The sequence below is a fragment of the Telopea speciosissima genome, chromosome 7, assembly GCF_018873765.1.
Source record: "Telopea speciosissima isolate NSW1024214 ecotype Mountain lineage chromosome 7, Tspe_v1, whole genome shotgun sequence".
Classification (NCBI taxonomy): Eukaryota; Viridiplantae; Streptophyta; class Magnoliopsida; order Proteales; family Proteaceae; genus Telopea; species Telopea speciosissima.
The window spans coordinates 65,794,038-65,897,877 of record NC_057922.1 but is presented as its reverse complement, the minus strand read 5'-3'; the positions used below and the strand labels follow the sequence as shown (position 1 = coordinate 65,897,877).

The 103,840-nt window shown below is 40.0% G+C and overlaps 2 protein-coding genes across 2 annotated transcripts in view; both read right to left on the bottom strand.

The window, feature by feature from the left end:
* Positions 1–4,913: 4,913 nt before the first annotated feature.
* On the bottom strand, positions 4,914–90,951 carry LOC122669709. The gene is made up of 11 exons (XM_043866544.1): positions 90,334–90,951; positions 89,765–90,258; positions 70,232–70,393; positions 69,192–69,548; positions 44,762–44,825; positions 28,375–28,592; positions 28,162–28,275; positions 27,253–27,358; positions 26,968–27,179; positions 26,483–26,586; positions 4,914–5,114 (listed from the first exon to the last, which is right to left on the bottom strand). The coding sequence occupies exons 1-11, from the start codon at positions 90,806–90,808 to the stop codon at positions 4,970–4,972; spliced, it is 2,451 nt and encodes an 816-aa protein (XP_043722479.1). The 5' UTR covers positions 90,809–90,951; the 3' UTR covers positions 4,914–4,969.
* An 11,363-nt stretch (positions 90,952–102,314) lies between these two features.
* The window catches only part of LOC122667288 (protein TIFY 10A), a 1,784-nt gene continuing 258 nt past the window's right edge, over positions 102,315–103,840 (bottom strand). The window contains exons 1-4 of the mRNA XM_043863541.1: positions 103,834–103,840; positions 102,779–103,240; positions 102,615–102,672; positions 102,315–102,479 (exon numbers count right to left, since the gene is read on the bottom strand). The exon at positions 103,834–103,840 is cut by the window's right edge and continues 258 nt beyond it. Of these exons, the coding sequence (XP_043719476.1) occupies positions 102,347–102,479; positions 102,615–102,672; positions 102,779–103,240; positions 103,834–103,840 (660 nt within the window). The 3' untranslated portion in view covers positions 102,315–102,346. The remainder of the gene's footprint in view (positions 102,480–102,614; positions 102,673–102,778; positions 103,241–103,833) is intronic.

Below are 103,840 nucleotides of genomic sequence, written 5' to 3'. Positions count from 1 at the left end.
ACTGACTTAGAGATGGAAATGGGTTTGACCAAACAAACTCGTGCTCTAATTACTTTCTGAGAGCTACTGTGATCCCTAGTTCGTGACGGATTTTGAACCGAATTAGTTTGGTATAGAGATAGGCCCAAGGACCCCACAAGCAAATCCACCAAAGTACATCGTGAATAATGGATTAGACTCCTTTACAGCGCAGGGATGTGCCACACATCTTGTGGCACGACATCACAACTTGCCACATGGACAAGCTCCCCTTTGGACGGCCTCAAACGAGGTGGAAATCCGGATTTCAAAACCCAGAAAATCCTCTTGTACATCGCATGTGCACCACTCTCAATTTTCCAACTCGATTCAGGCCTTCCAAAGGGGAGCTCGTCCACGTGGCGAGCTGTGATGTTGGGCCACAAAATGTGCGACACACCCTTGAGCTATAAAGGAGCCCAATTGGTGAATAGCCTCAGTGATACATGGGTGTTAGCTAGTTGGTCTTAATCGATTTCCGCTAATTTAAGTCCTCTTATCATTATCACATCGTTTAGTTATTCGGGCCCATAGGCTAAGCATGGACATATTCGTTCGATTAATTATCGGTCGGTAGTTGCATCCAGTTAATTGGGGTATAATTTGTCTTTAAAAGGGCTAGTTGGGCTATAAACAAACTATAAACAAGCCATAAACGAGTTAATCAAGTTTTAAACAAGCTGATCAAGCTATTAACAAGCTAGAAATGGTCAAACCTAAATGATTCCCATCGAAAACTCGTTTCAATAGACGGTGGAAGGATGTTCTTTTGGACCTTTATTTTCATTCCTGGGATAAAGAGGCAATTCTCCAAATTCAGTTGTCTTTCTTCGTCTAATGATTGTCAATTGTGGGGGCTACAAAGAATGGTTCCTACTTGGTCAAGAGCGCCTATCACCTCTTGAGTAACCAATTGGTGGAAAAGGAGAAGAGGAATTCACCAACTACAACCTTGCCACGGTGGATGGAGGTGCCTTCTTCAGTTTGGAAATCTATTTATAACTGTTTTTCTTTGCTAGAAATCAAACATTTCATACGGAGCGCTTGCGGTGATGGCATCGCTTCTGGTGTAGCCCTTCATCAACGACGAATTTCAATTGATAGGCAGTGTTCGCATTGTGGAGCAGTTGAGGAAACAACTGAACACATTCTATTGCACTGCACCTTTGCACGAGTTGTGTGGTTTGCTTGCAATCTTCCTCATCGTGTTCCTGAGAACATGCAGTTACATGGGTGGATATATCAAGATGGTCTTATTTCTTTTCCATGGGGAAGTCGGTTTCCAAGGAGGTTATATTCCTAGCCTCGTTTATATGTTGGCATCTATGGTGTTCTGGGAATGCTCTATTGTTTTCATCAAAGGTTGAATCTCCTATTGACATTTTCTCGTCATCACAACGTGCATGCACTGAGTTTCTTTCGACTACCCTATCTCCTCTAAGGTCGATGATGACTACTTCATTGCCTTTAACAACCACCATGGTCTCGACTTGGACGTCCCCTCCTCTTGGTAGTTTCAAGCTCAATTGTGATGCCTCATGGAACCCATGAGAACAATCAAAGTGGTTTGGGTTTTCTAATTCGAAATTATCTTGGTGAGTCTAAGGTGGTTGTATGAATCCCTTCTATGTTGAGTGACATTTTAGTTGGAGAGGCAACGACTATTAGGGACAAGTTACTTGAAGCATTTCAGAGGGTGCCTATGTGCTGGTGGTAGAGAGAAACAACCAAGAGGTCATCTCTTATCTGCGTGATTTTCTGAAGAATCCGATCTTTTCAATTAGGTCGATTGTAGATGATGCTAAACACTTGGTTGCTAATTTTGACCAGGTTTCGTTTCAGTATATTCCAAGGGAAGCCAATGGTGTGGGTGATTCCCTTGCCAGGAGGACTCTATGACTTACGCATCTGATAGTTTGGCCTAATTCCGATCCCTGTGTTTTTTGTTGACTCAATCTCAGAACCCAACAGTGTAATCTGTGCTTCTCAACAGAATTTCTGTTTACCAAACCAAAAAAAAAAAAGAAACTCATTTCAAGAAAACATCAGCATTAATGCTTGAATTATAATAGGTGTAGGCCTAACACCAGAATGTTTACTACTCGATTGATCCAATATTCTGGCTCTAAATGCTTGGTTCTAGTTGAGCCTACCTGGTGCGGACTAGATTTTGACACCTTTAATTGGCAAGGTGTCATGGGATCAAGGATTTAGTAATCGGTATTGGGATATGTATTGGTCTCGACCATACTGATCTAGATTAGTTAGTATCGATCCAGATTTACCCATGTTTTTCTTCAAAAAATATACTCTTTTACTCTTTTTCCATTGGTCCATCTTCATATTGATCCATTGATATGAGATCGGCAAAATGATCGGTCGATCCGATACTGATTCCTCAAGCCATTCATGGGATAGTTAAGTTGGTCTATATCTGGATTCTTCTCCACCCGTTCTTACTTCTCAGAGCCATCCGCACAAGATCCCATGGTTCTCATGGGCCTTGAGATTTCATATTGATTGTGAGGTCCTATATGGGCCCGATGTCCGCTTGCTAGGATAGGATGGACCAAGGTTTTTCGTTGCCCTAATAAAGATGGGTATTCTGGGAAACCTAGCAACGATAGGCACGTATTGGTCATCCTTTGAATCGTACATTCCAGAATCAGGTGGGCCGCCGAACTCTTGTTACGGTTTTTTTTTGGTAAGAATTTTTGTTACGGTTGACAATCCGCACTTTCATGTCTCGTGGGACCCACTATGTCTACCTTGTGGGTGAAATCAGTAGTCTTTTGGCAGTGTTTGGTATGCATTCTAGGTCGATTTTGCATTCTCGGTTATTTTATCATCCGAGAATGCAAAATCAACCTAAAAAGCATTCCAAGAATGCATACCAAACACAACATTTAAAAACCTGTATTCAGTTTAGCATTATTTTATGGGGGTCAATTCATAACCCAACTCAAATCCGAACCATCTATTTTATTATAGGTTTCTAATTGGACCCAGAATTATGGGCCGTTTTTTCTTGGGCAAGGGCTGGACCTGTCTTTGACTAAACCGTTTGTAAACCATCTAACGTTAACCAATTAACAGATCGAAACCGATAATAAATGAACCAATAAAACAATCTAGAGAAAAATAACACCCAAGTACAGCCTCCCTCTCGCTTCCTACAAAATGAAAATTTTCTCTTTGATCCTCTTTTTAGTAGTTATGTGTAGTCAACTTTGCAAGCCCTGAACTTGAGTTCACATGCCAATATTTGCCTACTTGCCGGAAAGAGAGAAAGAAGGAAATCCTTGATGACTCATTTGGAAAGAAAGATAGTGAATTATATCCGCTAGCTCACTTGCCAACGGGCTTATGAGAACCATGTCAAAGGAACTCGGCAAACTGAGATCGACTTGCTCATAGTTGCTTGGTTGCATGGGGCGCTTTAGCACACACAATAGTTTGATTGCAACTAGCGTGATATTTCAGTAGAACAATTCCGGAGCGAAGATTCCTTCCTTTTCGAATTGTTGCAGTAAATTTGGATCATTCATCAACAAAAGGGAGCATCGAAACAAAATACTAATTAATTTAGAAACTCTGGGCTTGCATGGTAGCACATCTGTTTCTCTATTTCTCTGTTTTTTGGTTATTGGGAAACAAAAAAATTAGAGAAATCCGTTTGTTAACACAAGTTCATTGTTTTGTTCCTAGACATAAATCGGGACAAAAAAATTGTTGAGAAATAGAAAAAAAAAATGTTCCAATTTAAAGCTTCTCTATCCTAGAAATAATAGGTAGACATAAAGGGGGGAGTTGCTCTTTAACAAACACATGATTAATTTGATGGGCACAACAATAATTTCATGTTCAAAATAGAACACCACCTCCAATGCAACTTCAACCACCACCACCACCACCACCACCTCCACCTCCGCCACTACCACCTCAACCACATCCTCCATCATCGCCACCACCACCACCACCACCACTACTACTGCCACCTCCACCACCATCACCGCTACTACCTCCACCATTGCCACCTCTAACACTACCTCTGCTACCACCACCATCTCCTCCATACCACCACCACCACCACCACATTTGTAATTCAATATCATTTTGAAATGTTATAGAAGTTCTAGAAATAGAGATAGTTGTTCATAACAAACTCGTTTATGTTTCTTCTCTGGCCCATAAATAGAAATCATTACGCGTTACCAAACATGTTTTTTTACCCAAAAATTTGGCCCAGTAATAGAAATACAAAGTCATATATGGAATAGAAACATGACCCAGAAAGAGAGTTGTTATCATCCAGGTCCTAAAAGCCAATTATTAATTGGTTGGTTTCAGTTTTTTTTTGGTTTGGTTTGGTTTGGTTTGGTTTCAGTTTCAATTTATGTCAATGACATCATGAATTTAAACTGAACCAATTAATTGAAACCAAACCCATTAACAGCCTCACCTGTTCATCAACAACAAAATTTCCAATTGGAATCTAGCTGTCAACTGGGAGAATTGGTACAAACAGGGTTTAAAAATCAAGAATCAAGATCCAGAACAGTCTTGGAATTGGCCAAAATCGATCCTGGATTGGTGGAAATCGATAAAACAGACCTTAAACCCTAGTTTCTATACAAGATTGGATGAATCCAAATAGACCGATTCGTACTAGATTTCCTTAAGGTTCATGCCAATCCCGACCGAATTAGAATCAAAATCCATGGAAGCCAATTCTGTTGCCAAAAATTTCATTTCATTTTTTTCATATTCTTTCATGTCAAACATTCTAATGCATCCCTTTTCCAGTGGAAAAATAAGCTAAGGAGTTGATGAATGGTATTATACATAACTAAAAAATTTCGCAAATCAGGACATAGAAGTAAATCCATATCTCAAATTCAAAGACTTATTAGGCCTTCAATATCATTGGATATTTTCAATTGTGCACAAATCAAGATACAAGAAGGGAAATCATGGCATCAGCAGATTCTGTTCCATCATTATTCACACTTGGTATTATTTTCTCAGGTGATATAAACTGAACAAACTCTCTCAGTTCTGTGAAACTGCAGTGCTCACTGTAAGGGACTTCATACCTGGCAATGCAAAACCACTGATTAGTTATGGACTTATGGTTGGGTATGCAATACACAAAGGTCAACTCAGTTAACAAACCAACTTTAATTTAAAATAAGAGAGGGGAACTCAATTTTTTAGGTTATATAACAAAATATTGACAAGAATAAATAAACTTATTTGATCATATTTTCACATTCCATAAGGTACACCTCATTTGTAGAACCTTCAATATATTTACATGATATTCCTCTTCTTTTTTTTTGGGGGGGGGGGGGAGATGGTATTAGACTTCCACTACAGTGCCATCTATCAATAAAAAGAAAATTCAAGATGCACCTCATCCACCAGATTATATGCTAACGACATCAATTGACAATATCATAATGTTATTCTTAAGATCTTTCTATGTAGAAACGAAAATTTACTTCCCTCCTGCCCAAACCGTAATCTAACCCAATCAACCACATAGTTCAATTTTCATTTTATAGTTTCCCATTAAAAGTGACCACAACTCTAATGGCCCAGAACCTTCTTTTTTTTCCCAGGACCATCTCAACTTCAACCCCACTCCCCATCATAATATGTTTGAAAAACAAAAAATACCCCAACTAGTTTACTTTCAGCCCACCCAACGGAACTACTTCCTAAATACAACAGGTTTGCCCTTAGGTTGTACTCCACCTGTATTCTTCTTCCGATACCTCAACAATTAATTTCTCAGATATTTTACTCAAGAAAATGCATAGAAAAGAGACTTAGTGGAGTACTTTTATAGTAGGTAGTATAATATTTAGTATATAGTATATGTACACAAAACTATGCCATCTATCATTAACAGTATTCTTGTTTCTTATATTTTTATGACAAATGACATCTTTAAACGATACCATTGCTTTGTATATTTTTATGACAAAATCCCTATAAACTTAAACTCCAACCCCCGGGCATTCCTCTTTTCCCTAAACCCTAACTTCGTTATTCCCAATCACCCTGACTCCCCCCCCCCAAAAAAAAAATAATCTCAGTTTCAATCTCCTCATCAGATTGCCACTATTTGCATCATGCTAAGGTATTTTCTTATCAACAATTAAGGTCCATGCTTGCCCTTGATAACCACTTAAATGGCAATGTAATGATTTAATATCTCAGCCCCCTGCAAAATAAAAATTAAAAAATTAAAAAATTAAAAAAAGAATAGATGCCCTGAATTTATAATGTTGGATCAGTTCAAGTATCCAAATTTTTTGGGTGATTGCTTCCAACTATCATCTTACAGATGCTATTGGCCACGGGTCCAGAAGCTTTTTTCATGGCATTGGCAATACCACTTCAGCAGTCGTACTCTCTAGCAAAGCAAACATTTTCCAGGACTTCCAGTAGAGTTGAAAAGAATGAGGAAGAAAGGCAAGAGCAAACCATTGAGGCCGTAGAGGAGAAGTGGGGTTTCCAGTCATGGGTGGTGATCAATGATAGTTCAGCAAAGGTAGTGAACATGCACCCAGTTTTGGTGGATGGGAAAATCAAGATAGATGAGGGAAGTCCTGAAAGGTGCCTACAGCTACAAGGAAGACAGCTTGAAGCAAGTTTAGCAGGATAGGGAGAAGTAGAGACACATCCTTATTGCTAAAGTTTCTTAACACGGTTTTCCATTCTTGGGTTCATGGACTAGGATATTATAGTGATTTCAGGAATACTCGATTGACTTGGAAGCATGGTTTAAAGTATCGGTGCGTACCATTCTTGGGTTCATGGACTACAATACATACTGATACATCTCTTTTTTTTTTTTTTTTTTAATTTTAAAAAAAATAGACTGTCTTGAATTGTATCGAAATGAAACGGCCGATACAGGCCGATATGATACGATCGATATGTATCAATGGTCCAGTAAAGGGTTCAGTGGGCGGTTTAATACGTAGCGATATATATCGATACGTATCGGCCGATACAATTCGATACATACCGATACACACCAATATGCACCGATACATACCGATACCATCAATACATTCCATAAAAAAGCCATTTTCACTCACAGATTCGATATAACTCCTATTCTAACGGAATAATGAAGGAAAACTCTCAACTAAGAGTCTAAAATCTTGCATTTAATCTTGGTTTTCCACACTGTTAGACTAAAAAACGAATCAAAGAGTAATACAACATCATTCTTTGCATCAACCAATACACTTCATGGCTATAGACGATTACAACATGTAAGAAACCTCATCTTTTATAACAATTTCAATTTAATGCACTCGTTTAGTTATACATTATTCTCCATTATAGTGTTTATGCATGAAACTTATTATATATTGCATATTTATATTGTTTTTTGTCCCAAAAGTGTATTTCCAGGTGTATCTTGACCATTTCTATGCATATCTGTATTGTTCGATATGTATCTCCAATACGATACGATATGTCTCTTAAAATCACCCAATCGATACGTACCCGATACCAATACTTTAAACCTTGCTTGGAAGTGATAATTTCTACTTGAAAGTGTGGCACAGGAGACATGGTTGGTGGACAGAAATTCCTCAAATCAATAATGTGTATTTGCATAATCTTTTGCTTGCTCGACTTAGCTTGAATTACTGCTAATTTGACATTAATGATATTCAAAGGGCTTGAGTACAAGATTTCTATAATGTCATCAAAAGGCATTTGGTATACCAGAGGTCTTCACAATGATCTTTTAAGTTGTGAGTTGTGACTTCTTAAGTTCTTCATCCCCTTGATTTGGTGGTGTAGAAATGTTTTTCTTGTGTAGTTAGTTCATGCAATTTTCACTCAAAGGTGTGAAGAGGTCAGGGTATTGCGTGCAATTTAGTTGAATCATGGAAATGCCACCAGAATTATTATGATAAAGATGGAAAAACAGAGTAAGGACAGTAAGGCATCAAGTATGTTGAATCAGTTTCCAATTTTAGTGAGACCTCCATAATCCCATACAGTACACAGGGGTTGGGTCTTAGATGACTCTCAAAACACATTGACCATTTCGAATAGGCACATGAAGAACAAGAAGCTGAGCAGGGATAGTTAAATGAACCACACAATAAAACAAATCAGGTAAGACAGCAGCAGTCTTGTTATTCCATGTACTCCTTTAGATTTAACTTCTGCCACACCCTTACAGCTATAGCAATGGGACCATTGTGATTTAAAAAATCGAGTCAAGGTATGGTGGAAGATTTTCCCATGATGGCATAATTCCTCGCGAAGATTTACTTAGTACCAGAGGTAGCCAACGCTTCTGTTTGAATTTCATGAATTATGAGACATAAATGACAGATAGTTTTGTTGGATGAGACAAAAGCTTGGATTAGCTCTAAGTTGGAGTTATGGAGGTAGAACAAAGACAGAGTATATGGTCTGTAACTTTAGTTACACTAGGACTGATAATGAAGTTGTAATTGATGAGAGGGAGACTCCACAAAGTGATTATTTTAGGTATCTTGGCTCAATCATAAATAAAGAAGGTGATATAGCAGATGATATTTCAAAGAGAACTAAAATAGGATGGTTGAAGTGGAGAGGTACGGCTGGCGTGTTGTGTGATCAACGTATTCCTTTAAAAATTAAAGGAAAATTTTATAAGACAGTCATACGACCGGCTATGATTTATAGTACTGAATGTTGGTAATGTAGATGGGGTTCAACTAAGAACCACTCTACAGTAGAATCGATGACAGGTCGCAGCAGAACATCAAAATAGCAACAAACCAGAATTAAAAAGTGGACAGAACCTATATATTCAGACAAGTGATGGGGCTGGAATTCAGGTCGAGTGTAGGCCTAGGTAGGCTGGATTAGTCCTCCAAATTGGGGATAATTCTGATGGCCTGATGTCAAGATATGCGCAGGTCACAGATTTAGAAGGTTAAACTTGAAAATAGGACTGTAGCAAACAAACCAGCCACCAGAATGGTGTCAAAACTTGGGTTGAAGGTGGATGTATGCAAGGACAGGTTGTGCTCCAAACAGCTCTCCAATCAAGGAGCGGATTGCAGAGATCTGAGCTTTCAAAGTTGTAACAGAATCTGGGCTAAAAACAGGGCCGCAGGAGTGTTTCAGTCCTCTTGGTTGTGTGCAGCAGCAGCAATCCTTGGAAGTGATTGTGGGTTGAATCTATCCTTCAAAGGAGTCTTCACAGCAGCAGTTTGTAGCAGTCACAAGTTAGTCACAGCACGGGAGATCGATTGAGGAAGGGAAGAAGATAGGAGAAGAAGAGGGAAAGGGATAGGAGGATTCAGCTCTCACAAGCCACGCTCCTATTAGCCTTAGGATTTTGGCTCTCTCAGCCACGCCTCCCAGCCCTTCATGTCACAGCCATTGGACAAGAGAATCTTTTGCTTCAAAGCAATTTTTTTCCATTCAACTTTTCAAATCGTGGGGTACCTCTATGGGCAGGTTAAAATATATAAAGGCCCAAGGATTGAGCTCCAAAATAGAAACTAAAAATTAGAAAGTCCCTTATAAGGCTGAGACTAGGGTTACAATTAATGAAACTAAAATAGAAACTCTAAGTTGCAAGGTTCAAAATAGAAACTATAAATAGAAACTTAAGCCTACTTTCTAAATCTGAAATTAGAAACTAAACTAAACTTCTAAATCCACACGCATAAAGCACCATACAATCTGATGTTGGCCCCCACAGAATCTTCTAATAATATTCTAACCAAGCCAAAATAAGGGGTTGTGACACTGTTCACGTGAACGGTAACTTGAACAGTGTTTTGGAATCTTTTTCTTCATGTTTTGTCTTACATCAGTTGGATAGTTAAAAGGCAACATATAGATAAGCTTAGTGAAGTGGTGATGAGGATGTTGAGATGGATGAGTGGCAAAACTACGAAGAATAGAATAAGGAATGATTATATTAAAGCTGATATGGGAGTAGCTCCGATACAACGAAGGCCTTTGGATGCTCCAGTATGGAGGAGTGATTTGAATAGGGCTGTAAATGGATAATCAAAAATCCAAATTCGATCCGCATCTGTATCTGTTTAAGGACATCTGTATTCGTTTAGAAATATCCGGAAAAAAATCCAAATACTCCGATAAAAATCCATCCGGAAAAAAATCCACGTACTTAATAATAAAAAATTTAAGTAAATAATGATCTTGAGGGTTTTTGAAGATTCAGCAAGTTCTAGAATATGAAGAAAAGAGAATCATGATCTAAGAGATATAGATTGAGAGTGAATTATATCCACTAGGGGGAGGAAGACCGGGGTTACACAAGGCAGAGATATAAACGGATGGTCAAAAATCCGAATTCAATCCGCATCCAAATCCATCCGAATCCGTTTAGAGCTATCCGTATTCGGCCAAGGAATATCCGGATCCGATCACATCAGATCCGTATCCGAGCCAAATCCGATCTGTTTATAGGCCTAGATTTGATTCAGATTGAAGGAACTAAAATAGCCAGAGGCAGACCTAAAAAGACCTTAAGAGAAGTGGTGAGGAAAGACATGCATATGGGTAGAAGGGTATAATTGTCCAGTGGGGTTTAGCTTGTGTTGTCCTAGGGGCATAATGGTAACTTGTACTTCGTCTCATTCATTATAAATAAAAAGGGCTTGTATCTCATAGACATGAGTTCATGTCGGCAGAATCATGGGTTAGAAAGAGAGAATGAGAGAAAATAATGTGTTGTATTCATTGCTAGGTAAGCCCCTCTATTTATAATAGAGGGGAAATTACAAAGAGACAAAACTAGGCGATGTGGGACTAAAACCCACATAGCCAATACAAACTTAATAATATAAGAAGAATAAAACCACCCCAAACAGACCAGGATACCCCCACGGTATTCTGGAGTACATATTCCAACACTCCCCCTCAAGCTGGATTATACAAATAAGTAAAGAAAGAAGATCCAGCTTGAACTAAAGAAAAAAAAACTCCTAATAATGCTAACACTCCCCCTCAAGTTGGCACATACAAGGTACTAATACCCAACTTGAACAAAATGGGAAAAAACTAAGTTGCAGCAAAATCTAGCGTGACATATGAATGCAGCTCCCAAATAAACCTTCAAGAACTTGAAAAAATAGATCTTCAAAACTTGGGCAGACTTGATCAGCAAACAGGGACTGGAATGTCTTCCAAAAAAGGCAGCTTTCACCAATCCTCTAGTGCTGTCCAGTGATGAATCTCTGACTGATAATCTTGAAGATAAGTAACTAGGATAACGAGTAGATGAATCAAGCAGCAGAAAAGATCAAGTAGCGGAAAAAATCAACCCAACTGTAGAACCTCATATAGGCAGGCAATAACCAAACATCTTCAATACTTTAATACTTCAATCTCCCCCTTACGGCAAACTCAACCCAATAACAAAGTAGATACTCATTGGCAATAGTGAAAACTCTGATCTTCTATGTTTTGCACCAAGTGTTCCTGCATATTCTGCTTCTACAATGTCTGCAAGTGTACTGTACATAATCCCCCCCTCACGTGTAGTACATGTGGACATAACAGAGATGATGTAAGAGATAGGGCAAAAACATAATATTCCAGAATTTTCCAAGAATTGCCAAGGGTAATGGAAAAGGAAGAAATGGCAAATTAGAGAATACCATTAACTTCCAAAGGGGTTATAGGTATATGCCAAAGGTATCTTTTGGGAGGTGGTGAAGTGAAAAGAGCAATGGTATAATGAACCATGGATAAAAACAATGCAACACAGTAATCTTCAACCTTTTTCAATCGATCAAACTAATTCCAAAACACCAATCTCCAATGATCAGATCTGAATTATAAAAAAAAGGTCTGATTTTTAGAAGTAGAAGGCACCATTCTTCAAAAGCTTGATTGATCTTCACACAAGGAAGAACCAGTGTGCAAAATTCCAAACTATAAACTCCCACATGCTAAATAGAACTGACGAAGATATTTGGACAGCAATGGATGTAAGAAGCTTCAACTAAAAACTTGGATCAGATCTGAATTTATGAACAATGCTAGGATCAAGCTCTCAAAGTAAGCCGGATATGAACCAGAAAAGCTTCACATAACTGAATAGGTTCGTAGTTGCAACCAATAACCTTGGAACACACTGTTTTAATCCCAAATAAGCTGATCTCCAGGGTAGTAGATTTGAGTCTTCAATAATGAAAGAAATTTGATCTCCAATAGTAGGATACTCAATCTCAATAATAGGGCAGCAATAGTCCAGGCAGCAGTAACATGTCAACCAGTCATGCTTACAAAAGCCAATCAATATAACCAACAAATATAAGATAATCACTCGGTAGATCCAATAGGTAGTTGAAGCAGCCAGCCACATAAGAACAAGGAAAATAGGTTGATAATTGGAAAAATCGAGCCATAAGAATGAACCTGAATTTTTTCCAAGAATAACTGATGAATGATGCTGAAATATGGGTTGAATACTCCTTTGATATGTATAAGACTTTCCTCAAAATATGAGCTTGATAGGAAGACCCTAACCCTAAAATCGATTGTTGTCAGGGTTTTAGAAAACCCTGAAATTGAGATCGATTTAGGGAAAGGGGGTTGTAATTGCTGATGTAGACATGTAATAGATGCTGACCAAGGCTGCTAGAATGGAACCTCCAAGGTGAACAATCAATCTCCAGTAAGAGTAAGACCTGATCTTTAAAGAGGAGAGACTCCAAAAAATCGCAAAAGTAGAGCAGGGCAGCATTACAACACTACACCAGCATAAAGGACCTTCTTCAAGCCTTGAACTGATGAAGGAGAGTTCTCTTTTAATGTTAGAACCACCTCTAAAGCACTCGAACAGCAGCAAACATCCCTAGCCCAAACCGATTTATTAGGGTTTTGGAAAACCCTGAAAAGAAGATATCGATTGGGGAAGGGGTCTTCAAAAAACTTGGATAGGTGCAATATTGAGGTCGATTGGTCCTTGAAGTGGGAGTAATCAACCCTCCAAAAATTAGCAAAAACTGAAACCTGAAAGTCAGGGTTTTGGCAGGTAACCAAATTAGCAGGTTAAGGAATTTTTACTGTAGAAACAAATCCAGCCATCAGAAAGGGTCCAAACTTAGGTCGAGTAGGGCTTGTAGTAATAGGGAATTACCCCCAAAAGATCAGCTGCATCTGAAAAAAGAAACACCAAAATCGATTGGAGTCAGGGTTTTGAAAAACCCTGACAAGTTGAGGTCAATTAGGGTATGGTGGTTGGAATTAATTAAAGATTGGAGAAAAAGGAAATAGGGAATGAGGATAATGGAATAGGGTAGAAAGGGGCTGGAGAAGGGTGCATAGGGAGCTCCAATGGTGGAAGGTCAGCCTTCAATAGTAATAGGAAGTCGTTCTCCAAAAAATTCTGGAAAACCCCAAATCACAAAGATGATTCCAGCGGTATTTTACTATAAAAAAGTAGATAGAATGGAGGACTGGAGGAGGGCAGCAACTAAATCATTGGTTAGGGGGATTTTACCTCATTAGTGCTGCCCCCTTACAAGGAGAAGAAGAAGAAAACCAGAGAAAGAGAAGCCGAGAGAGAGAGAGAGAGAGAGAGAGAGAAGGAGAGGTCGATTGGAGAGATGGAGTAGGGTTTTTTTTCTTTTTCTAACCAAGATCAGACCAGCTCTGATACCATGTTGGCAGAATCGTGGGTTAGAAAGAGAGACTAATAGAAAATAATGGGTTGTATTCATTGATAGGTAAGCCCCTCTATTATAAATAGAGGGGAAATTACAAAGAGACTAAACTAGGCGATGTGGGACTAAAACCCACATAGCCGACACAAACTTAATAATATAAGAAGAATAAAACTATCCCAAAAAGACCAGAATACCCCCACGGTATTCTGGAGTACATATTCCAACAGTTCAATTCCCCAAATATTCCATCATGGTATCAGAGCTAGGAGAAGAATTGTCTTTTTGGGAATTGTGCCCCTAACCCCATGAAACCCTAAACCTACTGCCTCTCTCTCTCAATTTTGCCCAGCCACCGCCGCCTCCCTTCCGCCTCTCTCTCTCTCGGTTTCTTCACCACCACAGTCCACCGCCTCCTCTTCTCAGCTTCCCTCACTGCAACCCACCACCAGCAACTGCCGCCGGAGTCTCTTCTTCTCTCTGCCTTGTTTCTCTTTTCCTTTCTCCCACCAAGGGATCTTTCTCACCCATGAACTAAATCTTCGTATCCTTGTTTTTGAAGATTTATGTGGTAAGTGTTTCCCAATTTTCTTGAGATCAACAGCCGTGTCGGATGAGTCGATTGCATCTACAGGACAGGAAGGAATAGTCCAGCCGCGTGAACGCGAATTTCCTTCGTTCCCTACGAACTCCGCTAAACTAGATGGGAGTAATTACTTGATGTGGTTGAGATCCTACTCTCTTGCCGTTAGTTCCCATGGTCTTTCTGGCCATCTTACCGGGGCCTCTGTGAAGCCTACTACTGTTGTTCCTGCTCAAATTAAATGGGAGACCGATGAATGCTTGGTGATGTCCTATCTTATCACCTCCATTGATCCTGCCATCACCCAGGGAAATCTCCTTCTTAAATCTGTTGCAACCATCTGGAAGGTTGCCAAGGAAACATATTCCCAAGTTGGCAATGATGCACAATGCTATGAACTCTGGACAAAAATTTACAATATCCAACAGAAGGATCTCTCTCTCCAAATATTATTATACTATGAGTGGTCTATGCCAAACTTTGGACTTCTTTGGGGAGATTTACAGCAACCTGTGATACTGACATTGTTGCCTTTCACAAGTGGGAGGATAAACTCTGGGTCTATGATTTTTTGGCGGGTTTGAATATGGAGTTTGATCAAATCCGGGTACATGTTCTCAATCGTGATCCATTCCCTACTCTTGAGCAGGCTTCTGCTCTCAATGCTTTTGAGGAGAGTCGTCATACTGCTATGGTTAACTTTGTGCCGATGGAGAGATCTTCTCCTTACACCCATGGTTCAAAATTTAGCGATATATCAACGATATTTCGGAAATCTCGACACTACCAAGACGAGATGTGACTACGAAATGAAAAAAGACAAATGTAACATTTCGGCATGTCACCAAAAAATCGCCGAAATGTCATGAAACTGCTACAACGTATCACGTGACTCACTAACCTTTCCACTTAAAAGCAGAATCTCGCATATCTCGGTCGAACTTAGCTTGCAGAGTCTCTTTGGTTCCTTTTGTTGCTCTTCCAAGCCTCTTCCAACTTGTTCTTCATCATTTTCGACGGATCGTCGCCGGAGAAACGTCGGAAACATCTCTTAGCATATTTGTAAAGGCTTTTTCCTTGTTTAAGGTGATTTTTTTCTTCTCTAAAACTATTTTTTTGAAAATACTATGTTCAATACTTGTTGGATGGTGATGATATTATTATATGTTAGGCACCGGAGGCCGATCTACAACCTCAGGGTGTCGAAATTTTTTTTCCGTATGTATTTTATTTTTTTAATTTTCTGATTTAAAAAATTAATTTTCCTACAACAAAGATAGGAAAAAATTAGGAATAATATAAATTGGATGGGGATCAATTAAATATATGTTAGACACCAATGGCCGATCTATGACTTCACGGTGTCAAAAATATTTTTCTGCCCATAAATAACTAATTTTATTTTCGAAAATTAAGAAAAATATTCAAAGATTCAAAAAAATAAATAAATAAGGAAAAATATGAGGTTTTGGTTTGAAAAATCATGAAAAAATATGAAAGTAATTTCTACATGTTTTTATAGTGCATTAGATAAATGTTATGTTTAATCATTTCGGTTTTGTTGTGTTAGGTAAATATTTATATGAAAATTATTTATAAAAAATTGTTTTTAATTATGAGAAAAATATAAGGGTTAGGGGAAAAATATTAAATAGCTATACAATTGTTTTAGTAGTCTCAGTCTTAATTGAAGTGCTTTTACATTAAGTTTTTAATTATTTGTTTTACTTACATTGCAGTAAACGAGTATTATTATGACAAATCGTGAAAGACGTGCGAAAGGAAAGCAGAAGGTAAGGGAAAGTAGTCAACAGAGGGAGCAGAGGCCAGCCAGGCAGCCTAGGGGTGACATTGCATGGTTACATGGAATGCCAATTGATGGGGATAAGAGAAAATCACAATGTAACTATTGTCATATGCAGTTTTTAGGAGGTGAGTCCAGTAGACTTAAACAACATCTGACTGGAGGATCAAAAGATATTGTAGCTTGCCATATGGTTACTGTTAAAGTAGCTAGGGAAGTTAGTGAAAGTTTGAGGGGAAAGATGATGAGGAAGGCTAACAAGCAGAGGGTAAGGGAACACCTTGAGGAGGCAATGAGGAGTTCAATGGGAGGAGGAGAAGAAGAATACCATGATGATGATGATGACAGTGATGACCCCATCTATGTGCCTGTTGATATACAAACACCACAGGAGGCTAAGGACTTTCGACGGTCTGTTTCAAGGAGTAAAGTTAGTTTTTGAGATAATCAGCAGAGACAGAGAGTAGGGGGGTAGTGGAGGAGCTAGCACATCTGGAGGTTTCTAGAGTTGGTGGGTTGTTGAATCCTTTTAAAAGATCACAAAGTATAAAGGTAGCTCCAACACCTCTATCGGTACCAATACCACCACCATCATCAGATCCTAAACTACATAAGAAGAAAGGAAGCACTCAACCCAGAATCAAAGGATCATGGAAGAATATGGAGGGGTTAGTGAAAGAGTCAATAGCTAAGTGGATGTTATACCATACCATCCCAGCAAACACCGCACAAGGCCCCCATTATGAGACCATGATTGATACAATTGCAGAGGCTGACCAAGGGTTCAAGGAGCCCATCTCATATGAGGTAATGAATGTTTATTTACCTCAATAGAAAGCTAAGATTGAGGAGTACATTGATCAAATGAGTATGTGGGAGACATATGGGATGACTATAATGGCAGATGGTTGGACAGGGCCTACAAGAAAGTCCATCATCAATTTTATGGTCTATTGTGATGGGAGGACAGTTTTCCTCAAATCTGTGGATGCATCCAAAGAGATAAAGGATGCAAATTACATTTATAGATTGTTAAAGGAAGTGGTTGAAGTTGATGTAGGAATAGAGAACGTTGCCCAGATTGTAACAGATAAAGGAAGCAACTTCAAGAAGGCTGGTGAGAAAATGATGAATAACAGTAAGTACCGGCTCTTCTAGACTCCTTGTGCAGCCCATTGCATTGATCTAATGTTGAAGGATATGGGGAAGTTAAAGTTGGTGAAGACTGTGGTGGAAAGCGCAAGACAAGTAACCAACTTTGTATACAACCACTCCTTTGTACTAGATCTATTGAGGGACAAATGTGGGGGTGACTTAGTGAGGCCGGGTATCACTAGATTCACCACAAACTACATTGCCCTAAAAAGCTTTGAGATAAAGACGGCTAGGCTGAGATCTATGTTTGCTTCTGAGGAATGGTTTGGATGGAAGGGTTCCAATACCAAAAGTGGGAGGGAAGCACAGGAAACCATGTCCTCTGAGGAATTCTGGACAAAGCTAGGCAAAGTGGTGAAAGTTTTACATATAGCGGACTCCGCTCTCAAGGACCCCACCATGCCAGTCTTATATGCTGCCATTGACTTGATGAAGGATGGTGTCTGCAATGTGGCTCCTCGTAGTAGCAAGCACTTCGTGGATATTATCAATGCTCGCTGGGAGAATCAACTTATGCATCCACTGCATAAGGCTGGTGAGTAATTTTGTTTATGTAACTAATTCATATCTTAGTAATTACTAATTACCTATGCATTTGACAATCTATCATTTTTATATGTCAATTTGTAAATATTAATATAATAATAGGCTTGGGTTGGATACTCAACTTATTGCCGCTGTGAAACAAGTAGTAAAAAAGTTGGAGCCAGATTGTAAACTACAAGCTATATGCAACACTGAGGTGATTCTTATAATTCATTTGGAATAAAATTAGTAAGTAGTAATTACTAATTAGTAATGAGTCATTACTAATTTAAAAAATTTTCCACATGGGTATAAATGAAGAGTTTTAGGGATGCATTGGGGAGTTTTAGAATCGATACTGCAGTACAAGGCAGAGAACGCGGTGATGCTGGTACTCAATTTAGTTTCTTATTCTTTTAAATTACATATGAATTGAAAGTTGAAACTTGTGAAAATTTTGACACGTCTTTTTTTGTTGTAAACTTGTACTGTAGCTGAATGGTGGGTGTTGTATGGGGAATCGACTGAGAATTTAAGGAGAATAGCAATCAAGTGCTTGCCCAAACATGTTCCACATCTGGCTGTGAGAGGAACTGGAGTACGTTTTCGCTCATCCACTCTAAGAGGCGCAACAGATTGGGTTCCCAAAGTCTATTTGACTTAGTGTATGTGCACTACAACTTGAGGTTGAAACTGCAACACATACGCATAGGACATGAGGGGGAAAGGGGCACTATTGACTTCGCCAACATTTTTCAGATTGACTCAGACGATGAGGACCCTATTGTAGATTGGGTGAGGGATAGAGGTGAGCCGATGTTGGATCAGGAGGGAGGTAGGCCAGACCCCATGATAGCTTTCTAGATGGGCGCTGATGTGGATGAGTATATGGCTGACGAGGGTCAGATACACACACGGGAAGCATCACCTATACCATTCCAGCCCACAGGTGACAATGCTAATGAGGATGATGATTGGTCCAGGTCCTCAGGTGGTACTGGTAGGAATCAGACTCAGACTAAGACTGGAACAGATGGAAGTGATGGTGATGCTAATGATGATGGTAGTGATGATAATGATGGTGGTGGTAGTGGTGGTGGTGAAGCATTTATGGATTGCGAGAGCATTATGTGGTAGATGAGCAAACAACGCTTGTAGAGCCAGTCCGATTCACCGGAGAAACACAATTTGATCATGCCACACAAGATACGAACCACGATGCACGTGAGCCTGCACCCGCATCCTCACAAACCCCCTTATCATACACCAGGAAGTGTAGGGGTCGACAGACACAGGCTGATTATATGGATATTGATGACTTATCTAGCTTTGTTAGCTCTGTTGGCAGATTGAGTATGGATGATAGGGAGGGAGGATCAAATAGGCATTGGCGTGCCCCATCTTTTGACGCACATACCACTCCATCGTCATCGGATTATAGTGCATCACAACCTCACGGTGGATATGGATATGGATATGGATATGGGAAGTTCGTTGAGGTAGGGGATTATAACTCCCAATCCCAGTCCAAGGGACGTACTGGATCATCTTTTGTGGATGACATCTTTGTATACCCTAGCTACCCAACACACCAGCCGTACATGCTTCCAGCGCCGACATCACATCATACTGGATCAGTGGGTAGTCATGGTTCTTCTTCACAGATTGGTAACCCATATCCTAGGATAGGCTACCTTGGGTATGTTGATGACTCCATTTACATGGCAATTGTGGATGACCACTCGTTTCTTCTCCCAAATTATACCATGGTCCACGTATATTCTCAGACAGAGAGCAATGGACGTCGACTCCAGTAGAGCATGAGTGGGTTGATCCAGGAAAGCATAGCAATTATTACTAGGATTTGTTTTATGACAGTTGTGAGTTGTGAGTTGTGACTTTGTCTATTGATTATTGAGTATTAAACTATTGACTTTTATGGAGTTTATAAGTTATGACTTATGAACTTATGCACTTATGACTTCATGAGTTTAAAGTTTAAACTAAAGGCTACATTTGACTTTATTTTTGTTTCATTACTTTGTTTAAATTTGTTATTATGTCTTTTAGTACTTATAAAATGTGTATTTAACTATTTATACATCAGGGTCTAATCGTATACTATCAATCAAGGGTGCAGACCCAAAACACCACTTTGAGTTCATTTGTTTACAATATAAAGGTTTAAATGTGTTTATTTTGCTTAAATAAGGGTGTACATGAAGTATCAGGCCTTAATATGGCTAAAAACCCACCGAGATGGAGTGTCAAAATATGGCAGAAAAAAAATCATATTTCGCCGAAATTTCAGTAAATTTCAGAAATCTAGACCAGCCTGAAATGGCGAGAGGAGACGAAATTTCGAACTACGCTTACACCAGCTCTAACACTCCTTCCCATGGGATCTTTGCCCAGGGAACTCCTGCACGTGAGACTGATAGTTCATCTTCTGAGAAGGCTCATGTGAAGTGTGATCATTGTACAAAGGATTTATGCTAGAAGCTTCATGGTCATCCTCCTCCCTCTCGTGGTCGTGGCCAGGGTTGTTCGAATAGTGTTGCTGCCCATCACACTACTGCAGATGAGACCTCCACTGATGCACCCCTCTTCTGACGAGCTTCACCACCTACGTCGTTTGATGTCCAAGCTTGAGACTTCTTCTTCAGTGCCATCTGTCAATGCCAGTGCTGCTTCTGCTACTATTCTCCCTCAGTAACTTGCCTCATCTCATCCTCCCTCAGGTATTTCTTTCGGTGGCCGCTATACCTCAGTCATTTCCATTCCCTGGATAATCGACTTGGGGGCCACTAATCATATGTCTAGATCACCTTCCCATTTTTTTCAATATTCTCTGTTGTCAAGTAACGGAAGGGTTCGTGTGGCTGATGGATCCCTCTCCTCTGTTTTAGGAAAAGAGTCCATTAAATGTTCCTCTACTTCATCTCTTTCCTCTGTGTTACATGTCCCTAATTTCTACTAATCTTGTGTCTATTAGTAGTCTTGCCAGGGATTTAAACTGTAAAGTAACATTCTTTCAATCCCACTCTATTTTTCAGGACTTGAAAACGGGCAGTTTGATTGGCAGTGGTAGGATGGATGAGGTCTATACTTGCTTGAGGACTCATCGTCAGCATTGTCAATTATTGCTTCTCTCCCTGAGTCATCTACCCTTACGTCATCTGAACTCCACAAGTGGCATCACCGATTGGGTCATCCCCCCTTAGGGACGTTATCTAAGTTTTTTCTAGATTTATCTAAACAATGTAATCCAAATGGTTTTCTTGGTGATTTTTGCACTTTGGCAAAGTAGACTAGACTAGCTTATCCTATTTCTGAGAAGCTTAATTCCTTTTAGTGTGGTTCATTCTAATGTGTGGGGCATTGCCCGGTGTAATGTCTGTTTCTGGTTTTCGATGGTTTGTTACTTTCATTGGCTGTTTTAGTCACACCACTTGGATTTACTTGCTTGACCAGAAGAGTGATGTCTTTTACTGTTTTACGTCTTTCTATAAGATGGTGCAAACCCAATTTGATGCCAAGATTAAGATTCGTTGCACAGATAATGGAAAGGAAAATATGGTTGGTGCTCTCCAGTCTTAACTCTGTGATCATGGGATTATACACCAGACCAGCTGTGTTGACACTCCGGCTCAAAATGGAGTTGTTGAACGAAAGATTTGCCATCTTTTGGAAGTGGCTCGCTCACTTATGTTTGCCATGTCTGTTCCTCCACGTTTTTGGGGGTGATGTTGTTCTCTTGTCCGCATATCTCATTAATTGGATGCCCTCTCATATGTTAGATGGCTGTTGCCCTGGTATTTGGTTGTGTGACTTTTGCAAGAAATCACCATTTGCATGGCAAATTTGACCCAGGGGCTTCAATGCATTTTTCCGGGTTACTCGCAACACAAAAGGGTTATAAATGTTATCACCCTCCTTCGCGCAAGATGTTTGTTACAATGGACGTGGTCTTTCAAGAAATGGTCTCTTATTACTCCTCTCCTACACCTCTTCGGGGGGGGGGGGAGATTACTAATCCAAGTGAGGAGATGCTTTTCATGATTGCTCCTATGGAGCTGCCCATGACAGAAGAGGATGTAGAAATTGAAGATGGTGTAATCGGGCAGGAGCAGCAGCCCATGGTGCAAGAGGAACAGCTTCCACTCAGCCCATGGTTCAGGGGTAGCCGAAACACACGGTTCAAGGGGAGCAACCTCTATGTCAGCCCACGGTTCAGGGGGAGCAGGCACCACTTACTTCTCCTCTGAAATTTTTTGTACACTCTCAGAAAAAGAACAACAAAGGGCTAGCTTCCAGGACCACCACCATCTCTCCTAGCCAATCGGCCTTACCGGATTCAAGTCCTACATGTGTGCCAAATTTGTCGGGTAAGTCTCTTCCTTCTAGTGAGTCAGCTCTAGACTTACCAATTGCTGTTCGAAAACAACAAAGGACCTGTACCCCCGAAAACAACAAAGGACCTGTACCCAACATCCCATCTCTAATGTAGTATCATATTATTCTCTTTCTCCTTCCTTCCATCCTTTTATTTCTTCAGTGTCGTCTGTTTCCATCGCTAACATCTGGCAAGAAGCACTGGCTAATTCACAATGGAAAGAGGCAATGAATGAAAAGATGAGGGCCCTTGGGAAGAATGAAACATGGGAATTGGTGCTGCTTCCTTCAGGAAAGAGAGCTGTAGGATGTAAACGGGTGTTTGTGGTAAAGCACAAAGTTGATGGAACTGTGGACAGATACAAAGCAAGGTTGGTTGCTAGAGGGTTCACACAGACTTACGGGATTGACTATCAGGAAACTTTAGCACTGGAAGCCAAGATGAATACAATTAGAGTATCCTATCATGTGCAGTGAATCAAGGATGGGACTTCCAACAACTAGATGTCAAGAACGCATTTTTGCATGGAGAGCTTGAGGAAGAAGTATACATGGAGATCCCACCAGGTTTTGCTTCCCAAGAGACTCATGGGAAGGTTTGTAAACTCAACCATGTTTTGTATGGTTTAAAACAATCTCCTAGGGCCTGGTTTGGTCGGTTTCATAAGGTGATGGTATCCATTGCTTACAAGCAAAGCAATGCCGATCACATGTTGTTCATCAAGAGGACATCTGCCCATATTACTAATTTGATTGTTTATGTTGATGACATTGTCATCACTAGGAGTAGCATGGAGGAGATTTCTTCCTTGAAAAAATTCCTGGGACGAGTTTGAGATTGAAGACCTAGGAAAATTAAGGTATTTTCTGGGCATAGAGGTAGCGTATTCAGTTAAAGGCATTTCCCTCTCACTACGGAAATACATCATTGATCTCTTGACAGTTACAGGAATGCTAGGGGGTGTAAGCCTGTTGGTACCCCTGTGGAGCCTAATTCTCATCTTTGCAGAAAGGATGGAGAACCAATTGACATGAGTAGTTATCAGAGGCTAGTTGGGAGACTAATCTATTCATCTCATACTCGCCCGGATATTGCCTTTGTTGTTAGCATGGTTAGTCAATACATGCATGATCCATATGCATCTCACTTGGATGTTGTAAACCGAATCTTGCGATATCTAAAGGCTGCTCCTGGAAAAGATGTTCTCATCTCATCTCATAACCACCTTCGCATTAAGTCATACACAGATGCTGATTGGGCTGGCTGCCCTAATGATAGGAGATCTACTTCTGGTTATTGTACATATGTTGGTGGTAACCTAGTCACTTGGAGAAGTAAGAAGCAAGCAGTGGTGGCTTGCATAGTTGTTAAGGCGCCTAGGTGAACCAAGGCGAGTGAGGGGACTAAAAACCAAGGCGACACCAACAAGACGAGAAAAAGGCGCTTGGACGCCTAGGCGACCAAGGCCACATCAGAAACCAAGGCGAGAGAAAGGCGCTTGGACGGCGACGCCTAGACAACTATGGTGGCTCGTTCCAATGCAGAAGCGAAATTTCGGGCCGTGGCTCATGGAATTTGTCAATTGCTTTAGCTTAGGGGGTTACTCAGGACCTTAGAGTCCCAGTTGAGGTGCCCATGTGTCTATACTCTGACAGCAAATCAGCAATCAGTATTGCCCATAACCTGATTGGCCAGTCCAGCATGATAGAACCAAACATGTGGAGATCGATTACCGCTTCATCAAGGAGAAGCTAGAACACGGTCTTATTTGTATTCTATTTGTCCCATCGGATGATCAATTAGCTGATGTATTCAGTAAGGGTTTATCTATTAAGAGTTGTGTTTCTGTTATTAGCAAGTTAGGCATGATTGATATCTATGCACCAACTTGAGGGGGAGTGTTGTAATATGGGTACAAGGGTGTAACTGTCCAGTGGGGTTTAGCTTGTGTTGCCCTAGGGTATAATTGTAACTTGTACTTCTTCTCATTCATTATAAATAAAGAGGGCTTGTGTCTCATAAACATTTCAATTCCCCAAATATTCCATCAATAACTTAGACCTTGTATCAAGTATGACCTCGAATAGAGCTGATTCAAGGGTAAGGATCCATGCAGCCAACCCCATTTAGTTGGGATAAGGCTGAATGGTTGTATAAATTACAAATAATCGATTTGACCAAAGCAGCCCATAATATTGCAGTTGTTATGATGATTATACAATAGAAAATATACTATTATCAATTATACAATAGAAAATATAATATCCTATACAGGCAGGTTGGTCCTTATTAAATCAGTTTTGGAGACATCTTACATCTACTGGTCTGGTATTTATGGCCTTCCTCAATCTACCATCAAGTCCCTTGAAGCTCTTATGGCTTCCTTTCTAAGGAAGGGCTTTGATTCCTCTCGGTTCCTCCATCCCTTAAGCTGGGCTGCTGTGTGCCTTCCCAAGAAGGAAGGAGGGTTAGGCATCAGAAGAATCAAAGAAGTGAACACAACGGGTATCATCAAGCTTATCTGGAAGATTTTTTCCAAGAAAAAAAGCATTTGGGTTAATTGGATTTATTCAGGGCCCCTGCGCCATGACTCTATCTGGACTGCCTCAACCTTGTCTGATGCTTCTTGGGTCTAGCGGAAAATTCTTGCTAGCCGCCATTTGGTCCTTCAGGTCATTCGCCCCTAGATTGGTGATGGCCTCTCTTCATACCTCTGGTTGGACAACTGGCACCCAATGGGAATTCTTCTCCAGCGAGTCACCCCGAGAACCATTTATGCCTCAGGCCTCCATAGACTCTCCTTGGTGGCTGATATCCTTGATCATGATGGCTGGGCTCCCCCCCCCCCCTCTAACTCTCCTCTTAACCTCATTTGGAATGAGCTCCCCTCCATCCCAAGAAGGTCTGCGACAAGGGGTGACTGTGTTTCTTGGTCGTTAAACAGCTCTTACTCCTTTTCCTCCAAAGCGGCTTGGAATTTTATTCGTTTGAAAGGGCCATTGGTTCCTTGGCATAAGCTTCTTTGGTTCAAGCATCACATTCCTCGTCACTGCTTCACGGCTTGGAGAGTCTTCAACAACTGTCTTCCAACTCAAGCCTTTCTTCACAGCCGCCAAATCTCAGTCTCCCCTGCTTGCTGCCTTTGCTGGAACAATGCTGAAGACTTGAACCATCTTTTCTTTGAATGCCCTACTGCAGCTGCCATCTGGAAGGGTATTCTAATAAATGCTGGCCTGCCCATAGAAGAATTCTCCTTTTCTCTAGAGAGTGGATTTGGATTGATATGACCTATGCTGGCTCCTCTATATGTGATTCGGTCGGAAAGATGGCGTTTTGTGCAACTCTTAACCATATTTGGATGAAGCGCAATATCAAGAAATGGACCTCCAATTCTCGATCTTACCAGAAGATTTGGGATTCCATTTCTTTTGAAATTAAAGCAAAGTTATTTCTAGTTCCTCCTTCCAATTGTTTAGACAACCCTAGGAACAGGCTCATTGTTCATTCCTGGGGTCTCTCTAATGTATCTTTTGTTGCTTCGGCCTCCCTTAGCTAAGGCTTTGGCTGGCTGGCTTTTTCTTTTCCCCTAAGGGGTCCTTTGTAATTCTTTTTTCTCTTCTCTTTTGGTAATGAAATTTCTATTCACCCAAAAAAAAATTTTGTATAATAATATTTTTTTAAATTTTATAATTATTACTAAGGGATGTAGTTTTCTGTCCGGGAGTATGGCCTGTGCCAGCACTCCCATGTGTCTATCTCTCTCCTCCTCAAAACAAGGGGGCAGAAGTGTCTTTTCATATGGGGAGGAGAGAGATAGACTCATGGGAGTGCTGGCGTAGGCCACACTCCCGGACAGAGTTCTTTTTCCTTATTAATAATTAAGGGAGTGTCTACATAACACCCCTACTAGTGTATTTAGAACTTGACACCTTCATTTAATTGCCCCTTGTTTTATTCCCAAACCAAAAGCATTTAATGCAGTTTTTTCAAATTAGGGTAAATCATTTCACATAGGAACTGCATTAAATGCTGCATTAAAATGACTTTCAAAATCTTGTAAAAGCCCTTTTTACCCCTGCATTAAATAACTTACTGGAATAAAACACGGGGCAAAAAAGTAAGGTTACAAATTTATTGACACCTTAGAGGGTGTCAATAAGAAAATCCCATTAATTAAAGATATTATTATTAACATAAAACCACATGTTCATTTGCACGTGCATGTTTACTAGTGTGTATGTATGAAGCCAAAAACAAGATCATTTTCTCTTGTTCAGCATCAATGATGGCAATAGAAGAAACTAAAAATATACCTGATTACCGTACCCTGCTGCCATCTTCTCCCGGGAGTCTTCTTTTTTCCTTTACCAAATGTCCAACCAGTAGGAGAGAAAGCAACTATAAGATTGTACCGACCCTAACCCAACAGGCATAAAGGTAGAGAAACGATAAGAAACATTGGAAGTCAGCAAACTAAAAGGAACGGAACAAACACTGAAGCTTTATTGCATGAATAATCTGTATCAATGCTAAATTGATAACATTTCTTTCTTAAGAATAAATTAATACTAAGAAAATGACAGATCCAAAATATTTTGAAAGGCATTTCATTTTTCTTTTCTGGGGTTGGGGGGGGGGGGGGGAGAAGATGCAATTGCAGTCCTTACAATGGTTATAGGTTAGGTTTTTATTTTTTTACTAGCAGATATGCCTTTTAAAGTTGATCTTTCTTCGACTATATAGATAATAAATCCTTTGCATTAATGTTCCCTTTAAAAGTAGGAAATTGCACACCTACCAAATATTGCGCCGAGAGATGCTTCATCCTCTTGAAGCTCGCAATTGTCCACATAGGCACAACATGAATGTGACTCTCTTGTTCATTTTTGGTAAACCACTGCATCTCCGCCTCCGGAAGCCCCAAGCATTCCAAAAGACGTAACTTTGCTGCTCCGACATAGACCTTCTTTTGCAGAACTCGTGCAACCTCCAAGAACAGCCGTTCCTTCCCTGTATTAGAGCACAAATCATGAGAGAGCGAGAGACCAAGAGACCAAGAGAGAGAGAGAGAGAGAGCGCTTACCAATTGTATAGCTCCCAATCAGAAAGAGAGTTTTGGGGTTGAAAGCTTCAGCCTGGATGGCCTCGATGACAAACTGTATAACTGCCTCTTGCTTTGGAAAGTCATACTGCTTAGAAACATGATGAGAGAGACGAAAAAGTCAAAGAGAATCATAGTTGTTACGTAGTAAAGGCATTTGTTTACTGATATTTTGATATGTATTTTATTCCTCCATCTTCTGCGTTTGGGCACCTTGATAACATAAAGCAATTGGTCACCCTTGAGCATTTAGGCCCGGCTAGGGAATGATTCCCAAAATAATACAACACTTCATCTACATGGTATGGAGACTGAAAAAGAAGCAGGAATAAAATACATATCAAAATATCAGTAAACAAATGCCTTCCATCGCATGGGAAGAGGGCACCATCTATCTTTCAGATGTTAAATTTCAGGCCCTTATTTAATCACATGGCCACCTTATACTGTACATTTTCCCTTGTAGTTTTAACGGTCCAAAAATTTTCAAATAATTGTGGATTTTCACCATTTTTCTGTGCTTTCTTTTGTCAATTGGCAGTCACATTGGTCTCACAATCAGCATACTAACTAGGGAAGGGGTGGATTCTACTTTCAATAAATTTTCGCCAACCTGATCTGCCACGTGGTAGATACAGCCAGCAACCCGTACCTGCTCACTCATATTTCAGTATCATGTTTATCATTGATCAATGTTAACAGTGATTCATTTTGTCAGGGTCCTCAGACACAACATAATGACACGTCAAGACCCCATCTCTCACAAGGAAATGTGCTTATGTCTAGCATAGTAGCATAAAGAATTTTTTTTTAATCAGGAAAGAATGTCTTCAAAGAGATGAGACTTGAGAGAATCTATTTTCTACTGGATGAGTCTTGCATTTCACGCACCTGGGGGTTACAGTAAGTGGTATCAAGGATAAGGGTGTGGATGGGACAACTCTGCAAAACACATATGCTTTTCATGTCCTCATTAAATCGGAAATCCCCTGTATGTAGAACTGCCTAATTGCATGAAGTAAAAACAATTAGTACCTTCCACAAAATTTACAAAAACATTAGCAGAATAGAAATAATAGCTTAACTTAAGAAGTGGGAACACACCTTACCATTGGGTGGCTCAAAGAGAATAATTATGGAACCAGGACAGTGGTTTGCATCAAAGCAAGTTACATCAACATTAGCAATGGTGATCTTCTGGTTGAGTGGTAAGACCTGTAATCTATCCCATGGAATCCCAATTTTCATATTCACAAGCCGTGCTGTAATTGAGGAGCAATATATCTTCCCATGACAGAAACTTCTTGTAAGGCCCTGATAATCTGCAAGAGAAAAAAATTGTACGTGAACCACTTTTTTGAATAAAAAAGGTCCATTACCCAGTGCTGGTCTTGCTTAAGGGGGGGGGGGGGTCCCTAAGAAGGTTGAGTTTGAGACGGTCCTAACTTCCGGCATTTTTTGGGCAAAGTGGTCACTCTCAAGACTCAAACCTGGGCATTTTTCCTGGCAGCCCTAACCTTTTACCATTGCTCCAAGCAATGATCCCTAAGTGAACCACTTGTTGGAAAAGTTAGACAGATAGTTTCAACGCAAAGCATAGTTTATCAACTTCAAAAGCTAATATAAGGTAAAACTTTTGAGGAAAATAGAAAAAAAAAAAACAAAAAACCATTGGCTCATCATAACCATCCTAACTTTCATTTTGTTTCAAGAGTAAAGAATATGGTGAAACTGTGAAAGATTATTCAGTAAAAAAGGATTATGGTGAATAACCTAGAAAAGTGTCAACAGGTTTCTAGCTTTTAGGATTGTACAATAGGTACATTAAGTGGTTGACCACGATAGGGGGAGTGTCCCTATCGTGGAATGTTTGTTTTGTCCTAGGTTGTGTTAGGCGATATATTTAGTAAATTTCCTATGGTGTCTCTACATCAGCAAGAATGTCCTTCTTGTATTATAATTAGATTTTTTTATTAATATATACTGTGGGGGACTTGCGGTAGATTCATAGACTGCAATTCTTCTACGCCAGTCCTCTCTCTTCTCCTTGGTTGTGATTACTGGTTTTTGTTTCTGATATTTTCACATGGTATCCAGATCAATTACCATGAAGATCAAGTTTATGTCAATGGAAAACTAGGGTCTTCTTAGATAATGCGACCGGCATCAAGACTATGGAAAAAGATCTTGGTCAAAACCACCGAGACGAGTTAAGGTGGGAGTTTAAAAAGTACAGGGTTGCGGTTGGTATAGACTGGTTTCGACATGTTTTGACCAAATTTCGCTAGTTTCAACCTGAATACCTATCTAAGTGTCACTTATCCCCATCGAAACTTGAGGAAACCTAGCAGAAAACCAGGACAGACTTATTTATGCCAGAAACCAGGCCAAACACTTATTTATGTCTAATATCATTCAAGTAAATGTTTTTCATTTACTTAAGATATTATTCATAAATAAGCAAATACCCCCTATTTGAATCCAATAAAATATTTAAAAAAATCAAATTCCAAAAGAATAAAAAGTCAAGCAGCCGAAAAGTCCTTATTGGTTCATTTCGGTTTCCCTGAAACTCACACCGAAACCAGAAAAAACAAACCGAACCGCCTGATTGACACCCTTATTATACATGCTTCTAAACCTGTTGATACTCCTATGGATCTACACCAGAAGTTTAGGACAAATGATGGTGAGAAATTTGAGGACAAGCACCGATACAGGAAATTAGTTGGAAAACTCATTTATTTGGCTGTTGCTAAACCTGATATCTCCGTTATTGTTGAATTGTTGGTGTTATCAGCCAGTTTATGCAATCATCTCAGAAGATTCACTGGGAAGCAGTGTGTCATATCTTAAGGTATCTAAGGGGGGCTCCAGGGAAGGGACTCATTTATCGTCCACACTATCATATTGATCTGGTCGGATTCTCTAATGCAAATTGGGCTGGTGCTGACAGTGATACACGATCTACCACAGGTTATTTCACATTTGTTGGTGGCAATCTTGTCACATGAAAAAGCAAGAAGCAAACGATGGTGGCCAGATCCAGTGTTGAGGCTGAGTATACAGTTATGGCTCATACTGTAGCAGAATTGATGTGGCTGAAATCATTGCTTCAAGAGTTGGGTTTTCCAGTTGTTAAGCCATAAAGATGTACTGTGATAATCAGGCTGCTATCTACATCACAAGTAACTCCGTGTTTCATGAAGGACCAAACATATTTAAGTTGACTATTACTTTGTGAGGCATGCCATTATGAGAAAGTTGATTGTTTACTCTGCTTGTTTCTTCTACAGATCAGCTAGGTGATGTGTTTACCAAGCCCTTGTTTGGTCCTACATTCCAAAGAGATTGTTCCAAGCTGGGCATAGGTGATTTGATTGCTCCAGCTTGAGGGGGAGTGTTAAGATAGGTAGATTAAGTGGTTAACCACGATAGGGGGAGTGTCCCTATCATGGTATGTTTGTTTAGTCATACGTTGTTTCTAGTTGTGTTAGGCGATATACTTGGTAAGTTTCCTATTGCGTGTCTACATCAGCAAGAGTGTCCTTGTTGTATTGTAATTAAATTTTGCTATTAATATTGTTGAATTATGTACACCAGAATACCGTGGGGGTATTCTGGTCATTTTATAGTTGTTTTTTATATTCTCTGTAATCCCTAGTTAAGTCGGCAATGCTAGGGGTATTTTGGTCATTAGGTTGTAATCTTTCTCCATCATAAACACAAGGCTTGTTTGATCATATTGATCACTCAAGCAATTACTCTCTAATTCAGATCTGTTAACATGACATCAGAGCGGGTTTCGGATTAGAGCAATCTCCTTTCTTCCATTCTCGATTTCCCCTTCTCCTAACTTCCATTCTTGAACTCTTCTTCCCCTCTTTCCCCTTTTGTTCTTCATTCTCCAACTAGGGCAGCACTGATGAGGTGATTTACAGATCCAGTTGCTGCCCTCCATCACCTCTTTCAATGTCATAGAAATTTCAGATCGATAGCAACTTGTTCTCGGCCTGTGACTTTTGAAGACTTCAAGGTTTTTTGGACTGATTCACTCTTCTCTTACAAGGAATCTCTCCACATTGTTGAAGCTCAAGAACTGCAGCAGATTCTTCTTGGACAAGGTTCTATCTACAGCCATACTGTGGCTTCTTTCCTTGATCGATTTTGCTCTCCTATTGGTTTTTTTTCAAAACCCTGCAAATACCGATCTTGGGGTTTTACTTCTCTGTTGATGCTGGTTTTCGGTAGGGTGGTTCAGCACTACAACAAGTACACTCGATCCAAGTTTCAGCCCATTACACTAGTTTGATTGCCTTTCACCCCACATCGATCTCACCTGAATCAGGGTTTTTTCCAAAACCCTGGAAAAGTCAATCTAGGGGATTGCCTTATCTATTGCTGCTGGTTTTTTGGGACAACTCTTCCTACATTTAAAGAGGTTTCTCCTCCAATTTCCAGCTCATATCTTGGAGTATTCATTGGGTTTCTCATCACTACAGCCCCTCTCTACGATTTGTGTGTCTTTGCTGCATAATGGGTGACTCTGAAATCTCCTCTGGCACTTCTGGTGCTGATGGGTATGGTAGGAACGATACCCGTGACCTTCTCCCTAATCCTATCAAATTGGATGGGAGTAATTACCTGATATGGTCTCCCTCCGCCTACTTTGCCATTGCTGGCTGTGGGCTTACTGGCCATATTGATGGTACTACTATTATGCCAATTGAAGCTGGCCCTCTTCTGACCAGGTGGATATCCAATCATGGTATCCTCATGTCTTATTTGATTGGCTCTATGCAATTAGACCTTGCGAGTGGATTTCTTCTTCTTGATACAGCTGCACAAATATGGTCTGCCTGCAAGGAAACTTATGGATAGCTTGGCAATGATGCCCAGGTTTATGAAATCCGGAAGAAAGTCCTTCATACCACTCAGGGGGAATTATCTGTCTCCAAGTACTATGCTACTTTTCATAGCCTTTGGCAATAGTTGGATCATTTTTTTTATTACCGTCCCTCCACTCCTGGTGATATAGCTGCTTATAAGAAGCATGTTGACAAGATGCGAGTTTATGACTTCTTGGCTGGATTAAATATGGATTATGATCAGATTCAGGTTCAAGTATTGGGTCACTCTCCTTTTCCCACACTTGAACAATCTTATGCATTGGTCTCCTCTGAAGAAAATCGTAGGGCTGTTGATGCAGAAGCCGAAACCATGATTTAATTGGCTGTTCTTTGATTTTCGTTGGAGCCTTTTTACTTTTCTTGTGATAGGGTTAAAACAGTCTTTTGATATTTATTTTCTTAAGTTCTCCCTCCACGATTTTAGAGGGATAGGTGTTTTTTTTATTTTATTTGTTTAAGCTTATACTCCTATTTAGAGTATACGTCTATTATGTTTTATGTTTGTGATTAGGATTCAGATTAGGAATTCCCACTCCTAATCTGACTAGGATTTGCTTTTAGGTTGATTATTTGTAAGGCCTTTTGCCCCCCCCTTTTATTATAAATAGATATTTCGTGGGAGGCTCCCCCACCTATTATGTTTGAAATTTTGTTTCTTCTTGCTGCTGCCGCCATGACTGCTGCTGCTTCTCTGTCTTGTGTGTCATATCAAGACCCCTTGTGAGTAATATCAAGGGCTAGGGCTGGAGTAATCCGGCGACTCCTTGCATCTTGCAGATCGGGAGGTTCGTCTTCTTCTTCCTTCAAGTTATTCAAGGTTGCTGCTGCTGAAATTCTGCAATTCCAGTAAGAGTTACAATTCCCTGCAACTTTATCATCTCTTCTTCTTACTTCCATCTAACCTAATCGACTTCCCCAAACCCTCGCTTCATCTACATTCATCACAGCCCTATTCCCTCATCAGATTACACTCAAAACCTAACCACAGGTCCATCACAGTAACCCTCCCACTCGATCTCAGTTGCAGCCTCACCTATCCACTACAAACCCTAAATCCCTCCCTCAACATAAAAACCCAGAAACCCTAAAATCTGCCTAGACCTAACCAGCCATCAAAACCCTCACCAAAGTCCAGCCGAACCACCCCCTCCCTGCTAGGAAAACTCGACCTAAAGCCCAGCCCCTAAATCTGCTCCTAAACCCTAGTTTCAGCTTAGATCCTAAATCTGAAAACCCAAAACCCTAACCCTAATATTTCTGAATTTCTATTTCTTATTCAAACCTCATTAAAACCTATTCTAATAGACTCTTAAAATTCTGCAGACCATTACCCAATAAAACCCTAACTCAATCTCCCATTCCTAACCCTAATTTTGCCCTAGTTACCCTAAACTGCCCATTCGGCCAACCCTAAAACAGAACCTGGTCCTAAGTGAGATTTATTTCACCTAGGCTACATTAGCTGCTATGCTCCATCCTCCACCTACTGAGAGATCGGCTCTCCAGACTGCTTCCACGACCATTCCTATTCTTGCTGGTAGCTCCTCTTCTGGTGATTCCACCAAGGTCATTGTTACTTGTGAGCATTATAACAAACCCTACCATACCAAAGAAAAATGTTGCAAACATCATAGACAACCAGTGGACTTTGAAGCCAAACGTGTTGCCAAGAAGAAGCCAAACAAGAAGGCTCATCACTATGAGTCTGTTGTTACAACCCCTACTACTGACACTGGTCTATCCCAGGAGGATCTACAGGCTTTCCTACGTGTACTAAAGACTTCCACTGCTGCTGCCTCTACTACATCAGCTATTGCCAATTCCCCTAGTACTTCAGGCTCACACTTTGCTCGGTCAGGTATCTCATTTGGTGGTCACTATGCTTCAGTAGCTTCCCATCCTTGGATCATTGATTCTGGAGCTACAGATCACATGACCGGGTCTTCTAACATTTTCCATCGTTATTCTCCCACTTCTGGGAAAGACAAAGTCAAGGTAGCTTATGGTTCCCTTTCTTCTATCTCTGGAAAAGGAATCATCAACTGCACTTCTTCTCTTCCTTTGTCTTCTGTTTTGCAGATTCCTAATTTTACTACTAACCTTCTTTCCATTAGTAGTATTACTCGTGATCTTAACTACAAATTAACTTTTTTTCCTTCTCATTATGTTTTTAAGGATCTGGCCTTTGGGAAGACGATTGGATTGGGTAAAGTACACGATGGTTTGTACTTGCTTGATGATGGGCGTCTCACTCCACCACCATTCCCTTCTCCACACCAGAACTCTTTGGTCTCTTCTGAAATTTACCAATGGCACTCTAGATTAGGTCACCCTCCATTAAGAATTTTAGCAACTTTATTTCCTACTTTGGTCCAAAAATGTGATAAAAATGTTTTTTTTATGAGGCTTGTGTTCTAGCCAAACAGACACGTTCAACTTGTTCCATTTCTAATAAAAGGAGTTCTTCACTTTTCCATTTGGTGCATTCTGATGTTTGGGGCCCGAGTCGTAATACTTCCCTTTCTGATAATCGTTGGTTTGTATCCTTTATTGACTGTCACTCTAGACACACATGGGTTTATCTTATGCATAAAAAAATCAGGTGTTTTCCTGTTTTCAGCATTTTCATAAAATGGTTCAAACTCAGTTCCAGGCTACTTTCAAAATTTTGAGAAGTGATAATGGAACCGAGTATACAGAAAATCAATTTCAAAAGTATTTTGCTGATCATGGGATCATTCACCAGACTAGTTGTGTCGATACCCTAGCCCAAAATGATGTGGCTGAACAAAAGAACCGTTATTTTTTATTAGTGGCCGGAGCATTGATGTTTGCTCGACATGTTCCATCCCAATATTGGGGGGATGTTGTTCTTACTGCAACCTATCTCATTAACCGGTTATCTTCTCACGTCTTGACTCCCGGAGTCTGGTTGAGATTTTACATGGGAGTTCCTCCTTTGTGGTTTCTCTCGAGGTGTTTGGCTGTGTGTGTTATGCTAGAGATACAAGATCTCCAGGCAAACTTGAACCTCGTGGGTTGTGGTGCATTTTTTTGGTTATTCACCAACCCAGAAAGGTTATAAGTGTTACCCTCCTCCTTCCCATCGTACTCTGGTTAGTATGGATGTCATTTTTAATGAGGGTCTTTAATATTATTCTTCACCACCTCTTCAGAGGGAGAGCTCTAGTGAAGATGTGTTTCCTCCATTAGATGTTCCTTCATCTCCTTTAGTTGTTGCCCCATTTCCTTTAGCTGCTGCCCCATCTCCATTGACTGCTGCCCCTTCATCCGAAGGGAATCCTTTATAGGGGGAGCTCGTAAGAAATAATGGTAGTAATGTTCCTAGTCAAGGGGAACTGACTCCAGTCCAGAGAACCATCAGTGAATTTCAGAAGAGAATTGACAACTTTAGCATTCTCACCTATAAAAAGGGATGTTCCAAAAGAGGGCAACTTCAATCCACTGTAGCATCAATACCCATCCAGTTGCCGACTCAGGATCCAGATCCATCTTCTCCTGGTAAGACTTCTTCTTCCGACCTACCTATTGCTCATCGCAAAGGTACTAGGACTTGCACCCAGCATCCTATTTCTCGCTTTGTTTCTTATAGTTCTCTTTCTCCATCTTTTCGTGCATTTGCATCCTCTCTTTCTTCTGTTTCCATTCCTAAAAATTGGTTGGAAGCTTATACAGATGGAAAGTGGAAGGCAGCAATGTTGGAAGAAATGCGGGCACTGAAAAAAAATAATACTTGGGATCTTGTAGCTCTTCCTCTAGGGAAAAAACCAATGGGCTGTAAATGGGTGTTTGTGGTCAAACAAAAGGCTGATGAGACTGTGGATCGATATAAGGCACGTCTAGTTGCAAAGGGCTTCACTCAGACATATGGGATTGATTACCAGGAGACCTTTGCTCCTGTTGCAAAGCTGAATACTGTTCGAGTTTTGCTAACTTGTGTAGTCAATCTTGGATGGGATCTACAACAGCTAGATGTGAAGAATGCCTTCCTCAATGGAGAACTTGGTGAGGAGGTGTACATGGATATTCCACCAGGGTTTTCTAGTGACAGTAATCAAGGTAAAGTGTGCAAATTGAAGCGAGCACTCTATGGGCTGAAGCAGTCAGCACGAGCATGGTTTGGCCAGTTTCACAAGGCCATGATTTCTGGGGGCTATAAACAGAGTAATGTTGATCACACTCTCTTTATAAAGAAGGTTGGTGGAAAACTCACTGTTCTTATAGTTTATGTGGATGACATTGTGGTTACTGGCAATGATGGTGATGAGATCAGTCGGTTGAAGACCTGTCTTGGGCAGGAGTTTCAGATTAAAGATCTAGGAAAGCTATGGTACTTTCTTGGGATTGAAGTTGCCAGATCTTCCAAAGACATCTTTCTCTCCCAAATGAAGTATGTCCTAGACTTGTTGGCTGAAACTGGTTTGTTAGGATGTCACCCTTCAGATACTCCTATAGAGGCTACTGTCCGTCTCAAAGAAAAGGAGGGTGAACCTGTTGATAAAGGCCGGTACCAAAGATTTGTGGGGAAGCTGATTTATCTCTCACACACACGTCCTGACATTGCTGTTGTTGTGAATACTGTGAGTCAGTTTATGCATGATCCCTATTCCTCTCATATGGAGGTTGTTCTTCGGATTCTTCAGTACTTGAAGTCAGCCCCTAGAAAAGACCTTCTCCTGTCTCCTCATGGTCACCTACGGATAGAAGCTTATACCGATGTTGATTAGGCTGGTTCTCCAGATCGCAAGTCTATCTCTGGGTATTGTTCTTTTGTCGGTGGCAATCTTGTCACCTGGCGTAGCAAGAAGCAAAATGTGGTGGCTCATTCTAGTGCTGAAGCAGAGTTTCGTGCTATGGCACAAGGCATTTGTGAGTTACTTTGGCTGCAAGGCTTGCTACAAGACCTTGGTGTTCCTGTTAACCTTCCTATGATGTTGTACTGTGACAACAAGGCTGCAATCAGCATCACACAACCCGGTACAGCATGATCGCACAAAGCATGTTGAGGTGGACAAGCATTTCATCAAAGAAAAATTGGAAGACGGATTAATTTGCGTTCCCTTTGTGAAGTCTAGAATCAGATTGCTGATATTTTCACCAAGGGATTGTCTGGCAAACATGATTGACATATTTGCTCCAACTTGAGGGGGGGAGTGTCAAATTATGTACACCAGAATACCATGGGGGTATTCTCATCATTTTACAGTTGTTTTTTATATTCTATGTAATCCCTAGTTAAGTCGGCAATGCTAGGGGTATTTTGGTCATTAGGTTGTAATCTTTCTCCATTATAAATACAAAGCTTGTTTGATCATATTGATCACTCAAGCAAATTACTCTCTAATTCATATCTGTTAACAAATATATATTGTGGGAGACTGGCGGTAGATTCATAGACTGCAATTCTTCTTTGCCAGACCTCTCTCTCTCTCTTCTCCTTGGTTGTGATTACTGGTTTTTGCTTCTGATATTGTCTCAAGGATCCCATCCAGCTGGAGTATGATCATCTAACCGGGCCGATCTTGAGCTAGATTGTCTACATATGATCCCATCAAATGGTACTTTGGAACCACACAAGCCCCCCCCCCCCCCCAAAAAAAAAATATTGTTCGAGATTGAGAAATATGACGTGTCTAATGTGACATAAGCCCTCTTTACTTATAATATGGAGGCGAATATTCTAGAATGAATACAAGACCAAATTACCCCTATAAGACAATTCTACCCTTGCACCCATTTACAACACTCCCCCTCAAGTTGGTGCATAGATATTACACATGCCCAACTTGAAAACAATAGAATGAAAAGTCCTAACACTAAGCCCCTTAGTAAATACATCAACCAACTGATCATGAGAAGGGACAAAGGGAACACAAATGAGACCAGACTCCAACTTCTTTCTCCTTGATGAAGTGACGGTCAATCTCCACATGTTTAGTCCTATCATGCTGAACTGGATTGTGGGTTGATGGCGGATTTACTATCGCAGTAGAGCATCATAAGAAGAGTAACAAGAACAGCCAAATCAAGCAGAAGCCCATGGAGCCATAAGAGCTCACAAATGCCATGTGCCATAGCACGAAACTCTGTTTCATCACTAGAACGAGCCACAACAGCCTGCTTCTTACTTCTCCAAGTAACTAGATTACTACCTACAAAAGTGCCATAACCTGTGGAAGACTGACGACATCAGGAGAGCCTGCCCAATCAACATCAGTAAAAACATCAACCCGAAGATGATAATGAGGAGAAAAAAGGATCCTACGGCCTAGAGCAGACTTCAAGCAACAGAGAATACGATAAACTGCCTCCATATGTGTGGAGTATGGTTCATGCATATACTGACTAACTAAGCTGGCAGCATAGGCAATGTCTGGACGGGTATGAGCAAGGTAAATCAACCGGCCAACCAAGCGCTGATATCTTCCTTTATCCACAAGCTCATCTTTTTTGCTTAGGAGATGTAACATTTGCATCGATAGGAGTATCAGACGGTTTGCAGCCCAAGAGTCTTATCTCTGATAGAAGATCAAGAGTGTACTTCCCCTAAGACAAGAAGATACCACGGATAGATATGGCTACCTCCATAACAAGAAAATAACAAAGCTGCCCCAGGTCTTTGATTTCAAATTCGGTACCCAAGTAATTCTTGAGGCGAGTAATCTCATCAACATCATCACCAGTGACACCAATATGATCAACATAAACAATCAAAACAACAATCTTACCAGCAGATCGCTTGATAAATAGTGTATGGTCAACATTGCTTTGAGTGTAGCCAACAGATACCATAGCCCTGTGAAACCTCCTAAACCAGGCCCGAGGTGACTGCTTCAATCCATATAAGGCACATTTCAGCTTGCACACCTTTCCTTGAGTCTTAGGAGAGTCAAAACCTAGGGGGACATCCATATATACCTATTCTTCAATCTCTCCATGAAGAAAGGTATTTTTAACATATAATTGTTGTAGGTCCCATCCCATATTCACAACTATGGAGAGAAGAACACGAATAGTATTAAGCTTAGCAACTGGAGCAAAGATCTCCTGATAATCTATCCCATATGTCTATGTAAAGCCCTTGGCAATAAGTCTTGCCTTATATTGGTCAACTGTACCATCAACCTTCTGCTTCACAGTGAAGACCCACTTACAACCAACAATCTTCTTATGAGGAGGAAGACTAACAAGATCTCAAATCATTTTTCTGCAGAGCCTGCATCTCTTCCACCATAGCTGCTTTCAACTGTGACTCTTCAAGAGCATCCTACCAGTTCTTGGGAATAGAAACAGATCAAAGAGAAGACACAAAAGTGAAGTAGGACAAAGAAAGAGAATCATAAGAAACAACCTGAGCAATGGGGTGGATAGTGCAAGACCGAGTACCCTTACGGACAGCAATAGGTATATCAAGTGTGGCATCAACCAAGGAATCAACAATAGGGGAAGGAGAAGTATTGCCTTCCAAAGTAAGACCCGGATCTAGGGGTGTCAAGAAAACCCGCTCGGCCCGAACCTGCCCTGAGCCCGGCCCGGACCCGACCCTGATTTTTCAGCCCGAAGGGCGGGTTAGGGTTTAGAAATAGCTTGACCCTGGCAGGGTTGGGTCGGGTTCGGGTTTAGGCCTCGGGTTGAGCCCGGCCCGGCCCTGTATTGTTTATAAATATATATATATGTATATATATATTTATATAAACAATATATAGATATATAGATATTTATATATATTATATTATTCTTTATCCTAATAAAAAATATAAAAAAAACACTCAAAACCCTCCAAACCTAAAAGCGATTCACATTTCCCTTCATTCGTCGTTTGCTTGAAATGTTCTCCAAACCCCATCTCTTTCCCTCTGCGATGTCTGGATTAGCCTCATCTATCGTTCTCGTTTGGACTTTGGAGGAGAAGGCTGACGAGGAGAACTACAAGGCGAGTTTGGACCAGGTATGTCCGATTGTTCTTCTTCTTCTGTATCTCTCTCTTGGTTCTGTCTCTCGCTCTCTTCTCTTTGCTCTTTCTCCTTTTTTTCTTTCTTTTCACTGGGTTGAACCCTAGAAGGGGTTAATCGAAGTTTCAGAGGAAAAAAAAGGGGTGGTGGGCATTTTCGCTGGGAATCAACAGTGGTTTTTTTTTTTTTTTTTTTAAAGTCAAAAGGGGAAGCGTCTTCCCTGAATTCTCTGGTTGAAATCTAAGTACCAGAGGAGCTCCCATTACATATCACCATTTTAAACAAACAAACCCCCTAGATTTCACTTTCTGGTTCCCCAGAACCCAGATTTTCGCCTGATCTCTCTCTCTCTCTCTCTCTCTGTGGTTCTTCTGTTACTACTGGGTCTTCATTAGGCCTGTCACGAGGATTGCCTTTTTAATTAATCTGTGGAATTAGCACTCACGGTCATTGGAGTTAATTAGTTACTAGATTGTAATTGCAGTCACAGTAGGAGTCTTAATTTTATTGGGAAGTAATACTTAAAAACAATGTCCCTAGTGGAACAGCCGAAGTAGTTTTAATTTTACTGGTTAACCTATTGCTTCGATCTGTTTTAGTTTTTTCTTAACCAATAATAATATTTTGTTGATTAATTGTCCTGGAATATTAACTTCTTTCTTTCTGTTCATGATATTCTTCTAAATTTCTGATTTTGTTACATTATATTTCCAATTTCATTAAGATTGAGATTTGTTTTCATTTTCCTTCTTATAGATTTAGGGGTTTCTTCTGATTCAATTTTGATTTGCGTCCTGCTGGCTCCTTCAGTCCTTCCAGCCTTTGGGTTACTGGATTTTGTATATTTTTCTTCTGCTTAATTTCATCAGCAAATGTCATTTATTTTGATTTTTTTGTGCATGACTTCTTGTAGTTCTTTCTGTGTTTATTCTAAACTCTAAACCACGTATAGATTGAAATGACGTTTACAATCTGATCAACTTTGGCATAGTAAAAATTACAGGCATAAGAAAAACCATTTCCAAAAAAAAAAATAATTAAAGTCAAGGTCAGTTCAGGGACAGGGTCAATCAGGGCTAACCCGACCCTGCCCGACCCTATCAGGGTCGGGTCGGGTTGGGCCGGGCCGGGTTAGGGAAAACCCTGGCAGGGTCGGGTCAGGGTTGAGGGTTTCTTGGCCCTGCCAGGGTTAGGTCAAGGTCAGGGTTTAGGTTAAGGCCTCTAGGGTCAGGGTCAGGGTCAGGGTTTAGGCAGGCCCGGCCCAACCCGACCCATTGACACCCCTACCCGGATCAGGATCAAGAGGCGGCAGTTGACTTGTTAGAGTAGGTGCAATGGGTTGTTTCTACTGCTTTTGAACATAGACACGCATCTTTGGTCTAGATTGAGTAGTGTTCTGTGGAACAATCTATGGAGGATTTGGATCTAAAGGTGGCAGCAGAAGCGACTCATCTTCTTGGAAAATAGTGGAACGCTCCCCCTGAAAAGGAGTGGCAGAGTAGTAGGCCACAGACTCATGAATGGTCACATCCATTGTCACAAACCATCGACGACTAGAAGGATGATAACATTTGTAACCCTTCTGGGTAGCAGAATATCCCCCAAAAAAAAAAAAATGCAGCAAAGACTACGGGGATCAAGTTTCCCATGCGAAAGATGATTACAAGCATAGCAGACACAGCTGAAGACCTTTGCAGGTATGGGAAATCCAGAAGATCCTTGGAGAACATCAAGAGGACAACGAAAATCAAGTACACGAGATGGCATGCGATTAATGAGGAATGTCGTTGTTAACACTGCATCACTCCAATATTGTGGAGGGACATGCATTTTGAACATAATAGAGCGTGTAACCTCTAAAAGATGCCGATTCTTTCTTTCTGAAACTTCATTCTCAATAAAGGTGTCAACACAACTGGTTTGATGTAGGATGCCATGGGCAGCAAGGTATGACTGAAAGGAGCTCTCCATGTATTCATGGTCATTGTCACTGCGAAGAACCATAATTGTAGCAATGAACTAGGTCTGAACCATACGATGGAAGTGTTGGAAGCAGAAAAAGACTTCGCCCTTGGTCTTCATCAAATAAATCCAAATACTTCTAGAGTGTCAATCAATAAATGTAACAAACCAACGAAAGGCAATAATAGAAGTACAACGAGAAGGGCCCCAAATATCATAGTATATTAAAGAAAAAGAAGTGCCACTTTATTATTTGAATTAGAAAACAGAGTTTGTTAGGCCAAAACACAAGCCTCACAGAAAAAATCACTCGATTTACAATGCTTGAAAGAAGGGCAAAAATGAGCTAATGTTCCTAATGGGGGATGTCCTAAATGCCTTTGCCACTGAAGTAAGTCTGAAGCAGCAGGAGACACTGTCTAAAGAGCCTGATAAGAGACCGGAGAAGAGCCTTCATCATGCAGATACAAACCATTATGCACCCTACTGGAGCCAATCATTACCCCTATTACCAGATCCTGAAAAACACAATGAGAAGGAAAAAAAGTGATTTTGCAATTGTAATTGGAAGTAAGACTACTAATGGACAAAATGTTAGCAAAAAAATTAGGAACATGTAAAACAAAGAAAAGAGACAAGGAGGGAGAGCATTTGATGGATCGCTTTCCAGAGATAGAGGAGAGAGGCCCATCAACTACTCGAACCTTATCTTTAACAGGTCAGGCGAACCAGCCGTGATCAGACACGTCGGATTCGATGATCCAAGGAGTAGATACAACAGACATACCAAGACCGGCAAAATGAATACCTGAACTGGCACTGTGAGGAGTAGCAGGGGCAGCAACAGAAGCAGAAGAAGCGGATGTATGTTGATCCATACGAGAAAAAAGACATGGGAAGGCAGTGAGCTCATCAGGAGACAAAGAGGAGCCGGGTGCAGCAGGAGCAGGAGAAGCAGGTTCCACTGTCTCGGTGTGATTGGTCTGGATTGGGTTAGAACGACCACAACCACGACCAAAAGCATCAGCCGGCCGACCATGTAATTTCCAGCAACATTCCTTAGTGTGGTGCTCCTTGCCACAATATTCACATTTCACAGGAGGCTTCTTAGAAGAGGAACCACCAATCTGTGAGGCCTCACCACGAGGCTGGTTACCAGAAAAAAGGGTTTTCACTCTAGGGTTGCCGATACAGGCTATGGAAGCATAATAGAACGATGATTGTCCTCCAGTTGGATCATAGAACAAGCCTGCTCAACAGTCGGAAAGGGGTCACGGCTCAACACCTATGCACGGAGCTGATCATGCTCAATATTAAGGCCTGCCAAAAAGTCATAAACTCACAACTTGTCTTCACGTTACAGGAAATTGGTTGCATCAAGCGTTGTTGTAGCCTGAAACTCTTCATAAAAATCCAACTCCTGCCACAAACTTCGTAACTCAGCATAATATTGTGACAGAGACACAGAGTAGTTCCTTTTGTTTTAGTTCATGGACTGGCCTGCAAAGTTCATAAACCTGGGCATCATTCCCAACTTGAGAGTATGTGTCCTGGGCAGCTTTCCAAATCTTGGTAGCCAAATCAAGGAGATAGCCCCAGGCAATTTGTGGTTGCATGGAATTGATAAGAAAAGCCATAACAGAGGAATTCTCACATTCCCATTTATCAAGAGTTGCCCCCAGCTAAAATAGGCTTCATTGCATCTCCGGTAAGTTACCCATAAAATCCACGAGAGCAGATAGAATAAAGCACAAGCGTGACCAAATCAAATAATTTGTGCCATCCAATTTGACAGAACATGCTGGGAAGGAAAAATAATTTCCCTGAGAAGAAACAACCATCTCAATAGATACAGAAGAGATCTTAGAAGTCCCAGGCATAATAGAGCGTGTGACTTTTAATCACAAGGGAGACAAAATAATTGTAAAGGTCTCCAAAAAAAAATTGAACAAGCAGGGATTGGCCCTGAAACTCACCAACAACCAAGCATGGAATGAAGAAACAATGCATGAACCAATCCCATGAAGAAGAATAAAAACAATGAAGCAGCTCTCTTAATGCATCACGATAGAGCTTGTCGAACCAAGGAAGAAGGAAAAGCCCTCGGTGGCCTAAAAGAGAGCCATCGAGGGTGGCGGAAGTGGTACTGCTACCTCTCGTCGACTCTCGGTGTTGCTAGAAGTGGAGAGAGAGTCGTTGGGAGAGGTCGCGAGGGAGGAATGAGTTGTTTGCAGCTGTGGTAGGTCTAGATGGAGGCTTGGTGGAGGCGGTAATGGAGAGAAACGAAAAAGAGGAAAGGGGGGGGGGAGAGAGAAAATAAGACTTATGTCTAATGTGACATAGGTCCTCTTTATTTATAATATGGAGGAGAATATTCTAGAATGAATACAAGACCAAATTACCCCTATAAGATAATAAGACAATTCTACCCTTGTACCCACTTACAACAGTAATTATAACACCTAGCGCAATATGCTGCCATATTGGAATATATCAAGTGCCCCAGTGAATTCATCAAACAGATCCACAAAGAAAAATGGAAAAATAAACAACAAAACAAGTTTCAGTGGTCTCTACCTCTATTTGTATTTGAAAATCCTTAATCCACCAAAGATATTAAGTAATTGTAGGGTTTGCTAGACTTACGGTCTATATGAAAGTGGGTGAGAAACCAGTGGGAACAATTGGCCCTCAAATATCGGAAGGAATCCTGCACATAAAGAATAAGTGTTCAAGTCAGAATAAATCCTGAAAACCGAAGCTCAAAAACAATGAAATTATTATGTGTTGGAAGTTGAAAAAACAATTAGTTAAAACACTTATGAAAGAAAATTTGCACAGATGCAACTCAGTGTCTCCTTACTAAGATTTAGAATAGCAATTGCTAGTTCAGAAATTAAGCAAAAACCTTTATCAGATAATATTTCCTTTGTTTTTCTGTTGTAATGTGGGTTCAAGGGTATTATTATCCAATACGGTTTATATTGTGTTACCCTAAGGGTATTATTGTAACTTGCTCTCACATTCTCTTATTATAAATAAATAGGACTTGTGTATCATTGACATAAGTCACATTTCTCCAAATATTCCATCATGGTATCAGAGCTAGGAGAATCAACCTTAGGATTTGAGTCTCTCTACTCATGAAACCCTAAACCACCGTTGCCTATCTTTCTCTTTCTTCTCACGCCGCCAGCACCACCGCCGACCACCACCACCTACTGCCTCTCTCTCTCGCCTCACCTCCTGCAGGCCGAGAACTCCCACCCCCTTGCCCCTCCCTGTTTTTCCCTTGGTGGTGATTATTCTCTCACCAAAGGATTTTTTTTTCTTACCCATGACTTAAACATCTCCTTCTGTTTCTTGGAGATTTTTATGTGGTCATAGTTTTTTTTTCCTATACCTCGTTTCCCATATTTTTCTATGACTAGCAACCATGTCTGATGAATCTACTGCATCATGAATGGGTGGTCCTGCAGCGTGAACGCGACTTCCCCTCATTCCATATGAACTCTGTCAAGCTTAATAGGAGTAATTATTTGACGTGGTCTAGATCCTGTTCTTTAGCTGTGGGTTCCCGTGGTCTTTCTGGTCATCTTACGGTAGCCTCTATGAAGCCTTCTGCTGCTGGTCCTACTCAAAACAAATGGGAGAAAGATGAATGTTTAGTAATGTCCTACCTTCTTAATTCCATTGATCCTATCATTGCTCAGAGCTATCTTCTTCTTGATTCTGCTGCAACCATCTGGACGGTTGCCAAGGAGACGTACTCCCAAGTGGGCAATGATGTGCAGTGTTTTGAACTCTGTAGAAAAATTCACCAATTGCAACAAAAAGACCTCTTTATCTCAGTATTATTCAACCCTGAGAGGTCTCTGGCAGACTTTGGATTTCTATGGGTGTTTCACTGCTACTTGTGAGACTGACACGGTTGCCTTTCGCAAATGGGAAGATAAACTTCGTGCTTATGATTTTCTTATTGGGTTAAACGTAAAGTTTGATCAGATACGCGCAAATGTTCTCAATAGGGATCCGTTTCCTTCTCTTGAGCAGGCTTATGCTATTGTTGCCTCTGAGGAGACTTGTCATACTGCTGTGGCTCATTCTATTCCCATGGAGAGATCTACACTTTACATTGGTACATGTCCATCTTCCCATGGTGTTTCCCCTCAGGGATCTTCTGCTCGTGGGACTGAGAATTTGCTTCTGAGAAAGCTCCTGTGAAGTGTGATTTTTGTGGAAAGGAGTGGCACACTAAAGACCGATGTTGGAAGCTTCAAGGCCGAACCCCTCCTTCTCATGGACGTGGCCAGGGTCGGTTGCCTGGGGCTGCTGCCCATCACACTACAACTGATGAGAACCCTACCGATGCATCTATCTCTTCAGGTGAGATTCACCACCTACGGCGTTTGATGTCCAGGCTTGAGACTTCTTCTCCAGCGCCACCTGCCAGTGCCAGTGTTTCCTCTGCCTCTTTCACCTCACAACCTTCTGACTCCTCTACTCCTTCCATCAGGTAATTCCTTCTATGGTCAATGCACCTCAGTTGAGTCCATCCCATGGATAATTGACTCATGGGTCACTGATCATATGACTGGGTCTCATTCCCCTTGTTTCAGTATTCTCCAGTAGCAGGTAAACAAAGAGTTTGTAGTGTTGATGGATCTCTTTCCACTGTTTCTGGTCAAGGATCCATCAAATGTTCCTCTAATTTATCCCTTTCTTCAGTTTTGCATGTCCCTAATTTTACTACAAATCTTTTATCTATTAGTAGTCTCACTAGGGATTTTTTTTGGGTGAATAAAAATCCATTACCAAAGAGAGAAAATACAAGGAAACCACAGAATACAAGGGGGGGGGGGGAGGAGAAAAAACAACATGCAAAAAAAGGGCACACAGGCCCAACTAATGAGGGGATAACAAAGAAGAGGGGAGGCCCCAGGAGGCAATAATATGTTTGTTCCTAGGGGAAGAAGTAGAAAAAGAAGAAGAAGAGGGGGTTGGGATTTCATGCTGACTTCAAAGGAGATGGAGTCCCAAATCTGCCTATAGGATCTAGAGTTGGAAGTCCATCTCCTAATGTTGCGCTCCATCCAAATATGAGAAACAGTAGCTCCAAAAGCAAGCTTTCCAATTCTATCACAAAAGGAGTTGCCCCCGAAGGTCATGTCGATCCACACCCATTCTCATTGAAAAGGGAGAATTCTTCTTCTTCTGGGCCAACATTTGCAAAGAACCCCATACCTAATAGCGGAAGAGAATGGGCAATCAAAAAATAGGTGCTGGTGCTCTATAGATTCAATACCATTCCAACAAAGACAGCAGGATGGAGAGACACTGATTTGCCGATGAAGGAGAAAGGACTGAATTGGGAGGCAGTTTGTAAGAGCGCACCAAACACAAAAGCTATACTGCGGGATGTGCCCTTTGAACCAAACAATCTTGTGCCATGTAGCAATAGGGCCCCTAGTTTTTATGATGTTCCAAACAGATTTGGAGCTGAAAATGCCTGAAGAAGTGGGAGTCCAAGTAGTCAAATCTCCCGAACCAGCAGGTCTTCTAATAATAGAAGGAAGGGCATTCCAAATGTCTGCAAGTTGAGGGGTGGGAGACGGAGTCCAGCAATTAGATAGGATAATGTCCGCAACCGATGAGAGCCTATGGAGGCCAGCCCTGTAAATAAGTCTTGAGCTCACAATATGAAGGAGAATGCCCATGGGGTCCCAATGATCTAACCAAATTCTGGTAGTAGAGCCATCATCAATCTTGGTGGTAATTGCCCCAAAGGCTAGGGTTCTGAGTTTGAGAATGTTCTTCCAGACCCAATAGGAGTCAGAGAGGCAAGATACAGTCCAAATAGTCTCTCTTAAGAATCCCCGAATATATCAAGTCCACCCAAATACTCTTATGTTTAGAAGTAATCTTCCAAATAAGTTTGAGGATGCCAGCCTTGTTGACTTCTTTTATTCTTCGTAACCCAAGACCTCCTTCCTTTCTAGGGAGGCAAACGGAGGCCAAGGTAGTAGGGCGAAGGAATCTAGAGGACTCCGTGCCTTTCCAAAGGAAGCTACTCACAATGGATTCAATGCCCTTGATAATGGATTGGGGAAGAGCAAAGATGCCAGACCAGTAGATATAAGCTGACTGTATAACCGAGCAGATCAGTTCCAAGAGCCCAGCATAAGTAAGAAGTTTCCCTTTCCAAAGCTGGAGCATTTTGCGAAGAAGCTCAAGGATAGGGAAGCAATGGTGAGCAGAAACCCTGGCTAGAATAAGGGGTAATCCCAAGTATTTTATTGGGAGGTACCCTAGGGGGATTCAAGAAACCTCATAAAGAAGAGCTTTAGGGCTTGTTTGGTTGAAGGATTCTGAGGAGTCGGATTCTTAAGAATCTGGATTCCGTAATTTTTCGCATGTTTGGTTTCTCGGAACACAGTTCTGTGTTGGATTCTAAGAATCCACAAGAATCCAACTTTATGTGTAATTTTTATAATTCACAAGAATTCACCCAAGACGAGTCCAGGTTTCTAGGCCCTCATATATATAGGATGGATTCTAGTGGACTCCAAAAATCGGGATTAAACAGGTCGATTGCTAGGGTTTCTCAACCATCTCGTTTTCTTCTCCAGCCTGGTTGCAACTCAAATCGACTCCATTGGAGTCCATGAACTCATCTTCTCTTCGTGTATTTTCCACTCCTTTTTCACGCTTTCGTCGACCTACTCTTAACCTTCTCTCAGTCCCAAGGTTGGTTCCAGCAAGAACTTTTCCTTGCTCGTTCAGATCGAACACCGTTTCCTCGACGACCTCAAATCCCAACCCTTTCAATACAAAGGTGCACTCATCTGTCAAGGCGGAAATGGCGATCGCCAAAGGTAAACCGGAGGTGCAGGTCTTTGATACAAAGGACGATCTCTCAATCTCTCTCGCTAAGTATACCTCAGATTTATCAGAGAAATTCGTGAGAGAGAGAGAGAGAGGGGCTTTCACTGTGGTTGTATCCGGAGGTTCTCTCATCAAAAGTATTAGGTGAGGAAATTAAAAAGTTGACTCTGCATTTTGTTGTGTTGTGTATTTATTTTTAAATGCTTTTTGAAAATGGGATTCCAAGAAATTAATTGAACCTCTTTATGTTGATTCGATCGAGTGGGCGAAGTGGCATTTTTTCTGCGTGGATGAGAGGGTTGTTCCCAAGGATCATTCTGACAGTAATTACAAACTCGCATATGATGAATTTCTGTCCAAGGTATGGGTGCTTCATTACTTAATCAAAGTTTCCATGTTTGTAGCTGACACTTTTGCTTTCTGAAACAATGGTAAGGATAAACGAATTTCTAGACCTTGGTTGGAACTAATACAGAGAGAATTAGATTCATGTCTTTTATTGCAATTTTAACTTTGAATAATGAAATTTTGTGGTTTTGACATAGACAATCTAAAAAGGGGCCTGACTATTTAACATGGTATTGTGATTCTACATGAGCTCGTTTTGTATCCTGGACTCCCTGTTGATCTTTCATGTACGTTTGTGAAAGACGCATAGAGATATCAAATGCAACAACCGTTTAGGTTCATGTCTTATAAGCACTCTGTTTCCTTTCCCAATTACCTCAAACTAAGCACTGTGGCTTTTCCCCCTTACCGCCACCCAAGTGAAGTTTTGGTCTTTGGCTCGTTCTTTGAATGCCACAAACTCGTACCATATCCATTATTCAAACTAGGGCTACATTTACTTTAAATTTTTATAATGAATGTAATGTTTTTCTTTTTCTTTTAAAATATTCTCAAGTTTTAATGTGTTGCTTTCTCAACAACTTCTATTTGTTTTTGCTAAAAGACCCCAGATGTGATTTCTTATGTTTATCTACTTCTCTTCCCCACCCCATTTCTTAGAATTGTCCTTATTTATTTAGCTTTTCTTTGCAAATCTGATATTTGACCGAATATTTGTCACCATCCTATATCAAAGTTTTTGTTCTAATCTTCTATTCTTGCCACTCATTTATCTCAACATCCCATCTCAGTGACAGATTCTGCATATCAATTTTTTTGCTTTCTTTCTCTATTGGTTACTTAACATTCTATTCCATAAAGAATTGCTGGTGTTGTAGCCATGCTCCGTCCAGTCGATCACACAGAATGTCAGCACTCTGAAGTACCTTACCTTTCTTCTTTATCCATGTTGCTGCACTTCTATGAGTTCTATCTGCAACACCATATCCATGTTTCCACTTTATGGGTAATTAAACCAAGATATATAAAATGTTTTCTTTGGGCTTCTCATGTTCTTCACTCTTACCTACAATCAACTTTCATGTATATATTTAAAAGGAGGAGGGGGGGGGGGGGGAAGAAGAAAAAGAGAAGGCTACCTTTTGAAACCCCCCCAGTGCCAGACTAGGCCTTTTATGGTCTCATTAATCATAACCATATTATAGCAAAATACACCAAGTATCCCCTCCCATCTTATCTACTTGGGACTCCTATTTCTTTCATTACTGTGATGGTACAAGAACCATAGAAAACCAGTAGAGAACAAGAGTGACAGAGAAGAGAGGAAGAAGAAGATAGGAGTCGATGGAGAAGAAAGGGACTGGACGATAGATAATAAATACTATCGTACCATCACTGCTGTTTATATTTATATAAACCCAAAAACAGAATTACAATATAAATTGGACTCTTAGCTATCTAAGCCTAAGACCAAACCATAATAGGAACCTAAAATCAAGCCTAATTACAATAAGAAAAAGAAACTAACAAATTTAGCTAGAAACATAATCCTATGGTGCTGAGGTCCAAACCAATCACCCTCCCTGTAGGGTTACACTGAATGCCCTCCCAATCTCCTCCAAAGCAATCTTTACCAATCCACGAAGAGAGAATCTCTGTTATGTGTCCTTCAAAATCTTGCCTTTGAATCCCAGTAGTACAGCTCTGTCTGTCTCTGAATAAACTGGGGTTTGTGCAACTGTTTGAGTCAAGGTTTCTGGGAATAAAACAGAGAATTGAAAAAAGAAGGCAAACTTGAAAACCCATTTCAGATTCAGAATTTTGGGAAGTGGGTTTTGATCTACTTCGACAAATTTTTTGAAAAATATATGAGATTTCTAACCTGCTAATGGGTTCTGGCTGGTGAGAACTCTACTGGAAGATGAAAAGCTGAAAAAGGGAATTTCTGTGTTTGTTTCTTCGCTTAGGGTGGAAGGTATGATGATGGAAACCAAGTGGGGAAGAGATTGAGAATTATATTATGGTCTGAAACAGAGGTCCACTCTTGACATCAGCTCAAATCAGTTTTATGTTTCAGTTTTATATTGACTTGGTCACTGGTTTAATATTTTATAGCATACATAGTAACAAGTTGCAGTGTGATGGTGAAACTGAGAATTGCTTGCTTAATTTATATCAGCTTGCTCACTGATTTACTACTTTATAGTGTAATTTGTTTGGCACTTGTATGGCTTCCTTGAATATGCTTAGAGCCCATGTTCCTTGTCTTTGTTTCTTTGTATGGGATTTTTTATGTTCAATTACCAACTTGAAGCCTTTTTGATCTCCCAATAAGGTTTAGTTTTTACTATTTTCAAGTCATTTTGTAGGGAAATTTATTGAACTTATTTTAGGCTTAGCTTTAGTTTCTGTACTGTCTGCTAAGGTGAAGATTTTGGTCGTATTCCATAGCAGGGTTGTTGCTGCTCTATCTTTTCTACCAAAAAAAAAAAAAATCTTTGGATTGATCTGCTACACAACCTCCATTAAGCCTGAAACTTGAAATTTGACCAGGTGACCTGGATAAACTTGCAGCAAAACCAGTCCCAAGTTTTTTAAAAAAACTAGCAGCAACCATCTTTCTCTAGCCCTACCTACCCCTAAATTTTGGATTGATCTGCCACACAACAAGCATTAGGACCATAAGGAAGGCCTCCCTGTGTAAACTTGCAGCAAAACTAGTCCCAAGTTTTTTTTTTTTTTTTAAATGACAGCATAAATTTTGCAACAAGGAAGCATGCTCTCAGCCAGCTTCAGCATGCTCTTTCTCCCTTCTTGACTTGTTATTACTGTCCAGCAAGAAGAACACAACATCTTTAGTTGTCAACTTGCAGCAAAACCAGTCCCAAGTTTTTTAAAAAAACTAGCAGCAACCATCTTTCTCTAGCCCTACCTGACCCTAAATTTTGGATTGATCTGCCACACAACAGGCATTAGGACCATAAGGAAGGCCTCCCTGTGTAAACTTGCAGCAAAACTAGTCCCAAGTTTTTTTTTCTTTTTTAAATGACATCATAAATTTTGCAACAAGGAAGCATGCTCTCAGCCAGCTTCAGCATGCTCTTTCTCCCTTCTTGACTTGTTATTACTGTCCAGCAAGAAGAACACAATAACTTTAGTTGTCAAATATGATTACGCAATATACTATCAGTCTTGGAATGTCATGTCTTCTTAGTTAGTGGTTCTATTTGTTGTTGATTAAATTCAAAGCTCCACTTGATGGGTCTTTAGCTCAAATTGGTAGAGCACTTGGAACATGAGCATGTTCCAGGGATGGTGGTTCAAATCCACCAAGGCCCTTTTTATTCAACTGTTCATAGCATAGTCAGTTATGACATTAATCCATACAAGAACCCAAATTTAATGGCATCTTTGAAATTTGACAAAAAATTTATACGTATGTACTTAAATTAAATGGATATGGATTTTTTTACCATATGTAGAGATCTCTATTGTTTGAAAATGCCCGTACTATGAGTTTTGCTTTGTTGAAGTAACATAACACCACTTAGTGCTAATTTTGTAATTTTTATGGACACATGAAAATTTGGGAATGACTTTCTTTTGAGAATTTTAATCCAATTTTTTTATTATCTTATTTTTTATAAAGTCATATTAAATGTATGCATATGTTGTATAACAAAACAAGATTAAAATATTTTTTCATACAAAATTCAAGTAGATTCCAACTGACAGACTCAGGTAACCAAACAGTCTTACATATGGATTCAGAAGGATTCCACCTAACAGACCCAGGGCAACCAAACAGTTTTTGAGTTGGATTCCACCTGACAGACCCAGGGTAACCAAACAGGTTTTTTATTCGAATCCAAATCCACATGAACCAGATTCTTAAGAAGCTGATCCAATTTAAGAATCCGACTCGTCTGACACCTTCAACCAAACACACCCTTAACCTACTTTGGGATACCGGCCAAAAAGGGAAGGGATTTAAGAGGATTCATTTTAAGCCCTGAAACTTTTTCAAAAGAGATACACGTCATAATAGTCTCAATTGATCCCAAGGCAGCTTTGGAGAATATCATGAGATCACCTGCAAAGGCCAAGTAAGAGATCTTGAGGCACTTGCATTTGGCCATAGGAGTAGTAAGGAGCCTATCAGTTTTGTATTGAATATCTCTTGAGAGCACTTCCAAGTCGAGGGTGAAGATGAGAGGAGACAAGGGGCAGCCTTGTCCAATGCCAACTGAAGAAGAGCAGAATCCAACCAGAGTACCATTGAAAAGAACCGAAAACTGTGGTGTGGAGATACAGTAATAGACCCAATTTACAAATGTTGGAGGGGAAGCCCATCAAGTTCATGACATTGACAATGTAGGCCCACCTTAAGGAATCAAAAGCTTTATGCAAGTCAATCTTCATAAGGGCAGCTGATGGGTGGTTTTCCTATCAAACCCTCTAACCAATTCATTGCAAAGAAGGATGTTGTCAAAGATGCTCCTGCCAACAATAAAAGCTGATTGGTTGATGCTGACAAGAGAGTCTACAACAAATTTGACAAGATTAGCCAACACCTTAGCAATAAATTTGTAGAGCATGTTACATAAGGCAATAGGCCTGAAGTCGATCATGGCTGAAGCCCCTTCTTTCTTTGAATCAGACAAAGAAAAGTCTGATTAATTCCTTTAACCTGAGAGGGGTTATAAAACAAACGCTCTGAATGGCAAGAACAATGTCTACTTTGATGTCCCAACAGGAAGAGAAAAACCCATGTTGAACCCATCAGGTCCCAGGGCCTTGTTAGCCTTGAAAGAATGAACTGCCGCCAGAATTTCATTTTCACAAGGAATCTTCCTGAGATCATCAATGTAGGAGGGCTTGATGAACTTGTTTAGAAGGCCCTCAGGGATGGGAGAAGTATGGGAAATGGAGGATGGATGAAAAAGCTTATTGAAGAAACTGGCAGTCTCAGATTTAATGCCATCTATTGAAGTTGTTAATAGTAGAAAAATAGAAGAGGAGAGAGCAAGCTGAGCTCAGAAAATATCTCATATATTAGGAATCCTATATAGGGGCATAAAGGGAAACCAGAAAAATAAAAAGGATAAGAGAGGGATCCCTTCTCGGGATTAGCGCCAAATTCCCTGGCACTAATCCCAAGAAGGGTGAATGCCCTTTCTACCCTTCTAACACTCCCCCTCAAGCTGGAGCATATATATCAATCATGCCGAGCTTGTTACAAATGTAGTCAACCCCTCCCACTCACTAGAGACTTAGTAAAAATATAAGCAAGTTATTCTCCAATCATGACATACTTCGTAGAGATTACGCCCTGTTAGAGTTTTTCTCTCACAAAGTGACAATCTACCTCAATATGTTTAGTTCTCTCACGAAATACGAGGTTTGAGGCAATATGTATTGCTGCCTGGTTGTCACACCACAATTACATTGGTGTAGAATTCTCAAACCCTAGTTCAGTCAACAACATCTTCAACCAAACAAGCTCACAAGTAGCATGTGCCATGGCTCGATATTCTAACTCGGCACTTGATCTATCCACTATGCTTTGTTTCTAACTCTTCCATGAAATAAGGTTACCTCTAACAAATATACAGTAACCAATAGTTGATCTCCGGTCAATTGGGGATCCGGCCCAATCTGCATCAGAAAATCCCTCAACTCGTATATGTCCATGATCAGTATACACTAACCCACGTCCTAGAGCCTTCTTGAAATACCTCAAAATTTGAATGAGAGCATCCCAATGAGGAGTCCTAGGAGATGACATGAACTGACTTGCAACACTGACCGGAAATGAGATATCAAACCGAGTGAATGTCAAGTAATTCAATTTTCCAACCAATCTTCTGTACTTTTCTGGATCATCAAGAGCATCTCCCTCATCTGCAGCAAGTTTGACATTGGGATCCATTGGATTATCAAGAGGTTTACATCCTAGCATCCCAATCTCTGTAAGCAAATTAAGGGTATACTTCCATTGTGAGAGAGATTCCCTTCCTGGATTGAGCCACTTCAACTCCTAGGAAATACTTCACTTTTTCCAGATCCTTAGTTTGAAATCTTTGTTGTAGATGAGTCTTCAAACTATCAATTCCTGTAGAATCATCGCCAGTAATCACAATGTCATCTACATATACAATCAGAAAAATCTTGCCGATTTTGGTCTGATGACAGAAAAGAGAGTAGTCACTATTGCACAGTGACAAACCAAACTCAAGTACTACCTCTGTAAAGCGGCCAAACCAGGCCCTTGGAGATTGTTTCAATCCATACAATGATTTCTTCAATTTGCAAACTAACCCAAACTCCCCCTGAGCAACAAACCCAGGAGGTTGCTCCATATACACCTCCTCCTGCAGATCACCATGGAGGAAAGCATTCTTAACATCCAGTTGATGCACAGGCCACCGATGAGAGGCGGCAAGGGAAATCAGGATACTAACAGAGGATAGCTTGGCAACTGGAGAAAAAGTATCCAAGTAATCTACACCATACATATGTGCATAGCCCTTGGCCACTAAGCGAGCTTTCAGGCGAGCAAGAGAGCCAACAGCATTAACCTTGAGTACATAAACCCAACGGCAACCAATGGTAGACTTCCCAGGGGGCAATGGAACAAGATCCTAAGCATGGTTATGTTCTAAAGCCTGTAATTCTTCTTCCATAGCTGTCCTCCAGCCAGAAATAGATAATGTCTCTGCAATTGTCTTAAGAATAAGATGAGATGCAACAGTGGAAAGACAAGTTTGAAAGGTAAACGATAAACCAGAATAAGAAACATAAGTAAATAGAGGGTGCTGAACACATCGACGTTTACCTTTGCGATGAGCAATGGGCTGGTCCAAGTCAGAAAAGATAGGGGCAGGAGAAGGATCAGCAGATGGCAAACGCATGGCAGCAAGTGGATAATCAATGGGGCATCTTCTTCCCTTGCACGACGGCGGTAAACATTAATAACCGGAGGCTTCAAAGGAGGTTGCAAAGGAGGTTGAACAACAGGAGGCTGAATAACACAGAGGAATATCCTCATCCAAGGAAGGATCAACACGAGGCTCATCCACATAGGACTAAGACTCAAAGAAAGAAACATCAACAGTAATAAAATACTTACGAAGAATAGGAGAATAACACCGATACCCCTTTTGAACACGAGAATAACCCACAAAAATGCATTTAACGGCTTTGGGATCTAACTTAGATAACCCCGGAGTATGGTCTTGAACAAAGCAGACACACCCAAAGACATGTGGTGGCAATGAAAAGAGAGATTCCGAAGGAAAAAGCAAAGCATGAGGAATGCCACCACCTAAAAGAGAGGAAGACATACGATTAATTAGGAGACAAGCAATTAACACTGCAACAGCCCAGAAAGATTTGTCCACTTTCATTTCAAAGAGAAGGGAACCGAGTCACTTCCATCAATTGACGGTTCTTCCTTTCTGCCACACCATTTTATTGGGGTGTGTCAGAACAGGAAGACTGATGAATGATCCCATGAGTGGTCATAAATTCAGAAAACGGGGCAGAAAAATATTCTCGTGCATTATCACTACACAAAATTTTAACATAACAACCAAATTGATTCTTAATTTCAACAATAAATAAGGAAAAGATGGAAAACAATTCAGACCAACACTTCATTAAATATAACCAAGTAACAGGAGAATAGTCATCAACAAAAGTAACAAAATATTTAAAACCCAGTGTGGACGTTACATGACAAGGACCCCACATATTAAAGTGAATTAAAGAAAAGGGATGTGTGGCCCATTTATTGACACGAGGGAGATAACTCACATGGTGGAGCTTCCAAATTGACACGACTCACAATTTAAAACCGAAAGGGAACGAAAACTAGGAAAAAGTTTCTGCAAACTCTATAAGGACGGATAACCAAGCTGGCAATGGATTTGATGAGAGGAGGTTGTGCTCGAACAAACAACCGAAGGTCGAAGGTGCGTCCTCAAGAAGATATAGTTCCCCGCAGACTCTGCCTCTACCAATCGTCTTCTTTGTCTACAAATCCAAAAGTACACAGGAATCAGGGAAAAAGGTTTTAGAACAGTTGTAAGCATTGGTGAATTGAATAACAGATAAGAGATTAAAAGGAAATTTGGGTAAATACAACACAGAAGATAATGACAAGGAAGAAGTGGTGATGCAGATTCATCATCAAATAGGGCTTATTTCATTGGGAATAAGTGTAGGGTTGGGATACATATATGTTGAGCCTTTGTTCCCAAGGGTTTTCTATGTATTAGGCCACTTTAGTGGGCCTGAAATAGGGGTATATAGGTTGCATACGGGATTAGCCCAATACTTAGTTTTTATTTTGTTTTTTTTAATTGAACCGGTTTAAATTGGTTGCATCCAATTGGTTCAATTGGTCTAATTTAAGTGAAGTGATCCTATTGGCTGAGAGGTTCTTATATCCTATTAGGCAACTTAAACTGACTAGGAAACTCAAATAGACTCAAAATAGGGTATTAATGGGCAGGTCTAGGGGGTCAATATGGTATAAAAATAATAGGATTTGGGAAGGTTTTAAAATTCTGCAGTTCTGGACAGAATTGTGTTGCAGGTTTTGGGTTTTAATGGAGTGAAGGAATGGAGGGGATAAAGTGGGAGTTTGGGGCTGAAACTTGGATCAAGTGTCAACAATGATGTAAGGGATGTATGCTGAAAGTTTGGTTTGAAACTGATGGACAGATTTGGAGTTATGGAGGTTTCCTAGTAGAAGTAGGAGAGAGGGGCAAAACTGTAATTTCAGACAATCTGCTGGGTGGATGGTGCTGAAATTTGAATCGAGTCTCTCTTAGGATTTGAGAAAGACTTGATCAAATTTTTAGCAGATTCTAATGGTTAGATTTGGCTGGGCAGAATTCTCACGAAAATTACCTTGTATGTGACCTTCTAGAAGGAAGAAGAATAGTTGCAGAATTTCTTACTTGTTACAGGTCTTCAATGGCAACAACTTTGAAGATGAACAATGGGGTCTCCCGATCTTTAAATGCAAGGAGATAAGTAGCAGCCCTCCCGATCTTCACGATGCAAGGAGTCGATTGGAGATCCACCAATCCCTTCAACCTTGATATTACTCACAAGGTAACCTTGATATTACTCACAAGGCACACTCACGATGGAGCAAAGGCAGCAACAAAGGCAGCAAGCATAAAGCTAATTTTTATTAATCAAATTCGTATCCAATGCTGGCCTCTCTTACAAACTTATATAGAGGACTCAAAAATAGACTTAGACACTAAAAAGGAATGGCCTAACCTTATCCCTAACCTATTAGGCAACTTAAACTGACTAGGAAGCTCAAATACACTCAAAATAGAGTCCTAATGACTTAAAACAACTTAAACTACTTAAAATAAAGAAGATTCCCTAGTAGCCAATAGGATATAAGAACCTCTTAGCCAATAGGATCACTTCACTTAAATTAGACCAATTGAACCAATTGGATGCAACCAATTTAAACCGGTTCAATTAAAAACACAAAATAAAAACTAAATATTGGGCTAATCCCGTATGCAACCTATATACCCCTATTTCAGGCCCACTAAAGTGGCCTAATACATAGAAAACCCTTGGGAACAAAGGCCCAACATATATATATCCCAACCCTACACTTATTCCCAATGAAACAAGCCCTATTTGATGATGAATCTGCATCAACTCTCCCCAACTTGAAAAAATTCGTCCTCGAATTTTGTAGTGATGAGGGGGAATCAACATGTGATCAGCAGCTTTGACCATCCCCAAACAGAATTTCGGTGAAGCGGGAACATTGGGGATAAAGTCTTCAATGCATGGAGCATTCTCTTCAAAGAACCATAGTGGCATAACAGTTGAAACTCAAAGGTAGATCGAATCTGGTAAGAGAAGAAGTTTACAGCAAGAAGAAGAAGAAGAAGAAGGAGAGAAGAGATAAGAAGAAGAGAAGAGAATGGGAGAATCGATTATGTGTGTTGAGAGTGATTCTCAACACACATATTAGCTTCATTCATTAAGTCTTCCAAATTACACAAGCCTCCCTAGGGAGGTAAGGAGAAATAAGACAATAAAATAAAAATACAACTTAGTCATGTCTTATAACTAGACAATGACAGAACTACCCCTATACAAGATATTCTAACAACTCTAACAATAACAAACTCTATGTGCTCGACCTCTTCAAGAACAACATCTTGGATGTCGATGATTTCTTGTGGAGTGTTGTCAATCACCACTTCATCTTCCATGTCCTCAACCTTGTCTACTTTGCCCTCTTCAGTAGTTTCTTCTACCATTGTGTGTTGGACCTCCACATCAATTTGATGGCCGAGCTTCTCAACCATGATCTCAACTACTGGTGCAACTTGGTCTACTTGAATTTCTTTAGCTATAGGTTCTTGAATCTCTTCAACACAAACCGCTTTAGTAGAATCTTTTGTTGGTACATCTGCTATAGGTGAAACTTCAAACACAGTTGACGTCACTTGCATTTGAGTTGACATGTTCGGCAGTCCTTGTGGCTGTACAGTCGATGTGGTTACCTTTGGTTGTAATCCTTTTAGAGTAAACAAATGGTATAGACGTTGTCGATCAGGTAGGACACACAAGTTGTTTTCCGGTTCAATCCAACCTTGTCGCTCGTCCAACCAATTGCAACCTACTGCAATAAAGATCCTTGGAGATGGTACCGGCTTACACCAAGCACCATCATGATATGAAGAACACCCAAATTCAACACAGACTTTACCTGTAGGCTCGATGCAAATCTCTCCTGATTGGGACAACATATCCACCACGGATTGTGAAATAATGTTGTTACGTCTCCTCTCATCAACAACTAAGATGGCTGTGCTCCCATTGGGTAGACGAACTTGGGTCTTGAAAACGAAGGGAGGTGGGTCTTTCAAGGCTTGGTTGGAGCTGCCCTCCGCCATAGCTTTGATACCACTTAATGTAGTCCTAGGTAGGAGTAATCCCACTAGGAACCAGGGTAATAGGATCTCTTAACAAGGCTGGCCGATTGGGACAGCTTAGGCTAATTAGGGCAGAATTAGGGTTATGGTTAGGGTTTCGACTTAGGGTTTTATTCGGTAATGATGTGCAGAATTTTATGAGTCTAATGGTATAAGTTGGATCAAATTTGGTTGAGGTTGGAATTCTAGGGTTTTGGGTAGGATGCCTTATGAAAATGGACTAGTTTAGGGTAACTAGGGCAAAATTAGGGTTAGGAATGGGAGATTGAGTTAGGGTTTTATTGGGTAATGGTCTGCAGAATTTTAGGAGTCTATTAGAATAGGTTTTAATGAGGTTTGAATAAGAAATAGAAATTCAGAAATATTAGGGTTAGGGTTTTGGGTTTTCAGATTTAGGATCTAAGCTGAAACTAGGGTTTAGGAGCAGATTTAGGGGCTGGGCTTTAGGTCGAGTTTTCCTAGCAGGGAGGGGGTGGTTCGGCTGGACTTTGGTGGGGTTTTGATGGCTGGTTAGGTCTAGGCAGATCTTAGGGTTTCTGGGTTTTTATGTTGAGGGAGGGATTTAGGGTTTGTAGTGGATAGGTGAGGCTGCAACTGAGATCGAGTGGGAGGGTTACTGTGATGGACCTGTGGTTAGGTTTTGAGTGTAATCTGATGAGGGAATAGGGCTGTGATGAATGTAGATGAAGCTAGGGTTTGGGGAAGTCGATTAGGTTAGATGGAAGTAAGAAGAAGAGATGATAAAGTTGCAGGAAATTGTAACTCTTACTGGAATTGCAGAATTTCAGCAGCAGCAACCTTGAAGAACTTGAAGGAAGAAGAAGACGAACCTCCCGATCTACAAGATGCAAGGAGTCGCCGGATTACTCTAGCCCTAGCCCTTGATATTACTCACAAGGGGTCTTGATATGACACACAAGACAGAGAAGCAGCAGCAGTCATGGCGGCAGCAGCAACAAGAAACAAAATTTCAAACATAATAGGTGGGGGAGCCTCCCACGATTCTACTATTTATAATAATAAAGGGGGGCCTAAAGGCCTTACAAATAATCAATCTAAAGCAATCCTAATCAGATTAGGAGTTGGGATTCCTAATCTGAATCCTAATTATAAAACACAGAATAGACTTATACTCTAAATAGGAGTATAAGTGTAAACAACTAAAACAAATAAAATAAAATACTAATCCCTCTAAAATCGTGGAGGGGAACTAAGAAGATAAACCATGAAAAAGACTGTTTTAACCCTAGGCTAAAAGAACAAACAAATATAAAGGCTCCAACGAAAAATCAAAGAACAGCCAAATTAATCATGGTTTCGGCTTCTGCATCAACTCTCCCCGACTTAGAAACATTTATCTCCGATGAATGGGTGAAATCCATGCAACGCTCTGGCAACTTGGGGCTGAGCTTGTTGGCTTCATGAATGGGAGTCCACGTACCATGCTTGTGTGAAGAAACTCGTCCACGAACCTTGTGATGAGGAGGAGGAAGTAACATGTGGGCAGCAGCTTCAACACTTCCCTGGCAGAATTCTGTTCAAGTTATAACAGTGGGAATATGGTCTTCAAGTCGTGGGGCCTTCTCTTCGAAGAACCAAGGGGGCATCACAAAATCAATGTGTTCAACCTCCAAAGGGTCTTCAATATTTATAACCTTCTCATTCAGCCCCACCTCTTCAAGAACAGCAACTTGCTTGATACTGTCTCCCTGTGAAATGTTCCCAATTACCTTGTCACAATCAACCACATCATCCATGAGAACTGGAGCAATTGTATGGACACCTTGAGCACCACCATCTAGATCTTCAAGGTGACGGTCTAAGTCTTCATCACTATCAAGGGGTAGTGCATATATGCCATGCTCATCGTGCTCTTCAAAGGTTTCCTCTGCCTTGGCAGCCACATTAACAGGTCTATGCTTTTGTGGGCAATCTTTGGCATAGTGCCCAAGTTCATTGCAATGGAAACACTTGTGGGGTTCATCATCAAATAGGGCTTATTTCATTGGGAATAAGTGTAGGGTTGGGATACATATATGTTGAGCCTTTGTTCCCAAGGGTTTTCTATGTATTAGGCCACTTTAGTGGGCCTGAAATAGGGGTATATAGGTTGCATACGGGATTAGCCCAATACTTAGTTTTTATTTTGTGTTTTTAATTGAACCGGTTTAAATTGGTTGCATCCAATTGGTTCAATTGGTCTAATTTAAGTGAAGTGATCCTATTGGCTAAGAGGTTCTTATATCCTATTGGCTACTAGGGAATCTTCTTTATTTTAAGTAGTTTAAGTTGTTTTAAGTCATTAGGACTCTATTTTGAGTCTATTTGAGTTTCCTAGTCAGTTTAAGTTGCCTAATAGGTTAGGGATAAGGTTAGGCCATTCCTTTTTAGTGTCTAAGTCTATTTTTGAGTCTTCTATATAAGTTTGTAAGGGAGGCCAGCATTGTACACGAATTTGATTAATGAAAAGCTTTTGTTTGCTGCCATAAAAAAATAAAAAAATAAAAAAATAAAAAAATAAAAAAATAAAAATAATAAAAAATAATAAAAAAATAAAAACTAAGTATTGGGCTAATCCCGTATGCAACCTATATACCCCTATTTCAGGCCCACTAAAGTGGCCTAATACATAGAAAACCCTTGGGAACAAAGGCTCAACATATATGTATCCCAACCCTACACTTATTCCCAATGAAATAAGCCCTATTTGATGATGAATCTGCATCAAGTGGGTTGAACAGTAAGTGCCTCTGACTGTAGCAAAGGAACCGTCAGCAAGAGTAACACTTGAATTAGAGGTTTGTAAAGAGGAAAAGATACCTAAAGTTCCAGACATATGGTCTGAGGCCCCTGAATCGATAATCTAGGGCCTAGAGGTGGACAGACACGCAGTGGCATTACCTGTTTGAACAAAAGTAGCAATGGAAGAAATGTCCTGAGAGGCCTTTCCCTGGCTGTATCGAGCATATTCCTCCTCTGTCATAGTCAAAGTCACATGACGATCCTCCATAGGTACAAATGGGGCAGCTGGTTCAACACTAGCGGCATTGGCTATCTTAGACTGTGAGGGTTTGCCATGAAATTTCCAACAAAAACGTTGAATATGGCCAGGTTCTCACAGGCCAAGACTTCTCAGACTTATCAGAGGAATCATGAGTACTAACAGGTATTGCAGTCTGGGGAACTTTAGCAGGCTGACGGTCCCCACTGGGGCCACTACTTACAAGGCAGTGCTATCACTAGAAGACGCTCGAGTTGTGTCACGAGATACACGGAGAACCCGAGAAAAGGTATCCGCAAGAGATGGAACTGTAACACCTCCAAGGATTTGAGATCCCCAAAACTGCCAATTGCTCACGTTGTTGTTGCATTTGTGTCACATTAAATGTAATGGACAGCCAGGCATTCAGTTCTTCATACATCCTCTTAAAGTCAGCAAAATGTTGGGTAAGAAGACGTCCCTTCCGATCAAATCGATAAAACTCTTGGGACAGCTCATAAATCCTGAAGAGATTGTTGTGTCCAGAATACAAAACAGCTAGATAATCCCATAGGTCTTTAATAGTATCAATGTGAGTCACAAGATCTACGATATTACTATCCATAGAGTTCAAAATCTGGCCCAAGATACATGCATTAGCAACCTCCCAAGTAATAGCATCCATGCTATTAGGTTTTTTCTCGGTCAAGTGATGTTTCTCACCCCTTCCTGTGAGAACCAGGAACACAATCTTGTGCCATTGCTGAAAATTCTGACTGCCTTCCAACTTCTTGGAGGTCAAAAAATTTGGTGATGAGGACACCACCCCAGTCACAATCTTGGTATCCTTTGATGTCTCACCCATGAATGCCACCAAGAAAATACAAAATAAACAATAACAGCCCTCAAACAGTCACCAGAAATAGAGGCAGCAGGTCAACCGAAGCACAAATAGGCACTAAAGAACCACCGGAAAGTGTATAGCAGATCAACTGTGCACAGCCCAGAAAAAACAACAATAATGACTCAAACATATATAAGAGCAAACCAGCAGTCCATAACAGGTCATAACAGTCCATAATAGTTCACAACAGTCCCATACCAAATCGATCTAAAAATCAATATCAATGCCGAGATCAATCCAGCAGAATATCAGTCCCAAAAATCGATTCACAAGATCGATATCAAGGTAAAGACACCAAAATCAGGGCAAAATATCGATCCAATCAACCATAAATCAATGCAAAAGACATCGAACCTGAGATTGAGTATTGACCGATGTTTTTAAACCATCATAGCAGCCTTCAAAACCCCTCAAAACTTCAGAACTAGGGTAAGATACCCCTTGCGGCAGATAAGAACCCTAGAGACTTCAAAACCTGATTGCGTGTATTCCTCTTTCTTCTATCGATTGTAGAAACAAGAAAGGGACCGAGTGAAAGGAATGGAAGCGAGTCCTTCTTGATCAGATATGCTATGATACCATGTTAGTAGCAGAAAAATAGAAGAAGAGAAGAGGAGAGAGCAAGTTGAACTCTCGTTAATGAGAGAGCTCAGAAAATATCTCATATATTAGGAATCATATACAGGGGCATAAAGGGAAACCAGAAAAATAAAAAGGATAAGAGAGGGATCCCTTCTCGGTATTAGCGCCAGATTCCCTGATGCTAATCCCAAGAAGGGTGAATGCCCTTTCTACCCTTCTAACAAAAGTGATAAAGGAGCCATCAGAGGAATGAAGATGCATGATAAAGTTGGCATTGTTACATTCTTTCCTTCTCATTGTATTTTTTAGGACCAGTACGATTGGTTGTAGTAGAATGGATGGTGACCGGTATTTGCTTGAGAGCTCTTTCTCAGCTTTGTCTACTGTTGCTTCTCTTCCTAGTTCCTCCACAGCTGCTTTATATAAACTTTCTACTTGGCACCGTCGATTAGGTCATCCTCCCATTGGGACATTATCTAGATTTTTTCCAGATTTAATTAAACAGTGTAACTTGAACAATTTTATTTGTGATGCTTGCACTTTAGCAAAGCAAACTAGACATATTTATCCTGTTTTTGATAATCGAAGTTCAGTTTTGGTGTGATTCATTCTGATGTGTGGGGCCCTCCCCGATATATGTCTGTTTCTGGCTTTCGGTGGTTTGTTACCTTTATTGATTGCTTTAGCTGAACCACTTGGATTTACTTGCTTCACCCGAAAAGTGATGTTTTTCCTGTTTTCAATATTTTCATAAGATGGTGCAAACCCAATTTGATGGCAAAATTAAAATTCTTAGATCAGATAATGGGACTGAATATATATTCACCAAAAAAAAAAATGAGACTGAATATATGGTGGGTGCTTTTCAAAACTATTTAAGTGATCATGGGATTATTCACCAAACTACCTGTGTTGACACTCCTGCTCAAAACGGTGTAGCTGAGCGTAAGAATAGGCATTTATTAGAAGTGGCTCGTTCTTTTTTGTTTGCCATGAATGTCCTTGTCGGTTTTGGGGTGATGTTGTACTTTTATCAGCCTATCCTATTAACCGTATGCCTTCCCGTGTGTTGGATTACCGCTGTCCCCTTGATCCTCTGTTGGGTTCTTCTTCTTTTATTGTTTCTCTTAAAGTCTTTGGTTGTGTTGTTTTTGCCAGAAATCACCATGTGTATGGAAAATTTGATCCTCAAGGTCTTCGGTGTATATTTCTGGGCTATTCTGCAACCCAAAAGGGATATAAATGTTATCATCCTCCTTCCCGAAAAATGTTTGTCACCATGGATGCTGTTTTTCAAGAATCTTTTCCTTTTTATTCTTCCACTCCACATCTTCAAGGGGAGCCAAATTCAAGTGAAGAGGTTCCATTAGTGATTTCTATGGAGATGTCTTTGACGGATCTTGAGGATGGTGTAGCTTTTGAAGAGGAAATTACAGAACAAGAACAGCAGCTCATGGTTCAGGGGGAGGATGGTGTTGCTCTTGAAGAAGGTGTTACAAAACAAGAACAGTAGCTCATAATTCAGGGGGAACAACAACCTGTTCAATCACCTCCCAAAGTTCTATTTTCTCCTGTTCAATCTCCTCTTAAAGTGTTTGTTTGCTCTCGAAGAAAGAAGAAAAACACCAAGTCCACCACCACTGCATCTCACAACTAATCGGCCTTGCCGGATCCAAGTCCTACAGATGTTTCTTTTCCTGGTAAGTCTCTCTCTTTTGATGATCCCAATTTAGATTTACCCATTGCATTTCGAAAACCCATGAGAACTTGTACCCAACATCCTATTTCCAATGTTGAGTCCTATGATGTTCTTTCTCCTACTTTCCAAGCATTTGTTTCCTCGTTATCATCTGTGTCTATCCCTAACTCTTGGCAGGAAGCACTAGCTACTTCACAATGGAAGGAAGCAATGAATGAAGAAATGAGAGCCCTTGACAAAAATAACACATGGGAGTTGGTGCAGCTACCTTCTGGGGAGAAAGTTGTAGGATGTAAATGGGTATTTGCCATCAAACATAAAGCTGATGGCACTTTGGAGAGATATAAAGCAAGGTTGGTGGCTAGGGGATTCACCTAGACATATGGCATTGACTACCAGGAGAATTTTGCACCAATGGCCAAGATGAATATTGTTCAAGTGCTTCTCTCCTGTGTTGTTAATCAAGGCTGGGAACTTCAACAGTTAGATGTTAAGAATGCATTCTTGCATGGGGAGCTTGAGGAGGAAGTTTACATGGATATTCCTCCAAGCTTTACATCTCAGGAGACTCAAGGGAAAGTCTGTAAGCTTAACAGGGCATTATATGGTTTGAAGCAATCTCCCTGGACATGGTTTGGTAGATTTCACAAAGTTATGGTCTCTATTGGCTACAAGCAAAGTAATGCAGACCATACCTTATTTATAAAAAGGGTTGCTTCCCATATTACCATTTTGATTGTTTATGTGGATGATATAGTCATCACTAGGAGTAACACTGATAAGATTACTTCTCTAAAGAAATTCATGGGCACTAAGTGTGAGATTAAAGACCTAGGAAAGTTGTTTTACTTTCTAGGTATCAAAGTAACCTATTCCCCTCAAGGGATTTCCCTCTCACAACGAAAATACACCCTTGACCTCTTGACAGATACAGGTATGTTAGGGTGTAAGCCAACTGACACACCTATTGAACCTAATTCTCATCTCAGCAGTCAGAATGGTGAGTCTGTGGACAAGGGAAGCTACCAGCGGTTAGTAGGCCGCCTTATCTATCTTTCTCGTACTCGTCTTGACATTGCATTTGTTGTGAGTTTGGTTAGTTAATCTATGCATGACCCTTACTCGACTCATTTGGATGATGTGCATCGGATTTTGAGATATCTCAAGACTGCTCTTGATAAATGGGTCCTAATCTCATCCCATAAGCACCTTCGCATTGAGCCCTAATGCTGATTGGGCTGGTTGCCCTGATGACCGCAGATCCACTTCTGGTTATTGCACCTATGTTGGTGGTAATCTTGTTACCTAGCGCAGCAAGAACAGTTGTAGCTCGATCAAGTGCCGAGGCTGAATTTCATGCCATGTCCCATGGCATATGTGAGTTGCTCTGGCTTAGAGTGTTGATTCAGGATCTTGGCATTGATGGTGAGGTCCCCATGCGGTTGTACTCCAACAACAAATCTGCCATTAGTATTGCCCATAATCCAGTTCAACATGATCGAAATAAACATGTGGAGATTAATCGCCACTTACTCAAGAAGAAGCTTGAATAGGGTGTCATTTGTATTTCTGTTGTCCCTTCAGATAATCTTGTTACCTAGCGCAGCAAGAACAGTTGTAGCTCGATCAAGTGCCGAGGCTGAATTTCATGCCATGTCCCATGGCATATGTGAGTTGCTCTGGCTTAGAGTGTTGATTCAGGATCTTGGCATTGATGGTGAGGTCCCCATGCGGTTGTACTCCAACAACAAATCTGCCATTAGTATTGCCCATAATCCAGTTCAACATGATCGAAATAAACATGTGGAGATTAATCGCCACTTACTCAAGAAGAAGCTTGAATAGGGTGTCATTTGTATTTCTGTTGTCCCTTCAGATAGTCAACTAGCAAATGTCTTTACTAAGGGATTTAATACTAAGGGTTTCATATCTATCGTTAGCAAGTTGGGCCTGGTCGATATCTATGCACCAACTTGAGGGGGAGTGTTGTAATGTGGGTTCAAGGGTTTTATTGTCCAATAAGGTTTATGTTGTGTTGCCCTAAGGGTATTATTGAAACTTGTTCTCACATTCTCTTATTATAAATAAAGAGGGCTTGCGTTTCATTGACATAAGTCACATTTCCCCAAATATTCCATCATTTTCCTTCTTTTTTCTTTTCGGAGCGGAGGGGTGGCGCTGGAGGTAGAGACGAATTGGTTCATTAATTCTCGTCTTAAGTAGTGTTTGATTAACTTTTCCAACGAGCTTGAGAACCCAACAACATTCAGCTATTGCTAGCATCATTTGATAACCTGCAGATGTAGGTTTTGGCTTATCCGCAATGACGGGAGCCTCATGCACTAGGTACAGAAGTTGTCATTTGTATTTTTAAACTTCTAAATGAAACTTACCCTATAAACTATTTGAAAAGTACGATAATCACAAAGTTACCATTGAAGTCTATTTAATTCCCAAAAGGCCCAAACGCTTTAACTCTACCTCCAATTACCCATAGCTTACCAAATTCACTTAGAACTCAACATAAACAAAAAGGAAGCCCTTCTTATTGAGAATTGGTAGCACAAAGAATTGAATCAAAAGAAAAAAGTTCATTTCCATAGAGAAAACTAACACAGACCACAAGAAAATAATATATATATATATGACTAGCACCAAAAATGATTGTTGAAAGCGCATTATACCACTCGGAATGGCGTCCCTGGTATGCAACACCATGAAGGAATCTCTTTTAGCTTTTCATTCCTGACATGACTTCTGCCAACAACCCTTTTATGACCAGAACCTGTTTTGCTTTCTCCAAACCCACGTGCGATAGAGGGTGCACAATCTCTCTTCCTGTCAAAAGAAGAACCTAAGAAGTACTCTGTGATCAATTTATTGCCAGCTAGTTTACAGTTACGGTCAACTTTAACTCTAGAAGCATCATCCATGCTGGGGGGTGTGTCTTCTGTACGCATGGTTCCTTTCCTGAGTTCAGTAAGAGCATGGACAATCTTTTTCCTGGGACCAAGTGCAGTGACTCCTATATTGAAGAGATCCTGTACCACCATTATATATTAGTTGAAATGCCAACAACCACAAACTGGGACACAAAAATGCAAACAAGACAAAAATTCCATGTGCTTTGTGTTCAACAAATGAATATCTTGTTCCATTGGGACCAATCAGTCATTGTCTGGACGTATCTACTTCCCAAGCCAGGAAAGGTCAGAACCTCCATCTTTTGTAGTAACTCAGTACCACTGTAACCTGTTACCCTTTTTTTTTTACCATACTAGCTCTTTGTTGAACTATGCTTATATTTATTTTTTTATTAATTAACTAACTATGCATCCAGGAAGGACGAAAAAAGGCAACACCAAAATGCATCAAAGATAAACATCAAGCATGAAATTCACTAGCACCTGAGCTTGCACACATGAATGGACACACAAAAATAAAATAATAACATTTGATTATTTTTATGCAACATCCATAGATTGGAAATGTATCTACAATGCCTGGAAAGTGTTCCTTTAAGCTATATAAAGTAAATCAACATCTGCAATATACAAAGTACAGTATCTAAAGTACATTTGAAAATAGTAAATTTTTAATTGTATGTCTATGACTACTGAATTATTGATTGAACCCATTCATAGTAATCAGCATCCAGCAACAATGTACAAATGTCTTTTTCTAGCCATATAGATGATAGATCATGGAAACCCTTGAAACATACCTCTTCTGTCAGCCAGTGCAGAGTGTCCCAATCAATTTCTTCTCTAACAAAAGCTTCCTCATATCTTGAGAGACCTAAGCAACGCAGCCATTCAAGAACAGGGGAGACATCAACAACTCGCATTGGAGATTGAACTCTCGTATTATTGCAAGGAGGAACAACCTGTAGCAGGATTAACTCTTCATGTCACAAAGACAAACAACAAAAACTTATCCTTTGAATTTTACTAGGGAGATTCCAAACTGCTCATGTTACTCTAAAAGGAAAGACTCATCATTGTCATAACTTGTTAATATCCTATCCTTGAAGGAATTAAAAATGTAAATTGTTGGGATTGTGTTATTAGGAATATCTTGTGAGTATTCCTAGAGTCATACATTTATTTACCAACAGACAGCTTGTCCCTATCAAATATCCCACAGTTTTTCTAAAATTAAAAAATAATGCATTATTTATCGGAGGGGGAAAAAAAGAAAACATATCATATTGAAAATAGGACTAAAATATAAGTCATATTGCAAGTAGGATAGAAATATAAGTACCAGGACTTTTATATATTGAAATATATTGGGCAGCTTAAAGATTCTGCAAAAGAAATGACAGCAATAAAAAGAAGTAGATAACAAGAAGTATATTGAATGGATCTACTATGAAAGAGATCAATCAACTGCTTGTGGGCTTCAACTATTGCCCAGAACAGAGTACTACCGATAGCTCTTTAATAAACTAAAATAGAAGTAGATAATAAGAAGTTGATGTGGCTAGATAACAACTTTCCTAACCGCAGGTAGGATCACAGATGACACCCATAATAGGTACTGATTTCAGATTTATAACAGTAGCCGAAATTAAACTCAGACCTTAGTAACAGGCTAACAGCTGCTTACAATGGTTTTTAGAACTCCCAACAGTACTTCCAAAATAAACAATATATACCCCCAGCCAGTAGGTAATAGGCAGCAGCCTATATAACTCAATCACAGACACTAGTAAAGCTAAATTAGGATAATAGACAGCGATCAGTAACAGCAACAAAAGAGATGAAATCAGTGAGATTTTACCATCGAGTGTAGAGATATACGAATGGATTCAGACTTCAAAATATCAGCCCAAAGTCCAAACTGACAACTGAATCTGTAGTTCTCTCACTTACCATATTTAGAGCATAACAGGAGATTTCAACCAGCAGCCTCAGCGGTGTTCCAAACAGGTCCAAAACCTGGTCGAGTGATGCTCTTGGAGAGGTGAACTGATGCTTCAAAAATCACCCCAATCCGATGGGTGGTTGCTGAGTTATGATGTCTTGAAGTTGCAGAAGGGATTTCTTAGGGAACATGCCAACCGCAGGTGCTGTTGGATGATTTCTGACAACTCAAACAGCACGCCTCAGAACTGAACCAAATCACAGTCGAATGGAGGTCCTTGGAGGGGGAATAGATCCACAAAATATGAACTCCAACAGGTCTCTGGTTGCTGGGACCAGTAGCTTCGAAGTAGCAGCAGTATCAAAGAGAAAACCAGAACTGCAGGTGTTTGAAATCTTCTCTAATCAGCAACTATGACCAGCAACAGCTTGGTGCTTCAACAGGGACTTAAGAAGATGAAAACAGTAGCTTTAATGGAGCTCAGTTGGTCTCACCAGTGCTCAAAATTAAAATCAGAGAAGGGAGAAAGAACCAACGGTAGAAGAGAAGAAAGGGGAAGAAGGGATATGGCTATCTCAGCCTTGGGCATCTCTCACCTCACTCTCTCAGAGCATCGCATTGCGCAAAGCCAAAACATCATTCATCTTCAAAAAAATCATGAGGGAGGGTGATGTCGATCAAAACCTGAAGAAGATGAGGCCAAAACACTGCTCACATTACTGTTCACGTGAACTGTGTCACAGCCCCTTTAATTTGGTTTGATGAGCATATTACTAGAGGATCGTACGGGCAGTATAGTCATTTAAATGCTAGAAATTCAAGTCTTTAAGTGAGGGGCAGGATGGTCAATCTATGGAAACAAGTTCTGGCTGATGGGTGTCCTTGGTGGGGACCACTTGAGAATCCAAGCTTTGACAATAAAGAGGATCGACTGCAGACTTGAAGACTCGAAGATTTTGTAAATATTTTCCTAGCAGTCGTAGTTGCTAAAAATTAGCTTCTATTTTTTATGTTGCAAGATTTGGCTTCTATTTTCTAGAAGTCTAGTCAAAAGACTACCAATTTTATCATCTTCTATTTTATTAGGTTTCTAATTCATGCAAGGCAAGTCCAATCCCAAAAGGAGACTGCAAATCTAATTAGCTTCTAATTCTTATACTTTATATTTTCTGTTTGACTCAGCTATGAGTCCTATTTAATGTAAGGCTTTAGGGTCCACCCCGCCCACGATTTGAATGAAGAGTTAAGATTGCTTATGCAAGTTTTATTGTCCGAATTGTGAGGATGAAGGGCAGAGGGCCTGGCTGAGAGAGCCGAAACCTTAGGACTGCTGAGAGCCCGGCTGGTGAGAGCCAAATCTCCTTATCCCTTACCTTCTATTTTCCTATCCTCTTCTTCTCATTGTCTACTACATCCAACCGAACCATATTCCTGCTATGATTTGTGGCTGAAACTGAGTGCAATTATCTGCTGCTGAAGACCAGAAGTGATTCCCAATCAATCTCTTGACTGATTGCTGCTGACCACCATCAAAAGAAGAATCGAAGATCACCTCTGCAGATCTGTTTTCTGTCTTGCTGCCTGCAACAATCGAACTAGCTTTTCTCTAAAGCCTGAGCCCTAATCCAGTAGAACTTTGGAGGGTTGAATCAACCACACAAGAGGCCCACTCGATCCCAATTCCAGCCCAGTCTGTTGGCTGGTTTGTCCTGCAGAACCTAGCCTTCTATTTTGGTGCTATCCCCATATCTTGGAAAATTATCTCCTACGGTTCTCTGCCCAGTACGGTTCCCTTGTGCCTGTAGTAAGAGGGGGGCGGACCCCACCGGCCAGCGTGTTCGGGCAGGGGGTAAAATGGTCATTTTCACCCTCTATGAGAAGAATTGTAGGAACCATACCGGGCAGGGAACCGTAGGGGATAAAGATCCCCATATCTCCCAACTCCACCATCAGAATTGAGTGAAACTTTCAGCAGTGCTTTCCCTCCATACAACTTCAATCGATCCAAGTTTGGTTGCATTCCCATGGCTGGTTTGGTTTGAAACCCTAACCTTCTAAATCTGCCTTTGTTTCTAATCCTGATTTGCTACCCTTATTGATGATCTGCTGCATTTATTATCGATCCTACTGTAGAGTGGTTCTTAACTGAACCCCTTCTACGTTAGAGGGCCAAAGCCCTAAGGTCCATTACAATATATAGATAAAACTTACCAAAAATAAATAAAAAATTACAGCAAAGGTAACAAATAATTGTTCCCCAAGCAATCACATAGTTGTTGATAAGCAACTGTTGGAACCGCTTCCTCTAAAAGGCTGACCTTGTAGGAAACATGGATCGAGAACTCTGGCGAGATCTAGCCGAGTTTCTCAGTTTTTCAAAATCTCGAGTCGAGATCACATACGCATTCTAAAAGTGCATTTTCTCGGCGAGATCTCGAGATCTCGGTATCATCTCGGCCCAGCCAAATAGGTCCAATTTCCTTTTTTTTTTCCTGATTTTTGTAGTTATAAAAATGCAATATCTCGCCGAGATCTTGGTATGGGTTATGGATATGTGTTTTGACCCATTTTTTGTGCCCAGTTGACCCATCTAACAAAACCACTTAAACTAAGCTATGGACAGAACTCGAAAATCTTGCTGAGTTCTGTCCACAACTCTAAAGAAAGGGGAAAACAGCCCTCTCCCTCAAATTTCTTCCTATTTCCTTCAAATCTTGGGTGGATTGCATGGTTTCAAGTGAGATTCAAGTGCTAAATTGAAGATTCAACTCCAACAGTCCAAGAATCATCACCTATTTGTAGAATGGGCTACCAAAGTAAATCCATGACATGGGAATTCTTTGTTCATCACTATGGGGATGAATTTATTGCTCGATCACATTTTATGTAACAAACTTAGTAAACATTGATGCAATGTACTTTTTATTTGAATGTTTTGATTGATATGTACCAATTAAAATGTTTTGATTGCTAATTTGCTATGTTTTACTAAATTATGTGTAGAGTAGGTTGTTTTAGTAAGACTCGTCGCCTACCAACCTATGGTCCAAGGTGAAACTCATATTTGGACTTGTTTTTTGGGAAATCTGGGCATGCCATTGTGTTTAAATGGCCTGAAATAGGCTGAATACCAAGTTTCAGACCCAAAATATGTGTAAAACCCACCGAGTTAGGGGTCCAAGTCCAAAAAAAAAAAATGCAACAACTCGCCAAGATCTCGGCTCGACTCGGTTTCTGGCTGGGCCAAGATGCCACCGAGACTCGAGTTTTAGAACCTTGGTAGGAAAAGGAGAAAATAATATGTATATCATACAGGAGCTCTAACACAGTGGACTATCCAAAGGGAGACACGGGTGGATAAATAATTTTTTAACACCTGACTGCTTCGAGAGGGACTTCATACCATGACCCCTGCTTGCTCTGATACCATGTTAACAAAACAGAATTTAGGAATGGCTTGAATGATAATGAGATCAGTCAAGCTCTCTATTTATAATAATGAAAGAGATTACAAAGGGAAACACTATCCACGATATTGTTCACGTGAATAGTGTCACAGCCCTAATTACATTTCTACCCTTGCTCAAAAGTACATAAATAAAGCATAAATAAACACCCAAAAGACCAGAATATCCCCACGATATTATGGTGTACATAATTCAACAGCAACCAAAAACTAATATAAAAGGCAACACTAACTGAAACTAAAAAAGGAAAGAAACTTAACTAAATAACACATAAATTGTGCACAAGTCATCAAAAATAGAAACTAAACTCACTACCTAAGTCCCCCCCCCACGGACAGACAAAATTGAACTCCTAAGAAAGCCTTCATACAGCTGGTCATGGGGCCACGAGATCTGGAAAATATCCTCTAAAAGAAACTAATCAATAGCTGTTCAATTTTAGAAAATAATTCCCCTTTATACTGCTGGTTGATACCTCTCTTCGGACAGAAATCAATGCTGGCTCGATGGACTTAATTAAACCCATAGCATGGGCCAAAGATGGCCCAATTTTGAAGCCTACCCAATGGACATGTACTGCATGAGAAGGAGGTTAGATGATGCAGGGCATCCTTTTGATCCAGTAGCCGGCCATCAAAGAAGGCCCAGCCCAAGTTCAAGACCAGTCCAGATCTGTCTAGCCTAGACTGAATTAATTCCAGCCCTCGTGGCCAATTCATGGACTTCTAGGAGCAGTCAAATTCTGGTCCAAGACTAGTATTTTTTTGTGTCTTTTCATTTTCCAAGGCAGCATTAGTGCCTTCAATTATTCAGTCTTGCTTGTAGTTTGTATGTCTTGGGAACAGTTTTCAAGATATTGGGGTTAGTCTCTAGATCTAGGAATTATTTTTTATGTTTGGTTTTTAGGTTTTTAGGTATTGGAAATTCCATTTAGCTTTGGACTTTCAACAGTCTCTTTAATTTAAGTTCATGTATCCAAGGGACTACTAAGTCTCCTCCTATATATATATAGAATTCGTGGGAGGTAGCTTAAAAGCTGTGGAAGAATAGAAATAATGGCTTGTGTAAATATGGTCACACACCAACTTTATTTATAATGCTATGGAGAACATTCCAGAATAGGTACAAGGACTCAAATAGCCTTAGCACAAAAATACACTTGAACCCATATTACAACACTCCCCCTCAAGTTGGTGCATAAATATCAAACATGCCCAACTTGCTAACTATAGAACTAAAACTCTTACTACTAATCCCCTTAGTGAGGATATCCACTAATTGAACACTAGATTGAATAAAGGGAACACAAATGACTCCTTGTTCCAGCTTCTCTTTGATGAAATGACGATCAATCTCAACGTGTGCGATCATGTTGAACTGGATTATGAGCAATATTATTGCTGATTTGCTGTCGCAATAGAGGCACATAGGTAGCTCAACATGAACACATGAAGAAGTCCCTGGAACCATAGGAGTTCACATATACCATGAACCATAGCCCGAAACTCTATTTCTGCACTGAATCTAGCGACAACTGCTTGCTTCTTGCTTCTCCAAGTGACCAGATTACCTCCAATAAAGGTGCACTATCCTAAAGTAGACCTTTTGTCATCTGGACATCCTTCCCAATCTGCTTTGGTGAAAGCTTCAACCCGCAAGTGATTCTGAGAAGAGAATAGCACACCTTTCAAGAGAGGACTTCAAATACCTCAAAATTCTGTATGCTGCCTCTAGATGAGTTGAATGAGGATCATGCATATATTGACTCACCACACTCACAGAAAAGGCTATATTTGGCCTTGTGTGAGATAGGTAAATCAGTCGTCCAACCAGCCTTTGGTAGCTGCCTCTTATCCACTAGATCTCCATCTTTACTCTTCAAATGAGTGTTAAACTCTAATGGTGTATCAGCAAGGTTACAACCCAACATTCCAATGTCAAATAAAAGATCTATAGTATACTTCCTTTGAGAGAGAGATCTTGAGCAAAATAAGCTACCTCGATCCCAAGAAAGTATCGCCGCTTTCCCAGGTCCTTAATTTCAAACTCTGTCCCCAAATAAGTTTCGAGTTTACCTATTTCATCAACATCACTCCCAGCAATTAATATGTCATCCATATAGACAATGTTTCCTGCCAGGTATAAGGAATGGAAACTGGAAACAGAGGACAAAGAGGAAACAAATACATAGAAAGAAAGAGAAAGGGAGTTACATGAAACAACATTAGAGATGGGGTACTGAGTACAAGTTCTACGAGGCATACGAATAGCAATTGGTAAGTCAAGACTAGGGTTAGAGTCATTCTCATCAGGAGAAATAGAGTTACTAGAGGACCTTGGAACAGGTAGTGTCGACTGGGTAGGTGTAGTGGTGGTGATATTATCACTCTGCTTTTTTTATGCCACGTCCCTCGAGTGAATATCTTCAAGGTGTTGGGCTCCCCAGGCTCCCTCTGAATTAGAGACTGCTCCTGCCCTGTTATGCCATCCTCAAGTTCGATGGATGGGTCTACCACTATAGGCACATGCACATCCAATGGCTCAATCAAGGATGCTCTACCTCTTCACTAATAGACTCCCCCTGAAGAGGTCAATGGGATGGAAAATAGGCCTCAGATTTCCGAAAAATTACATCCATGGTAACAAATAATTTTCGGGAAGGAGGATGATAACACTTATACCCCTTCTGGGTAGCAGAATATCCCAAAAACATACAGCGAAGCCCTTTGGGATCGAATTTCCCACAGACATGGTGATTCCGAGCAAAAATAACACAGCTAAAGACCTTAGAAGGCACTACAAAAGTAGAAGATCCCAATAAAACACTAAGAGGACAGCGTGCTCCCAATACTCGAGAAGGTAGCCGATTGATAAAGTATAGTGCCAAGAGCACTGTATCACCCCAAAACCGAAGAGGAACAGACATGGCAAACAATTAGGATCTAGCCACTTCCAAGAGATGATGATTCTTCTGTTCAACGACACCATTCCGGGCTGAAGTGTCTACACAAGATGTCTGATGGATAATCCCATGAGTAGTCAGATAAGCCTGAAGAGCTCCATCGAAGTATTCCTTCCTATTATCAGCCCAAAGAATTTTGACCTTGGCATCAAACTGAGTCTGAATCATTTTATGAAACAACTGAAAACATCGCTCTTCTGGTGCATAAGGTAAACCCAAGTGGTACAACTAAAACAATCAATGAAAGTGACAAACCACAAGTAACCAGATGTAGATCTACAACGGACAGGGCCCCAAACACCAAAGTGAATAAAACCAAATGGGATTAAACTTCTACTATCTGAAACTACGTAAACAGATCTGGTTTGCTTTGCAAAAATGCAAGCACCACAAGAGAAATTGTTTGGATTACAATTCTTTACTAAACTAAGAAATAAAGCAGATAAAAGTACTAAAGGAGGGTGGTCTAAACGTCGATGCCACCTATGCAGTTCAGCCAATGCAGATTCTGATACGTCAGGACGAGAAGCCTGGGAGACCAAAGCAGATGGAGAACTATCAATCATGTAGAGATCACCAACCACTTTACCACTACCAATCGTTCGACCCATCCCCATGTCCTAAAACAGACAATGGGTAGGAAAGAAAGTTACTTTCCAATTTAAATCCCTCGTAAGACTACTAACAGAGAATAAATTGGTAGAAAATTTGGGAACATGCAACACAAAGGAAAGTGACAATGAAGGAGAGCACTTAATAGTGCCCTTTCCAGAAATAGTTGAAAGGAACCATCAGCTATACCGACTGTACTATTACAGATAAAGGAGAATACTGAAGGAATTGGTTAGAAGAACCTGTCATGTGATCGGTAGCACCTAAGTCAATTATCCAAGAAGCGGACATGACTGAGGCACAATGGCTACCTCAAGGTTCTAAAACTCGGGTTTCAACCGAAATATGGTCAAACATGTGATTTTTTCCCAGCCAACTCGAGCTGGTGGTTTTGAGGCCCAAAAATGCATTTTTTTTTAATTTGATTTTTTATATACAGCCTATTTTTGACATTCTAAACACATTGCATGAACTATATTCACACAAAAAAACACTCAAAATGGCACTTGTGGTTTTTTTACCCAAGTTTACTAATTTACGCACAGTGCACTAAGATGTTTTTATACTTGTTATTTCATTTACTCAAGATATTATTCATAAATAAGCAGATACCCCCTATTTGAATCCAATAAAAATAGTTACAAAATCAAATTCCAAAAGGATTAAAAGTCAACCCCCCCAATTCATGAACAAAAACTGGATTTTCGATGATAGGTGCAATTTTCAACTTTTAAATGCTAGGGTTTTTCACAAATCTAAACATTCCATAAATCTTAATATGGTAAAACATTGTTAAAAACCAAAAGTGCGGTAAAATATTCATTTGTTTTGATGTCTAGAAAAATATTTTCATTTAGAGCGATTTTAAACAACATTCGTGTACACCAAATTGCAGTAAAATATTCATTTGGTGTGCACGAATGTTGTTTAAAATCGCTCTGAATGAAAATATTTTTTGAGGCATCAAAACAAATGAATATTTTACCCTACTTTTGGTTTTTAGCAATGTTTTACCATATTGAGATTATGGAATTTTTAGAATTGAGAAAAACCCTCGCATTTAAAAGTTGAAAATTGTACCTACAGCTGAAAATCCAGTTTTTGTTCATGAACTGCGGGGTTGACTTTTTATCCTTCTGGAATTTTATTTTTTAACTATTTTTATTGGATTCAAAGAGGGGGTATTTGTTTATTTATGAATAATATCTTAAGTAAATGGTTGCATTTACTTGAATGATATTAGGCATAAATAAGTATATGTCCTGGTTTCTGGCCTAGATTATGGCATAAATAATTGTTTGTCCTGGTTTCAAGCCAAGTTTCCTCAAGTTTCGATGGGCATGAGTGTCGAAACTTGTGAAATATGGGTTGTTTGAGACAAAACTAGTGACTTTTTAAACTCCACCCACATCTCGTTTCGGTAGATATCTCCGTCGTTTAGGTTGGTTTCGACCAAGTTCTATTTCCATGGCTACCACAAGAAATACCTGACTAGGATGATGATGGTAGAGCAGAATTCCTTGGCAGGGATGTAGCAGAGGCAGGAGAAGGTGTCGATGAAGAGGATGAGTCTAGCTTAGTCATCAGACAACATAGGGTCTGTAAATCCTCCTGAGAAAGTGAAGAATCAGCAACATTATCTTTAGAAGAGGTGTGATGAGCCCGGGTTGAAGAGGGACGTCCCTGTCCGCGCAAGGGATGTAAATGGGTACCCGAAAATCTGAATTCGATCCGCATCTGTATTCGTTTAGGGGTATGCGAGGGGTATGCGAATTTTTATTCAAATAATCCGGAAAAAAAAAATTTATCCGATCCGAATAGATATCCAACTAATTATATAAAGGGTTTTTGAAGATTCAACAAGTTCTAAAGAATGAGGAAATGAGAATTATGAGACTACAACATGGATTGAGAGTGAATCGTATCCGTTGGGGGGAGGAAGGTCTGGGTTACACAAGTCAGAAATGTAAACGGATAGTTGAAAATCCGAATTCGATTCGGATCTGTATCCGTTTAGGGATATCCGAATCTGAGCAAGGAATCAAGGTACTAAAACTCAGGTCTCGGTACCAACTCGGCCCTTGGAAAAACCGAGTCGAGTTGAGATCTCGCCGAGTTGGTGCATTTTTTTTATTCTGACTCGAAGCCTCAACTCAATGGCTTTCAGACCTAGTTTGGGTCTGAAACTTAGTATTCAGCCTATTTTAGGCCATTTAAACACAATGGCACTATCAGATTTTGCAAAAACAAAGTCCAAATATGAGTTTCAATTCGGACCATAGGTTGGTAGGCGATGACGTACTAAAATACCCTACTCTACACATAATTTAGTAATAGAAAGCAAGCAAAACATTCAATTAATAGCTAAACAACTTAAATAAGAATTAGAAATGTTAAAGCGATACATCAAACTGTTTAACAGTGTTACAACTAACATCACATAAAATGACTTTGAATCAAGTATTCAGTCCCCACTAGTGTCACATAGTCTTCCCATGACATAGTGTTGCTGTAATATTGCATATAATGCCCCACAACAAACATATAAGAGTTTTGTCAAGTTAGGTAAGTAAATACATAGTAGATGGGTCATTTCCATGGGTCAACCCGAGCTCTGAGATCTCGCCGAGATATGTCAAGTTCTGTCGAGTTAGGTAAGTAAATACATAGTAAAAGGATCATTTCCATGGGTCAACCCGAGATCTCGCCGAGATATTGTACTCTTATGTACAGTATGCCATCTCATCCCAGTTTCTCAAAAAACCGAGACAAGAGCCGAGATCTCGCCGAGTCAAGACGAGTTTTAGAACTATGCAGGGAATATCCGGATCCGATCACATCCAATCCGTTTACATCCCTAGTCCACGCCCTCAAGTATCAGTGGGACGCCCATGCAACTTCCAGCAATTATCCCAAGTATGTCGTTCTTTACTGCAATAATCACACTTCACTACAGCATTGGCAGCAGGAGAACGATAACCACGAGAAAGACCTCCACGGGCAGCACCTGATGAACCAAAGTAAAGAGCTGACCACTCCTATGTAACAGGGTGAACCATAGCACTGCGGCGACTGTCTTCTGATTGTACCATGGCATAAGCCTACTCAAGAGATGGAAAGGGATCACAATTCAGAACATGAGCCCGAATCTTATCAAACTCTATATTGAGGCCAGCAAGGAAATCGAGCACACGGAGACCATCTTCCCATTATTTTAAATGCAGTGGCATCCATATCACACGTTACAGTGAAGGAGCCATAGAAATCCAACTCTTGCCACATACTGCGCAAGGTGGAATAATACTGTGATACAAATAATTTTTGTTGCTTGGTCTCATGGATTTTGTGAAACCCGCAATAAATTTGAACTTTTTGGGACCTGTGTGGTTTCAGGTTCTGGTTCATTGCCCAAGTTAGTCTCTAAGTGTTGGGCTGTCTCGATTAAGAAATTCAGACCTATCTCATGACTCGTCTGTAAAGGCATTCCGATCAGCCAACTACCGTGGCCTTAAATGAGTGTGAGGTGTCTAACGGAAGACAACACATAAGCTTGGCATGCTGGATTGATGGCTTGCGGAGCCTCTCTTTGTCTTAGGCCGAGTGCCAGGTGAGAATCTTCCCAACCTGCTCTCCTGGAGTCAGAGGACCACAATGGAACCCCGCACTTAAGCTACCTGTGTCGGATCTATTGGCTAGACAGCATGTAGAACTCCTCCATCAATTAAACCCATTGTAAGTGTAATTTAATTGTATTTATAATGTATCGTACTAACCGATTAGAATTATTGGGTCCCCCAATGGGGAATCCTATTCCTGATATTTACCCGTACCCAGATTACCTCTGATGTCATGTGACATCATTATACACTTAGAATAAACTAATTAGTAACTAATTTTAATAAAAATCAGAAATTAGAATTAATTCTCAAAATAGATTTTATTTTAAAAACCAAACATAACTTAATTAACCCACTAACTATATATATATGACTAACTTAATGTACTATACACTATTCACAAATTCACTAAGGAGAAGGGAGAAAACGTTCCAGCCTTGGACAACAAGAAAGAGAACAAGAAAAAGAGAAGAAGAAGGTGGGAGAAGTGACTTATACCTTGAAGCTTTGGTTTCATACTTTGAATTGAAGCTTGGGACTACATTTGGAGCTGTTCCTGCACATTAGAGATTGTCTTCTTCCATCATTCACTGCTGATTTCAGGTTGGTCATCACAATTCTATGCTTTTCACCTTCTTCTCCTAATTTCCCCATCTCTAATTGAGGTTATTAAGAAATCTGCCATTAAACCTTAGCATAGGTGGATTGAATTTACCAAAACCCATCTCTGACCTCTTAAATTGACCCTGTCTGGTTCAGACCTGAGTTTCAGCTATGAATTTCAAGCTGTCTTTCAAATGACAGCTAAACCATGAACCCTAATGGACCTTAGAGTGCTAATTTAGGTTAAATAACCAAAATCTCCAATTTAAATTAGGTTTTTACGAAATAAACTATGAAATTATGTTGACCCACCTTAAATTAACCCAAATCCTGCAATTGGATCCATGCATGTAAGGATCCAAGCTGTAGGAGCAAAAACCCCAAATTCTGCCACAGGGCCGGATGTTGTTGCAGGCCTAAGGGCGGTCATCCGGCTCCCTGGAGGTCTGCATCCGACTGCCTATTTTGGTGTATTTATGACCTAGACCCTATGGGACTTGGCCTTGGGCCATCACAGGACCTAATGCATGATATTTTGTGTGTTGTTTAGGACTGTTTCTATTGTTCTTTGTCTGTTTTGCTGGGTTCTTGGAGGGTTATTTACAATAAGCTAAGCTACAACTTCAGGTAAGGGAACTTTGAACTTAATTTGGGCGTGTTTGTCATCTTAATTAGTTGTTATGCTGAATGCCATATCATACATCATTGAAACTACTCTGATGCATATAGTTTCTTAGCTTGTGTTTGATGCATTAGAATGCATATGATTTAGCTGCACATTAACATATTGCATTGCATTGCATTGATGTTATTATTATTGTGAATTGTTGATGGTGGAATTCAGTACTCTATAATTCAGTTGATCATGCTTGTATCATCATGAATAGATTGTACTGGGCTAGGTTATTGATCATCACCCAGTACTATGTCCATTACCAACAGGGGAAGAAGTGTTGGACAACCCGTGGTACAGCGGAAGGGATAATGCCGGGGTGCCATCTTCTGTCCCAAGTTAGCATGTGTACTCCGTTGTGGGAATAAACAGTCAGGGTTGGTCTTTGGGGGTCTGTTGGGGTCCGATGTGTTCGTTCCGGAACTGACGGGTCCCCACCGTGGTAGAATGGTTTCACTCGGGTGACCGATGTGTTAGTTCCGGGACCGAGGTTAGCATCTAGCACTAGTAGTACTTAAACCTCATGAGACTTAGCATCTGTGCTAGGAGCATGCTAGATTAGGACATGCATCATGAATTTATTGTGTTTGTATGCATGCATTCCCTTACTGGGCTCAGTGGAGAGCTCACCCCTGTGGATATCCTTATTTTTCAGGTGATTTAGTTACTTCTAATGTTGGATTTGCGGCGCTGGAGTTTGAGGTGCACGATACTTCGTGCGCACATGATGATTGCGCATTCTCCTGATCTTGGCCTGACAGTCCAGCCTACCTCCCTACTCTTTTATGATTTATAAACACTTTATATAGTTATAGTATAGTTTCTTGTATACTCTTACTTTGTGGTACTTTAGAGAATTATAGTTGTATTCACAAACTTATCTTTTATAAAAATGACATATCACTTAGACTTCTCTTATTACTGATGTTATCTTTATTATTTAATTGTTTCCGCTGCCTCTGATTACTGTATTTGTGAGTAATGATTGTAAATAGGGTACTGCACTTGAGATCCTTGGGGGATTGGTTGGATGTCAGAGACATCCCGTCACACTTGGCCCTTATTAACCAGGTCGGGGTGTGACAGATTTTCTTCCGGAGTTCATAGCACCGGGCAGCATTACCAACCTTAGAATAGGTGTCTTTCGCTATCTTTCAAATCTTGACAGCCGTATCAAGAAGAAGATAACCACTGGCAATGGTGGGACCTATGGAGTTGATAAGATATGACATGACAAGAAAATTGGAAGCTACCCATTTATCTTGAGAGCAGCAGTAGTAGGCTTAATGTAATGTAGCCTAAAAGACCTAGAGAACCAATGGCAAGACAGCAAGACCGCGACCACATCAACTAATTGCTCACATCTAATTTAATGTGGCTAACAGGGAACAAAGGAAAATCACGCTGACTGATTCCTTCCTGTCCAGTAGATGTGGTAGCAGTTAAAACGGAGTCGCTCATGGTTGTTGGACAAGGACTTAACAGAACATCAATACAGTGTAAAGAATCCCACAAAGAACATCGACAAATCCCAAGGAAGAAGGGATTTAAAACATGGCAGCAAGGATAACGACCCTTGGTGGGAGAAAACTTCACCACCAAGGGTGAGAAAGAAGAGGCAATGGCTGGTAGTGAAGTCGAGGCCGAGAGAAGGAGGCGGAGGCGGTGCTTGATGGCGCTAGAGGCGAGATTGAAAGAAAGGGAGGGCGGTGGCGGTTGGGGCTAGCGGCGCTGGAAGTGAATCCGATAGAGAGAGAGAGAGGGGGTAATGACGGAAGTATGGTGGTGGGTGGTGGCGCAAAAAACTAAAAAAGGGAGAGGTTGGTAGTGGTGGTCTAGGGTTTCGTGATGATGGGCATTAGGGTTCAGATCCCGATGTGGATCCTAGCTCTGATACCATGTGGAAGAATAGAAATAATGGCTTGTGTCAATATGATCACAGCCCCACTTTATTTATAATGCTATGGAGAATTCCAGAATAGGAACAAGGACACAAATACCCTTAGAACAAAAATACCCTTGAACCCATAGTACAACAAAAGCATGCAGAAATTTTTAAAAGAACACTCTTATGTCAGAATCACTTGTGAGAACATCAAGTGAGCTTAGGAGAGACTCCTACAGCACTATTATACGATATGGATTCCTTTCCATTCCCGGACTCTTCATATCGCACATCGCATTTCACATGCAATATGGATTGTGCAACTTTAGAAACTCTAGATTCGTAATCCTCCTTTGATGTAAATTCTATATTTTAGGGGAAATTACTTGGACACCACCTAGACTATTTCCGTTTTGCTTGCGATACCCAACTTTTCAAACAATTACTTCAACACCCCCTGCATTTTACCATTTCTTTCAAATAGGCCTTGTCCGTTAGTTAGTGATGATGTCATCGGTTATTTTTTTTCTAAATGCCTAAACTACCTTTAAAGGGTAGTGAAGTGACAGATTTACCCCCCTCCTCCTCCTCCTCCTCCTCCTCCTCCTCCTCCTCCTCCTTCTTCCTGCAACCCCACCGCCCCTACCCCTTACTGCATCGTATCTACAACATGACTATTCAGTGCCCGTGGAATGGAAAAAGAATTTTGAAATAACCCTATGAATTCCATATTTCTAGATACAAAGGTTGGTTCTAGGGTTCTAGGGGATCGATTCCATCTCATTTTAAATTCAGAGACAAAGTAGAAATTGGTGCTCAAGAACCCTAAAATCAGTCCTCAAAACCAAAAATAAGAAATTTCTAAGGTTTTTATGGATGAATCAGTAGTCAATTCCGATCCAAATCGGAAAATTCACTAATCTAATTCTGTAGGGCTGAGGTGCAGCGATGAAGCTGGCGGGACTTAGGTTGCTGGTTCTAGTGTGAGGTATGCAACAGCAGGACGGTGATGCAGAGATGCACAGGCAGCGGTGTGAGGCTGGGGAGGACTAATGTCTTCATGTAATAATCATCCTTGGGGAAGACTGTAGTAACTCAACTCAATCTTGAATAATGCATTCATGGAGAACACCCCTCATATCTCTATAGTGGGAGATTGGTAGCACAAAGGCATCCCCAATGATGATCAAATCAATAATCTCCCACAAAAAAACAGCTATGGTCCTGAACTAAGGTCGCTCCTCCCATTACCCCCATACTCCCTCCAAAAGAACAAACCATAGGGGTTTGCCTGGTTACCCAAAAGGGGCAAGCTATCATAACGCAACAGTTTGACAATAGCATTCACGATAACCCAGTCAGAATTCAGCATTTCAATGCACCGTAACACCCAAAAGCTCCTCCACACTCCCAAGTCCCAGCCTGCAATGCACTAAATTCCTCACCGCCATGGGATATCTTCCATACACTAAAATTGAGATTGAATTTGATGGCATCTCAGCAATACATGGAGAGGCCCCAAGTCCCTAACCTAAATCCTGGATCCTGTGAAGCTGCCTATGCCCAGGGCTTTCCCCCTCTCGCCCTTTACAGTTTTTTGGTTCAAAATCCCTCGCAGAACTAAAATTTTAAGTCAAGTTATGGGGGTAGGGGTGGGCTGTAGGAAGAAGAAGAAGAAGGGTAAGTTGGTCATTTAACTTCATAAGTTTCAATTGAATAACTCATAATGGTAAAATGGACATTTCCATTTAAACACTAACAGCAAACTAACACCGTCAGGTTTCAGGGGGTGTCAAGTAATTGTTTGAAAAGTTGGGTATCGTAAGCAAAATGTCCATAGTTGAGGGGGTGTCCAAGTAATTTCCCCTATTTTTTATGTATTCTCTTTCCCTTCTGATCCTGTATAGTTTGATTAGGACTCTCTTAAGTTGTAATCACTATTTATTCTCCACTGGAGAATCGTTATAAATTGAGGAAAATATTCTACTTTAATATGGTATTCAGAGCTCTCGAAAACTCCAATGAATTTTCTTTCTTCTCAATCCTGGCTTCTCTCTCTTCAATGGGTGACGATAATACTGGCCTTGTTACTGCACCGTGATCAAGGTGGGACTTCGACGGTTGGCAACCAATGGAACTCCGGGCTGCACCTATCCAACTATTTATCTTCATCTTCAACTATCATCATCCCCATCATCCTCACCGTCACCATCATTCAATTTCATTACCATCGACATCTTACAATCTGAACTCTCCAACATCTACAAATTATTTTCAGAACTGTCCATAATCGAGTTCTTTATTCTCCACCAAACGGATCCTGGTTGTTTGACATCCAGTCTTGCATCATTAGATGATGAAGTCTAACCTGAGAAAAGATGAACCAGAGAAGGAGAAGATCAAACCTGAAATGTGAGAGGAGTTCAGAGGAAAGGGAATAGACCTGTGCACGCAGCTCTGGGCAGCAACAGAGTAAGTACTTTCATTCAATTTTCCAATCCAACTGAGAATCATTTGCTTGCATACCTTTTTTTTGGTAAATAGAAGTCTATTCTATGGGCAAAGAACAGGTGGTAAGAGGATTACAAATCTCTTGCAACCACGGAGCAGAGATAAGCCAAACTGTCGTACGCACCGTAGACAGGGCCTTCCTGGTTAGAGAATCAGCAACAACATTTGCCTCTCTAAGAACATTAGTGAATATACACTCACGAAAATAGGATGCAAGGAATAGTATGTCAGCTAACACTGGTTGTAGAGCCAGAGAAGCCACCTTGGTATGGTCATTGATGTGGGAGATAACCTCAAGACTGTTTGATTCCACATTTATAAACTCCACACATTCCGAAATCATTTAAGGAGGCCTACTTGGATTGCTAAAGCTTCCCCAATAGCAATGCTATTGAATCTACTAACTTCAGATTTTGCGAACACTGGCTGGCGGTTAAGAGTCTCTGATGATCAAGCCAATGCCGCAAATAATATGAAACAGCCTGTCGTAAATTTCACCTTCGTTGAGTCTCTGATGATCAAGCTCATGCCGCAAATAATATGGTCTGGGGACCATGATGCATCAGTATTTAGCTTGAGGAAAGGTCTCTGAGGGGGAATCCATGCGATTGTAGTCCTAGGCTGAGCAGGGAGGGGCATGGACTGAGCATGGGATGGCCTCTGAAAGCTTAAACAGAGTGAGCCTCGGTAGCCGCTTGCATACTGTTATATAGGAGCAAACAAAGAAGTCCTAATCCAATCCAAAAACTGGAACAGAATTCAAACTTAACTCAAACTCAAATTCCTACCAACTCCTATCGTTGAATAACCCCAACAGCATAAAACTAAAATTGCAATTTACATAAATAACCATAATTAACCCAATGTCTAATTGCATCAATATTGTTCTCCTTTACAAGCTTATATAGAAGACTCCAAAACAAACTCAAACACTAAAAAGGAAGGGCCTAACCCAATAATAACTATAAGGTAATCTAAATTGACTAGGAAACTAAAATAAAGAATGACAAGGACTCAAAACAGGACTGGATAAAATTTAAAATAAAGAAATAAAGATATTTACTTAACTAATCCCATATGCCTAACCGCTACCCATATTATAGGCCCATTAAAGTAGCCCATTACAAAGAAAATCATTGGATCAAAGGCCCATCACATACATAACCCAACCCAAAGCTTAATTCCACTAAAATAAGCCCAAATTTGTGATTTATCTGCATCAGTATAGGTACACCCAATTAAATCAACCATTTAACATATTAAAAAAGCTCCATGTTCATCTTACATTTAGCATAAAGTATACAAAGGATGGGGTTTGAAAAAGATGTACAAAAGGAAGGACTACACGAACGTAATTCTTAGATACTTTGGTGAATTGCAGTCCTCTAACATGGGTGAAGAGGACATAATACTGGATAGGTAGCCCAACATTATTAAGCTGACTTGATTCTCCTCCTTCAGATCTCATAGAACTGCACTAATGATTATTGGTTTCAGACTGAAAAAAGGCCAGTAGACATCTATTAAGAATTAAAAGGTTGACATCACATGTAATACGAAACAGGTAGCAAGGAAAACTTGGAAAATCAGACCCTTCAAAAAACTTGACAAATAGATACTCCACACAAGTTTGACACGTTTTTGGAAATTTTCTATTAACATCTAACTTATCAAATTGACCAATTTCTGACTTCTTAATCAAACTGGCAAGTTTCCAGAAATTTAGGGAGAATGCATATACATATATATATATATATATATATATATATATATATATATATGATAGCTTACATCTAGTTGCTTCACAACTTAGGCTCTCACGATCAACAGATTGATAATTTTTTTGCCACATAGGATAAACGCTCTATCAATGTGAACATTCTAGCGGTCAGAATTAACAACGATCACTCTCCACCAAATCATAAGGATCACAATTGTCCGTATAAAATAAGAAAATGGAAGAGAATCCACAGAAAGAAATAAAGAAAATAACTAAATATAAAGCCAAAATTGAATGCTGAAGAAAGAAAGGAATCTAGAGTCCTAGAAGTACAAAACCTTTGCCTTCTGAATCTCATTACTGTGAAAATGATTGTTGGTCTGGACGTGTTGCTCTTCCTCTTGGTCAAGGCAACCATTGGTATGAGCATGTCTTTGTTCCTCGCTCAATCCCGAAATGTCAATTCCACATAAAGGGCACTCAACCAAACTATCACCATCTTCCTTCCAAAAGTCAGTTCCCTTCGACTTTTCTACTTCATCAATTTCGGAACACAACTTCATTAACACATTGAGCTGTGTACCTGGCTCAAAATCCTCAACACCATTCTCCTCATAGCAACTATTATCGGCATGGGAATTGCTTTCTACACTCGCTAATAACCTTGATTCAACTGAATTCGATAAATAATTATTTTCCGATCTGAATCCACCTTTATCATCACGCCCTATCGAAAAACCATCCCCACCCACGAACTCATCCTCAGCTCTAAAACTGCAACTTGTGACTGATTCTAATAACTGAGATTCTGCTGAATCGAAAGCAGAAATTTTGTCAGATTTAGATGACTCTTTATTGCCACAATCAAGAGATTCACTACAACCAAGAGAACCATCTCCAAAGCAATCGTTATCAATGGTTGGAGTGAAACAGCCGTTCCTGCTTGATTCCATCGGCCTAGACTCATTTGAATTTAACAAACTCGTCTCTATTGCAAATCTAGTTCCCTCATTGCGCTCAATGGAAACACCATTCACATAAATACTTGCTTCGTCCCTAAAACTGCAATCAACGCCAGAATGGAAATTCCTGCTGAAATCTGCTTTCGATTCCAATAAGCCAGGCCTCGCTGAAGCCAAATCGGAATCCTTCTTCACTCCGGCATCTCTTTTTTCATTGACAGAAAAAGCAGATCTGAAATTTTCTTTCCCGGTGCTGGTCGAGCTCTTCTTCTTCTTCTTGGATGACCGGGAACCATTAGAAGGCCTCAGAGGTTGTGAAATGGGATTTATGGTGGTTTTCTGGAGTGATGGAAGAATACGGTTCTTCTGGGCGAGAGAAAGAACGTGGCCAGGGTTCTGGAAATCGTCGTCGTCCGACATGGCCAAGCTTAGAGCATCAAAATGGGATTTCACTGGAGTTAGAGAGCACCGTGAGCTAAAGATTAAGGATGAGCTGATGCCCCCAAAAAAACTAGGGCATCATCGACATTGCAATCTTTTCCCGCCCTCTATTATCTCGCAACAGTGTTGCATTTTGAATCCCCAACGAACGTTTAAAAGCACGGAATCGGATCAGGTTCGAATCGAAATCTGGCTGGGTCCAGGCTCTAGACATATGAGCGCTCAAAATTATTGAATCGTCCCCATTTAATCAAAAATCCTATCTCCATTGATGCCCCTGTGTGCACTATCGTTGGTTCTCACGCTAGTGCAAGGGCCAAGCAATCAGGATCTTCAACATCCTCATGACTTCGTCCACATTGATGAAAATATTTTTGTTTTTATATTTTCAAAAGCAATCATTTTTTTATTTTGTAGAAATGAGTGGATTTTATTAATCAATGGTATAGTACAGTGAGTACACATAGGTGGAGATGAAGAAACAAACTCCACAAACCATGGATCGAAATTAGGTCAGATTGTCGTATACGTTACTGACAAAACCCTCCTTGCCAGTGAGTCAAGCAAAGCTATTTATCTCCCTTGAAACATAAGCAAAATAACAAAAACTAAAAGAGGAAGATAATAACAAAATATCCTCCAAAATAGGTATGATCTCCATCAATATCGAACCCCCACCATGTTGAAGATAATTGACAACACCCATATGATCAGACTCCACCAACAGATCAGTGTAACCAGCAAAAACGCCTTCCAGTAGTGTAGCACAGATAGCCAATGTTTCACCCACCATGATATTGCTAAACTTGGACAGAACTGAAACTACTCGAAGTGGCATTTCATGATGATTTTGAAAAACAAATCTCAAACCACTTCTGCTATTGGAACTGAGTAAACTTGCATCACAATTAACTTTAATTTTTCCAATCGGTAGACATTCCCAAACACGGGGTGGCACAATCTGATCCATTACGGCCGCTACCCTTAGTTCAATCAGAGTAGCATTTTGATATTCCTCAAAAGCACAAGTTGCAGTGTGAATTACCTCTTTGGCCAAAAACCATGTCACACCATGCCAACCATATATGCCAAAGGAAGAAAGAAGCAAGGGTGGACATTTGCTGACCATAGTCTTTCCCTAGATCGTAGAAAATTTTCCACATTCCAATAAAAGATGAAAGATGATCAACATCCAATGCTGATTGAGATAAACCAAAACTGCTACCAAATCGCACAGTAGGATACAAGCAGAGATTGATCCTTAAAATACGTGCGATCAACATCATCAAGGAAGAAATAAAAATCCAATAAGTCCTGTTTCCATAACATAAACTCTTGATCAATAAAGTCAGCCAAGCAAGTTCTATCCAGGTCCAAAAATTTAGACAAACTGGTTTTCATACCACCTTCATATGGGATCCATTTATCATGTCATGGATCAATGGAAAAACCCCTTCCAACACTCCACCCCAAACCGTCAAGCAAAACATCTTTTCCCAACAAAATACTCCGCCACCCCCAACTTGGGTCAATTCCTACCTTTGATTTAAGAAAATCAACATGTGGAAAATAATTAGCCTTTATAAACCGAGAAAACAAACAATGTGGATCAGACCAAAGCCTATGGGCAGTCTTAGAAAGTAAAGCTCGATTATGAAGTGTAGGATCACAAAATCCAAGCCCTCCCTTCTCCGTTGACATATACATACAATCTCATGACACCCAATGAACTTTCGGTTGTCCCTCCTTATCTCCCCAAATGAAATTTGCAATACTCTTTTTTACATAATGATGATGTGAAGCGAGAAGTTTAAAGTGCATGCTAACATAATTTCTCATTGAAAAAAGCCACAGATTTTAGAAGCACCTCCTTACCTGCATGAGAAAGAGGCTTAGACTTCCAATCTTGGATCCTCCCATCAATTTTAGAAGTAATATCCTTGAAAAGAGAAGCCTTGGAAATGCTAATATCTATTGGTAAACCCAAATACTTCTTAGGTCCAGAACCATGTGGAATCTTGAGTGTACGGGAAAACCATCTCTTCAACTTCTAATGGGTGTTTGGAGTAAAAGTCAAACAAAACTTAGATAAATTAATGGATTAACCTGATGCCTTGCAATAAGTTGGGAGAATATCCTTCACATGGTAAACTTCATCCACCTTAATTTCAGAGAAAATAAGGCTATCATCTGCAAATAACAAACGAGTAATAGCAGGGGCCCTATTTCGAACCTTGTTGCCATGAATAAGAGATTCAGGTTCAACCCTTAATAGAAGACAATTTAGAGCATGACTGCATAAAATAAATAATGCATGAGATAAGGGATCACCTTGCCGAATACCACAGCTTGGTGTGAATGAACCCCTAGAAGCACCATTTATCAATATATGATAAGAAATAGATTTCAAACATCCCATAATCATTCGGACTAGATGTGAACAAAAACCCATACGTAAGAGCAAACCCTCAATAAAGTCCCATTCTAGCCTATCATTGGCTTTCTTCATATTTAACTTCATTACAAGATATTTCTTCTTACTTTTCTTCCTTTTCTTGATATAATGAAATAACTCATGTGCCATAAAAACATTATCAAAAAATGAAACGATTAGGGACAAATGCAGATTGGTATGGACTAATCACATCATCCAATTCAACCGACCAGCAATAATCTTGGTAATCACCTTAGAAACAACAGTACATAATGCAATTGGTCGAAATTGGTTTGCAGTTTCGGGTTTTAAAACCTTAGGAACAAGACAAATCAATGTCTCATTTAGATCACATGAAAGAGTACCAGTGTCAAAGAAGCTATCCCAATACTTTTGAAAAAAGGTTGGAGGGAAGCCATCGATACTTGGGGATTTAAGAGGGCTCATAGAAAATAAAGCATCACGCATCTCATTAATACTAGGTCGGCGAACCAACATAGAGTTAGTTTCTTGAGATATTACAGGCTCTATTGATGCTAAGACAGTGTCCAAGGCATTATGATCTACGCCCTTAGATGCAAAAGCTTTCCCATAATAATTAAAAATCAAACCATACACCTCATCACATCAGAAGTCCAAACACCATTAGGCCCTTTAAGGCTCAAGATCTTGTTATGTTGGCGACGTTGAACAGTGGTTGCATGAAAAAACTTTGTATTTCTATCACCATCACACAACCAATCAACTCTAGATTTCTGCCTCCATAAATCCTCCTCCTTAGCAAATAAATCATCCAAGAAAGATTTTAGAACTTTAAGTTGTATGCAAATAGAATCAAAAAAAGGTAATCACTCTAAAGAAATAATACCAGCAATAGTAGAGCGAATTTGCTTATTCCACCTTACATAATTATGTCTACAAACATCAAGTTTGTAATGAATTGCAAAAGCAGGGTCACCAGTAATAGTATCAAACTAAGCACCAGCAGCAACTGATTTACAATCTGGATGGTGAAACCACATTGCCTCAAAACGAAAAGGTCGTTGGACATGAAAATGACCACCCTCCGAATCAACCAAAAGAGGACAATGATCAAAACCAATTGCAGATAATTTTAACAAAAAAACCACTACATTAGAATGATGTAGCCTCCAGGAATGATTGGACAAAGCCCTATCCAACCGAATCTTCACATTTGAATCTCCAATACGCCAATTGGACCAAGTAAACAACGGCCCATTACAGCCCAAGTCCAATAAAGAAGAAGAATCAAGCATGCTTTGAAAAGGAGAAGTATCTCGTGAAGTAGGTTTACCTCCAATATTTTCTTGCCATTGTAAATGAGAGTTGAAGTCACCAAAAAGAAGCCAATCACAAGTTCTATTATGTCCGAAAGCCAACAACTTATCACATACTAGTTACCTCATCGAACGAACTAAATCTCCATGCACACAGCTTAAAGCAAAAATATAGTCATCATTCACACAAACAAAGCCATCTAACATTATGCTTGAAACATAACCCAGATTCATCTTAATATGATGTTTCCAGAATAGGGCAAGGCCACTAGAAGAGCCATTAGCATCAACACTAAACACCCTGTCCATTCCAATACAGTGACAAAGGCGTTGCAAGCGTAGCAAGCCACACTTAGTTTTCCTTAGGAAAACCATATCAACATTATTTGAGCGGGAGAGTTCAGCCAGCATTCGAACGTACAGTCAATGTTCTCCCCAAACCTTGACAGTTCCAACTAATGAACTTCATTGCTGCTCGTGGGGCTGAACAATAGTACTCACGGGGGTAGAAACTGGTAAACAGCCATCTTGCATATCATCATCAACAGAGTGCGCTTATTAGTATCATGGCCCACAACAGCCACTTGTGTATCATCCAACTAGTTAACAACCACTTCAAAAACATCCATAAGCATATCAAGTGAAAGTGAAGAGACACCCTGACAACCTAAACGAGCAGTAGGAGTAATAGACACCCCAGGCTAGGGTGTTGTAATTATTTCTAATCAACAATTTATTGCAGCATATATGAATTTTTGTTATGTAGGATATGAATAAGAGGCTGAGGCAAAAGAGATCAAGCAAAGAGTCGATGGAGCACTTTAATATGGATGCAAAACAATAGAAATCTAGACGAACTCAATAGAAATAGTGAATTGGCTCACATTATCAAAGAACCACCCCTAACCACGGAAGATTTTCTCTTTCCTCTATGATATTGATGTTTCATTTAACTTAAATGGTTTTTGTCTCTGTTATTAAGAAAGATAGACATCTAACTCAGTCGATTCATATATTAGTCAATGAGGCAAGAAGTAGGAAACTTCATGATATTTTAAAGAACAATATTGCAGAACTTTTGTTTCCTTTTGTCTTTGTTTAATGAATTTTCGTTTCATTAAAAAAAACAAGACAATTAGGAGTCACTACCATTACCGGGATTTAGTTACCATGATCAGAGGAATGGATATTTGTCACTACGAAATTTTTGCCATTTTGATGGATATTTATGCTCTATTTGGTATGCATTCTTGGAATGTATTCAAGGTCGATTTTGCATTCTCAGATGATAAAAATAGTTATTTTTGTCACTCGAGAATGCAAAATCCACATAGAATGCATTCCAAGAATTCATACCAAACACTACCTCAATCTGTTATAAACACTTAGAGTGCGTTTGGTAACGTTCAAAACAGTTCTTTTACTCAAAAAGAAAAAAAAAAACATGAAAAAGTGTTTGGCTTTGCGATTTGTTTTTTCGTTCTTTTAGAACGAACCAGAGGTCTTGAGCACCAAAAGAACAAAGAACGAACGAGTGACGGACTAAAGTCACAAACCCGTGATTTTTTTAGAGAAATCACGAAACTCACATCTCTCTTGCTCTGCTACCACGAATTTGGGAGACGAAGAAGGACTCGCTTTGCAACCCTAGGTGAGATCTCTCACTCTCTCTCGGTCTCTCTTCCTCTCTATCTCTTGCATGCTCTGGTAATGTTGTTTCCCTCTCTCTGTTTCTGTCTCTCCCTCTCTATCTCTTGCACTCTCTGCACCTCTCTCTCGCTCTTTCCCTTTCTCTGTCTCACTCTCTCCTTCTCTCTCTATGTGCGAACCTACTGAAACCCTAGTTGAGGTCTTTCTCCCAGTGTCTATTTCGCTTGCCCTCTCCCTCTCCCTATCGATTCTGCGTCACTGATTGTACTGGATTAATTGGGATTTGCGGCTGAGTTTCTAGTGTATAAACAGAGGGCTTCGGAAGGTATATTTGAATCTGTGGGAGGTGTTGCCTATTGAGGTGTTGAGGGTGAAAGCCGCGAAATATCTGATCTCACTCCAGTTGCCAGATTTGGGCGTTCTCATCTTCAAAATTGTCGCGGTCAGTTTTCTCTCTATTACGTCCCGCGTTCGCTCTCTGTTTAAGCTTATAATTAGGATTTTGCTTCATATTATGTCGATCTTCCGTTTTTATTTTCTTGATCTGGTTGGTTTCGCAGAGTTTTCAATTGCTATAAGGTTATTCTATAGAATGAACGAATTAATTGGGTTTTCTTTTTCAGATTATGTATTTGTTCAGGCAACTGTTCTGTTTTTTCTTCTCTTTATGATATCGATCAATTTTGATACTCTGTTGTGTTCTATAGGGAAATGGTTTTTTCTTCTTTTTTTGGATTGTATCATGGCAGTGGGTGTTTCTCTTATCCATCAGGTCGTTTTATTAGTTTCTAAAAGCTCCAATCCTTTTTCCTGAGATTTAATTTGTAATCTTGACCTATTTTTCTTGGGCTTTGTTTCTGATTTCTTTGCACAGTCTTAATTTGTAGTAAGTTGGTTTTAACCCTCTTTCAAGTTATTGGTTTGTACTACACTTCTATTCCTATTGGTGGTTGTCATGTTCTTGGGTATTAGTTTTCACTTTGCTGGTTTGCTTTTCATGTCTTGGTTCCATATTCATGTCTTGCTTTTTAAACCTGTTTAGGTGGTTATCGTACAATGGAAGAACTGTTGGAGATGATAACATGGTCTCAACTAGGAATTCATGAGAAACCAGTAAGATGGGGTGCCCTTTAATCCAGGTTACTTTCCTCTTATGTTTCTTGCACTGAATTTGGCAACTGGGTTCTCATTCTCTCTTCCTCTGAAATTTGAGACAGGTGGGCTTGTTGAATGTTGATAAAATATTATGACAACTTACTTGCACTTTCAAAGGAGTGGAGGAAGGTTTTATAGAGGATTCAACAAGACAGATTGTAGTCTCAACATATACAGTAGAAGAGCTGATCAGGAAAATGGAAGTAAGATGAAGACATTCTTTCTCTTCTTTCAAAATTAAATATCATTATTTCATAGTGTGGCAAACAATATATGTATAAATTTACGTTAGAGTTGGTTGTTAAATTATTGGATTTTGTAAAGAAGAAAAGTTGCAAGAAGTGGCAGGGAATGATTTGTTGCTGTTTTTTATTGTTATTTGCAGGAGTATGCACCACTTCATGACAAGGTTGTACCCAGAAAAAACTGGGAAGTAGACCTATTAGACTCTGCTACTAGTGGGCACCCTTTATATTCCAAATTCAACTTACTTATTTGAATACTGTTCAACTTACATTTTAATTTCTTCTCCATTACCAAATTGATACAAAAAGTGAATACTATTCAAGTTATATTTTTAGTTCCTTCTCCATTACCAAATTGATACTAAAAGCCAATCTCTCTCTCTCTCTCTCACATTCTTGTGGACAATGTCTCTCAAGTTGCATGCATGTCTAACACTTGGGAGTAAGGACATGGAAGGGACGGTAGGGTGAAAGAGAAAAGTTAGAAGAGATATTGGTGTTTCTTAGGGGTTTATCTTATTTTGAGTTTGTGGAATAAGTCTTTTCAATTTGGTTTCATTTTGTGGGTCGAAAGACTATGGCTGTCTCTTTCTCTATTTCAATAAATCCAGTGGTGGTTTTGAAGTTTTAGCCTTTCTAGCATTTATTTAACTGTCTAACAATCATCAACTTTTCTGCTACATTTGTTTGAAGACTGGTTTTGATTCTTATTTGCCTTTGATTTCAGACTATAAAATTTTCTTAACTAGATTTTTGTCAGGTAAACATTTTTGTTTTCCACATTGCAGGATCAGCTTTTGATTCATAGACACTCCTGAAGAACAATGGCAATGTCTGGGGTCCCAAGGAGGGAAGGGAGTTGAGAGTTCATGAAGATGTGGAGGAACTTGCCACTGATTTGACGGACTATATAGTTGAATTATGTGAGATATCAATGAAAGAGAGGGGGTTCTTTGCCATCGCCTTATCTGGTGGTTCTCTCATCAACTTGATGGGGGTAAAAACACTTACCCTTTTCACAGCTTCGTTGAGTGATTTCTTTTGGTGCTTCTTGGGCCACTAAAATTCATTCATTGCAAATTAATTCAAAAAAGAATGGAAAATATAATTTGGTGTAATCTGTTGTGCTAATTCATTGACAACTTGATGGGTCTTTAACTCAAATTAGTAGAGCACTTGGAACATGAGCATGTTCCAAGAGGATGGTGGTTCGAGTCCACCAAGACCCTCTTTATTCAACTGTTCATAGCATAGTCAGTCATGCTACTAATCCATACAAGAACCCAATTTTAATGGCATCTTTGAAATTTGACATATTTTTATATTTACTTTGGTTATGTTAATGAGATATTTTAATTTTATGCTAAGGTTGGTAAGTGAAAAGGATTTTACAAGTCTTTTTTTTGGTATAATTGACAAAAAAATGACATTATTGTAATTAATATCAAATAGAAAAAAACAGATTTTACCAAACATCATTTTCGTTTTAAACGACGTTCTTGAGACCGTTACCAAATGGTCATTTTCAATCTCAGAACACAGTTCTAGACCAAGAACATAAAAGAACGTTGCTAATTAAGAATAAACGTTCTTTGTTAAGACTGTTATCAAACGCAGCCTTATGATTTTTTATCATTTCTTAAACAGCACACTCTTATATCTCTAGCTTCTTCTCTAGGTCTAGCCAATAGGGTTAGAGTTGAAAAACTCAACATGCATGTAGATGACAATGTGCTTTATATTCTGTTTTAATTTAAGTTTTTTCTGCATAAAACAAAAAAAAAAAAAGAGTTTATATTCCCCAAAAACCAATTAGCATTCTCGGGGCTCAATAATTGACAGCCTATGGAGTTACAACGACTCGTATTCATATGATATCGACACCACCAGATCTTTTTTTTTTTTGGGAGAAACAACACCAGATCTTTTACTTCAACGCGTTTTGGCACATGAGGCCGTCTTAGGTGACTTCTTTTATGGTCCATTGGACAAGAAGAAAATCTTACTTCAACTTTTTGAACAGTGGTAGTGGTAGGCAATTGGAAGATAGACGAAGAACGATTTGCAGAAGTTGCAGAGTAGCTAAAGGCCTTAAAACAGTGAAAAAGGAAAGTTTGGATGGATGGGGTGAACTGATAGAAGGTTTAATTTCGACCATTTCCAAAGCTGACCTCTACAACGGAACTGCACTCTTTTGTAAAAATGACGAAGTCACTTGTGAGGTCTAAAACAAAGCTGTGACTATGAAGAGCCCATGAAAAAAGTGATAGGGCTCAGGATCTTTATCACCTCCAGTTTGCTGATCGGCCTAGTTTCCCAGTTCCTCTAACAAAGGGAGGCTGAAATGACCTCTCTACCCATGCCCAAACACCTTGCTCGGGTGAGGTCCACCATCCCCCTATTAGAGGAACTGGGGAACTGGGCCGGTCAACAAACTGGAGGTGATAATTTTCCTAGGGCTCATGCTCTCTGTGCCGCATTGCAGTCTATGTCTAGACACATGGGTCTGCCATTCAAGGGATAGGATGGTCATTTTGCCCACTCTCATGTGTCTAGGCGCAACCGCAACCTACACATCCAGCACAAAGAACATTTGGCCTTTTGTTTTGATAAAAGGTTTTCGTACATCGGTGCCCAAGGAATGCTCAGGGCTATCCAACGATTGGGTTGTGCCGCACATATCCCAATGCCCACCAATCAATCATCGGGATGTGTGACACAACCCAAGTGTTGGATACCCCATGGGCATGGAAAATTATCTCCGACAATTCCCTGCCTAGTATATTTCCCCAAATCCCTCTAGTAGGGGGTGGATCCCACTTGGCAGTGTGTTTGAGCAAGAGGTCGGGTGGTCATTTCCACCCCTATGAGAGGAATTGCAGGAAATGGACAGGTAGGGAATTGTAGGGGGCAAAGATCCCATAGGCACTGGCTCCCTAGAGAATAGCTCCATGTCGTGCACGAACCTTTGCATGGAGACAACAGTGACTAATGACAATCGAAATACTAAAAACCAACCCCGTAACTCAAGAATCGTCGATGAGATGGTTCCATGGACGAATCCCTTCCTTGCTCATTTATCATAACAACCTATTACGTGCAAGATAATTTGAAGATAAAATAAATAAAAAAAAAAAGATAATAGGGAGAGAAAGAGATGAAGAGAGATAAATTTATACGTACGAAGTCGCCGGACATCCTGGCACAATTGGGAGACTGCTAATCCTCTTCTCAAGATAACTCTCAAGAAATAATTTAGGGGATAATAATCTATTTATATTTTCACTCACACTCTATTAAATAGAGCTGTATAGCCGTTACATAACTTCTCACTTATGATTTCTTCCACATCTAAATAACTAACCCACTAACATTGATAGTCATCCTAACTTACTTACACTCAATACTTAACTCACGCACAACACAACATAATAATTAATAAATATAAAATAATAATTAATATATATAAATAACCATATAATTAGGTACGTAACACAACCATTATTATTGAAGAAAAAATTTGTCATGATTAAAGATGTAAATGGATAGTCAAAATCCGATTCCGAATCCGTGTCCATATCTGTTTAGCACTTTTTGAATCCATCCGAAAGCTACGGATACGGATACGAATAGGCTATAGCTATCCGAAAAGTTATATTTACATGTAAACGGATAAAATATCCAATCCGTATACGTGTCCGTATCCGTTTAGCACTATCCGAATCTGTCCGAAAGCTAATCGAATGCGTACACGATCATTTCATGTGCCCTTATGTTTGGATGCAAAGACAGTGTGCGTTGCATGACATGCTTTAAAAATCCTCATATACTCTTTGGACAAAATTCTGATAGAATCTACGTGACGAATGGAATCAATATAGAAATACTTCTTCCGACATTACAAGGGTTTCAAAATGTTAAACTCATAGGTTGACAATACCTCAAAATTTTAATTTCAAATTCTAAGTCATTGTTAGTGAAATATGATGATCCACAAGTTCTGCCAAAATCTACGCACTGAAACCATTATAAGCCGATTGGGGGAGGGGGCTTTACAAATCCAAATTTTCTTTTGCCTTAGTCCCCTCCCAACTCCCACACCCCTTTTCTCTCCTTAACCAAATTGCAAACGTTCAAACTTGCAATTCAAATAAAACCCCATATTTTTTTATCTTCATTTATTTTCAATTTTTTATTTTAAATTGGGATTTAGTTAAGAATTTCCTTGATGATGGTGTGATTCTGTGATTGAACTTTACTCACGCCATCTACAAGGTTAAAAATATCTTTCCCCATAGTCGTCAAATGGTCAGATTTCCATGGTCTGAAAATTCTCTATTCGTCATGGGTGGAAAAATAAGCATTCGGCCCACCTACTAATCTAATCTATTGTGCCTTAACTGTAAATTAGGAAGCCATCATCTTCACCATGAGCAAGTGGAAAAAAATCGAAATGATGACCCTTTTAAGATAAAGAGTAGTGATTATTGCTCATCATATTCCACTATAATTGAAAATAATAAACATTTGTTCAATATCATTGTCTATAAATAAATAGTTACAAAAATTTAAGAAATTAAGTAAAAGGGCAAAAAAAAGAGCAAAAAAGAAGAAAATTTGCTTTTCTTCTCCTTTGTATGGCTACCAACGGTTACAAGTATAAGAGCTAAGGCGCGCCCAAACGGCCAAGAACAGAAAGTGAAGCTAGCTAATTATAAAAAAGCTTTTGATTTAACTATAATTGGAGCTCTAATTGCTTTGAAGTTGCAACATTGGAAGCCAATCCAAGCCATTCCTGGCTCTCAGGCTGCTTGGAAGATGTTACAGCCGAGTTGTTCACAGGAGGGTATGGTGCTTTAGCACTAATCCTGGAAAAGAGAAAATTAACAAAAAGCTTAATCAATTAATCCAATTGATGACACGGATTAAGGAACACATATTACAATTCTTTCTCTTTCCTCTAAAATAGTAAAGTTTGGCTTTAATAATCTCAGCATACAAACCTGTCTTTTCTCTTCTCCAAGAACCGGTGAAGGGAAGCTTTCCTTGCAATTGGCAGATCTGCAACAAAAGAAAAACATACATGGTCAATACCTGAAACAGAAAAGGAGAGAAGTTCTTCAAGAGGAAAAAAAGAAAAAAACATGAAGGGCTATTATCTATATACCTGAGACAATGGGCCGAGGGGGCAGTTGAATCTGCTCTTGGTTGGTTCCGGAGGTAGGAACCAAGTTGGAAGTGGAAGTAGCAAAGGTGGTTTGGTTGGGTTTGTCGTTGCCGGAAGTGGATGCAAAGGGGCTGGTGAGTTTCTGGGAGCTTCCATTGCTCGCCAAAAGCATGACTTCCTTCGCCTTCTCAGCTGGGAAATCGTCTAAGACAAGCACTTTCCCAGCGTAGAAAATCGTCATTTGGGATGCCTTGAGATTAGCCGTCTTTAGGTCGTCTTCGGCAGGAATGGAGGGGGAGGCATGATGAGCAAAACCAGTATGTTGGGGGAAGAGATCCATGGACTGGATCTTCCGATTCGCTAACATCATTTCCTCAGAAACACTCGAAGCTTCGGATGATATCTCCAGGTTCGGTAATAGATTCATCGTCGTCACTGTTTGAGGGCATGTTTCAGGTTTCCCTGGAGATTAAAATAAAAAAAAAACAAAAAAACGTATCAGATTCTTTTTCTGCCTTTATTCATGAAATTACTTCAAATAAAACTTAAGCCTTCCAAGTCTCAATTGCAGAATAGCAAGAATACGGTGATCTGAACAGAGATCTGGAGAAACAGGAAAAAAAAAACAAATTTGAAGTATTGTGGGAAGAAGAAGAAAGGATTAGGAATTCGTGCAAATTTGCAGAAATAGAGGGGTTAGATTTGGGGATCTTCGATGGAAAGGCCTAGGTTAGAAAACTAAAAGGAATAGAAATTTCTGAAGATTAGAGATCAGTCCGAATCTCGGGAAAAGGAAGCAACAAAAACTGGAACCCATACAGTACTTTCCCAGAATACCATCAAGAGAATTGAAGCCATTCATTACTAGGATCGGAGAACTACGACTCAGGGCAAATAACATAGTACGATCTAAGAACGTCAACAGAGAGAATTCACAACAGAAACAACACACTAATCAGATTCTGTAGCAGAGGAGTTCAAAGAAGTCTCCTTTAGAAAGAAAAGCATGAAATAACGGAATCAAGTAGATGGAAAAAACTTTTAGATTAACAAACCTTTGCC

Coding starts and splice junctions, on each gene's coding strand:
- LOC122669709 (XM_043866544.1), bottom strand. CDS start 90,808: ATGTCGGACGACGACGATTTCCAGAACCCTGGCCACGTTCTTTCTCTC. Junction 70,394..89,764: donor ATGAGATTCAGAAGGCAAAG/GTTTTGTACTTC, acceptor ATCCTGCTACAG/GTTGTTCCTCCTTGCAATAA. Junction 27,359..28,161: donor CCACTTACTGTAACCCCCAG/GTGCGTGAAATG, acceptor GTTTCTAAGCAG/TATGACTTTCCAAAGCAAGA.